The sequence below is a fragment of the Malaclemys terrapin genome, chromosome 21 (assembly GCF_027887155.1).
Source record: "Malaclemys terrapin pileata isolate rMalTer1 chromosome 21, rMalTer1.hap1, whole genome shotgun sequence".
In the NCBI taxonomy this organism is placed as follows: domain Eukaryota; kingdom Metazoa; phylum Chordata; order Testudines; family Emydidae; genus Malaclemys; species Malaclemys terrapin.
The window spans coordinates 4057946-4199964 of NC_071525.1; the positions used below are offsets into that span (position 1 = coordinate 4057946).

The window sequence follows — 142019 nt, forward strand, 5'->3', positions numbered from 1 at the left end:
AATTGGGCTTCTGTGCAGCTCTGGATGCAAATCTCACTACTGAACTTCTTTTTAGGGCTGGTTAAAAATGGAATTTCCATCCCATGGGCAATTCCAAGATTTCAAAATCTGTTTGAGCCCTGAATCGGGTTGAAATCTCAGAATATTTCGCAAAGTGAAATATGCCAAAAATGTGTGTATTTGCTACATATAACATCCATGTAAATTCATAATATAGTCTAACATATAATATAAATACGGCAGAAGATGGTAAACTTAAATGCGAGATACAGGCCACATTGGGGAGCGCTGGAAGAGTGCAGGATAACATCTCAAGGGTAGCGCATGATGAGTGCACGCCACTGAGACTAAAAAGTCCAACTATATAGGACAACGGGCCCCCACAACGCTGTACGGCACAGAAACATGGGCGACAAAGAAAGCGAGTTCAACGCCTACCGGTGTTTGAGAGGAGATGTCTTCACAGCATACGACAAGATACACAAAGGGACAGATTTCGAAATGGGAGTATGAGGATGTGGCTGAGAAAATCCAGCAGGCGGGGCTGGGCTGGTTTGGGGGCTGGGGGAGGATGAACGCAGGGGAGCTGGCGACGACGGCCTGGCAGAAGAGGGTGGGAGGAGAGAGCCCGAGGAAGACCAAGGAAGCAGTGGCCGGCCTGCATCAAAGATGGTCAGCAGGTGGACCGTAGCACTGCCTGGGACAGACAAAGGTGCTGGATGCTTGCACAACGCCCCGACCCCAGTTGATGGGAAAAGGGGAAGAAGAAAACAGAACATATTCTAACCTATAATATAACCAAAAAGTCCAAATAACAAAGCCAAAACCCAACGAGTTCTGGAAGGAAGAGGTTTTGATCGTTTCCTGCAGAAATGTCCGTGAAATCGACATGTTCCCATGCAAAGTTCTGATTTTGTCGAATGAGCATTGTCCGACAGAAAACTTTCAACCACCTCGGCTTATTTTACTCGAAGGTTTTTGAACCCAGGCCTCTGATCACGACAGCTGCTGCTGGAACGCTGCTTTGAGTCCAGAGCTGGCCTCTCTGTGGGTTTACACTCTCACACAAGACTTGCTAGCAGACTCTTTCACCTGGGTACCCACGGATCTTTCTAGTGGTGAAGATATGGCTCTTTGCCTCTCCCCCACCCCACATCCGAGGAAGCAATAGCACCAGGCAGTTCATTAAATGGGAAAACAAACGAATGAAATTCCAGCATCAGTCAATGACAGCCCAGTTACTTCTTTGGAAATATAACGTCTAGCTCTTATACACTGAGATCTACGGGGGCAAAAATACCCCCAAGTTCTTTACAAAGAAGATTGGTATTATTTCCATTTTACAGACAGGCAAACGGAGGCACAAAGGGGTGAAGGACTTGCCTGAGGTCACCAAGCAGGCAGTGCTGATAATAGAATCCAAATCTCCCGAGTCCCAGTGCAGTGTTCTACCCACTAGGTTACACTGCCTCCCGAGATCATTGCCTGCCCTGGGATGGGCATTAGGACAGTCTCTCGACTCTGCTAGTGGAACCCAGTGTTTTTATTGGTGAAGCAGATTTTTCTTTCTTGTTTATTTTTTACTCTGTAGGGAAATCTCCATCTCCCCTCTCCTTTAGCCTTCAAGCCCGGGCTACCCTATTGGACTGGAGTCTCTCTTCTCCTGTCCGTTTGCCTGCAGTCTCAGTGCAGATGGCTTTTTCACAGTCGCAGGAGCGTCGACAGACAGCTCTGCTCTCTCTGGAGGGTAATGTTGATTCATGCCCTACGTGTTTGGATTGGACTCTGGCAAATCACAGGTCCTCCATCAAATCAAGCTATGGCTGCTTAATGTCCCATCCCGTCTGCTAACCTTCTTAAAACAAGGTCACCTCTCTCCAGGCTCTGTATGCTTCCACCTAGCCAAAGCGTGATCTCGTGGTTAGCTTGTGGGCTCAGACCCTGCTTCCTAACACACTTCCTTGGTGACCTCGGGCAGGTCACGTACTCTCTTTGCCTCAGTTTCCCCACCTGTAAAATGGTGATGCTGGCACTGTGCTACCTTTCAGACATCACTCCAAGGTACTGATATGGCCTGCACAGGGGTCACTCACCCAGCACTGAAATGCTGCCACTCTGGGGCAGGATGCAACAGCTAACAGAGCACAGCAACACTGCACAAAGATCATTCACCCAGCACCAAAATGCCACCACCTCTGAGATGGAACCTGGCAGCTGCTTCACAGTGTTCAGACAGCACCGCTAACTAGATCTTAATTCTAGTGATAAGTGATAAATGATTAATCCCAGTCAGGTGCTGCTGCTCTCTGTAAACTCAATGGAGCAGTTATCCAACAGGCCCCTCTCCTGCTGCCCTCTGGTAAGGGATGTTTGAGAGAGATCTAGTTATAAAATACGGAGTTCTACTCTGGAGCCTACTTGCAGGATATAAGACCTTTCAGAGTAACTTTTATCCTCCAAAGAGAGCCCAAGGCCGTCCCAAACGAAGCGCACAATTTATACCTGTAGTTACTTCCATGAAATCCAATTAACTTCTAAAGACGGGATGGCCCAGTGACTAGGACACACAATCCGGACAGCTCGGTTCTGTTCCTGGCTCTGCCACTGACCTGCATGTGGTACGTACAGCCCCTAGCAAAATGCGTCTTGATCCCAGCTGGGGCCTGTAGGTGCTACCGTAATCATAAAAGAAGATGCCTTTGTATAAACCATGGCAGAATTTGGCTCTACCATTGCTGACATGCAGCCGCTCTGGGGTGGAAGTCTGCAGCCAGTTGGCACGGAGCACCAACATTGTGGCTTAGGAGAGATTCCCGCCAAGCATAATGAAGGCAAAACTCCACTCTTAGGAGAAACGCCCTGAAATACTTAATGGCCATGTAGGGCAGACAGACAGGAGCTTGATTTTTAAAATGCTCATTCAGTGAGTATCCAGCAAACACCAAACAATTTGCCTGAAATAGATTGATTACTCTGCCTTGCCAGGATTTGAACCTGTGGCTGCTGGGAGGACAGAGTCTTTACTCACCAGCACAACCAAACCACACAGATTCTAACGGAGCAACTCCTGATTTACCCCTGGAGTCACTTCAGAATCAGGCTCCACTCAACTGACAATGTAGTGCCAATACTTAGCCCCTGCATGGCCTTATCCAGGATTTCCAAGCACTTAAACAGGACCCCTTTGTGATTTGATTAGGCCCTTATTCTCCTCCTCCTTTTCCAGATGGGTAAACTGAGGCACGGAGGGTTCCACTCAAGGCCTGGAAGGAAGCGGGTTCTCATGGGGGAAAAGCTACCTAGTCTTTTCTGCAACTGAAGCCATCCAGGAGGCCTCATGGAACGTACTGCACTTGGGAACAGTGAGGCTGACAGACGTTCCATTGTATTTCCCTGTCGGGCTCTCTGTGCCATCGGTTGTCTCTTATACTTCGGGCACATCTACATTTGAGCCGGCAGCTGTGATTCCCAGCTCTTGTGGACGTACCTGCGCTAACTCTGCTTGTGTCCACAACAGGATAGACAGCTTAGGGTGACCAGATGTCCTGGTTTTTTAGGGACACTCCCGATTTTGGGGTCTTTTTCTTGTATAGGAGGTTCCTATTACCCCCCACCCCCATCCCAATTTTTCACACTTGCTGTCTGGCCACCCTAAGGCAGCTGCTCAGACTAGCTGCCCCAAATACAATCCTGCCGGACCCAGTGGTCCACTGGCCCGAGCCATATAGAGACATATGGACAGATACATTTATCGGCACTGGGAATTACACCTCCCAGCTCAAATGCAGATGTGCGCTTAGATTGGAACCTCTTTGGGGGAGGGACTGTCTTTCTGTTCTGTGTCTGTACAGCACCGAGCGCCCTGGGGTCCTGGGCCATGACTGGGACTCCCAGGCGATATGGTAAGAAGGATAATAAAGTGAACAGGATTTCATTCCCCACCCTGCACCACTGACGCCAGGTGCGCATCGGAGCTGAACACCCGCTATTAAAGCAGGAAAAAAATCATCCCAGGTTCTCGACTGTCGCAAACTTTGCTGGCGCGAACTTCAGCCAAATGTGTCGCTGGAGCTGTGTGGGTCCCAGGATATTGGAGAGACGAGGCGGGTGAGGTCATATCTTTTATTGGACCAACTTCTATTGGGGAGAGAGAGAGAGAGAGAGAGAGACGAGTTTTTGAGCCACTCGGATCCATCCGGGCTCCCCCAACACTCACAAAGACTCCGGGTAATTTACATTACAAAGCAGCAGCCCTCCATCCTGCCCCTTTGTGCCTTCCGCCAAAGGCTGAAAATAACTCAGTCCGGGGTCCAAACTGCCCCCCCCCGAAAAATAGGGATAGGGCAGGGCGGGTTTGTGCATTTCTGCTTGCAATCTGCAATGATGCATAAAGGTATCGACTAACATCCATGCTGCTGGCTACGGCAGGTAGCCACGCGTGTGTCTATTTAAACCCCTGTGTGTGCAATGAGGAGATGAGCAGGATAAGGGGACTAGACAGAGGAAAAGAAAACCTGCATTTCTTCAGAGCAGAAGCAGATGCAACTCAGGGGCATCAGCAAGTTTTGGTGCAGTGGATTAAAAATCTACCCTGCTTCAATTTCCCCCTCTCTTCTTGGGATATTCTGCTGGGCTTTGCCAGTTGCAAAGGGGTGGGGGTGGGGGGGGGCGGATTTTGCCAGCACAGCGTTGAATTAGAAATACGTTTGTCAAGCTGTGTAATTTCTTGGCACTCTTTTTTAAAGGGGGGGGGAATAAAAGAAGGAGGGGGGAAGGTTTTGTGTGTGTGTGTCTGTGCATCAGGGAGCTTGTTTCAAACTGGGTCCTGCCTCGCCTGCTGTCTGAGCTCCTGGCTGTATATGTGATCTGTGCTCTCTCTTGGAATAACTGCAGTTCACCTCTGCATTGGCCCACTGCAAGATCCAGCCCAGCTCCGGAGGAAAAGTTCTCGCTCTCCGTCTCCCTTCGCAAGATCAGCACCCGCACGCCTCGAGTGAATTTCCACCCTGCCAGCCGGCTGCCTTCTCAGGAGAGGTGAGTGAATGACTTTGATTCAGCTGTTTCCTCCTTGGGAACAGGGGGGACAGAAAATTGCTGCACTTGGATCAAGGTTGGGCTCTTTGGTTTCTTCTGGATTCTTTTGGGGCTGGGTTGCAAATCCTTTCCCAGCCTCTCCAAGGAGCAGGCAGCTACTCCCATGAGTGTTCCCCTGGATGTAATGGGGTGACGGGGCTCACCCATAATAAAGGACTCACGATTTGGCCCTTGGGTTTGTTTTTCCAAGTGCGAATAGATTTATTGTTCAGTCCCTTCTCTTTTTTTGAATGACAGAAAGTCAGAGGAAAGCTCAGACAGGGAATGAGATCTCAGTCTATTGCAGAGTTTGACATGCAGATCCATTTTCCAGTGCAAACAATTTTTTGTTAAGGGGGGGGGGCGGCGTGTGTGTTGCAATTGATGCACGAGAGGACAGGCTGTAAATATGCCACTTGCAACATTCAGCTGTGTGCAGCAGGCAGGGGATCAAGGAGAGACGCTCGTCACTTCAGCCTCGGCCCCTCACGTGGCTACTTCGGGGATTTGTCCTTGGATCTGCGATGTTCCAGGGTTTCTCTCTCCGCACTGAACAATTTTATTTGTGGGCGAGCAAGCCTTTTAATAGACTGCCTCCTCCTTTGTGTTACGTGTGCAAACTCCCTCGTCCTCTCACTCCTTCCCGGCTCCAGCCCTGGGTTTTCATTATTTTTATTTCCCCCTTTTTTTATTTTTAAAGTGGCACGTAAGAGAGAATTTACCACTGGCCCGTGTTCCGTCTACGTTAACAGCCCTGGAGCTGGCACCTGCTGTTCGTACCTAGAGGGCTGGCACAGTCTAGACATTGGCAGGGCAAGCCTGTGCTAAACTTCTGCTAATGCTCCTCTGAGCTCTGCCCCGGCCAGACTGTCTATAATGGAGCAGGTTCAATGTAACTCGCTCTGTGGGCTTTCTGCTGAGACCGCCAATTGTGTGTGTGTGTGTGTACGCGCGCGCTAAGGGCTAGTAGCTCCGGAACTGGGCTGGGATCCAGAAGACCTAGGTTCTTGCTGTGTGTGACCTTGGACAATCCACTCCATCCACCTTGTGCCTCAGTTCCCCCCCTCTAAAATGCTCTCTTCCCCAGGGGTGCGGTGAGGCTAAATGCACCCATGCTGGAGAGGTGATTGTCTACTGTGGGGAAGAGGCCAGCTAAGCGGCTGGAGAGCTTGCTTGGAATCAGCTCTCAGGTGTTGGGTTTGATGCAGAGGTTCTTCTCCCTGCGTTATGCAGCTGGAAGGAGCATAGCGGCCTGGACATCAACAAGACACCCTTTGCAGCCCTTCTGCGGCAGAAGCCTAATATGTTTCCTGGAGGAAGGTTTTGCAGGGAAATGCAGGGGGGAGGGGGGCTGGGCTTACTCAGTTTCATGAGTTTGCAAAACAAAACCCAGCATTGCAGATTCCCTAGTGGGTTCCACAGAGAAGCACGGAAGGCCAGCCGCATCCAACCCCATGTACCTGGTCAGTTGCAATGACCCCCCAGAAACTCCACCTGCTAGCTCACAACTAACCTGCCCCATGCAAGGCAACGGCACGTTTATTGTCTGTGATACAACGAGCCGGAACCACCCCGCAAATACACCCTGTGCCCTGCGAGCCCCATCGCGCAGCCTGTGTGGAGCTAACGGACCCAGCCCAGAGTGGATGTGATTTAAATCGCTAGTCAAGAAGACTCGATTTGATTGTGGATTTCTACACAAAAGTGCATTCTGGAATATGCTGCTCAAACAGTTTCACTTTTGTTTCTACTGCCTGTCCCTCCCGTCTCACATTTATCTCCAGACTTCTTCTCCTTGTCCAGTTCTATTCCGCCCCCAACAATCTTCTAGTCATTGAACTTTTTGAAACTTTGCACTTTTAGAGAGAGGTAAGGGATTGACTCTGTGTACACAAATTTGCAGAGGGACAATAGGGTTGAGGTCTCATTTCTCACCTCCCTCATTTATTTATTTATTTAAAAACAATATTGCTGTTAACAAGCATGTTATCTCTGGAGACACAAATCCACAGTTTGAGAACTGCAAAACCAAGTGTCTCTGATGGTATCTTCTAGACTGAGCACTGAGTCCCATTGGGTAGATAGAAAGAGTAACCTAAATAATCGATACAGAAGCCCCTGGAACCCCATAAGATTCTCTAATCCATGAACTATTGGAACTCACTTACAAAACTTTTCTTAAACATGACATGAATAGATTGTCTCCTACTCTAGAATTAGAATTTATAATCCCTATTCCATGAGGGGATATCTTTGAGCTATAATGTGTCTTAATTAAAACTATCTTTAGATAGGGTTTGCCTCAAAAATCCGATTTAAATACAAAAAACCCGATTTTTTAAAAAACATCATTGATTTTTATCCACCCTGGCCTGACCCTCAGCCCGTTGAAATCAATCACAGCTTTGCCGGGGAGCATGGCAGAATCAGGCTCTCTGCTCCAATGCCTCAGTATTAGGACGGAGTTTCTCCACTTAAACAGCTACCGCGCTTCAGTGTAGACGCTCACGCTACCTCCGCCGATGGGTGCGGTTCTCCTGTCAGAGTAGGAAATCCACCTCCTCGAGAGGTGACTGCCAGAGGGGATGGAAGAATTCTTCTGTCCACCTAGCACTGTCTACACCAGGGGTGTATGGCGCTGGAAGTTCCCAGTGGAGACCAGGCCTCAGTTTCCAGGCTGATGAGGGAATTAATTTAGCATTATTATGGTAAGGGCTAGAGGGTCCAACCTAGATCAGCAGCCAAGTGTGGTAGACACACCAGCCCAAATCCTCAAGGGTATTTAGGCACCTAACTCCCACTGGAGCGAAAGGCCGAAACACATGAAGATCTGGGCTACAGTGCTTAAAGTGAGGGGAGTAATTTAAAGTGGAGGGAGGCGGTCAACCTTCCCCCCCCCCGATCAAAATCTACACACTGAGTTGGGTTGTGCAATTTAAGTCCTCTTTCTAAAGCTGCCGCTCCCAGTTTAGGATCGAATCCCTCGTTTTGTTCAGACCACTTTAAGCACAGCAGCCCCAAAGTAAGAGACAGCCCCTGTCCTGCAGCGCTGACAGTCTAAATAGGTGAGGGGAAACTGAGGCACACAGAGATATGACTTGCCCCAGGTCAGCTGCGAAGCCGGGACTAGGACCCAGGTGTCCCAATGCCTATCCCAATGACCTAGCCACTAACCAGCACTGCCTGGCCTGCTACAAGGAGATTTTGTTAAGATGGAGGAAACTCCGCCCTTCAGAGGGGGGGCCCACAAAGGAGAGCCAGTTTGGATCAGAACTTTCCCCCAGTGTTGGTGGTCCCGGGATCTGGGTTTTGGGTTCTTGTACCACGCCTGTCACGGTAGTATCTGAGCGCCTTCGAGAATTAATGGCATTAAGTGTAGCCCACGAAAGCTTGTGCTCAAATAAATTTGTTACTCTGTAAGGTGCCACAAGTACGCCTGTTCTTTTAGCGGTCCCATGGCGTTGGTTTCATCTCCCAGCCACCTGCCTAGGGGGTTTAGCAGCTTGCAGAGTCAACACAACCCTAGATCTTTGATCCCCCGCAACACTTCCCACCGTAAGGACAAGGGGAAAGGCCGTTTTCTAGCCAAGCTCTGAACGGCGGTGGCAAGGCTGAGAAACAGAGACACTGGGATGCAGCGGAGAAGGCTCTTACACCTACTATGTGCAAGGGAGGAGGAGGCCGGGGCTAGGCAATAGGAACGGAATACACTGGTGCTGTTAAGGGAAGCTAGACAAAGGGGTTGCTCTTGAGAGCTCACGGCCCGGAGGCTGGTTTTGGCCACAGTTTCCTCCTCCTCCGACATCTCAATTCCCCAGCGCTTTGAAACCTGCCAAGAAACCCCCAAGCAAAAAATCCAAACCTGTCGCTTTTCCTTATTGCTGCCAGAGGGCTCCCTGAATCTTTACGCCAAACAGCAGGCAGGGTGGGAAACGCTCGTCTCGCTCGCCACGCTGCCCAAACCGGACATTTATTTATGGCTGTTTCATTCTTCAGAAGCGCTCTGGAGGTTTATAAGTGATGTCACCTTGCTATCCGTTTCTTAGCGGAATCATAAAGGCAGGTGGCATGGGCTAGACGTTGCCGCCCGGGACTGGGAGGCAGGATGCTACCGGTATGGTCCCCTGCACTGTTTAATGATGATAACACTCGGCTGCATGTATGCTGCCCTGGCTCTGCAGACCCCGACACAGCAGACCTGAGAGAACCCCCAATAACCACAGGCTCCTTTAAGGTACGAAGGCACCCGGCCAGGTTTATTGTCAAACGAAGCACAGTAATAGTTTCCAGCAGACCCTAGGCTACAGGACATACTACCAAAATGTGCCCCTGGACAATGGACCGGCTCAGTCAGTGGTGGGATTTACCACTGCCCCCTAGGCCAGACAAAGACAACCCCTCAGGGGTGCATTCTTATACAAAGGTACAAACAACATTCTTATACAAAGGTACTCACTCCTCACGTACTGAGGTACAACCCTTCTACGTAGTAAGGTGCCGCCTCTCGCCTTGTACATGTTGTTTCGAGCAAGAGACCTCAGGAGGTCATCTAGTCCAACCCCCTGCTCAAAGCAGGACCAAAACCAACGAAATCATCCCAGCCAAGGCTTTGTCAAGCCGGGCCTTAAAAACCTCTAAAGATGGAGATTCCACCACCTCCCTAGGGAACCCATTCCAGTGCTTCACCACCCTCCTAGTGAAATAGTGTTTCCTAATATCCAACCTAGACCTCCCCCACTGCAACTTGAGACCACTGCTCCTTGTTCTGTCATCTGCCACCACTGAGATCAGCCGAGCTCCATCCTCTTTGGAACCCCCTTCAGATAGTTGAAGGCTGCTATCAAATCCCCCCTCACTCTTCTCTTCTGCAGATTAAGTAACCCCAGTTCCCTCGCCTCTCCTCATAAGTCACATGCCCCAGCCCCCTAATCATTTTCGTTGCGCCCCGCTGGACTCTCTCCAATTTGTTCACATCCCTTCTGTAGTGGGGAGACCAAAACTGGACATAATACTCCAAGTGTGGCCTCACCAGTGCCGAATAGAGGGGAATAATCACTTCCCGCAATCTGTTGGCAATGCTCCTACTAATGCAGCCCAATATGCCATTGGCCTTCTTGGGAACAAGGGCCCACTGCTGACTCATATCCGGCTTCTCGTCCACTGTAATCCCTGGGTCCTTTTCTGCAGAACTGCCATTTAGCCAGTCAGTCCCCAGCCTGTAGGGGAGCATGTTCCTTGTTATCGGTGTGGAATGTGCTAGTATCGGAATGTTCTGGTACCATCCTGGCTCATGTTTATCTTACTGGCGCTTGGTACCTTTTAGCTGTGTGTATACCTGCAACGTCAGCCTTCTTCTTGCCAGCGTCTGTGAGCAGGGCCTGCCTCTGACTCTCAGCTTAGCTTTGCTTTCTGTTAGCAAAGTCTTAACCATTACTTTAGTTCAGGCCTTAGGCATCATACAGGGCCTGATACAAGGGTTTATGTTTCAGGGCCTCATCCTACCACATTCCTCCACCTTTTGTCTTTTTATGGGGAGGATGTTTACCCATTGTCCCAGAAAAGCATAATGCATGGGCCGAAGACAACCCAATGGGCTAAACACTGTTATGTGGTTACCTTATTTTACCATCCATACACTCACGCCCCATCCGTCACTTAGTCTGCACATTCCCTCATATGACTGGTAGACTCATTTTATTTTCCAGTTGTTTTCAGTCCCTTATATTGGGCCTGGGAATGTTAGGCCCGGGACCTTGACTGAGGTGTGAGGTTTGTGCTTGCGTATTATTAACTTTACAGAATGGCATGAGATGGCCTTCACCAGCATTTGTTATTTTACACTATGGGCTTCGTTAAGATAAAACGGATATCTAAATAGGGTGACCAGATGTCCCGATTTTATAGGGACAGTCCTGATTTTGGGGTCTTTTTCTTATATCGGTTCCTATTACCCCCGACCCCGTCCCAATTTTTCACATTTGCTGTCTGGTCACCCTATATTTAAATGATAGTGATAATAGGAATATATGAACATATACCAGGGCCTTAAACGTATGCATTAACACCTCACTCCTTAAAATGATTATTCATTACCACAGCAGTATTGATTGGGATTTCCGTCCCCTTCTTCACGTGGCGCTGTAGCTTCGCTTTCTTGGTTCGACGTACCGTGTAACAGCACATTCCCATGAGAACAATGGTTAGAGCCCGGATTCCCAGTAGGATTATGCTAAGGGTTCAGACCACTGAACGTAAAGTCACATCCTCTCTGGAATTGCCCACCAGGGGGTTTCCATCTCTCTTGGTACATTTTCTATTTCATTCATTTGCTGCTGGATCAACTGAGTTATTAGAATTAGGGATTCCTTGGTTCCCGCCACGAAATCATGTATATCCATCTGCAAGTGTTCCACTGGGGGAACAGTTCAATCAGTAAGTCTTGTAGGTATTCATATGGGAGGATCGTTTCAGTGACAGTGCTGCCTTTGCTTGTTGGCCAGAAGGCCTGGGCTCCTATTTGGATGGTGCTGGTAACAGGTACGCAGAATCCAGCATCACTTGTAGGGCAAATGTTGCTAGCTATGGAAAAATTATGATAACCTATAGCACGGATCACGTCCTGAATTCCTACTACCTCATTAGCCAGAATAGAGCATCGACACAAAGGAGTTATTCCAGAATTGCTAAATTATTCCAGAAGAGCTATTCTAGAAGAGCATTGTGGTCACAAGGCCTTACACCAAAACGTCTCTGTACCACAAAAAAAAAAATCTACCTAGAAAACTGACTTCAGCCAATGCTGATGTTACGCAGAAGACTGGCTGTGTTAAGGCAGTTAGCGCTCTAGAGATCTGGGTTTAATTCTCACTGGTGCTACAGTCTTACTATGTGATGTAGAGTAAGAGACCTCTTCCCTCTGCACTTCAGCTCCCCACATATCAGCGGCGGCTCCAGGCACCAGCGCTCCAAGTGCGTGGATTCGGCGGCAATTAGGCGGTGGGTATGTTGAAGCCGCGGGACCGGCGGACCTCCCGCAGGCAAGCCGCCGAATCCGCGGTACTGGGGACCTCCCGCAGGCAAGCTGCTGAAGGCAGCCTGCCTGCCGTGCTTGGGGCAGCAAAAAAGTTAGAGCCGCCCCTGCCACATATGTAGGGGCGATGGTAATCCTTCCTTTGTCCACTTAGGTTGTACAATTTGTGGGGGCAGGGACTGTCTCTTACAAGGGGGAGGAACAGTGCCTAGCACCGTGAGTGTTACTATAAAGTAAGCAGCAATGAATGCAGCCACCTCTGGGCTGAGAAGAGGCAGCTGTTTAACCACACATGGTCCATCACGATTTGGAGCAGGAAGTGATGAAGAATATTGTACCCTGCTGAAATGGCAGGGGGGGAAATTTGTGGTGATCTAAGTGACTCACTCCAGAAGTGGCTGCATGTACAGCAATATACCTTACAGTAACACTCAGGACTCTGCTGCCAATACCCTAACTCTTATGAAAAACAGCGACAGGGTCGTTAGTAATCACAGGCGGTTGCAATGGGGGAGATTCTTGCTGGGCAACACAGAACTCAGAGCTCATAAGCCAACGTTCCACTTTAGTTCAGTTATTCTCAGCCTTTGCCATGCCAGGTCCCACTTCCATCTGGCTGGGGATTCTCCCTGCCTCCACTCTCTTCTGTTGAGGGATACGGGGAGGGGAGGGTTGTTAATAATAATTGGTATTGCAGTAACCTCTAGGAGCCCCAGTCACGGTGCTAGGCACTGTACAGCCACAGAATAGGGGACTCCTAGCCCCAAGATGAAGCCATGTGAACTCTCCACTGATCTAAGATACTGTAGCCTGGCTTTAAATCCCCCATGAACATTGTTCAGCATAGGGTGACCAGACAGCAAATGTGAAAAATCAGGATGAGGGTGGGGGGTAATAGGAGCCTATATAAGAAAAAAACCCAAAAATCGGGACTGTCCCTATAAAATCGGGACATCTGGTCACCCTAGTTCAGCAGGGGAAGAGGCGGCCCCGGGTTAGCCTTGCCACATGTGCCCCACCTCTAAGAAACTTGTCTAAGAAGAACATAAAAACGGCCATACTGGGTCAGACCAAAGGTCCATCTAGCCCAGTATCCTGTCTGCCAACAGTGGCCAATGCCAGGTGCCCCAGAGGGAGTGAACCTAACAGGTAATGATCAAGTGATCTCTCTCCTGCCATCCATCTCCACCCTCTGACAAACAGAGGCTTTACACATCCTGGCTAATAGCCATTAATGGACTTAACTTCCATGAATTTATCTAGTTCTCTTTTAAACCGTGTTATAGTCCTAGCCTTCACAACCTCCTCAGGCAAGGAGTTCCACAGGTTGACTGCACTGTGCGAAGAACTTCCTTTTATTTGTTTTAAACCTGCTGCCCATTAATTTCATTTGGTGGCCCCTAGTTCTTATATTATGGAACAAGTAAATAACTTTTCCTTATTCACTTTCTCCACATCACTCATGATTTTACAGACCTCTATCATATCCTCCTCTGAGCACCTCACAATCTGCTGTGTATTTATCCTCACAACAGCCCTGTGAGGTGTAGTAAGAGGAGGCCCTGAAACATAAACCCTTGTATCAGAGGCCAAGTATGAGGCCTAAGGCCTGAACTAAAGTAATGGTCAAGACTTTGTTAACATAAAGCAAAGTTAAGCTGTGAGCAAGAGGCAGGCCTTGTTCAGAGTCTGGCAAGGACAGGGCTGATGTTGCAAAAAAACACAGGGCTGATGTGGCTAAAAGATACTGGACACTAGAGATATAAACATGTGCCAGGATGGTACCGAAAACTCTTATACGTGCACATTCCACACAGATAACAAGGAACAGGCTGATCCATCCTAAAGACATGAGCAAAAGGGTAATATGATGGATGGGGTACAAGGTGAGAGGTGGCACCTTACTATGTAGAGGGGTTGTATCTCAATACGTCAGGAGTGATGTGTAACTTGCTTGTATCTGTGTATAAGAATGCACCCCTGAGGGGTTGTCTTTGTCTGGCCTAGGGGGCAGTGGTAAATCCCGCCACTGACTGAGCTGTGTCCATTGTCAGGGAGCACATCTGTACTAGCAGAACTGTAGACATCTGATCTGGGAAGCTAGAGACTTGCTTCATTTGACAATAAACCTGGCCGGGTGCCTTCGTACCTTATCGGAGTCTGTGGTCATTGGGGGGGTCTCTCGGGTTTGCTGTGCCAGCGATCTGCGCAGAGCCGGCGCCGCACACAGCGGGAACACGCGCACGCCGCCGACCGTTATCAACTTTGAGCAGAGCACCACACCGGTGACATCGGACCCTCACTGCTGATCTGGTGAGTAAGCGAGGAATCGCGATGACAGAAAACCATGAGCTAGGGAACCCCCTTATCCCCCTCCCTTCAAATCCCCAGAGTTTGATAACTCAGGGACCTGCTGGATTGCCAGTAAAGGGGGTCCATATGAATTTAAAAAAGGAAAGTGGGGAAACATGGACTGGCATATGTAAAGCAATGGTAGAAACAGAAGCTTTAAAAAATAATAATAAAAGCAATAAAAGTCCATAGCAATACGATGGCTTAAACAACACGCCACCATCCTGGCCAGGCAAGTAATGGAGAAAACCAGGGAAGTAGAAGAGAGAACTAAAGCCCTGGGGGAAGCAACCCAGGCAGTCGAGCACTGGAAAACCCAAGATCTTCTAACAGGGCAACAGGCGGTCCAGACCCACGATACGCTCGAACAGGTAAAGCAGGAAAACAAAAAAATTGGAGACAGCTGTGGAAAACCTGCCGAAGAAACAGGTACCATCCCCTGTTGCTCAGCATGCTTCGAGTGCTCTGACAGTACCTGCAGGATGGGGGCATCCTTGGCTAAATTAAAAGATGGAAGACGAGACAACTGGAATGGAGATTGCACTGGGGACATGTGGAATGACCTAGCTGGATCATCCTCTCTTGACCCGCAGTTGTTAAAAGCAGCGGGAATTGACATGTTACAGGAACCAGTTCTAGTACAAACCCCATGGGGACCACTGACTTGGTTTTGATGATGATGTTACGCAAATGGTTAAATGTGTGGCTCGAAAGCATGTTAAGTTATCCAGTGGATTAGCTGCACTTAAAGGAATTACAGGAATGCCAGGAAAGGCTCCGGCCAAACTGGCTGACAGACTATAAACGTATGTTAGGCTAACAGCACGGGATACCGGTCTCGAGGGTTTGAAGCAACTTGTGTTGGAGGTGATAGAACGGAGGCATGCTTGGCGTGAGAATGGAGGCAGACACGTGCCTTGGAACGAATGGATTGAAAAAGTGGAGACTGCAATTAAACAGCAGGAAGGAACTCCTGTCAGTGAGCTGCGAACACGGTTAGGACAGTGGAAAACAGAGGGTCCTGGAGACTCTCCCCGTGGCCGTGGTTGGAGAGGTCCTGGAATGATCAGAGGTAGAGGAGTAGATAGAGAGAGCGAATGGGTGTCGCCTGAAACGCTTGAAACAGGAGAATCTAGATCTCAAAGGAGAGAATGAGAAGCTGTGGGCGCAGCTACAGGCACGTCTGATTGGCAAGGAGGCTCAAAAGCAGGAATAAAAGGCAGTGATGAAGGTGGCCGAGGGGCCTGTTTTGGCGTCTGGATTGATTGACCCGATTGCTACTAATTCGGTAGCATAGGCCAGCCCTCCCTGCAACTCGGAATGCATTTTCCAGCAACCCATAACAATAGATGTCTGGAGGCGCCCCCATTTAAGCATCCGAGTCGGGAATGGGCTTGCAGATTTTCTACTGGACACGGGGGCTGGAATTCCTATAGTAAAAGAGGTATTTAATGTCCAGGACTCCTAGATTCTCTTCCCAGCCGTGGGAGGAGAATGTTGTCTAGTGGTTAGAGCAGACGGGGAGTCAGGATTCTATCGTACCTCTGCTACTGTGTGAGCGTGGGCAACTCACATCCCCAGCAACACCACGCTTTGTGCCTCAGTTTCCCCCACTGTCAAATGAGAATTTGTAAAATGCTTTGAGATGAGTAAAAGCAAGAAGATAGGAGTATAGTTTGAGGGCTCTCCTGAGCGACTTGGTTGATACCAAGGACCACACACTGCAGGGGGTAAGCTGCACTTTTTCATTCCCAAAGGAGACAGGCAGGGGAAGCACTTTAATATGTTTTTAAACACGAGCCCGGATATCTGGCCACGTTCCAGTCTGGGTAATTATGTTCGGCCTGCTTAAATGTCGCCAGGGGCTTTAATGGGATGTGGTTTCCTTCTTCACTTCCTACCTTAAATGGTTTAGTTGGTGCTGTTATATGAGGCCACAGCGACCCATCCCAGAGGTGGCTGCATTTCAGCAATCTCTATTTGCAGATCGCTCTGCCCAGCACACAGACGCTTGTGAGACCCAACAGTGATGACCGTGGTGACCTCAAGCTTCCTATGTTGCTGCTGGTCTGATGCAATCCCTGCTTTTATCCCAGCATGCCCCAAGCCCCCTTCTAAAAAACATGTATGAGAAGAGCTACGCCCTGCGCCGTATGCTCCCTCATCTTACTGAGTTAAAACAACAAACTCCTGTTGCTCTCTGCCTGAGGTTAGCACAGGGGTCCTGGACTCCTGGGTTCTATTCCTGGTTTGGTCACTCTGTGACCATAGGTAAGTCACATTCCCTTCCCGTGCCCCAGTTTCCTCATCTGCAAAATGGAGCTAATACTCCTTCAACTCCCCGGGGTGCTGTGGGGATGTCCTCGCAAGTCCTTGGAAGATGCTAAATGCATATTAATGGACTGATGTGGGAGACTGTTTTAATAGGCATTTCCCCCTGGCAGGAAGAAGACCCATTTCTGCTGTGAGTGGGTAGTGCTCCGGGGCTCTTAGAAAGGGAAGCCAGGGCTCGTGGGTGAAGCCCTCCCCCCCCGCACCCCCACTCCACCCTTCCATGAGGCCCCGCCTCTTCCCACCCCTTCCCTGCCCCTATTCCAACCCCTTCCCCAAAGTCCCCGCCCGAACTCCGCCCCCTCCCTGCCCCTATTCCAACCCCTTCCCCAAATCTCCACCCCAGCCCCGCCTCTTCTCCGCCTCCTTCTCTGAGCACGCCGTGTGCCCACTCCTCCCACCTCCCTCCTGGAAAGTCCTAAGCGCCAGGAGATAGGCGGAGGAGCGGGGATGTGGCGCGCTGGTGGGGGGAAATGGGGAGAGGGGAGTTTGGCTGCCAGTGGAGTTGGAGCCTATGGGGAGGCCGCATGAAATAACCATGGGTTTGAGACCCCTGAACTAAAGGATCAATGCAAAAAGAAAAAGAAAAGAAAAATCGCTCCAAGATTTCTGGAATGAGGTCTAAGGCACTGGCTGGGGGCGCAGAAGCCTGGTATAGCGGGAAACCCGTACAGTAATAATCATCATCCCTAACTCTTCTAAAGCATTTCTCATGTGTAGATCTCAAAGTGCTTTACAAAGGAGGTCAGTATCTACCCCCACTGTACAGACAGGGAAACTGAGGCACAGGGCGATGATGTGACTTGCCCAAGGTCATCCAGTAGGCCAGTAGCAGAGCCAGGATTTGAACCCAGGTCCCCTGCTGTACCCACTAGGCAAGATGATATAAGAGAGCAGGATCTTACCCTGTGTGTACATATGTCTGTTTACGTGTGTGTATCTGTGTCCATATGTATCTACGGGTGCACTTGTATGTCCGTAGGTATATACATGGATGTGTATGTATGTGCTTGGTTGTGTGTTTATATGCATATGTAAGCATTTGTACGTGTGTGTGTGCATACTGAAGTATGTGGGTGCATGCATATAGCTGTATGGGGTGTGGGGGGGCCATGCTCGTGTTTGTACAGGACTGTGTGCATCAGTGTGTACATGCCTGTGAGGGGGATCTTCCCACGCTGCTGTTAGATGCCACCTTCCCGCAGATTGTGTTCTGACCTTCCCCCCTTCCTTGGCTCTCCGCACAGCCCTCTGCTGCGCTGACTCTCTGCCCTTCACTCAGCGCTCCCAGCCGCGCTGACTCAGCACGGGTGAGAGCCAGGTGAGGGGGAAGGCGAACCCAGGATGCCGACAGCAGCCTGCCCTCTCTAGCAAATGGACCCTTTCCAGGCCGGAGATCTCACAAATCCCCAGGAAATCTGGACTCTATTAGGACCTGCAATACGATAGCACCTAGGGGCCCCCAACTGAGATCGGGACTCCATTGTACCAGGAGCTGTGCATGAACACAAGAAAGCTGCTGCCCTGAAAAGAAGACAGTCAGAGGATGGGAGGGGAAGCTGAGGCCGAGAAGGAATGGGACTTGCCCAACATTGCCTGGGTGCTAACCACTGGACCACCGCTACCTGCCTGACTCCATTTCAGAATGGAAAACTCATTCGAGTGCCCGCTTCCCGCACCCGCCTCGGATTTATTCCTCTTCCACAAACTGTCCGTCTACCCGGCCCGGGCGGCTGGCTGCCAGCCACAGAGGAGACATCCCTGCTGGTGGCATGACAAGCCGTCAAGGGGAGCGGGGGCAAAATCCTCCAACTGGACCAGGTGCTGCTGGAAAAGGCTCTTTCTTCTAAATTGACGCTTTCCGGGGGAAACAGGCTGATTGGGCGGGGGGGGGGGGGGGAATCATCGCAAAAACAAAATTTAAATACGAAAGCGTCTTGATGAGGCCGGAATGGAACGTTTTGATTTTTCCTGTCGAGAGGCTCATAGAACATCAGGGTTGGAAGGGACCTCAGGAGGTCATCTAGTCCAACCCCCTGCTTAAAGCAGGGCCAATCCCCAACTAAATCATCCCAGCCAGGGCTTTGTCAAGCCGGGCCTTCAAAACCTCTGAGGAAGGAGATTCCACCACCTCCCTAGATAACCCATTCCAGTGCTTCACCACCCGCCTAGTGAAACAGTTTTTCCTAATATCCAACCTAGACCTCCCCCACTGCAACTTGAGACCATTACTCCTTGTTCTGTCATCTGCCACCGCTGAGAACAGCCGAGCTCCATCCTCTTTGGAACCCCCTTTCAGGTAGTTGAAGGCTGCTATCAAATCCCCCCTCATTCTTCTCTTCTGCCGACTAAATAACCCCCGTTCCCTCAGCCTCTCCTCATAAGTCATGTGCTCCAGCCCCCTAATCATTTTTGTTGCCCTCCGCTGGACTCTTTCCAATTTTTCCACATCCTTCTTGTAGTGTGGGGCCCAAAACTGGACACGGTACTCCAGATGAGGCCTCACCAATGCCGGATAGAGGGGAATGATCATATCCCTCAATCTGCTGGCAATGCCCCTACTTATACAGCCCAAAATGCCGTTAGCCTTCTTGGCAACAAGAGCACACTGTTGACTCATATCCAGCTTCTCGTCCACTGTCACCCCTGGGTCCTTTTCTGCAGAACTGCTGCCTAGCCACTCGGTCCCTAGGACGTGGTATTTTCAAAAACGGTATTTTACTGCCTATTCTGCGGAGAGGCGTGAGGCCAGGGAGTGGCTCTGGGGGGGTGGCTTCATATAAAAAAAATAAAAAGAGGCCCCCCCGCCCTCTTTGCACGGGGCGGTTGGAATTCGAAGGCGGCAGGTAGAGAGAAGGTGGGAGACGTGCTTGGAAAATACCATGGGAGCGCTCAGCAGGCAGCGTGGAAATGACGGGCTGGTCGTTGCAAAGCAGAGCGGCGCTTTTCCTTTGCAAGAGCATTCTACAGCGGTCCGGGGAAAGCACATTCGGGCAAGCATATGCACGTGGGATTGCATGCGTGTGGGTGCGTGTGGCAAGCGTGTGAGCATTGGTGGTGTGCAGGAAAGCAGATGCATGCCGTTGCCTGTGTTTATACGCGGGCACAAGCCCGGGGGAGATTAGCCGTGTGTCTGCATGTGCAGGGACATGCCTGTGGGGAATGTGCACGCATGCACGGTTTTGCACATGCACGTGCGTGAGGGGCACGTAGGCACGCAGGTGCAGATGTGTGCAAACACAGGCGTGCACATCAAAAGCAGGACTTTGCAGGAAGGATTTCTTCTCTTCCCTTGCTCCTGGGAAACGTGCCAGGGCCGAGGATGTGCTGCTGCTGACTCATCCTGCAGCCAAAAAAGCCACCTCTCGTGTATCTCCTTTGCCTCCTGCCGGCTGACAGTGACTAATCATCACATGGCGCGGCGGGCTGGGGGAGCCGGTGAGAAGGCCTTGAATGGGGATCAGAGCAGGTGACCCTCCAACAAGGAGACACGCTGCTGGGAAGGGGGAGCCGGCTTGGGGGGCAGGGGAAGGGCCGCGCAAATGGGGGTCTCAGAGGAGATGGCAAAGCTGAGGACAAGCCAAGCAGCCACCAGACTTCTCTGCTTCTGGCCAGGGGCCCGGGCATCTCATCACGGCCTCGGCTAGAAGCGCCGGGGGGAGAAGGGGGGGCGGGAAATGGGAACAGGGACTCAGCTGCTCCAGCCAGCTCCCTCAAACTTCCCCACACAGCTGCTAATACAGCCAGCCCGGAGCGCTGCTGCTGGCTCTGGGGGTTCCCATGAGCCCCACCATCACCGCCTGGGGATGGGGGAGGTGGGCCCCCAAGGCTGAAACGCTGGGTCCAATCCTCCAGTGCCAAGGGGGTGCACAAGCATCCGGGTCCCCCATTCCCGCAGTGTCCCAGCACCTTTAGACTCTCAGCGTTAGAAGGGACTGCAGGGGTCATCTAGGCCAGTGGTTCTCAACCAGGGCCCCGGGGGTGGGGGGGCATGAGCAGGAGCACTGGTGCAGGCTGCAAGACGCGGTCTCCCCCTCAGCCAGCCCCGCCCCCGGCCAGACCAGAGCGGCAAATTTTGAATTCAAGTATCAGAGGGGTGGCTGTGTTAGTCTGGATCTGTAAAAAGCAACAGAGAGTCCTGTGGCACCTTTAAGACTAACAGATGTATTGGAGCATAAGCTTTCGTGGGTGAATACCCACTGTGTCGGATGCACGACGAAGTGGGCATTCACCCACGAAAGCTTATGCTCCAATACATCTGTTACATTTTGAATTGTTTTTTAAGCTCACAGCGGGGCCGCAGGTTGAGAACCGCTGCTTGAAACCGTTCCCAAGCCCTCTCGTAGTGCTCCTGGCGGTGCACGGTTTGCCAGGCGGCCACACCACTCTGGGATTTGCCCCAGGGAGGATGGCTTAGGGTTGCCAACAGCCCCTTATTACAAGAGACGTCCCTTATTTTTTCCCCTTCTCTGTAAATTGCTGAAATGCCTCTGGTAAACGTAGGGTGAGTGCGGCTTCGTATGATTCTTAATCAGAACGATAATGTCAGGAATGGGGGTAGGGTGGGGGTGTTAAGAAAACAGTCCCTTATTTTTGAAATACAATGCTGGCAAGCCTAGATAACGCGCCTGCGTGGAGAGCCGCCTGGCCAACGCTAAATGTTCAAGAAGCAGGAACCTACCCTCTGATTTAGGTCTCTAAAAAAAATCCTCATGATTTTTAAGCTGATTTGGGGATGTCTTTCGTTTGCTTTCTGATTGCCGGGCCGTTGGGCGCACGGGGGGGGGGGGGGGGGCGGGGGGGTCACACGTTTCAAGGTTCTCTTTGCAAATAGGACCCCAGGAATCTTACTACAAAACACCCAGCTGAGTTTCTCCCATGGTCACGTTCTCCCAGGAGCTGGGACTTTAAGGAAAGCCCTGACTCTAGCGAGCCTCAGAATTGGCAATGCCAATAAGATGCAACACTAACGTGGCCCAGGGCATTGAGATGGGAAAGGGGCCAAATCCCTTGTGGTCCTGATGTGAGGATGGGTGGCGGGGAGAGGGGGAAAAAAGAAAAAAAAAAACCCTCAACTCGGCACCAGGGCTTTTTGTCACTCCCCTTTCTGGGGCTGAAGCTGTCTCGAGAGCAAATCACTCAAGCTGCGATGGCGCCTTGGGAACGGGGGGGGGGGGGGGGGGGGAAAATCAACAAAAGCTTTCTAGTTTCACAGGCTAAGGCAAACCAGCCCTGGTGGGGTTGGACTGATCCCACGAGCGGCCGGCTGCTGGGGTTGAATCCCAGCCATGGCTACAGAGCGATGGGCTTTGTACTTTTATTCCTTCTCTCCCCAGAGTTGTGATCTTGAATTCCAATTGATCCGGAGAGAACAACAAAAGCCCCAACTTGGCTCCGGCACCGTTAAGTTTGGAAAGCAGCAGGAAAGCTGGGGAGGGGTGCGTGGTGCTCAGAGATCTCTGGTTTATTCTGTCTGGGTCCAACTGCCTCTGTAACGAGACCCGCACCGGGTATGGCCCAGTCTCCGTCTGGGGAACCCAACCTTTAAACCTCCAGTATTATCCGTTTGTGTGTGCGTACAATGAAATTGACACCTACCGGCATTTGCCTATAAAAATCTAACCCTTCCAACCGAATTCAAATGATAAAACCGCAATGAGTTACAGCCATGCGCCCTTGTTCCACCCAACAGATTGGCTTTAGAAAGGGAAAGGGAGTCACTTCTAAGCCTAAAGACCTAAAGTGTTTAAACAGTGCAAGCATCCCCAGATACTAAACTCCTCTCAAGGCAAGCGTGACAGATAACAAGCCAATATACTTCGCAGGCAAAGGTGGACTTCTTCCTTTGTATCTGATTGGATGCTAAAAGTAGAAGTGTTGGTGATTTCATGGGGGGCTCTTCCCTTCAGCTCTTAGGGTACGTCTACACTGCAATTGGAAGTGCAACTGCAGCATGTGTAGACGTACCTGAGGTAGCTTTAAGCTAGCTAGCTCAGATACCAATAGCAGGGCGTGGCTGCATGGTTAGAGTTGTTAATAATAATTGGTATTGCAGTAAACCCTAGGAGCCCCAGTCATGGTGCTAGGTGCTGTACAGCCACAGAATAGGTGACTCCGACCCCCAAGGGGAAGCCATGTGAACTCTCCACTGATCTAAGTCACTGTAGCCTGGCTTTAAACCCCCATTATTCAGCAGGGGAAGAGGCGGCCCCGGGTTAGCCTTTCCATATGTGCCCCACCTCTAAGAAACTTATCTGAGCACCTCGCAATCTGCAGTGTATTTATCCTCACAACAGTGCTGTGAGGTAGGGCAGGGCTGTTATTCCCGTTGTACATCTTCCTCAGGGAGACTAAGTAACCTACCCAAGGTCATGGAGGGAGTCCGTATGGAATCCAAGGCTCCCAAGCCCCAGGCTAGCGCTCTAACCGCTGCACCAGGCTCCCTCTCCCTGCAGAGAGAGATGCAGCTCGACTCACACTGGCGGTCAGCAGAGAGGGGGAAAAAAATCACCCGGCACAGCCAGCATCAGGCCTCGGAAAACTTCTTCGAGATTTATTCATTGGGAGCAGTGGGGGAGATGAGAAAGTCTCTTTGTGCCAAGCAGCACTGAGAAAAGGCCGGGGATATAATAAGGTCTTTGGTCAGCGCTCGGCATTCACAGCCTGTGAGCAGCGAACCCCCAGCGTGAGCGGAATTTCAAAGGAAGGCCATCTTGGGCCTCCCACATCACTGAGACATCCTTTAACTAATCCATGCCCTCTCCCGCACCAGCTCCCACCCCGGTGGTTCTCGTAGACTGTCTGGGGCAAACAGGACCTTGCAAAACACACATTATTAACACGCATCTCGGGTTCGTAACCACGCCGCTGCCCACAATAACGCCCGGCCGCCCCGTTCTCACTACATTAGGGTTTTTCTTCAGCGTCCCATGAAGCCGGGAGCTTTCCGGTTGTTGCCAAAGGCCAGGCATCCTGGGGCAGGGGTTCATGAGGCTTGGGCCAGAACCAAATCCCTAGATCCAAATGCCCTCCCCCCACCGTGCCCGCCAGCTTCGGGACAGTTTCAGAACCTGGCAAGCGCCAATGCCAGTTTTACGGCAGCATCGCCAGTTTTATGCAGGGATAAGAATTTCTCCCTTAAGATTTGGATCATGCCTACAGACCCAGATTCTCATTTACCCTACGGACCCTTGAACTCCAACTGATGTCCTCTTAAGGCCCCTCTGCTCTGCCAGAGTTGGGTACAGAGGTTCAAATTAGAACCCATTTATTTCCCTACAAGACCCTTGCTTCATTCAGCGTCCAGGAATGAATCGGGGCTGGGTAGCAAAGGTTCGTAACGACAGCCCCGAGCAATGAATTTCTTAGCCGCTCTGAAACTCTTTAGTTAGACATGGAAGGAAGGTAACTGAAGTGAATAGCCTCAGTTCTGCAGAACAATCTCACCCAAGCAGAGAGAAAGAAAAAGCCGACCAACCCCGTGTTTCTTTCAGGGGTGACATTTCTCCCCACCGCGGGTGATTTGCAGAGACACTGCGGTTACCCCTCGGCAGCTATTGCACAGTATGAAAAAAATCCAGAGACTAATTGTATCTCCTCTCCGGGAGCGCTGGGCGCTGTTAGCTGGTGTGATGAAGTGTGGTGAAGTGATGGCAAGTTACTGCCACAGGGAGCAAGGAGGGAGGGGCGTTTGGATATGCGAATGAGGGGTAGAAATCTCTCTCTCTGCATCTCTTTCCAGCCATAAGATCGATCAGTGAGGGCAGGGGAAGTGTCAAGATGGGATCTAACTAATCATCTTTCTCTCTCTCCTCCCCTCCACCTATCTCTAGCCCGCTTGATTTTCCTACCTACGCTGGTCTCTGTCCATAGATAGACCCTTATCTCTAGATCTATTTAACCTCTCCTCAATCTATCCATCTCTTTCCCTGTCCTTGTGGCTGGTATTGTCTCTCTTGCTTCTCTGTATCCTGCGCCTCTAGCACTAAACACCCATCATGGGTAAATGCAAATCTTTTCAGGCCCCTTGGGGTTTTTCAAATGGGGAGAGTGGAAGGGTTGGGTTTCCCTTAACCCTACTGCACAGCTTTAACTCATCTTTATGGCCCTTCAGCTTCAGTTTTTAGTTTATTTCATTCCCCCCTGGGAATTTATCAGTGTTTATTACCACCACAATAAAAACAGGCGAAAAATCCGTGCAAAAAACGATTCATAATTTTTCTGGGAAAATATCGGGATTTATTTTGTTGGATGGAAAGACGGGGGGAAAAAGTATTCAGCAGATTAATGCTTTGAATTCCGGTCATCGATGTGGATTGCTGCAGGTAACACAGAACTCAGAACACAAGGCCACCACTGAGTTTAAGAAAACAATCCCTCTCTAATCCCCAAATAAAACTTCTCATTTGAATAAAGCGTTTACTGTTGTAGACTCGGAACTATTAGCCTATAAATATTTACATTTAATAATTGGGCCGCACCATTTGCATACATTCAACTTCATCTTTTTGGTTTTTTTTTAAACTTTCGGATACCTCCTTGTGTTCTGAACCGTCTTCCGGTATAGATTTTTGTTTTCTTCCCATTTTAGCGGGTCAGCTCTTTAAACCGTTTTCTGCTAACAGCTTGAAATGTGTACGTGGTGAGCGTGAGATTCATCAGTTCGTTCAGATGCGCCCGCACTTCAGAGCTCGTGTGCGTGCCTGTGTTTATTGCTGGGGTAGGCAAGCTATGGCACGCGTGCCAAAGGCGGCACGCGAGCTGATTTTCAGTGGCACTCACACTGCCCGGGTCCTGGCCACTGATCCAGGTGGCTCTGCATTTTAATTTAATTTTAAATGAAGCTTCTTCAACATTTTAAAAACCTTATTTACTTTACATACAACAATAGTTTAGTTCTATATTACAGACTTATAGAAAGAGACCTTCTAAAAACATTAAAATGTATTACTGGCATGCAAACCTTAAATGAGAGTGAATAAATGAAGGCTCGGCACACCACTTCTGAAAGGTTGCTGACCCCTGGTTTATTGTGTGTAGCTTCTAGACTAAATACATATAGCCTTGCTTCATAAACGGGGAGCTTTGCATATCCACACAGACTAATGTATGATCAGAATACAGATCTCATGCAATGTATTGTATTTGCCTAATAAAACAAGTTATTTTTTACATATTTGAATTATACAAAAGTAGGGTGAAAAAAAAAATCAGAAAAAAACGGAATTGCAAAACCCGGGAATTTTTCAGTACAAAGTGGTTTAAACTGAAAACGAAGGGGCTTGCTCAGCTTGTCTATTTCCTCCTTCCCAGGTGGAGTGATGATGGACATGTTGCTGCTGTTCTGGGTATTTGCCCGCCTTGCTTTTACAGACGCATTTATCTTTGGGGACAGTGCAGGTAAGTCGGACACCCTCCGAACCGGTCAACAGGCAGCTTTGCGATGGCTGTGGCCAAAATCCATTCAAAGCTGATTTGACAGGCAATAGGGTCTAGTGCATTAGGGCACTGGGCTGCCCCTCCAGAGACCTGAGGTCTAGTCCCAGCTCTGCCTCTGACCTTGGGCCAGTAACTTCTCCTGGGTCTGTCTTGTCTAGCTGGATTCAAGGCAGGGACTGTCTCCTGCTATGGGTATGTGCAGAATGAAGCCCTGATCCTGGCTTGGGCCTCTAGGCCTTATTGTAATGCTATTACAGGCAGGGCTGGTAGTACCGCCTCTTATTAAGGTTGCCCAACACTTTCCATTATAAGACCCTGTTTTCAGTTGCTTTTAACTTTGCCAAACTTAAACCACCTGGGCTGCAAATTTTCCATGCCAGGTGTTTGTCTTAGGCTGAATTTTTTTTTGGGGTGGCGGGGGGGATTTTTGCTGAAATAGATCAACCAGTTCTGAAAGCAAGGTCAGGAATAGAGATGTTCTTTGACCCATGTTACAGAAGTCAGGCGACCTTTCTTTGACAAGCTTTAACACCCACTCCCCCCCCACACTTTGGAGCAGGGACATGAAATGTGGTAGGGGGGTGGCCTCTGTATCCGGGAACTGCCTTTTGCAGCCCCTGTGAAAATCCACTTGAATTTGACCAAGTCTTTGGTGAGAGAGGAGGGGAAGTTTGCACATGCCACACCGAGACTTAGAAAAGATGGGCTGGAAGGGACCTCAAGAGGTCACCAAGCCCAGCCCCCTGCACTGAGGCAGGACCAAATAAACCCAGACCAGCTCTGACGGGGGTTGTTAAAAACCTCCAATGATGGGAGATTCCACAAGCCTGCTCCAGCGCTTACCTGCCCTAGAGTTAGAAAGTTCTTCCTAATATCTCACTTCAATCTCCCTTGCTACAGATTAAGCCCCTTACTTCTTGCCCTGCCTTCCATGGACACAGAGAACAACGGATCCCCATCCTCTCTATAACAACCCTTCATTTATTTGAAGACTTATCCGCCCCCACTTCCCAGTCTGCTTTTCTCAAGACTAAACATGCCCAAGGCTTTTTTTTTTAGTCTTTCCTCCTAGGTCCGGTTTTCTAAACCTTTGATCACTTGGATTGCTCTCTTCTGGACTCTGTCCACATCTTTCCTAAGTACACCCAGTATGCCCGCTGGGGTCTCACCAGTGCCGGGTAGAGCGGGACAGGTACTGCCTCTCTCTTACGGATGACACCTGTTCCTACACCCCCCCAAAACGATATTTGCCTTTTCCAGGACTCTGTCCCATTGTCCGCTCATTCAGTTAGCGATCCGCTAGAATCCCCCGCTCCTTTTAGCAGTATGCCCCTTAGTCATAGGTGGTCTTAGATTTTAGTGTTAAATTCCCTGAAGATTCTGCCTGCACCGAACGAGAGCTTGGAGCCGAGCAGGAATTTTCCTGCCATTACAGCGCTGGGCTGCTACAGGGGGCAGGCCCGTGAGCTGAGAGCAGGCAACCTTGTGCTCTCAACGACCTCCCTGCTGGGCCCACGCTAAGCTTGCAATGTCAAGCCCTCAAGAGTTAGGAAATGCCAGAAAATGCCCCCCTTGGTCATCTTCATTATGAGACAATCTTTAATTACATGATCACATACTCCATTGTCATTATCATATATCATTACATATATGACAGAACAAGGAGTAATGGTCTCAAGTTGCAGTGGGGGAGGTTTAGATTGGATATTGGGAAAAACTTTTTCCCTAGGAGGGTGGTGAAGCACTGGAATGGGTTCCCTAGGGAGGTGGTGGAATCTCCATCCTTAGAGGTTTTTAAGGTCAGGCTTGGCAGAGCCCTGGCTGGGATGATTTTGTTGGTGTTGATCCTGCTGTGAGCAGGGGGTTGGACTAGATGACCTCCTGAAGTCCCTTCCAATCCTGATATTCTATGATTCCCCCATCCCAGGGCCCCTGCCTCAATAGAGGGATAGAGGGTGCTCTGGGGACGTATCGGGGGGTCTGTAGGACCCCTGTTGGTGCAAAGCTGGCTTCAACCAAAGGTTGCTAATTGGTGTGCCTCATTTTCTGGATGCCTGACTCAAGGCCCTAGGGCACGAGCAGCAGAAGGGCCAGGCGCTCACAGCGACAATGGGCGTCAGTGGGAGCTAGGCTTTGAGCCTATGAAGAGCTACACGATGCTACTTCGTCTGTGTGCCTCAGTTCCCCCTCTGTAAAATGGGGATAATCGCACCCTGCCCCCACACGGGGGGCTTGTGAAAATAAAGTCATTAACATCTGCCAAGTGCCCCGATACCACAGTGATGGAGCACCAGGGAAAAGACCCCGAGGAATGTCACAGGTTCCTTCAGGGCTTGGCAGGCCACCTCTGGGCTGGGCACAGCTCCTCTGTCTCCAGCACCTCCCATCAGCCTCTCAGTGGGTGGGGTCTGTTCCCGCTTGCCACCCACTCCCCCAGCCGGCCAAACCCCAATCCAGGTCAACAGGAGAGTCCAGATACAAACTCTGTGGTCCAATGTCTTATACCGGGTCTTCAGTCTGGATGCACCCCGTTCGTGCCAAAGCTTTACCCGGCCCATCCTACAAGGGGGTGTATGCGTGGGGAAGGGTAATAAGGGAACCCCCCCTCAGGGTGCCAGCCCACAGCCCTTGTGTTAAGCAGCTAGGGTCTGTCATTTCTTACAATCCCTCACCTGGACTATGTCCTACCTTGGCCTGTCTGCAGGTGTCTCTCTCCCAGTGCTGCATTCTCCAAACCTTTCTTTCCTTGGTTCTTCGGGGCTTTGTGTAATTTCCTCTGTTGCTGACAAGCTTTCTCCCAGCAACACTAGTGTCTCTGGCACCCACCCTCCCCTGCCAGAGCTGCAGCCTTCCCCCCCCACCCGCAGCTGTGGTTAATGGGCCAGTGAGTACCAGCTGGAGAGGTAACTGGCCCATCTATTAACCCCTTCCTGGCTGCCACAGCATGAGCTCTGTACCTCCCAGCACAAGGCAATCAGCCCTTCTGTCTTCAGAGCAGGGGCTGAGCGGCAGTGGGTAAATTAGGGCCTGGGGCCATGCAGTGAACAACAAGCAGAAAGCAATGCACCCCATAGCAGCTGGCTGAGTGAGCCCTGGCATTGAATAAAGCAGGGGTCCCGCAGGGAGGGGTGTCAAACCCACGCATGAAGTCTGTGGGGTTACCCCCAGGGTGAATTTGCCCTAGAGGGAGGTTTCCTGAGCTGTCCCTGGGTATGTTTTAGTTAGGTCTCTCCGGATACCTCTACACTGCAGCCTCTAGAAGGCATGGTCTTAACGTGGGTTAGTTAACTTGGGTTAAAACAGCAGCGGAGACACAACAACTCAGCTCCCAACGTGGGTTTGTACAGCACCGAGCACATGGCGTCCTGGTCAATGACTATGTGCTAAGGTAATACAAATAATAATATAAGGGAACCTGGGGTTGAACTTGGAGCTGCTAACCCGACTGTCCATGTTTTCATTGCTCGTTTAACCCTACCTGGGAGCTAACCCAGCGCTCCACATACACGCAGGGCGTTGCAGTCAGGGCTCTGCGCTCAGCCCCGTTGTCAGTGCGACTTTAAACGGAGCAAGGTCCAAGCAGACAGATGTCACACTGAAATCCGGGTCCAGAGAGGGAATCACAGACAGTTAAAATGACTGAGGGATCAGACGGGGAGCAAAGACAGCAAAGCAGCAATTGATGCACGGGGTGGCGTAAGTGTCTTTGTGTCCATGTGCGTGTATGTTACCAGTGACCTCTGATGGATGGAATCATTACTGCTCAATTGTGTCATGGACCCTATACTGCACAAAGCGAATGAGGCTTCTCCTGGGCGACTGCTGACCTTTTATTTCCTCCCTCTCCCCGGCAGATGACCTCAAGGCTCTGAGAGTCTCCATCGCCAAACACCCGCCTGTCCGGGCAGTGCTGTCGGGCACCCTCACCATTCCCTGCCACGTCACCTACCTGCGTCCCCAGGCCACCACTACCACAGGGGGGCGCCGGGCGGCGCTGGGGGCGCCCCGGGTCAAATGGACCTTCATCTCTGAGGGGAAGGAGGCTGAGATCCTGGTGGCCCGGGGGCAGAAGGTGAAGGTGAGCAAAGGCTACTGCAACCGCGTCTCCTTGCCCTTCTACTCAGCCTCGTTCACCGACGCCACTTTGGTGCTGAGCGAGCTCCGGTCCAACGACTCTGGGATCTACCGCTGCAGCGTGCAACACGGCATCGAGGACGGGCATGACCAGCTGGAGGTGAAGGTCAAAGGTAACAGCCCCCTAACCCTAACATCTGTCGCGGGGCTGGGGGTGGGGCGGGATTCAGGGCTGGCACAAGCCCCAGAGGGATCGTAATTGTCTGACTGCATGTATAAGCCACGCCCAGTGCGTGGGGCCGTCTCCCTCTATCGGTGGCTGGGCCAGTACAGAGGCTGACAGCCTTGGGTCTTTTAACTCAGGGCTGGATGTGTCATGCCACACCCCTGGGTGAACGGTCAGTGGCGGGGATTGAACTGGGGACGTCTGGTTGTAAGCGCACGAACCTCTAGTGCCCGAGCTAAAAGGCCTGTCTCTATTCGCTAATGCTATAATAGCGTTATTATATTGTATTATTATTGTATTACTACATCTTGTTATTCCCTGCTTGACTTAGCTTTCGGCAGCTCGTGACTCTACGTGGAGGGGTTAACCCTTGCGTCGAGATGTGTAAACAGAGCCCCGCCACTAACACAGCGTGTACTCTGTCGTCCTCTAGTGGCTGATCTACTAAAGGATAACAGCCTACTACAGCTATCACTTCTTGTTCAACACAGCACAGACAGCTAGTGCTTGCAGAAGGGCCAGCGTTTAATAATTGCTGACAACTCTCGCTGATCATACGTTATTGCCAGGACTGCAGAGAAGTTACTATTTATTTCACTGTGATCGATTTTCCTGGCAAAACCAAACAATTTCCTTAATGCACTTGGCAGGCTATTTCTCCCAGTTTCAATTAACTTTGCACACTTCTAATATTCAAGTGTTAATCTCATAAGATTCCCCGTTTCCTCCCTCCCTCCCCGGAGGCAGGTTGTACTGCTTATGGCAAAAGCCCCTTGCAAAGTCCAGCTGGCAACGCACCCTCTCCTCTCCTGCCTCCCTATCCCTTCTCATTGTTTTCAGCCTTTCTTCAAAACCGGCGAGAAGCCCAAGCTCGCCCATTCATTTTAGAAAAATTTCCGGCTGCTCCGATTCCTTGCCTGACATTGCCAGACCTGCAATTTACACCGGAGTGATGGGCAGCCCTTAAAGGATGATTTCCTCTGCAGTTTAGCCGTGGCTCGTTAGTGGCGGGAAAGCACGGTCTTGTGGTTAAAGTTTCGAAGCAGGAGTCAGGACTCTTGTGTTCTGTTACTAACTTGCTGGGTGACCCAGAGCAAATCATGTCCCTTCTTTGTGCCTCAGTTTCCCTATCTGTAAGGGGGGACGGGACACTAATGATTCTTGTGCAGCTCAGAGGGAAACAGAGTGCTAGTTTACATCCCGAGCATTGCACAAAAGGGCAAAACTATGACTAGTATTAGCACTTATACAGCATGCTCCATGTATATATCTCAGACTTCCTGAAGATGGGTGTTTTCATCTCCCTTTGACAGACAGGGAAACTGAGGCACGTAAAGACGGGAAATGAGGTGGCCGAGGCCACAAAGGAAGTCGGTGGGCAGAACCGGACGTAGAACCCCCCCTCTCCGGCTTCTTTGCTCTAACCCCCATCCCACACTGAGTGGATGGTCGTGTTTTCAGAACAGTCCAGGACCCAACGGCCGGAAAATGAAGAGATTCAGGCTAGAAATAAGGTGCAAATGTTTAACAGCGAGGGGCAATCAGCCATCGGAACAGCTGACCTCCGGGGAGGTGGGGATGAAGTTCTCAGGCTTGTGGTATGCAGAAGACCAGACCAGATGATCAAAATGGTCCTTTCTGGCCTTAAGATTTTGCGTAAGATCCTATGATGGGTCATAGGAGGCTACTGCTGCATGCAGCAAGCGAATGGACCGCTGGAGCTCGGACTCAGGGCGTACAAGGCCTAGGCTAGGGGTTCTCAAACTTCATTGCACCACGCCCTTCCGTCTGACAACAAAAATTACTACATGAGCCCCGGAGGGGGGATCAAAGCCTGACCCCACCCGAGCGCCACCGCCGCGGGCAAGGGGGCCAAAACCAAAACTCTGAGCCCCGTCATCCAGGGCTGATGCCCTTGGGCTTCTGCCCCAGGTGCTGGGTCTCGGGCTTTGGCTTCCGCCCTAGGCCCCAGCAAGTCTAACGCCAGCCCTGGTGATCCCATGATGGCTGATGGCGAGTGTACAGTACTGCACCTCCCTAATCCCCTTGGATTAATGGCCTGCAGGACATTTGCCAGGACAGTTAGATGCTGTTTCACACTCTGTCCTCTAGGGGTGGTGTTCCTTTATCGGAAGGGCTCCACGCGCTACGCCTTCAACTTTGCCAAGGCTCAGGAGGCCTGCGCCAGGATCGGGGCACAGATCGCCACCCCCGAACAGCTGTACGCCGCCTATTTCAGCGGCTACGAGCAATGCGACGCGGGCTGGATCGCGGACCAGACGGTCAGGTGGGCAACTCACGCAGAGGCTAGATTGAGGTGGATGCGAAACTCACATGACACATTGTTCACCTGTGGAACTCACCGCCACTGGATATTAAGGAGATGAATCATGATGAGTTCGAATACGGGGCAATCCACTTCCCCAGTACCAAAATGGAATTCTTCCTATGCCATTGTATAGTGATGATGATATGTATTACAACAGTGCCTTGAGACCCCAGTACTGGACTGGGACCCCATTGCCCCTCGGCACTGCACACACCCATAACGAAAAGATGGCCCACGCGCCAAAGAGCTTGCTGTCTAAGACAACGTACGTGGCTTTGATGAACTTTTCTCCAAATTAAACACTGATTAGAGCAGGCTGAAATTTTCCACCTGCAACAATTCCAAAGGAGTTTGCAAACTGTAGCTTTTGGGCACAGTTTGCAATCTCCGTAACCTGGAGATTGCAAGCAAGCGGTCACGACCACCTTGCCCTTCCCACGTAGCTACATGGGATAGCTGATTGGCTTGGAGGAGACTCCCGAAAAGGGAAACGTTGAAAACCACTGCGCTAGGAGCTTCATTGAACCCCATCGTTGTCAAAGGAAAGACTCCCATTGATTTCAATGAACTTCAGAGCACAGTTGCTGATCACCTAATCAACGGGCCCTAAATGGGCAAACATTTCCAAATGGGGCCACTGACTTCGAATGCGGGGGTTTGGATTGCCTCACTTGGATTTTTAGAAAGTGTTGGCTCCCCCCAAGGTCAGCTGGAGCTGCAAGTGCTTCTGGAAATCAAGCCCCCCAGGCTGGTCTCCAAGGGGGTGTCCCAAAAACCAGTGGCCACTTGGGTAGCTCCCAGCAGAAGGTTTAGGTGACCCTGGTAGCCCTACCCCAAGGGTTTAGCAGCAGCATCTGACCGGCTGGCTCCAGCCGTCCTTTTCTCTCTGTGGAAAATCACTACTTGTGTTTCCTCATTCCAGGTACCCAATCCACACCCCTCGTGAGGGCTGTTATGGAGACATGGATGGGTTGCCGGGGGTCCGTAACTATGGAGTAGTGGACCCAGAAGACATGTACGATGTCTACTGTTACGTTGAGGATCTGCACGGTAATTATGACGCCAAAGTGCATTGTGTTCTTATCTGCCTTAATGGCCCATGCTGGATCAATCCAGTCCAGTTTCCTGTCTTTGACAGCAGCCAGTACAGGGTCCAATAAACCCCATAATGGGCAATAGAGGAACAAACTACCCACATGGCTTGGTGCAGGTCCTGGCTGGGGGTGCGGGCTCTGGGGTAGGGATGAGAGGTTTGGGGTGCAGGAGGGTGCTCCGGGCTGGGATTGAGAGGTTTGGAGAGCGGGAGGGGGATCAGGGCAGGAGGCTGGGGTGTGGGGAGAGGCTCAGGGCGCTTACCTCAAGTGGCTCCTGGAAGCAGTGGCATGTCCCTTCTCCGGCTCCTACACGGAGGCGCGGCCAGGTGGCTTTGCATGCTGCCCCATCCGCAGGCACCGCCCCTGCAGCTCCCATTAGAGAGCGTAGGAGCCGGAGGGGGCCATGCCGTGGCTTCTGGGAGCCGTGTGCTGCGGCCCCGATCCAGCGACCAGGCCGAAGCGGGGCCGAGCCGCGTGGTGCAGCTCGCGGGCCGGATATGGCTCGCGGGTCATAGTTTGCCCACCCCGTCTTAGATAGTGCTCAGAGATAGATGGCAGCTAATGGATCCACTGGGAGTTTGTTCGATATTGTAATTTGAAGGGTGGGGTGGGTCATGCGGCCGTAGGAAGCCATAAGAAAGGGTGGGGGGAGGCTGAAAGAGCCCTCTTTCCTGGACTGGCCGAGATCCTCTTGGCTCTGATTCCTTCCCCCTTCATCTGTGTTTGCAGGAAAACTCATCTTGGGGACCGCCCCAGACAAATTCACCCTGGAGGAGGCCAAAGCTCACTGTAAGAAGCTGGGAGCGGAGATAGCGACCCCGGGCCAGATGTACGCGGCCTGGAACGAAGGGTTGGACCACTGCAGCTCGGGCTGGCTGGCTGACGGCAGCGTCCGCTACCCCATTGTCACCCCGCGGGAACGGTGTGGAGGGAGCCAGCCGGGAGTCAAAACCGTCTTCCAGTTCCGTAACCAGACTGGATTCCCCGACGCCCAGAGCAGATACAACGTGTACTGCTTTCGAGGTAAAGGACCCGGCTCCGGGGCCACAGACAGATTTGCCTGCAGGCTGCCGCCTGAAGCCCGTGTTGCTGCACCATAGGGTGAAATGTTCCCCCGTGCTGAGGGGCCAGCGTTAGGCCTCGGTGCAAGAGGGGCCTTGTGCTGCTCCTCAGAGTAGAGGAGAATTTAATCCCGTCGTGCAGGTCGCCGGCAGGCTGCCAGTGCTAGATGCTAATGCACCGGGATAAAGTAGGGATGCCCTGCCTGGTACAGATGCCCACCTCTCTGGCTTTTTATTTTCAGCAGTCTGCCCGGAAAATGGCTCTTGAAGGTACAGATCCCGCGTACGTTGCTAAAAGTATCTGGGCAGACATTTCCTTCGCCGCCCAGGGCCTGATTTTTCGGAGGTGTTGAGCTCTCTCCGCTGCCTTTGCCTCCCACTGAAGTTTTGGGCGCTGAGCACGTCTGATGCCCCGGGGGACAGGCCGAGGCAGTAATCTCCCGCTTTCTTTTTGCCCACAGAAGAGACAGAGGCTTTCACGGAGTCTCCAGAAAAATACCGAGCCACTGAGGCCGAGGGGACCAAGGAGATTGTTACAGTGACAGAAAAGATGGAGGAGCTTCAGCTGTCCAAAGCGGAAGTGGAGAATGAGTCGAGAGGGGCCATATACACCGTCCCTCTTTTTCAGGGCATGAGTGACACTGAGCAGCCAAAGCCAAGCAGTGCCCCTGAAGAGGCAACAACTCCTGTCTCCTGGGAACCCCCGCTAGATAACTCCGTCTCCTCAGATCTAGGACTTCACCCACCATCACGTTCCCCCGAGAGCCCAGCCAGTCCCGAGGCAGGTCTGATCAGCAGAGATGTAAAACCAGGGAGCCCTGCCCGTCCAGCTGAGGAAGGGGAAACGGGGAGAATTGGAAATTGCACAGAGACAGCCAGGAATGGTAGGTAGAGAATCCTCTTTAGTGTGATCAGGGAACGTTTTTAAGGCGATGGCTAGAATGGGGTCACGAACGCAGCTTTGAAGGCATGTGCCCAAAGCTCCAAGGTCCATAGGGCTGGTATTTTCAAAGAAGCCAAAGGGATTTAGATACCCATGTTACAATGAGAGTTGGGCACCTTTGACAATCGCAGGCTGATCCAGTCTCTCCTACAGGTGGCCCATTGTCAGGATCTCTCCAAATACTTTCCCTGGCAATATTTATGGGGAGAGCTGGTTGAAGAACCAGTAAAACAAAACGGAATGAACATTTTTGGATTTTTTTTTAACTGTTTCTTTGAAACCTTGACAAAATGTTTCAACATTTTTCTATCCAGGGGATCAAAAAACTGAAAAACATTTGTCAGACACATTCAGCTTCGTTTTCCCCCAACTGAAATTAAATGAAAAAATCAACATTTGCAAAAGTCCCATTAGCTCAAACTAGCGTTGGGCTTGGTGCTGAAATCCCCTGAAATTCATGGCAGGTTCAGAACCTGGATCCAGAACCCAATTTGGCTGATGGCTGCTTCCTTCCACTTTTAATAGAATAAAAGGGGTGAAAAGAGAGGGAAATTCAGATATTTATGAAAAGTAAAACATGTGCACAGAGCCAGTTCATTTTGTAGTTCTGGCAACAAAGGACTTGGAACCAGCTCTTCACCTTGTGTAAACGGCCTCACTCAATTCGTTTAAATGGGAGTTCACACCAGCTGAGGAATCTGGTTTATAGTTGCCAGACAAAACACTGTTAAAATTGAGTTAAGGTTGATGTTAAGTTCGCAAAACAAGGAGGATGGGTAGTCTAGTGGTTAGGGCACTAGCCTGGGATACAGGAGACCTGCATTAAATTCTCTTTTCTGCACAGACTTCCTGTGTAAACTTGGCCAAGTCAGTTAGCCACTTGTGCCTCAGTTTCCCATCTGTAAACTGGGGATAATAGCATCGCCCTATCTCACAGGGTTGTTGTAAGGATAAAAACATTGAAGATTGTGAGGTGCTTGAGATATAATGGTAAGAGGGCCATATAAATACCTAAATAGACATAATATGGATGATCAACTTAAGGGCAAATGTTAGAGAGATGTTGTGATGATCAATGACAATATTTTTGTTTTGAAATGTTGGTTTGAAATGAAAAATATGGTTTCATCACGTTGAATCATTTCATTTTGATTGAAATTGCTGAAATATTTAGCTCGGACATTTCCGCTTAGAAACTTTTCGTATCGCGAGAAGTTTCGATGTTTCAACTTGTGCGGAACGGGAACTTCATTTGAAATGTCGACTTTTCCCTGGGGAACGAAACCCCCCTTTTCCAGGCAGCTCTGGTTGTTCATCCTGAAGGAGGCAGGAGGTAGTTTGATCACTGTCTTTTTCATTTGAATTTGGCAGAGGAAGAACATGGAACTAGCCCGGAACAAACCTTGAGCTCTTCGTTGGAGGGAGAGAACGTCAGGACTGCTAAAGAGAAGCAGCCATCGGGCAGCAGCCTCAAGGGATCAGATGGGGTGCAGAATCCAGTTCATCCCACTGAGATGGCTCCAGGAGAGCCCCAATCCACGGTCCCCCACGCAGCGGTAGAAATGACTGATGGAGACATGACCACCAGCCCTACAACTGCGCCAGCGGAAATCTCACCGAAACTAGCCGGAGCTGGTGATGCAATCAAACCCGACGTATCTCATGTTCCCGTCAGTTCCCACCAAGAACACGGAGAGGACCCCGCAGAAGAAGGCAGCTCTGCCGATGTCTTAGAGGTGGATTTCATCCGTGGTTCTAAGCGCCCAGAGGTCATTGCCGCGAAGAAGGCAGATGCTCACAACACCAGCTCCAGGGGCATCGAGGAGGACTCTGGGGTGCAAAGGCACTCTCCTACCGTCGCTGCTTCTGCCGCCCCAACTGCAGGGTGGAAGGCAGAAGATCTCAAAGAACCAGGTCAGGAGCTCTCTGTGGAAGGTACCCAGACCTATGCCACCCTGCCAAGTGGGCTTGTTTCCGGGTTGAGCAGTACCCGCTTCCCTGACCCGGGTGCTTCTGAAGATGCAGAGCCATCTGGAGACGGGGCTCTTGGCCCAGCGTGGCCAGAAGCCACCCCAGCGATTCAGGATACCCTGCTGTCCGTATCCCCTGGTATGGGACAGTCCAGCCTCCAGGAGAACGAGGAGCGTTCGGGTTCTACCTGGCTTCTGCTGCCGGCTGCCACCCGCTCCCAGGCGGAGGACGTCCGCTCTGCCTCCCCACCGGAGGCGACGATGGTTGCCCTCACTGTTTCGCCCACGGAAGTAGGCCAGGTCCATACCGTGCTGCCGCCCATTGGAAAATCTCCAGCAGAGAGCGACAGCCACTTGGTGGGACGCAAGGGAGTGCAGCTGCCTGACTCCAATGCAAGTGGCCTGTTGATAGGTGAATCATCTGAGGAGGAGAAGGCCATCGAAGAGCAAACTGTTCCCTTTGCTACCCCGGCACCAGCGGCCATCTCCCCCACGGGTACTCCTGGAGAGCCAGAAGGGGACAGATGTTCATCCACCGCCAAGCACGACCTCACCTCCACCACTGCAGATGTCTCCAAAGAAGCATCGGGCTCAGCGTTGGAGGGGATCCCTTTCACAGACACCCCTTTGACCGCCACCCACCCTCTCCCCGTCCTGCCAACAGACAGCGCCAGCCTGGGAGCAGGGCTGAACATTTCAGGTAACCCATATGGCTGTGCTGCCTTGGCCCTCTGGGCAGCCGTATACATTGGCCTCTCGCACTAAAAACCTCCCTTTCACACTCTGCTTTCCTCTGTCTGTCCATTTGTCTGTCTGTCTTTCTCTCCCCCCCCCCCCCCCTTCAGCTGGATCAGGGAAGTTTAACGTTCCGGAGAAGCACATATTTGTCAAACAAATTGGTCTCAACCGCGCATGCACTTTAAATCTCTTGCTACTTCTATGAAGTGTTTTTAACAACTGTTTCAATGAAAAAAAAAAAAAGTACTATGACGAAACACGGTACTAATAAAGGGAATTAAAAGCTTTCTAGAACAAAACCACCTTGGCTAGATCTGTGCTTCCCTTTGTCCTTATTGGTCCATTGCCTTGTGTCTTATTGCAATTTTCCTCATATGTGTGTGTGTGTGTGTGTGTGTCTCCCACTGATGAACTAATTCTCTTTACACCTGGCCTAAGACCTATGGGCCAGATTATAAACCCCTTATATATAGTGGGCCTGATTCTCATTTCTCCCGAGGCCCCTCTGCACAGCTCTGCTGCTGTACCGTGTTATTGTCTGCATTGTGATCGTGTCTTGAAAAATTCTGCAAACTGACAAACCAAACCAAAAAAAAAATCAGTTTGGGTAAATGGAAACATTTTGAGCATTTTGAAATATTTCACTTGGATTCTGACTATATACCCCCCCTTTTCCAACCTTTTTAAAGTCTAAATTAAATTACATTTTGAAACAAAAAATTGTTTGAACTGAAAAAAAAAAAAAACCCCAAAACCATTTCATTTAGAAAATGCCGAAACAGAACATTTCTTTTTCCACTTTGGTTTGGGCCAGGAAATTCGTTGAAATTGACCCTTTCTCATGAACAGTTTCAGTTTTGGTGAAAAAAACATTTAGTCAAAAATTCCTGTCTAGTTCTAGCTGCTATCGCTTGGGCTAAGGTTGTCTAGCTGGGCCTGTAACAGATTTATCTCCTCTATGAATTGGCAAAGAGGGGGACCTGGAACCTATGCTTACCAGAGGGCTAGAGTTATGTCTGGGGAGCCCCAGTCAGGGATCAGGAACAAACAGAATGAAAATTTTCATCCAAAACTTTTTTTCGCTGAAGAGTGCAGGTTCAGCAACACCAAAATGTTGGCCAATTCATGTCAAAAAGAAAACCAAAACCAAAATTGCAAAAAAAAAAAAAAGTCCAACTGTTCCATTCTGAGAATTTCAAAATGAAACGTTTTGATTTTTTGGTTCAAAATGACTTTTTGTTTAAATTATTTAAATTTTTAAATATATTTCAATTAAAAATATTTTTTTTAAAAAATGCTCAAAATTCAAGCGAATCATTTTGCTCCAGGTTGAACAAAGTGTTTCATGTGACCCAAACCTACGTTTTTTCAAACTTTTCAATTTGCCCAACATTTTGAAAAATTTCATGTTCAGTTTAATTCGAACCAACTTTTTCCTCGATTTTTCTGAATTGCCAGAGAACCAAAAAAATGTTATTTTCCCAACTCTGATCGGGCCTCTCGTGCTAGGAGCTGTACAAACTCACAGAAAAGAGACAGTCCCTTACCAAAGAGCTTCCAATCCAACAAAGAGGGCAACTCTTAATTAAACCAACAAAAGTCTAGTATATTGAAAATAATGGCCCAAACCATTGGAGTAGTGAAGTAAGAATTAAATGTAATTATGACCACCAATAGGATAGGCTCTCATGTTACATTTCAGATGAAAGAGAATGCCTCTGGCAGCAGGGCATTGTGGGTCAGTGCTGAATCATAGGGAAGAGCGCCCTCTGCTGTCACAGAAACACAACCTCCTGCAGCAACGTCAGACATCTCCCATCTATCTACTCACCCACCTAGCCTGATCCACCCCAGCTCATCAGCCGATATGGCCCATTCATTCAGATCGCAGGTGAAGTGAGGGAGATAAGGAGACAGCACTGTGATTCTAAGGAGAAGGATGTGTCCTTATCCCTTAGGCTGTCGAAGGGCGTGCCGATTCTGGGATTGTAGCCGCTGGTGGAGCTGTGGTAGAGTCAGACGCATGATTAAAGCCATGCAACACACTCTATGTTGGCCTGGGTTTCCAGGGTCCGATCAATTGTGCATAGGCCCTGAGTGCAGATGCCGCATACCCCGAGAGAAGGGGATCTTCTGCCGACCTAGGAATACCACCTCCCCGGACAACGTTAGCTCTGCTGACGGCAACATTTGCAGGGTAGACCAGGACCAACTGGAGAGAGGGAATGTTTAGGGTGGCTTTAAGGAAGCCGCACCAGGCACAAAGAAAAATTTGGGCTGCAGACCAAGACATGTTACCTATTGCTCAGAGCAGAACAGTCTCCGTAAGGGAGGTATCCATCACATGGGGGGCATTTTAGGTGGGACCAGATGTCCCGATTTTATAGGGACAGTCCCGATTTTGGGGTCTTTTTCTTATATAGACTCCTATTACCTCCCACCCCCCGTCCCAATTTTTCACACTTGCTGTCTGGTCACCCTGGGTGGGACCAGACAAAGCACTTGGAGATTAGAATGGGGAAATGATCCTTAGACATGGTCTGGGGTAGGGGGGGCTGGATGACCTCCTGAGTCCTTTCCCTCTTTAAGAAGCTCGCAGAGGCCCTGATCTCCTCACTCAGAAACTCCCACGAATCCAAAATCTTGCGATGCTCCCGGCAGAAAGCATGGGCTGGCTCCGACGTGAACCAGTCTGGTCCCCACAAGCCCTGCAGCCGTTCTCGGTCTGATGAAAGCAAACGCTGCTGTGATTATCAATACTGTATGTGCTGTGCATTCCCCTGTTTAATCCCTAACCCAAGGTCAAAGGCAGAGCACATTGATTTTAGTGGGAGTTAGTCAGCAAAATCCCTTGGAGAATCTGAGCTAAGATCACACATCAAGTCTGCAGCAGGGGATGAAACTCCGGACGCCTGGGTCCCCGCCTAGCAGCTTATAACCACGGGGCCGTCGTTCAGTACTTCATGCAGCACCCTGTCCCCAGTATTGGTCACTAGAGCTGCTTCAGAGGAAGATACAGAAGAACCCCTGCAGTAGCTAGATTCAGGATAGGCAGCCGGCCCTGCCTAGCAGAGACGCTCTTAAGCCTTGAGGAGGTTTTTGCTTTATATCTATTGCTAGCCTCTGGGCTTTTTTAGCATTTACTATTCTCCGCCTGGCTCTTCTTGTTATCCGCATCAACCTCCCGAACCTCTTCGACTCCTGCTCCGTTCTCAGCCTCAATGACTTCCTGTGGCGAGGAGTGCCTCAGTCTGGTTTGAATGCCTGGTGCGTCTGGACCACGTAGGAAAGATGGTGCTGTGGTAAGCGCCCTCGCCTATCGCTTGGGAGACCTGTATTCAAGTCTCTGCTCTCTCATGGACTTCCACTGTGAGCTTGGGCGTCTCACTTAGCCTCTCTGGGGCCCAGTTCCCCCTCTGTCTAAGGGCTGGTCTTCACTACCCGCCCGGATCGGCGGTAGAAAAATCGATCTCTCAGGGATCGATTTATCGCGTTTCGTCGGGACGCGATAATCGATCCCAGAATCGACGCGCGTACTCCACCAGCCCAGGTAGGAGTAAGCGCCGTCGACGGGGGAGTCACGGCGGTCGATTTGCCGCTGTCCTCACAGCGGGGTAAGTCGGATCAGATACGTCGCATTCAGCTACACTGTTTGCATAGCTGAATTTGCGTATCTGAAATCGACCCCCCCCCCAGTGTAGACGTAGCCTAAGGGAGAAAACAGCACTGCCCTGCCTCCCAGGGGGCAGTGAGGATAAGTACATTAAAGATTAGCGAGATGCTTGGATGCTATAGGGATGGGACACAGCTAAGTACCTATTTGTATCATGGACCAAAACCCTATGGTGCTGTGCAAACACAGACCAAAACTACAGTCCTTCCTCCAAAGAGCTTGCAGTCTATGTATGAGACAACAGACGGGGTGGGGGGGAGAGCGTACAAGGAAACTGACAAGAGTGATCAGCACGCTAGGTCTCGGGTCACTTGCAGCCTAACCAAGAGAGAGAATCGTGTCTCGTAATTTAAGCGGCTAGCAATAACTTCGAGATCACAGGGGCTTCAGAGGCCCAGCTGGAGAAAAGCTACAGGACAAGATGTTGAAGCGTCATCTGCAGGGCAGCTCATCCAGTCAATCTAACGGCAAGCGTCCGGCCTTGCCTTGCGAAGGCAGTTACCAGAGGCCATTCGCTTACCGTGTCCGGATTCTTGTTCGGCTGAATGGGTCAGAAGGGGGTGGAAGCATCCAACCGGTTTGCAAAGCCTTAATGGCGGGAACGCTCTTCTGATGCATGGTCTAAAGGAGGCATTTGCTCTCTAAGGCCCAGTGAGCACAAGTAGATCCAGTCCCAAGCCTGGGAGTGACCCACAGTAAAAACAAAGCGAGCACAGCTACAAATAAAGACATTAAATTAGTGAACTAAGGATGGGCTGAGGGGCAGGAACTATTCGGTTCAACGCTCGCTTCTGGCAGGAAGTGTGGTCTAGTGGGTAGAACAAAACTTTAGGCATCAGGACAGCTGAGCCTTGAGGTTCAAATATATTCAAGCTAAAGAGCTTCCTTGTAGGTAGCAGCAATGGGAGGCAGTTTTGCCTAGTGGATAGGACAGTAGCTGGAGACCTGGGTTCTAGGCTTGGCTCTACTGGTGACATTGCTCAAGTTCCTGTCTCTCTCTCTTTCCCTCTTTGTCAGTTTCATCATCCATGAAACAGGGATGAGGACAGATCTGCAAATGAAAAGCTCAGTAGTGGAGCTCAGGGACAATGCCGCCTGCTGATGTTCGTTAGGGGGTGACATTTTCAAAGCCAAATAAAAGATTTGGACGCCCATTTGCCACTCAAATTAAAATCTTAACCTGCATGTTTAGAATGCGGTGACCACTCTAATCTCAGGGGGGAGCCAGGTTAGTCTGTATCCACAAAAACAACGAGGAGTCCGGTGGCACCTTAAAGACTAACAGATTTATTTGGGCAGAAGCTTTCGTGGGCTAAAACCCACTTCTTCAGATGCAACACGCTAAGTAACTCTCAAAAGACACCCCTGTCAATAGCCTTGGAGGAACTTGATTTTAAATTTTTTTATATAAGATTGATGTTTATTTTTAAGCATTTTTTCAATTTTTAATCGATTTAAATTTTCCCGGTGACTTAAGCCCCATAATTTTGTGCATTTCCCCCCCAATTTTTACTGATTTACATTTTCACAGTTGCAGGAAATTATGGGAAGGGCAGGCAATGTGGGGGAGGGGGAGAGATCAGGCAATGATTACGGCAAGAGATGTTCAGATTAAAAAAGTTAATACTTTATAACCGTTAGAACACAAATTGTCACCATCACATGCCAAAATATACAAAGGGCATATCCCTAAACCGAACTCTAAGAAGTTCTCAAGCCGCAGTTTGCTTCCTTTGCCTAGCTGTACATTTCAATTGTAATTGAGGGAAGTATTTTTCCCTGGGTTTGTGTGTGCGTATGGCGCAATTGACGCTTATCGACATTCGCCAATAAAAATCACATCCTTCCAAGTCCGTTAGTGAGATCACTGTAATTCTTCCTTGTTTTATAAATGGGGAAACTGACGCACAGAATACTTTAACTAATTCAAGGCGACAGAGCCTGGGAATGGGACTCTGATTTACTGGGGGCGAGTGCTTGATCATTAGCCCAGGCCGCCATCCCCCGAGGGTATTTCCCAGCTAACGTGATTCTCTATCCCCGGATGAGTCTGACTCTTAGCTCAGTCCAATCTAGCAGGAGGGGCCCCACCACCAGAATTCATTCCTATTCCTGGGGAGACAGCAATCCCTTCTTGAGATGCACGTCACCACCCCCGCCCCCTCATGGCTTCTCAGACCGTCCTCCCAGTGCGAACAGAACGGGCGGGAGATCCTCTTGCTCTGAAAGAATCCACCTTCTCCCTAGCGTCCACTCCATCCCCGGTGCCCACCAATCCGACGGCCGCCACTGAGCTCACACAAAGACAATGTTTTATGTTTGGTTGTAGAATTATTGAATGTCCCTCCTCACCCCCTGCCCAGCACTTACCTTTTCTACGGATCATTTGAAAGGTCAAACGGCCCCCACCACTCAGGTCTGTCCCGTCGTTCTGCGGGATGGAACTAAGTTTGTAACGGTGTCCGAGAGCGCTTGCTGCGTCTGGGGTGGGGGTTGCTCTACGCGGGTCTCCCAACATGACTGAGGTTCCCGCGCAGATGGAAACTTAAACGCTGGTGCTGCCTCTTTACCCGCAGCGGAGCCCCCGACATGGGGGTGTCCGGTCACACTCAGCTCTCCAAGAGGATTGGGGCATTCAGTTCTTCATGATGCCACGAGGCTGGCTCGTTGCTCTGCCTTTCTTGTGAGCCTTAGGCCTGGACACAATAGGCCTCCTTCTGGTGTAAGATCTGACACAGAGCCAGAACTTTAGGGGGCATGCTCAGGTCTTGCAGGGGGAATGTGTGGGGGGGTTTGAATCCTGCCCTCTCCCAACACTTGAGAGGGAATTGTGGGGTGGCAGACTGGAGACTTTACACTGCATTCTGGGCATCCCATCTCCAAAGATTTGGCATCAGCAGGAGAGAGGCCTGAGACCCCGTCGCTGGCTCCTGGAGAAGTCTGGAACAGTTGCAGCCAAGCCCATTCTCTCGGGGTGCTGCTCACCTCAGATTTGCTCCCAGTATTAATGCCACTTGGGACCCCAGGGCTCAGCTGCCCGCTTCACTCTTTGCATGTGCTTTCAGATGACTGCATCCCAAACCCTTGCATGAACGGAGGGACCTGCAGCGAAGAAGGAGACCGCATCAGCTGTATCTGTCTGCCAGGCTATGGAGGAGACAGCTGTGAAACAGGTGAGTCTGGGCGCGCACCACAGACACAGCCTGAAATGCTGTTGTGTTTTGAGGCAACATAAACCCGCAGCCCGCTTGGGCTGCTAATTGTGCTGCGTGCCACGGGCAATTTCAGGGCAGCAGCCGGGATAGAACCCAGATCCGCCGGCTCTAACAGCCAGCTGAGCTCCAGTGGTGGAGGGGCCTATGATGCAGTTCCGATTCTGTCCAGGAATGGGCAGTGGCACGCACACACCAGTTTAATAAGAAGAAGTCGTCCCTGGTCTTCAAACCAACCATGGGACCTTGCTGGTTTTTAATTTCAAGGGAGTTCAGTGGCAGAACCGGTGGACGCTAACTCTGTAGGGCATAAAACATAGCCCTTGTGTAGCCCCGGAGCTGCAGGGACCCCATGCTAGCAGTGAGAGAGGACCTCAGGTCTACCTGACCCCATCTGTCCATGGCCTCTCTACTAAGATAGCCAAGAAGGGGGCAAATTTAATGCCAACCAAGAAGGTGCTTTTGTTATGTGGACACGTCTTCAACTGGATCATGACCCAACAATTCAATTCACAACAGAGGGTCCTGTGGCACCTTTGAGACTCAAAGGTGCCACAGGACCCTCTGTTGCTTTTTACAGATTCAGACTAACACGGCTACCCCTCTGATAATTCAATTCACATAGGCCTCCACCCGTTTTGTGGGGCTTCAACTCAAAGATCTAAAGATGACTGGCTACATACAGCCCCCTAAGCCCTCCTGCTGACTACAGGGCTTCACTGCTGAATAACACAGCTAGAGAATAAGCAGGATAAAAAGTGTCCTGAGCTCACGCCCTGGGACAAATGACTCGCGCTGTGGGACGGACAGAAGTTCCGTTTTGCGAAGGATTCCAAGATTTTGAAATTGATCAAGTATTATTTTACCAACTACAATTGATTAATAACAGTAAAAGCATCCAGATTGGTTAATAATTAAATCACACAATGCTTTAATATCACGTGCTGCCATGAGCCACAGGAGACACCTTGAAGAGCCACTTGCGGCTCGCGAGCGTTAATCTGAGTATCACTGACATAGTCCAATGGAATATGGATCCACCAGAGTTTCTCCAACGAACTCTACATAGGACCCACATTTCTCAAAGAGACACATAACCACAATCCTAGGGAATGTCTACACTACCCGCCAGATCGGCGGGTAGAGATCAATCTATCGGGGATCGATTTATCACGTGTAGTCTAGATGCAATAAATCGATTCCCGATTGCTCTCCCGTCGACTGCTGGACTCCAGCTTGGCGAGAGGCGGAAGCAAAGTTGACGGGGGAGCCGCGGGCGTCGATCCCGCGCCGCGAGGACGCAAAGTAAGTAATTCTAAGTCGATCTAAGATACGTCGACTTCAGCTACGCTATTCTCGTAGCTGAAGTTGTGTATCTTAGATCGATCCTCCCCCCGAGTGTAGACCAGGCGCTAATTACAAACACTTAAAGTGGAACAAGCCTGTTAAAAGAATGTTAAGGTGTCTATGCACCGGGGCAAAACATACCCAGAAATGACATGCTGGAATAAGCTATTTGAATAATTAAGGCTCACCAGACCTGTTAAAAGTTAAAGAAAATCCAATAAATAAATCATGAAAGACCCAAGGTTGGAGGGAAGCAAGACGGAAAGACAATGAACGAATGAGATCTAGAACGCCTGCATCTCCATTGCTTGCTACCTTGGGCGGTCATTTAAACCAGTGCAATGCGAGTGCGAAACATTCTGATGTGGTGTAAACGGCTGAGCTAGGCACAAAGCAATGGAGAATCAAGCCTATAAAATGCAATAGGAGAATTGTTCTGTTCAGAGAGGACTCTGGAATTCATGTGCATTTACATTAACATCCCTTTGCCCTGTACAGACACGCTTGTTTCTCTCGCTTCTCCAGGCATCTCGTCTCTTTCTCCTCTCATGGGCTCTCTTGTTTGTCCTCTTTCCTTCTCTCCAGATCTGGAGAAATGCAGGCCAGGCTGGAACAGCTTCCAGGGGTCCTGCTATAAACATTTCGCCATCCGAAGGAGCTGGGAGGATGCAGAAACCCAGTGCCGGCGTTATGGCGGCCACTTGGCCAACATCATGACCCCCGAAGAGCAGAACTTCATCAACAGTAAGCAGCATTGCCTTCAAATATCGGGAGCAAGGCCTCCCTAGAATTATGAGCTAGGGGCTTCAAAATCCTGAGAGTTAAAAAAAACAAACACAAAAAACATTTGAGCTCCTTTTTATTTGCCTTCAGGTTCCAGAGGCTAAGGAACATGCCTACACTGCATTGCAAACGGTTGTCTCTAGCTATGTGCAGATAGCCACACACGTTTGTGTTTGTAAGTTTGTTCCTAGGTAGTTGCTGTAGCTTTGGGTCCAGGAACTACAATTCCCAGGATGTACTGCAGAGAGGGTGAGGGCATTGGGGAAGGAGAGAGGAAGAGCAGGAGAAATGAGAATATGAGCTGCGTGAAGGAGCGAGGGGAATAAACCTTACCCTTGCGGTTATCTAGCTTCCCGAGTCTTCCTCACAGCGGTTGAGGTACAAAAATTGGTGACGAGCACTAAAAAACCCCAGCGAAACAGAAATCTAACTGTCTTAGGGTTATCCAAGTGCCTTATCATTCCTGCTGTTGCTGCTCCCAGGGAAACTCCATCCTAAAAGCCTGCTGCTGCCGGCAACTGCAGCTTGCTGAGAAGAGAAATTTGAAGGAGCCATATCTATTTTTCAAAGTGCTTCTTTTCCTCAGCTGGCACGTTCCCCTGGCAGTTCTGAGTACCCAGCTGCACTGCGAACAGAGTTTTATGGGGCCAGTCAGCAATTCTGTGACCAGAAAATCTTCCCAGCGGATTGTTCTCCACCTTTCTTGCTGACGCCTCCAACTTGCTTCCACGCTTATTACCATGACGCATGTCCTGCTTCCACTGTTCTTCATGCCTCCCCCAGGAGATCCATCACTGTTCCCATGGGAACAGTGGAGGTCTTACTTCAGCAACTATGTGCTTGCTGTAGATACTTCTCCATATACTCCAGAAAAGCAGAAAGACTTACTGCTTCATTGCCTTGGGCCCGAAGGACAACGAATCTTCAAACATCTTCCTCCTTGTCCTGACATACTGTAAAATGTGACTCTCTCAGCCCTGGAAGATCATTTTAATCCTTTAGTCAATGTTATTGCTGGATGCTTCAAGTTCTGTTCCCGTGTACAGATGCCACCTGAGCCCATCGACTACTACATGGCTGCCTTACGTGAGTTGAGTGCAACCTGTGAATTTGCCATTTTCACAGATGAAATGATCAGGGATCAAATTGTCATGAAGACAGACACTTCCAAGACTGTCTGAAACTATGCTAAGTAGACATCATTGAACCGGTTGACTCATCTGAATAGGTTTCTCCTATCATTCTCGCAAGGAAGCCTAATGGTGCCCTCTGCACGTGTGGACTTGAGAGCTCTAAATTCCAACATAGTGGTGGATTGTCATCCTCTAACCAGTGAAAAGTTGCTCACCTTGAAGGAAGCAAGAATTCTTATCACCCTTGATTTATCCTCAGTGTACCCCCAGATCCCCTTAATGGAAGTATCCCACATGTACACAGCTTTCTTCACTCCAGAAGGCTTGTTCCTATTCAAACGGATGCCATTTGGGTTAGCCTCTGCAGCATCTGTATTCCAGAGAATGATGCATGTGATCTTTAGAGAGATAAGGCCATCCTTTCAAGAGGCCAGTCTGGTGTATGGCAAAGATGATTCTGAACATGATGTCATCCTAACCAGGGTTCTAGAAAAACTCCAACAACCTGGACTTACTATCAGCAAAAAAAGAAAAAGGCAATTCTGTACTGACTCAGTGACATATCTAGGTCCTATTAGCTCTTGGAATGCCATACAATCAAAACCAGACTTAGTGAAAGCCATTTGCAAAGCATCAGAACTGGACAATAAGGACAAACTTTGATACTTCTTGGGCAGGGGTTCTCAAACTGGGGGTCGGGATCCCTCAGGGGGTCGCGAGGTTATTACGGGGGGGTTCGTGAGCTGTCAGCCTCCATCCCAAACCCCGCTTTTCCTCCAGCATTAATAATGGTGTTAAATACATTAAAAAGTGTTTTTAATTGATAAGGAGGGGTCACACTCAGAGGCTTGCTACGTGAAAGGGGTCACCAGTACAAAAGTTTGAGAAACATTGTTCTTGGGACTGTGAGAATACTATTCAAAGTTTGTACAGCAGTTTGCTCTGAAAGTAATTCCTTTTTGTCATCTCCTAAAAAAGAACGTGCGGCTTGAATGGGATGAAGCGCGCAAGAACAGCTTTAACAACATAAAACATGCAATTTCCACCAGCCCGACTCTTAGCTCGTTTGCGTCTGAGATGATTGTCACCACAGATGCTTGCAAGGATGGTCTTGGTGCTGTCTTGACTCAGCTAAAAAATGGATGAGAAGTCACTATTGCATTTGCCTCAAGAGCCCTGAGTGCTCCAGAAAAAAAAACGGATCATGTCATCGAGAAAGGTCTGGCATGTTTCTGGGCAGTAAGACACTTCAGAACCTACCTGTGGGTAGGAGATTTATCTTGAGATCGGACCACAAACCTCTTTCAATTCTATTCACCATGCTAGGTTCTGGTCGACCAACTCTGGTCAAGCATTTGAGCGCTGTGAAGGAGTGAGGGGATAAAACTTACCTTGGCTGTTCTCTAGCTTCCCAAGTCTTCCTCACAGGGGCTCAGGTACAAAATAAACCAACGTCTGTGGGACCTGGGTTTGTACACTCGGTGTTTCCAAGACCGTGCTTGAGCGTCCTCACTGCATTGTAAACCTGGATGTACAATTGCTGGGCCTGGGTCTCACAGCTGGGCTAACGCGTCCACACTGCACTACACCGACCTTCTGCCTCAGATCTGTGGCTTGAGCTGCATCCACACTGATAGGGCTTGGCCCCAAGTCACAGCGGGACTCAGGCTCTGCCCTCCACCCCCAGCAGGATCCTAGGACTCGGGCCCCCAGTGTTCACTGACCTGAGTCAACTGATTTGTGTGTGGACAGAAGGGGCTGGGCTCAAACCTGAGTCAGAGCCCAGCCTTGGCGTGCAGTGTAGACAGACCCTACACATTTTTGAGCTTTTCTCTGCAACCACGATGGTTAGAAACTTACTTTTGTTTTTCAGTGAAAGCTGAGGGCTTGTCTAGAGGAACAAGTTAATTCATGATAAAGTGGGGTATAAATCTACATTGCGCTCGCCTGCCGTGCACCATGTCCGTCTGATCCTGCTGCCGTGCACTGAAAATTCCCTAGTGCACTTTAATCTACTCCTGTTTCAAAGCAGGGAACGCCCTCTGCAGCCTGTGAGCTCTTCTTCCCTCCCCAGGGCAGCATTCCCTGCTTTTTGTTGCAGCCGGGAACGCAGCTCCCTTGCCTTCCTCCCCTCATGCATTAGCTAAGCCAGGGTGATGGCAGCAACAATCTGCAGATTAGAGAGTGCTGCTGTGTGTGTGCGTGCGCGCATCACGTGTGCACACATGTCTGAGGTGTGCACAAACATGCACACGTGTGTGAAGGGAGGCTCGTTGTGCTGAAAGTAGTGAGAGACACAGAGGTCAATGATCATGGAAAACTCAAGGATAGATAGATAGATAGATAGATAGAGGGGGTGGATGGGGATAGATAGATAGATAGATAGATAGATAGATAGATAGATAGATAGATAGATAGAGGGGGTGGATGGCGATAGATAGATAGATAGAGGGGGTGGATGGGGATAGATAGACAGACAGACAGAGGGGGTATATGGGGATAGATAGATAGATAGATAGATAGATAGATAGAGGGGGTGTATGGGGATAGATAGATAGAGGGGATGTATGGGGATGGATAGATAGATAAATAGAGGGGATGTATGGGGATGGATAGATAGATAAATAGAGGGGGTGTATGGGGATAGATAGAGGGGGTGGATGGGGATAGATAGACAGACAGACAGAGGGGGTATATGGGGATAGATAGAGGGGGTGGATGGGGATAGATAGACAGACAGACAGAGGGGGTATATGGGGATAGATAGATAGATAGATAGATAGATAGATAGAGGGGGTGTATGGGGATAGATAGATAGAGGGGGTGTATGGGGATGGATAGATAGATAAATAGAGGGGATGTATGGGGATGGATAGATAGATAGAGGGGGTGGATGGGGATAGATAGAGGGGGTGGATGGGGATAGATAGAGGGGGTGGATGGGGATAGATAAATAGAGGGGATGTATGGGGATGGATAGATAGATAAATAGAGGGGATGTATGGGGATGGATAGATAGATAGAGGGGGTGGATGGGGATAGATAGAGGGGGTGGATGGGGATAGATAGACAGACAGACAGAGGGGGTATATGGGGATAGATAGATAGAGGGGATGTATGGGGATGGATAGATAGATAAATAGAGGGGGTGTATGGGGATAGATAGATAGAGGGGATGTATGGGGATAGATAGATAGATGGGGGATGGGGATAGATAGATAGATAGATAGATAGATAGAGGGGATGTATGGGGATGGATAGATAGATAAATAGAGGGGGTGTATGGGGATAGATAGATAGAGGGGATGTATGGGGATAGATAGATAGATGGGGGATGGGGATAGATAGATAGATAGATAGATAGATAGATAGATAGATAGAGGGGATGTATGGGGATAGATCGATCGATCGATCGATAGAAACTGAGGTTTAAAGAAAAGCAATGAGCAATCATGAAAAACCCAGGGAGGGCAGGGAAGACGCACAGTGGGACACGCTGAGAAAGGGACAGAGGAGCGGAGAGAAGGCGGATGCTGTCGTGGGGCAAAGAAGCAGGCCAGGGCAGGAGGAAGGGAAGGAGTGACAGGGGAGGGAAAGGGGGATTATGTGCCGAAGGCTGCCGCCCTGTCTGGCGGGGCTGTTCTTGCAGTGTGAGCAGTGGGCCTGCAGAGAGAAGCTGGGGAGCGGCTGCAGCTTGGAGTGCGGGATGGGAGGATGGGGAAATGGATGGACTCTGCTGCCCTCTTCTGGAAGGACCCAGGAATGAGCCCCGTTTAAACGAAATACCTTGAGCTCGACTCTGGGCCGCCCCGCACTTCGTGCCTTCACCTCAATGCACAGGGGTTACCCAACGCTACCAAATCCCAACGACCGCCTCGGACCGTAGAGCTGGTCGCAGCTGCTTGCGAGTTTTCCTGTTTCGTCTAAATCCCACGGGAAGTCAGTCAGCCTCCCATACGTGTCCTTGAAAATCCCAGGCTGAAAATATAACCAGCCGTCTTGGCAGGGAAGTCAGGTCTCCTGCATCAGGGCACAGACCAGCTCCTAAAGGATGAGAGTCAGGGACCCTGTGTCCAGGTAGTTCCCTCTTGCCCCTTCCGCTGACGTGAGACAGGATACTGACCCAGATGGGCCAGGGTTCTGATCCAGTCTGGGGATTCCTGTTGGTTTAATTTGCCCGGCACTAACCGCAACCCCCCTTTGGATTCCAGATCAATACAAGGAATATCAGTGGATTGGCTTGAATGATCGAACCATCGAAGGAGATTTTCAGTGGTCTGATGGGAGCCCCGTGGTAAGTCACAAGGGGTCAGCGCTCTACTCTTCAGTGCAAAGGCCCCTTTAAGTCAGCGTGAGAGCTCAGTTAACTAGACACAGCGTTACCAGGCAAACAGACACTGGCTTAGCATGGCCATTTCAAATCAGACACAGTAAAGAGGGGAAAAAAAACCCCTGTCAATGGCCTTTTGTTCTTCACAATCCCTCGGAAAATATTCTGCAGCTGTGAGTATGAATCAGACACTTCAAACATACTTTGCATTGATAGTCTGCTGGTTACGCGGCATCACTACCCTGGAAGGCAGGCTGTAAACTCAGGCCAAACCACCTTGAGCTTGGACACGCTGAGCCTGATTTGGCTGGGAGGCCGCTGATGAAAACCGAAGCACTGGTTTCAGTGATTCAGTCTTAGGCATTCTTCTTCTCCGAGTCAGTGCCGGGCTACTGCCGAGGCATTGGGCACTGGGCTACTTCAGGGATCTTTGCAGGAAAGCCCCCCCCGTTGTTGTTAAGGGCCAGGGCCCAGGATATTAATAGGCACTTTGGGCATCACTGCATTCAGCACTTCAGTGATTTAGGAACCAATACCTGATTTTCAAAAGTGATTTGGGCACTTATGAGCCTTAATCCCATTGACTATCAAAGTATCCAGGCCTGGACGGTCAAGTGCTCAACACCCACACTTGGGATCAGATTCAACCTACCGGGGGGTGGGTGGGTGTGTGTTTGAGAGAGAGAGAGAGAGAGATTACTCACTGCTCTCAATGGGCGCTAAGACCGGCTGAAAGCCTGCTCTCAATTACAGGTGCTGAAACCTTGCAAGAATTCTTGGCCTTAAGCCCTCATGGTATTTTTTCCAAAGCAGAGGGAGGGGGGAGCTAATTCAGATTAAATTCCCTTTTGCTGCACCTCTCAATTCCCTGTGCAGTTTCAGGGGGGATGTAGTATTCTTCCCTTTCTATTGCTGTGGGCAGTTAAACCTACCACCCCAGAGGTGACGGCATCTAAGGGGAGGGTGTAGAGACTTTCAGGGTTACTGTCTGACGTCCTGAAGGTTTTCCATGGTAACCTTGGGTTGGTCCTACTAGCCCTTCCAGAGCAGGCCTGCAGGTTATCAACCTTTAGAGTTGCTACTGATGCGACGACTAGCTAAACCCAACCCAGCGAGTGCAATGGACTTTGGCACAGCGGCTGCGCCATCCCTTGGGGTCTTGAGTTAAAGACTCGCTGCCTCTTGCTAAAACACACCGTCTAACTCAGTCACAAGTTATGCATCCAACACAAGATGAAATTCTCTGGCCTGTGCACCATAGGAGGTCAGACTTGATCACAATGGACCCTTCTGGCCTTAAAAATAAATAAATCAATGAATCTCCCCGGGCCTGGTCCTGTCTCCTACATCTAATGGTATCCAGGTGACTCTTTTGTGTTGGAGTCCTGGCTTTTTATGCAGTGTATTCCCCGCTGTAGAGTTTACTCACGCTCCTTTTCTTGGCAGCTCTATGAGAACTGGCACCACGGGCAGCCCGACAGCTATTTCCTGTCTGGAGAAGACTGCGTGGTCATCGCGTGGCATAACGGGGGGCAGTGGAGCGACGTGCCTTGCAACTACCACCTGTCCTACACCTGTAAAATGGGCCTAGGTAAGCCTCAGTTGTACCACTTCTTCCACCAGTGCCGGCTTCTGCTCTGAGACCCAGACATTAGCAAGGGGTGGGGGGGAAGGGGAGACGACGGGGAGGGAGACAGTTTGCCATTGAAAAGGTTTTTTCAATGGAAAATGGGCCTCGTGTCCAAAACAGACATTGGAATTGTCCACTTTGGATGAAACTTTGGAGGTTTTCATCAAAAACCCTAAATTGACGTTTCATTGGTTTTTGGTAACTTAAAAACAAAAACAAAACCACCAAGCATTTTGGCCAGTCGGGCAATCGATTTGATTTGACCGATCATTTTTGCCCAAACGGCAGGAGGGTTTTGGTTTTCGGTTGCCGAAAACTTAGCATCTTTCAAAAAAAACGGTTGCTGAAAACGAACATTTTCAGGTTTGGGTTTTTCAGTGTGGCAGGGGAGGGGAGACCCCAAATGGTGTAAAAACATTTTGACAAAAACGGAACCAAAAGTTTTCATGTAACTTTTTCACAAAACATCTCCAACTGCCTCTACGAGACATGCCTGAAGCACTATACAAAAGCAACACTAACCAACTTCTAATTCAGCTGCCTGACTCTCCGTTGCGCTGCACCTTCTTCTGGAGGTATTTCCATCCATACAACGTGTTACGAGTCGGCCTGGGAGCATTTTACACCCATTTTGCACTGGGGTTGATAACTGCACAAGGTGCAGGGGAGCAGAGAATCAAGCCAGTCTCTTTGGGGTGGGGACCGGCTTTTTGTTCTGTGTTTGTACAGCCAGGAGGTCCCGGGGCCATGACTGGAGCTGCTAGGCTCTACCGCAACATAAGTCATAATAATAAACATAAGCTGGTCATCTAAATAAATAATAGATGTATAAATTGACCATGAACTGACCATGAATAAATTTAGTCTGGAAACCAGAAGCTTCCTAACCATTCGAGGTGACAGATTCTGGAACAGTGTTCCAAGCAAGCAGTAGTGGGGGCAGACAAGCTAACTAGTTGGAAGACGGGGCTCCATCGGTTTATGAATGGGACGATGTGACGGGGTTCCCTGTGATAGCAGGGACTGGACTTGCTGAACCTACAGGGGGTCCCTTCCTATCTACTCAGGTTGCGTACAAAGCCATAGTGTTTCCCTTTCCATTTTTTTGCCCCTTTGAAGGTACAATGACGCTCCCACGCACAGATCTGAAGGAGAGTCTGAAACATGGACCTTCCACGTCCCTTTATGCCCCTTGAGCGACTGCTAGCAGGCAGCAGTAGTGGGCCGTTATCCTCTATGTGGACTGACCATGAGAAGAAAGCATATGAGACACATTTCCCCAAGTATACCACCAAGAGAACTGGGTGGAAATGATGCAAACCCTAAATCAGATTGAAAAATAGAAGGGGATAAGAAAAAATTGCCAAAAATTTAGACTAAAATCCTGGCGCCCTCCCCTCCCCCCCACACGCCTTTTTTTGGGTAGAAATGAGAAATGTTGGTGAAAAGTTTCAGTGAAATTTTGAATTTTGAAAGGTTCCTCCCCCCACCTCTAATGTCTCTGGGTTCCCTGAGGCAATGGACGGGGGAATCGTCTGGCAGAGGGGCTACTTATCGGGGCGGGGGGGGCATCTTGCTAGAATGTACTTGTGGGGGTGACATCATGTCTACCATGGCCAAGACAGTGTCACATCCTGCATGACCTTTAACCCTTTGTCTCCCTTTCCTTCGTCCCCCAGTATCTTGCGCCTCCCCGCCTGAGATAACAAATGCCCACCGGTTTGGCAAACCAAAGCAGCGCTATGAGATCAACTCCATTGTCCTGTACCGATGTCTGGACGGCTTCACCCAGCGCCACTCGCCCGTGGTTCGGTGCCAGGAGGACGGCCGGTGGGAGCGGCCGCAGCTCAGCTGCGTTCCGAGTGAGTGCTTGGTAAACGCAGGGCCGAGTCCCTAGCCGCGTCGCGCCTTTGATGTCAATGAAATGATGCTGACTCACACCAGCAGGGGATCTGGCCCCTGGACGCCAATGGATCTGTGCCCGTTTGCACAAGTTCAGGATGTGGCCCCTAGTATCTCAGTAAAGAGCAGCCCAGGTGCTAGTTCCGCAGAGGCTAGAACACGGGCTCCTTTCACCAGTGCTGGTGGAGGGCGGGTTTTTGGGTTGCTTGTGCCCCCAAAGGTCAGGTGATTTCAATAGGTGCACAAGCAATACAGAATCATAGAATATCAGGGGTGGAAGGGACCTCAGGAGGTCATCTAGTGCAACCCCCTGCTCAAAGCAGGACCAATCCCCAACTAAGTCCTCAAATCACCCCCTCAAGGATTGAACTCACAACCCTGGTTTTAGCAGGCTAATGCTCAAACCACTGAGCTATCCTTTTGGCTTTATAATATATAAATCCAACCGTGCTGGCATTTGACTGATGTTTTTGCTCCTTGTATATTTCTCTCTGAAAAGTTGGACCAAACCCTTGATGACTGAGGATGGACCCAAGATGGAAGACATCCCTTCCCAGGGGCACTGGGACTAGTTCTGAATGGAAACGGAGCTGGGAATATTTTTTTGTAAAACAGTCTGAAAACCAGCAGGAAAAGCAACGATGCCTTCCTCCCCATCACATTTTTTTATGTATGTATAAAGAAATTCTAATAACTAAATATTCCCTTTAAAAAAAAAATTGAGAGCAACATAAAATGTAACTTTTCACTTTGTGCAAGGAGTATTTTGTTATTGAAATTGAAACCGAATTGAAATCAATGTGAGAGCCAGAGACCGTGTGACCTTTGACCTATGGGTGGTGCCACATGATGTCACTGTGGGTGTGGTGAACCTCTCTCCTTCCATTGGCCAGTGGATTCGTGCCCTCCACCCACACCTTTGTACGAGGAAGTTGTTCCTTAACTGCTCTCTGTGTTTGTAATCTCTTGCTTAAATAAATGGGGGCCAATGTGGGAAGAAAAGTAGGGGGACGTGCCTGGAAAAGGAAGTGACCTCATGAAAGGAAGTGACCTCATTTACTCCGCCAAGGACATGACTATAGGAGACTGGGAGTTTGTCACTACAATAAGTTGCTTGGCCCCAAACTCCATTGCATGCAGGTTCTGGGTGAATTGATGTGAGGGAGTTTAGATGGGTGTGTGTGAAATATTTGCACAAAGAGGCAAAACTCCTTCAGCTTAGGACCTGACTTTGCCACATTCATCTGAAACCCGGCTCCCTTTTCCAGAGAAGAAGGGGCCTGCTTCCAAATGGCTCCAAAATTCCAAACCTTCTCAGGTTCCTGCCGCAAAAAACCCCAGCCCGTTTCAAGGGAAAAAAAAAAAAATCTGTATCTGGGAGGAGTGACGTCTCTCCAAAACGCACCCCTTTGTATTTCCCCCACCTTGGAAAAGATGTTCCCTGGTTTCACCCGGTTCTGGGAGCTTGTTTGAACTAGGGATGGGCCCCAGATATGACCCAGCCTATGCCTGGAGTTTGAGGAGGTTTGCAATTTGGGTTTCAGCCCCATATGCCGTTGTACTGACCGCCATAGGGTGTGGGGCCTTGCATGGGTCTTCAGAGCCCCTTGGTGGTCTCCGTTTCCCCTCACCCTGTGTGATCTTGGGCAAATCACAATCACTCCCGGCCTCAGTTCCCCCACCTGCCAAATGGGGCTAAGAGTCCATCCTCTGCGCGCCTTGTCTGTGGATGTGAAACGGCTCAGAGCAGCAGCACGTGCCGGTGCAACGGGGCCCTGATCTCACTGGGCACCACCTGCTGCTCCGGTCCGACACGTACGAAAAGATTCTGAGGCTGGGTCTACGCTGCAAACGTAAACCGGTGTAACCGTGTGAAAAATCCCCGCCCCCCGAGCGGCGTAGTTATATTGCTCTAACCTGCAGCGTAGACAGAGCGATGACGCTCTCCTGTACATGGAGCCTCTCGGGAAGGTGTTTTAACTACGCCAACAGGAGCAGGTCTTTAGTAGTGTCTTCACTAAAGTGCTACCGTGGTGCAGCTGCCCGGGCGTGAAGACAAGCCCTCGGGGGAGCTGGTGGCTGGGATTGGCTGGCTAACGGGCCTGGTGGTAAGGGCTATGCCAGAACCTTTCAGCTGTAGGCTGCTGGCAAAGGATCAAACCATCCCTAACCGAACTCTGGGTAAGTCTTAGTCTGGGCAACCTCTCGCGCTGCAGGATAATTTCTCCTAAAAACGTCACAAGGCCTCCGATGGAGCGCGTAAGCTGGATATCACAAGGTACCTGCCACCCACCGCATGGGTAAGTCTGTCCTCTTGCTAGTGGCTAGTCCACATACAGAGTCTGTTCCAGAGAAGGGGGCACAGTGCTTCGGTTGACACATGAGCAGCGTATGCCTTCTAGCTCTGAACGTCCTTGGCTCGAGGGCTGGACTGTGTCACCCTATGGCTAATACGCAGGGGGGACAAAAACCCCAAAGGAGCTATTTTTGGGGTGGGTTTACCATCATTTTATTAATTTACATGGATAAACTCAATTAGTCAAACTCATTACTTTCCAGCCTTTCACATATTGGCACTGAACGGCTTCTTCACAGGGGGTGTTGGGGTTAAAAGACAGACCTTCATGAGCACAGTGTAGTGAGCCGGCTGGGGGCTTGTGTGCACTGCTGCCCTCTGCTGGACTGGAATCAGAATGGCTCGACTGTGTGTCATAGCCCCTATATTGCTGCTAATTAAGGAGATGCTCCTTTTGCTCAAGTGGCAAGGGACCTGTGCTTTGCAGAGCAGAGGGATCTGAGTTGTGGCCCTGCTATCGCTGTGAATTTCCACAAGCACGAGGAAGCATACGGAGAGTCAGGAAGCTTTTTATCTCCAGGGGCACCCCATCGCCTGTTGGAAATAGGTGAGCAATGGATACAAAATGCCATTTCTTCGTTAGCCTTAAACTAAACCAAAAAAATCTACAGCTACTGGTTATTCCTCTGAGGGGTCCAGCGACCTCACGGGAGCAGGACACTGGATTCTTACTGAGTCCCATGGATTCTGTCTTCTCCTGACGACCCCCCTGCTCCAGATGGCAGCTAAACAGCAGGAACCCAAAACCGAGGAGAGCAAAAGCCCGGAGAAGACCAGAGAAGTTCTGAGGTTGGGGGCTTTGGTGCTTCCATTCTCACTTGCTCTCTGTGTCGAAAGGGTAGAAGTCACCCCTGGGCAGAGGGTCTGAATCCAGCCTGTGCACCACTTAAGCCCTCAAACATCAGCGCTTAAGTAGCCCACAGGCCCTTGGCCCAGGGGTTGAATTTTGTGTCATATTCAGGGCTCCAGAGAACAGATTCCTCTGTTCACAGAACAGGGCAGGCAGCCTCTCGGCCTCTCCCGGCCAGCGCTCCCGAAGGAGCCACCTCTGGACGGGAGACAGGATTCTGGTCTCCATGGCCCATCCAGTCCTTGGTCTCTCTGCTAAGGCTGACGATGAGCGGATGGGCCAAGCGAGTGTTATGTGCTGCTGGAAACCGGCCTGAGACCCACTGGGGAAGAGAAACATGCATGGGAGACGGAGCTCATGATCCTTGACAGGCGCAGGGCGGCTGGAAACCAGCGAAGAGCAGAGCTGCCGTCCCCTCCCCGGCATCCCATCATCACCCCGCGCCATCCCTATTTCACCGAGAAGCAGTAGGTCCCATATGTCTGAAGCTCCTTGTTGGGGAAGCCGAAGCTCCGGACGCCAGGGTCCGGAAGGCCCCCGCAGTGGGTGCGAGGGGTGGTGATGGGGTAGCGGACGCTGCCGTCCGCCAGCCAGCCCCCGTCACAACGGTCCAGCTGGGAGAATTTCCAGGCGGAGTACAGCTGCCCGACGTTGGCGATGGTGGCCCCTTGGTTGCGGCAAGCCTGCCCTGCCTCTTTGAAGCTCAGGTGGCCCTGGATGAAATAGACCTGGCCTGGGGAGAGAGAGAGGGAAGGGGAGGGTGTCAAGGCGAAGGTCACATGGGACGCTGAGTGGTGTGGGGATCTGCCACGGAGATGCCAAGGGTCCCTCTAGCCTGGCTAGAAGACAGCAGGCCCTGCCTAGCTCACGGGCAATGCCTACTGGAAGGAATGACCCAGACAGGGAGGAGGGGGATACCACACCAGACGGAACTAGTGAGCTGACCCAGAACAGGAGGGGGTACCAGACGAGACGAGTCTTTGCTCTGATCTTGTCTCCCTACACTCTGCGGTCGCACGGAGCTGCCGCGTTCCCTCTGGACATACCCCTCACAGGAGAGGTGAAGCAGAACGCATCGAACCGGTCCTTCTGCTTGTCCTTGGCCCCGTAGGTCCGAACTCCTGGGAGGAGAAGCCGCCCCCCGCAGGGCTCTCGGGGGTTAATAATGGGGTAGTGGACGGTCCCGTCGAGAATCCAGCCTGCATTACACCAGTCCAGCCCTTCGGTCCACGCTGCGGGTTAGCGGGAGAAAAAGGGATGGGCAAGCGTCAGAACCTAGCTACTGGATACCTTAATAATGGCCCCGATTCTCCGTTGGCCCACAGATCGTGCGGAGCAAAGGGGAGTCTATCCCCACCTCTGGGAGAGAGCGTGGTCCAGCGCTTAGAGGAATGGGTTCTAATCCCAGCTCTGGAATGGCAGGGGGTGGCATAGCAGTTTGAAGAGAGGGGGTTGGGGGCCAGGACTCCTGGGTCCTATTCCCAGATCGGATGATCCTACTCTGTAATGCGTCTCTAAACAAAAGCTGGCTGTTGTAACGATTCTGTAACATCCGATGAAGTGGGCTGTAGCCCACGAAAGCTTATGCCCAAATAAATTTGTTAATCTAAGGTGCCACGAGGACGCCTCGTTGTTTTTGCTGATACAGACTAACAGGGCTACCCCTCTGAAACCTGATATTTACATGCCAATGATCTGTAAACCTATTAAAACATCCTAAATAAATAAAGAGATTAACTTTTTTTTTTCCAAGCATACCTTGAAAACTTTGGGGGGAGGGATAGCTCAGTGGTTTGAGCATTGGCCTACTAAACCCAGGGTTGTGAGTTCAATCCTTGAGGGGGCCACTTAGGGATCTGGGGTAAAAATCTGTCTGGGGATTGGTCCTGCTTTGAGGAGGGGGTTGGACTAGATACCTCCTGAGGTCCCTTCCAACCCTGATATTCTATGATTCTATCTAGAGCAAAGTCTGGGAATTAGCCGCTAGAGGAGGTGGGTGAAACAGACAGAGGCTGGTTACCTTTGTAGAGCTGCTGGTAAGTGGCCAGCCTGGAGTCCTGCTCTTCACAGGCTCTCTTAGCCTCAAAGTAGTTGAATCTGTAGCGCCCCTGGCTGGTCTGGTAGGGGAAGACGACACCTGGGTGATCGGAACAGAAAGGGAGTGAGCTGGTATTCTGGGATCAGAGAGTTGATCGGGAATCTCAGTGCAGGATGCCGGCCTCTGCCCCTGCTTAACCATTTTTTGACAGAACCCTTTTCCGTCGGAAAATGTAGTTTTGTCCAAATCAAAATGATTTGTGGGAATTCGTCGACATTTTCCGTGGGGAATAGTGGACACGATTCGCTTCGCGTTTCTCGTTTCGACCCAGTTATTGCTACACACTATTGGATATTTTGTGTTCTATTAGCATGTTTCAGAGTTCCCGAAATGTTCTGAAGTTTCTGAATCGAAATCCTTCCGAATTTCGGTTCCACGGGGAATTTCAAAATTTCGCCTTTTCTTTCCGGATCCGGAATGAAAACAAAGTTTGAAATGTCGGGATTTCCCGTGGGACAGAAATTCCGCTTCTCGGCCAGATCTGCCGGCCCCCTGTGGAACCCCCATGGTATTATTCTCTTCCAGCAGTGCATCCAAGGCTCACATGAGATCAGAAACACAGAGCAAGAGACAGTCCTTGCCCCGTAGAGCTCACAGTCTGAATAAGCAGACAGAGGGTGGGAGGGGGAACCGAGGCACAGCGAGGGGCAGTGGCTTGCTCAAGGTCACAGAGCAGGGATTTGGGGAGCAACGGCTGCAGGGACCCCCTGGACTGAGCGTAGGGATGGCTGGAAGGACCCAACTCACCCCTACGCTCAGAAGGAGCTGGGGGTAGAGGGGAAGTGAGCTAAGATTTTTAAAACCACTTCCCTCATGGGCTCCCACCAGGGGATGCAGGTTCTCCCATCTCCCCCCGGCGACCCACTTCCAGGGGATGCAGCTTCCCCTGCCCCCTCGGGGAACCCTGCCAAAGGACATGGCTCCCCCTGCTTCTCTCAGGGGACACGGCTGCTCCTGCTGCTTCTCCCTGGGGGCCCCCTGCCAGGGGACACGGCTCCCCCCGCTTTTCCTCCAGCCCCCCGCCAGGGGACATGGCTGCCCCCAACGCCCGAGGCTCCCATCAGCAGAAGGTCTCTCCCCTGAAGAGGACGGGGCCATTGCTGGCCGGAGGGGGACTGTTCCCAGGCCGCCGTGGGAGCCGGGACTTACCGTCCAGCGTCAGCGTCAGCGACAGGCTCTCGTCCTCCAGCCCGTTGACCAGCTGGCAGCGGTAGCGCCCCTCGTCCTCCAGCGTCACCCCGGCGATGGTGAGGGAGGCGTCGTTGCGGTGGCCGCGCCTCAGCCGGGCCCGCCCGCCCAGCTGCCCGTAGGTCTTGTGCTGGAGCCCGTTGGTGACCAGAATGATGTTCTCCGGCAGCTCGGCCGGCTCCACCTTGCTCCATTTCACCTTGTAGTGGGGGGGCCGCGCCCGCAGGACGCAGGGCAGGGTGACCGTGGCGCCGCGCTGGGCGTGCACCACCTCATGGAGGGGCTCCAGCAGGTACTGCAGGCGCGGGGTGGGGGCTGTGAGGAGACACCGGCAGGGGGAGGCGCGTCGAACCCCCGGCCTTGCTCGGCCTGCGGCCTCCCGAGACGCTCGAGGATCGCGGCTCCGCGGCTCTCCTCCAAGTCCTGCTCTGTTTGCCTGCTGATGCCCTTCAATCCCAAACGGCAACCCCCACCCTGCTATTCCAGCCCTGAGCTCCCCCCCAGCGCCCCCGATGTCCCTCAGTCCCGACCCGCAGCCCCACCCTGCTATTCCAGCCCTGAGCTCCCCTCTTCCAGCACCCCCGATGCCCCTCAGACCCGACCCACAGCCCCACCCTGCTATTCCAGCCCTGAGCTCCCCTCTTCCAGCACCCCCGATGCCCCTCAGACCCGACCCACAGCCCCACCCTGCTATTCCAGCCCTGAGCTCCCCTCTTCCAGCACCCCCGATGCCCCTCAGACCCGACCCACAGCCCCACCCTGCTATTCCAGCCCTGAGCTCCCCCCCAGCGCCCCCGATGCCCCTCAGTCCCGACCCGCAGCCGCACCCTGCTATTCCAGCCCTGAGCTCCCCCCAGCGCCCCCGATGCCCCCCACTCCTGACCCGCAGCCCCACCCTGCTATTCCAGCCCTGAGCTCCCCCCCAGCGCCCCCGATGCCCCTCAGACCCGACCCACAGCCCCACCCTGCTATTCCAGCCCTGAGCTCCCCCCCAGCGCCCCCGATGCCCCTCAGTCCCGACCCGCAGCCCCACCCTGCTATTCCAGCCCTGAGCTCCCCCCAGCGCCCCCGATGCCCCCCACTCCTGACCCGCAGCCCCACCCTGCTATTCCAGCCCTGAGCTCCCCCCCAGCGCCCCCGATGCCCCTCAGTCCCGACCCGCAGCCCCACCCTGCTATTCCAGCCCTGTGCTCCCCCCCCCAGCGCCCCTGATGCCCCTCACTCCTGACCTGCAGCCCCACCCTGCTATTCCAGCCCTGAGCTCCCCCCTTCCAGTACCCCCGATGCCCCCCACTCCTGACCCGCAGCCCCACCCTGCTATTCCAGCCCTGAGCTCCCCCCCAGCGCTCCCGATGCCCCTCAGTCCCGACCCGCAGCCCCACCCTGCTATTCCAGCTCTGAGCTCCCCCCTTCCAGCACCCCCGATGCCCCTCAGACCCGACCCACAGCCCCACCCTGCTATTCCAGCTCTGAGCTCCCCCCTTCCAGCACCCCCGATGCCCCTCAGTCCCGACCCGCAGCCCCACCCTGCTATTCCAGCCCTGAGCTCTCCCCTAGCGCCCCCGATGCCCCTCAGACCCGACCTGCAGCCCCACCCTGCTATTCCAGCTCTGAGCTCCCCCCTTCCAGCACCCCCGATGCCCCTCAGTCCTGACCCGCAGCCCCACCCTGCTATTCCAGCCCTGAGCTCCCCCCCAGCGCCCACGATGCCCCTCACTCCTGACCCGCAGCCCCACCCTGCTATTCCAGCCCTGAGCTCCCCCCCAGCACCCCCGATGCCCCTCACTCCTGACCTGCAGCCCCACCCTGCTCTCCCAGTCCGGAGTTCCCCTTCCACCTGCACTGCTGCTGCATTGGGGGCCTGATTTGCCTCTTACAGTCCCGGTTCCCTTCCCCTGCCCCTCTGCTGAGGCCACTCAACCCCAGCGTGTCGCCTCCCTTACTGTTCCAGCCCCGGGCGCCCAGCACACACCTCAAACCGGCCTCCTGCTATTCCCGTCCTCCCCCGGGGGTCTGCGACCACGCACCTCAGCTTTAAACTGCGGCAGGTTGGGGCTCAGAGGGGATGCCGACGGGTGGGGACTAGGGCAAGAGCCAAACTGCCCCATTCTGGAAAGGGGAAGGGGGGATTCGTTGGGAGGAAGAGATCATGGTCACCCACCTGGACCCCCAGTTGCCTTCTGATAAATAGTTAAAGCAGCTGGCAGAGAAGAGAGGCAGAGTGAAGCCAGCAGCAGCAGCGGGTGCATACTTAGATGTGGGGCCAGGAACGTGCCTGAAAAAGGAATGATGTTTTGTTCTAGCAAGGCTCACCAGGTGGCGCTGTGCCACATAGTCTCAAGTTATTTTGCTCCCCTTGAGTTTTTGAAGAAGTTCCGCATGGTTAGAGGTTTGCGATGAAGTTTCGTTTCGGGGGAGCTGTTGCAAACAGCAGGAGAGTTTGCTCACAGGGAGTGCGTGGCAGAACAGGGAACTGTATCCAGCTCTCTGGCTAGCACCCTAACCACTGGACAATCCGGCTTCTCTCCCCACTCATATAGTCACAGCAATGTAGGGCTGGAAGGGAACTCGAAAGGTCGTCAAGTCCAGTCCCCCGCGCTGAGGCAGGACCAAGTAAACCAAGACCATCCCTGACAGGGGTTTGTCCAACCTGTTCTGACAACCCTCCAGCGACGGGGATTTCACAACCTCCCTTGGATGCCTGTTCCAGAGCCTAACCCCCCTGAGAAAGTTTTTCCTAATATCTCACCTAAATTTCCTTTGCTGCAGATTAAGCGCCTTACTTCCTGTCCTATCTTTAGTGGACAAGGAGAACAACTGATCACTGTCCTCTTTATAACAGCCCTTAACATATTTGAAGACTGTTCTCAGGTCCCCGCTCAGTCTTCTTTTCTCAAGACTAAACATGCCCCAAATTTTTTAACCTTTCCTCACAGGTCGGGTTCTCTAAACCTTTTGTCATTCTTGTTGCTCTCTTCTGAACTTTCTCCAACTTATCTCCATCTTTCTTAAAGCATGAGGCTGAGAATTGGACACATACTCCAACCGAGACCTCACCAATCGGACAATTATCTTCTGTGCCTAACATACAACGCTCTTGTTAATACACCCCAGAAGGATATTAGCCTTTTTTTTTTTTGCAACGGTGTCACATTGTTGACTCACATTCAATTTGTCATCCACCCAAATCCCTTCCAGCAATACGGCCGGCTCATGAGTTATTCCCCGTTTCGTGGTCGTGCGTTTGAGTTTTCCTTCCTAAGTGAAGTACTTTGCACATGTCTTTACTGAATTTCAGTGCTGCAGGAGATCAAGGGGATATCACCTGTCGTGCTGGGTCGAGTAGAACGGACCATAGTTTGACCCTTCGTGTTATTGGCTGGTACAGCGCCTAGCGCTGTGGGGCTCTGGCTCCCCACAACGGGTCATCGCTGTAATAATAATTGTTAACCCCAGGATTCGGGTTTCTCTCTAATACTCACTTGGTCGAGCTCCCAGGGGGTCTCCGGCCACTTCTGACACCAGTGCTGTGGAGAGAAATGGGATTCAATGCAGCTGGCCCATTGGTTCACCACCCCCCTTCCCTTTGGCTTTGCCTATGAAGAGCAAGGGCTGCCAAGGCAGGCTGACCCAGTCCGGGTGAAACAGGAACCAACGCGTACGCCCATCCAAAGCTCAAACCAAACCCAGAATGGGCTTCACCATGATCGCCGTATGCCTGAGGTTCGCCCACTGCCCATCAATGCCAGGTGGCCAGACCAGCCATACAAGGTGTCCATGGTCTGCGTCCACTACCTCCCGGATCCCCAGCTTGTTCTAGGGCCGGACAGAGCTCAGTGGGTTGTTGGATGCTTCCCCGAGCTGTCCCAGACATCTCGGCAGGACCTTGCGAGGAGATTGGTTCCAACTAGAACTGGGGAAAAATTTTCAGCCAACTTTTTTGCGCCAGAAAACGCAAATTTGGGTCAACCAAACCATTTCATAGAGTGGTGTTGAATTCGCTGAATTTGTTTTGGTCGTAAGAATTTTTTTTTTTTTTTTTTTTTTTTACAAATCTGCGCCATTTGATTTTTTTCAGTTCAAAACAATGTTGTGTGGACATTTATTTATTTAAAAAAACATTTAAAAAGGCTGGCGGATGAAATGTTTTGTTTGATCCGAATCAATTCGGACCCGCCCCAGTTTTTCGACGTGGCCGGAGATCAGTTCTTCACCCGGCTCTAGTTCCAACACAGGGTTCATGCAGCGTCCCAAGAGATTTCTGAACCTTGCCCCAGATTCTGCTTCTGCTTCCAGATCCCTCTTTGCCCCAAATTAACCCCAATAACATGGCTACGGATGCTTCCACTAATAAACAAGTACTTTGCACATCTCTAGCATCTTCCCATGCAAAGATGCCAAAGCACTTTACAAACATAAATAAGTTAAGCCTTGTGGCTTTTCAAAGAGGCCAGAGGTGGGCCAATGCCGCTGACCGCCAATGGGATTTAGGCACCTCTTTTTCTTAGGGTCATTTAAAAGCTGCCCCTGGTCCCATACTGGGGTATTAGCAGCGCCTATTTTACAGACAGCAAAACTACAGCACGAAGAGGCTAAGTGACACCCTAATTTTACACAAGAAGAGGCCGGAGCTGGGGACTGAATCCAGAAGTCCTGGGGGTGAAATCAACAGGGATTTTGCTACCGACGTCAGTGGAGCCAGGATTTCAGTCTGGGCTCTTCGCACTATGGTTTATTAGTTATCATCATCATCTGGTAGGCGACCCAGTCATGGACCGGAGTCCCACGATGCAAGGAGCTGTCCTGCTGCCTCCTTCCCCACCCTCCACTTTTTGGCCCCCTCCTCTGACCCATGGCCCCAATTCTCCTGCACCTTGCGCAGTCATGGAGATCCGTGCAAAGTGGGTGCAAACCGCCAGTGGATCGGTGCACACGTAATTTGCACCCCGTATGGAACGGGTGGGAATGACAGCAGAAGGTGCAAGGCAATGGAGGATTAAAAACACGGTCTCTATAGAGCGTCTCCCTACCCTGCCAAACCTCCAGCTCTACACTAACTCTACGAGGTCTGGCTCCCTACAACCCATCGTCCTCTACAAGATGCACTCGATCTGTTTGTCTAGGTCGTTCCTACCAAAGGGTAACACAAATTGCATCGTCCTGTGGCTTTCATATGGGTTGATTCTCTAGGGGGTTAACGTTCCTGGAATCCACTAGACCAGGGGTGGCCAAACGTACTGACCCTCCGAGCCACATACGAGAATCTTTAGACATTCGAGAGCCAGGGAGCACCTGCCGGGGCTCGGGGCTTCAGCCCCACTCCTGCTGAAGCCCCAAGCCCCAGCAGATGCATCCGACTGGGCAGAAGCCCTGGGACCCTCCTCCCCACTGGGCAGAACCCTCTACCCCACCATGCTGCTGCAAGGCAGAGGTCCTGAGCTTCCCACCCACCAAGTCTGGTAGGTGGAGAATGGGGGGAAGACGCCAACGAGCCGCGTTTTAATGGTAAAAGACTCCCTACCAGTAGAGCCCTGCGCGGACACACAAAATTTGGATCTGCACCCAAACTACATCCGCGGTAATGAACTTGTATCTGACCCACCCTCCACCTTTTATATGCATCTGCCCCAGCCCCCTCTCTCACTGTTAGAACCCTGCGTGGATACAAAAATTTGGATCTGCGGCTGATCCCCAAAGGTGGTAAACAATGCACCCGCGTCTGGGGATGCAGGCATCTGTGGATATAAAGCAGATAGCCGTGGATTTGCAGGGCTCTACGTACCAGCTCCGGGTCCAGTCCCGTACCTTCTACGTTCACAGGGAAATCCTCCGCCAACCCACCGCACCCCTCCAAACCGGGCGGGGAAAAAACAAAGCGATCCTTTGAGAGCTCTCCTCCACCACCTGCTGCTGCACGCCCACCTGGGCCAGACTGCTGGCCCGGGGGTGACTCAGCACCCCGTTATGCATCTGGCATGACGCACGCTCGCAAAAATCCGGTCCCGGCTCCGTCACAAACGTCCCATTGTTGGACGGGAGAGGAACGGAAAGACCAAACTTGCTGCTCCAGTGCCGTTGGGGTTCATTGGAAGAGGCGGCTCCTGGCTCCTTCCACGGCTAGCGGATACGTCCGCTGGCATCGGGCATCGGGGACTGCGAGAGGCCTGCCTGCGCTGGGAGAGGAAATCAAATAACCAGAGAATGAGTTTTGCTTCTGAGGATCTAGTCTTTGTGCTCTTTGGACAGCATCAGAATTGTCCGGGTGGTGGCTGTATCTCCTTTTCCCTCTGTCTCTCTCTCAATCCCTCCCTCCGGCCAAGGACCAGTAAACAGTTGGTGTGTCTGTCTTTTCCCCTTTCACAAGCAAGGAGGATGCACAATTTCCCATTGTGAGCATCTTTCCCTTTATTGTTCTGCTCAGCAGAACAGAGCGGCCCCAGCAAACAAGCCCATCTTTATATGCAGCCGCAGAGTCGGGGGAATTCAGAGTAGATGTCAACACCATTCAGACCCACATCTCCTCCGAACCACAGCCAAAGCCAGTGGAAAGACTCCCATTCACTTCCAGGGGCTTGGGATCAGGTCCTTCGAATATGCTCTAAACTCACTTTCCTCCAGGGAAAGTAGATTTTCCCACAATGCATCAGGCCATAGTCCCTTCCAGCAGCCAAAATCCAATGGCTTCAATTAAAGGAGGAACCTTCCCTATTGCACCAGGTTGACAGTGCAGTATTGTCACATTGGTTGTTGGAATCCCCTTCCTGATCGCTGTACTGATCAGCTGATCCCCTGAAGCATGAGAGCGGATCATCCCCAAAATGCTACTGTAGGCCTGCAAATTAACCGGTCTTCTCCCCGCAACTCCTCCAACCCGCCAAACACGGACCGGCAGTGTTTGCTTGAAACAGCCCCCACAATCTGTTAGCAAAGGTTGCTCCATATGGGAAAAGGTGAACGGATTCCGATGATTCTCTGGTGCAGGGGGGTGGTTAACCTGACTGGGTATAAAAGAGGTGGGAGTGGGTCTCGGCGATAAGAGGATCTAGGGTGTGGGCTGAGCAGTCCTGAGGAAGGAACCCAACCAGCAGGCAAGCCTGGGAGATCACAGAGCATCTGCCTATCTAGGTTCCTATTCAGCGGCAACAGTGCTCCACCTGGATCTACTGCTAGTGGTCCCAGCTTCCCAACTGGTATAAACTGGTACAGCTCCCATTGACTTCACTGGAGCTACACCAGCTGGCGAATTGGCCCGTTGACCTCAAGGCATCTCAAGCCCGGCACTGCTAGAAACACAGCAGGATGCTACATGGCAGCATCCGTACTGGGGAGGACGCTGGAGACTTGATCCAAGGCCAGAAGCAGCAGAGACTCGAGGAAAGGGCACCAGGGCCTGTATAGACACAGAACAAAGAGCCGTTCTCTGCCCCCAAGAGCGCCCCATCTTTCCAAGCAAACAGTCGCTCCTAGACTCATAGACTTTAAGGTCAGAAGGGACCATTATGATCGTCTAGTCTGACCTCCTGCACAACGCAGGCCACAGAATCTCGCCCGCCCCCTCCTGTAACAAACCCCTGACCTATGCCTGAGTTATTGAAGTCCTCAAATCGTGGTTTAAAGGCTTCAAGGTGCAGAGAATCCTCCAGCAAGTGACCCCGTTCCACGCTGCAGAGGAAGACGAAAAACCCCCCAGGGCCTCTGCCAATCTGCCCTGGAGGAAAATTCCTTCCCCACCCCAAATATGGCGAAACCCTGAGCATGTGGGCAAGACTCACTAGCCAGACACCCAGGAAAGAATTCTCTGTAGTAACTCAGATCCCACCCCATCTGACATCCCATCACAAGCCACTGGGCATATTCACCGCTAGTAGTCAAAGATCAATTCATTGCCAAAATTGGGCTATCCCATCATAGTCCTGTGGTTTTGCTCACGGTTTGGGGCGGGGCAGGCGCTGCGTTCTGTTTGGGGTTTGGTTGTTTCCCTCAGCTTAGTGCCACCGGGAGATGTTGAAAAAAAATTAAGTCTTTTGAAAATCACAAGGTCAAAAGTTTTATTTGACGGGGGAGGGGGGCAAAAAGCCGGATTAAAAAAAATGTTCACAAATAATTTTGAAAAATTAAAAAAAAAAAAGGTTAAATACAGCAGCACAAAACCAGTCTTCCATAACTCCGAAATGTTTGTGTAATTTACAGGACTAAAGTGCTGGTCAGCGCTACAGGCCTTTCCTCGTTCCACCTACTCCAGGATTTTCAAAGGTGACGAGTGATTTGGGTGGCTCCCTTTTTGGGGACGGCCCAAATAAGACGCTGTGAGGACCCGTACTCTGAAAACCAGGCCTCTTTCGTGTGTCTCAGCGGGGCACTGGAAATCACTAGTGACTTTTGGAAGAACAGGCCAGGGTCTTCTAAAGGCCGAAATCCCGCATTAGCCCAAAAGAGAGGCGCTCGGGAATGGGCAGAGCTGGGCGAGGGCAATCCGGGGTCCTAGGCGTACTCTGACACAGGTCCCCACCGCGGCACAGCCCCCAGTAGTGCTGCCACCTGGATCGCCCGTTTTTCAAGGCAGCCGTCCTGGGAAATGTGTCAGGGTGGCTCAGTACACGCTGCCACTGCCAGATGTCCGGTTTTACGGGCTCAGGAGCGTCCTGGGTTTTTGTACGTTAGAGATGCCAATGCTAGACTCCGTAATCTGGTTCTGGCCCATTACAGCAGCAGCGGCACGCAGCTCCCTGGTCCTCTCCGAAACGGAAGCAGTGGTCCCGCCCTCTCCTCTCTGGAGAGATGGGGGTGGTAGCTGGGGATCCCACCCCCCAAACTGCGTTCACACCCCTCCACACACACACAGGCCTATAGTCCCAAGGTCTCAAACCAGCCCCGTCGGGGACGCGTAGCTCCGCTTCGGTAACGTACCTGCCTCATTTTGGCCGGGGCCTGATCCTGAGGCCGCTGAAGTCGATGGAAAGGCTCCCCATTCGTTTCTCCAGGCTTGGGATCGGGCCCTTGGTCACGACACCCGCCCCCCCCCCCCCCACTCTCCTCCGGCTAAGGCTGGGAATGATCGTCTGTCTCTGAAAGGAGATGTGGAAAAAAAACAACGGGGACACAATGAGGCTGTGTTCTGGGGACGCGGCACGGAACTGGGCCTTTTCATTCAGCACCTCCCTCTGCCCCCCCCTCCCCCCCCCGGTACCCCTGCCCCGAAGATCCATCGCTAGGGAAGAAGGAAATGTACATCTCTGATGAAACACAAGATAAGAGGCAGTTTGTCTCTGGCAGCAGGGGACAAAGCGATCCTGGCCTCTCCGTGACACGCACTCCACCGAAAACAAGCTTCCCCTGCGGCCCGGATGAAAACAAGTCTCCGGGCCTCACTCTCGCTGGCTCGAACGCCCCCTTTACACCGACCAGCCATTGCAATTCACAGTCACGCCCACCTTAAGGCCCTTTCGTGCTGCCAGGCCGTACAAAGGAACCGGATGCCGAAAACTAGGGGAAGAAAAAGCGTTTTTCGGGGTCTTTTTTTGAAAAACGTTGGTGAAAATGGAGGCTTCCCTCAGAAATTTCAGTTTCAACAAAACAGCCGTTTTCCTCCAGAAAAATCTAGCTGCTTATCCAGCCCCTAGCCACATAACCCCCCGCAACATCACTGAATGCATCTGCTTGGCGCTTCTTTGAGTTGCTGCTAGCCCCATGTTAGGAGTGGGGTACTCAGGGCCGGCTCCAGGCACCAGCCTACCAAGCATGTGCTTGGGGCGGCATCTGGAGGGGGGCGGCGCTCACCCAGGGAGAGCGGGGCCCCAGCCGGCTCACTGCCTTCCCCCCGGCGCTCCGGCTGGCCGGGGAGAGCGGGGCCCCAGCCGGGCTCACCGCCCTCCCCCCGGCGCTCCAGCCGGTCGGGGAAAGCAGGGCCCTGGCTGGGCTTGGCACCCTCCCCTGCCACGCTCCCCACCAGGGGGCGGGGGCCGGCGGGAGGCTTTTTTGCCTGGGGTGGCAAAAAAAGCCAGAGCCGGCCCTGGGGGTACTGAGGCACGGGGAGATGAAATGACTTGCACAACTGAAGTCTGTGGCAGATCAAACCCAGATCTCCTGGTTCCTACTTTTCCACACAAACTCACTTCTTTGCACGCCGGCGCGGTCAGAGCTGGCAATCGGCAGCTAAGCAATGACCCTGATCTTCAGCTGGGATAAACTGGCACGAAACTAAGGGATCTGTGCTGATTTACGCCAGCTGAGGATCTGGGTCCTTGAAACCAGGGCCAAAGTTAGTGGGGGGGGGGGTCACTCCGGCCATGTGCTGTCCTAAAAGGGATGGGGGGGGGCAGGTAAATGAGTCCCCTGGATCTATTTGACCCACACCTGAAGAATGTGACAGCACCATTAACGGCACTCGGGACAGAACAAATGTGCTTTTTAGCCAGGAGAGGGGAGGGCAAGTCTTGCTGTAACCAGACCGTGCTGAACGGAGCGGCCTCAGATGGTCATGGCTTTGCACCAGAGTGACCCGACTCTGCTGGTTGACCGGAGAGTGGCCTTATTGATGGGCTGATGTATTGATTATTGATTGATCTCTTAGACTGCAGAGGGTCAGCCAAGGATCGGTCAGCTGAGGGCTACAGCGTCAAGACTATTATGATCAGTATCATTACAAGGAGAGGCCGTGGGAACGCACAGGGAACAGCTGCAATTTATCACAAGTCCCTGGAGCAAATGGAAATGGACACAAATCAGTCGTCGAGAATTATAACATTCAAAAACCAGTAGGAGAACACTTCAACCTCCCTGGTCACAATATTACAGACCTAAAAGTCGCAATTATTCAACAAAAAAACTTCAAAAACAGACTCCAATGAGAAACTGCAGAACTGGAATTAATTCGCAAACTGGACACCATTAAATTAGGCTTGAATAAAGACTGGGAGTGGATGGGTCATTACACAAACGAAACGATTTCCCCATGCTAATTTCCGCCCTAGTGTTACTCACGCCTTCTTGTCAACAGTTTGAAATGGGCCACCCTGATTATCACTACGGAAGTTTTTTGTCTCCTGCTAGTAGCCCACCTTATTCGATTAGTCTCGTTAGAGTTGGTATGGCAACACCCATTTTTTCATGTTCTCTGTATCTATCTATCTTCCTACTGTATTTTCCACTGCATGCATCTGATGAAGTGGGTTTTAGCCCACGAAAGCTCATGCTCGAATAAATTTGTTAGTCTCTAAGGTGCCACAAGCACTCCTGTTCTTTTTGCTGAAATCCAACAGCAGACATGGAGAGAGTGCAGGGTGTTTAGCCCTATGACTAGCATCATTCACATCTCCTGCTGGGGCCACCTGGAGCGTCAGTCACTATTTTCTTCATCATCATCTTCATCATAATGCTAGTGCCTCCCGACGTGTTTTCCACGGGCAGGCCAACATCTTTATCCTGAGTTCCACTTTCACCTGCTAACGCTCAGACCTACCCGTAAGTATTCCAACCCTTTTCCCCTTGTCCGGACTTCCTCCCCCGACTAGATTAGGGGTGCCCCCTTTTTCATATGCTCCCTCGTTAGTTCCCTTTTCACTCATTAACACAGTTGCCATAGTGACGTGTGGCCGAGCTAAAATTCCCCAAGACGTTTCTACCAGTCATCTTTGCCATATTAACAGATACATTGCGACATCTTTTCTAAAACATCAGCAATTAGCACGGCTTGTCCTGTAATCTTGGCAATTTACGGCTACAGGGTGCACTAGTGATCTTGGTGAACTAGCGGCTTGGTGAACATGGTGAACCAGTCGTGTCAACCTCGTTCAGGCCTTGTGTGGCTAAGCCGAATATCTTACAGGCCTGAGACTCTGCGTTACGACATTAATTTATACGTATATGTTATATTTCACCTCTATATTCCAAATAGACTTGATATCTTTTATTCTGGGCTACAAGAGGACCTCAGAGGAGGCCCACTGATTCTAAGCCACTATGGACAAGCTGCCCAAAAGGAATTTAGGCTCCTAACTTGCATTGATTTCAGCAGAAGTCAGGAACCTAAATACCTTTGAAGCCTCAGCCTCTGTTTCTACACTTGGGGCAAGGATAGCTGCTTTAAGCCACCTTTGTGTTCCCCATATTCTGAGGCCATGCAGAGCCCCGCCTGGCGTAACTTAGAGCAGCGTTGGGGCTGCCCAAACTTATGCTCTGCTCCTCATGGGTCGCTCTGTCTCTTGAGAAGCACAGCTGTAGAGGAGTGTGATCCACCCACTATGCCAGCATCTGGGAGCAGGGCCCTCTCGCTGCCTCCACACCAGCTGGGGAGGCCCCCAGTGCCGGGGGGGGGGGGAAGAGTCCTTAAAAGGCCCCTTTTGTGCCCATATTAAGGCTACTTTGTGCTGCCAGAGCGGCCCCTTAGCATTGCTGAGAACTGGCCGCAACTCATCTGCCCAGTGGTTGGGCTACATGGTGATTTGGGTCCAAATATAGGGTCAGATCCTTAGCTGGTGTAAACCAAAATTCAGTGTGGTGCAAATCAGTCAGTGGCGGGACATGGATTTACAGCAGGATCTACCCTCCCCCCTTATTTTTTAAGGGGACAAGAGAAATGGGCGAAGGGTCTATCCTCCCACGAGTTTCTCTGAATTCTTTGCATTGAATTGAGCTCTGGTGAATGGGGCAGCCCAGAAAAATGGAGCCTTCTCTTTCCCCAAGAGCAGGTAAAGTTCCTCCCTATACCCCTCATCTTTCCCCTGCAGGGCTCGCCTCGGAGGGCACGATGCACTCTTCACAATCCATTCAACCCTTGGTCTCTCCAGGAGCCTGCCAGCCAGGCGGTTACTTTTGCAATGCAGACACCTCTCCGCTGGGAACTGGGCTGAGACCCACCTGCTCATTTTCTACGGTCCCACCAGCTCAGGGTGACTTTTACCAGCAGGAAATGAACTGAAACCAGCGACCTAGAACTGAAGGGCTCCTGGTCCCATCACAAGTCTGGTAACGCTCTCCAGCCCTTTCCAGTTTCTTTAAGTTCTAGCCAAACACGGGCATCAGAACCGGACAAAACTCAACTGATTCCTCCCTGCTCAGCCGAAAATAAGCAACCACTTTCGCTCCATGGGCCAGATCCCCAGCTTCAGCACGACACTGATTTACCCCAGTTGAGGATCTGGGCCAATACGCGAGAAGGCAAACGAAGGAGAGGATTTACACTGGGACTCCCTTACACCACTCTGGCGGCCCAAAAACAACCTTAGAGGAGCGTAAATGTAATTTATGACCACTTTAAGTCCCCTTTACGCCACTAAGGCACCTCCGGGTAAATGTGAACCAGGACCAATGTTTGCATTACATAAGCAGCCCTCTCTAGGGCTAGATCTCATTAAAGAACCCCGTTTGTTGATTGCATAATGTTTTGATTGGCTTAAAAAAACAGATGAGGCATGAAGATAAAGGGATTGAAATCTTTGGGTTTAATGATTAATTGGGTTATTGCTTTGTTTGAGGTCACTTGAGTTTTATCTGTGTCAACCGGCAGGGGTAAGAAGCCAGATTCTCATTTATGCTTGGGCCCCTTTACGCCTCTCTGGCGGTGTAAAAGGGCCTCCCGCGTTTGAGAGTATCTGGAGCAATGTGACTACATCTGGGAACACATATTTCCTCAACTGGCCAGGTCACAGTGAAATTCTGCCCTGAGCAGCGTGTGGGGTGAACTCAGCTTTAGTTTAACAGCTGCCAGGTAGTTTGTGGAAAAGAGTCTTTAACTCAGGGGTGGGCAAATGACGGCCCACGGGCCACATCCAGCCCTCCAGACGTTTTAATCTGGCCCTTGAGCTCCAGCCGGGGAGTGGGGTCAGGGTCTTGCTCCACTTTGCACGGCTCCTAGAAGCAGTGGCACGTCCCCCCTCCAGCTCCTACGCATAGGGGCAACCAGGGGGCTCCACATGCTGCCCCCACTCCAGGTGCCGCCCCCGCAGCTCCCATTGGCTGGGAACTGCAGCCAATGGGAGCTGCGGGGGCGGTGCCTGTGGACAGGGCAGTGCGCAGAGCCACCTGGCTCCTCCTCCATGTAGGAGCCAGAGGGGGAACATGCCACTGTTTCTAGGCGATTGCCCCAACCATTGGGCCATCCTAAGACCTACGCAGGCTAAGGAAAAGTATACAACACCCAAGCAGAGTGACTAATGGGCAAGCAGCAGACATGTTCATTCCACTTCCTTTTGAGAGACAGATTTCGATCTCTTACACTGCAGAAAACTAGAGTAACTCCCGTTAACTTCAGTGGAATGACACTGGTGTAATGGAGATCAGAATCTGACTCAGTGCCTTTAAAATTAACAAAATTTATCCACGTCACTTTCCAAAAGGCTGTTTTAGTTTATTCAGCGTCAGTTCACTTCTCCTCCTCTGCTTTCTCAAGTCTTGGATTTCGCACTGTCTCTGTATGTTACAAACACCTCTCAGCAAATGCAGATGCAGAGAAAAAAAATGAAATCACACTCTCTGTTCCCCACACCCACTGCCTGCCCATAGAGATGTGTGAAAGAATTTATAAACAGTACAAGCTTTATTAGGAGCATAGAATTTATAAACAGTACACGCTGACGCAGCTTCTCTGCCCCCAGCTGGGAGACAAAACTTTCTCTCCTTTTCAGCTAACTGACAACCTGGAATTGGGCAAAAATTTTCGGTTCAAACTTTTTTTCGGTGAAAATTGCTGATTCTATGACACCTAAATGTTTTGGGAATTCACAACGAATTCACCAAATCATTTGTTTTTAATAAAAAACAAACAATATTCAGAAAAGATCAAAACATTTTGTTTTGATGACATTTTTGAAAATGAGACTGATTTTTTTGGTTTGAGATCACTTTCTGTTGAGAAATTTTGTTCAAATTCGCTACTCAAAAGCAAAACTTTTTTAAATCTGTTTAAAAAAAAAAAAAAAACTTTTCAATGCTCTGAAAATTTCAAAATTTTTGTTTTCAGTTTAATCCAAAACATTTTGGGGGGTGCAGGGGGATTTTTCAGAATTGCCAGCAAATCAAAACATTCATTTTTCACCTAGCACTGTTCTACAGTCCAATCCATCTAATCTCATATCTACCCAGATCCATTGAATCTAGAGAAAAAAGTACTTTACAATTGAGTTAAGGTTGAGAGTATGTGTCAGTAATTTAAAAGCTAAAAGGCATTTCAGATATGTTATAAGTATCCCAAAACTACACACTGTAAATCCAGGAAATTCAGAGTTAAAGGTACATTTAAAAGAAATGTAGATTTTATAGTAAGAAATGTACAATAAAGTTACCCAAACAACCTTAACTCTGCCCTGCCGTGACATCGTGCAATAAACATATGATTACAATTAAGACTTTTTAAATAATTTTGGTCCTAAATTAGATACAACTGATTTTTAAATACACATTTACTTTTTCCTATATTTTGTTCCCTCGTAACATCATTATGGAACGATGTTAAGACTGAGTGCCCTAAACTGTGCATGTCAAGCAACCTACCAATGAGAACTCTTGACACAACTGACCGGTCCCATACTGGTGGATCATTACAACCAATAGAGTTGTTGCATGCAAATTAGCTTTTGAGGAAGTGTGGTGATTGGTTGAACTACCTTATCTGACAATGGAACCTCCTTAAGAGTTACCTGATCTGAGCCTGCCTGTAGTCTGTCTAGTCATAAAAATTCGATACAACAATTCAGATGAATTACAAACTAATTTATCCAATTCACCCAGTTAATATACTCAAGTGCCTGTGTTATTCTGTTGTTAACAACGTTTGGGCCAAAAAACAGGACCAACAGATACTAAATTTCTTCCAGGATCTAGATTTGGGTCAATTTACACTAATAAACTAACAAATGTATTTCTTTGTAAATTCTCAGAAAATTAATTCTGTGCTCAAAGAGTAAGCGCTGTAAATATAAAGGTAAAAAGGTTGAAAGTTCCCTTTAAAGGCAATAAACAATTCAGTTTTGATTGTGGAGTCATGATCGACACCTCCATAATAATAGAAACCAATTTATCACCTGTGTCTGACCTAATCCATCTAATCTATAATCTAATCCATCGGGTTCATAAAGTTATGCATCTAATCTCTTCAATCTTGAATCACTAGAAATTAGCACACTGTGGACACTAGCCCAAATAAATACGTCCAATACCAAATTTAATCAATCTAATCCATAATCTAAACCAATCCATTTAACTAAATATAATCTAATTCATCTCTTTTCTATTCTAATTCAATTCATCTACTCTCTATATCAATGGATAGCACAAAGGAGCCCAATTTGGAAAACTGGAGTCTAGTCTTGGGTCTACTATTGGCCTGCTGAGTGATTTGCCCAAGGTTACTTCACCTTTTTGTGCCTCAGTTTCCCTGTCTATAAAATGATGATAAGTGCTACAGACCTCCTTTGTAAAGTGCTTTCAGATCTACTGATGAAAAGCATGAGATAACAATATAACCACCCGGCTCTTGTATAATGTTTTTCACCAGCAGGTCTTAAATTGCTTCACAGTCTCTAATGGATTTATCTTCACAGCACTCCTGGGAGGTAGGTACTGTATTATTAATCTAACCCAGTCTATCCGTTCTATAACCTAATCCATCCAATCTAATCTACAGTCTAACGGAATCCATTTCTCCCTAGCCCCATTCCAGTGCTAGGACTTGCATTTAAATGGTCACCCACATGCAACAGTTGTGCTGAATTCATTTAATTGGTCTCTGAATCACAACAAGCTGACTCCGCTGCTGGCATGATGATGTGACGCAATGGGCCAGATCCTCAGCGGGTGTAAAGCGATTTAGCTCCATTGACCGCCATGGAGTGACAACTGATTTACCTCAACCAGGGATTTGGCCCTAGGAATCCATACCTGGTGCCTCAGTCACTGAGCCATTGGCGAAGCCGGCTCTCCACATTCCTCTGTTCCTGCCTAAACAGACAGTTGCTTGCAAGCATGCAGCAAGGGAGACATGAGCAAATGTTTTCTCACCCTCTGGAGCTGCGCTGTGTTTCAGTGGGTGGGACCCAGCTGGCAACTCATTGACTGGTGGGTGGGGCTTTCTACAAGTAATTAACAAAAGTCCTGGCACAAGGGCCCCAGCTTGCTAACTTCCACCTGCGGCTGGTTGGAAGATTAGTTTCATTTTTCATCTCTCTCCCCGCTTCTTTCTCCTCCACCTCAGCAGCATGTCTGGCCATGCAACCAACCTCCGGCTCAAGCTCCCGGCAATATGCTTCCTCCTCCAGCTCTTCACCATCATCCTCTTCGCTGTTTTCGTCCGCTACGATCGAGAGACCAGCGCCAGGCTCTGGCACGAGGAGCTGAGCCACCACAACAAAAGCAACCGGGACAACGATTTTTACTTCCGCTACCCGAGTGAGTACAGCCCGTCCAGGCACTCAGCTCCTGCTTCATCAGCCTAGGTCCCACCTGCATCCCCCATCCCCACGGTCAGGAGGGGAACCCAAGCGTTTACGTGCCCCATAAGTTCCATGGCCTCTCTCTGTGACAGAGGACGCTCATCTCAAGTGCGTGATACTTAGGGTCTCTTAAACCCCCATTTATATGACAGACACCTTCTTGGCTGACCTCTGGGATTGAATCAGAGACCTCCAGTCCTAAACCATGAACCTCTACAGCTGGGTGCGGTATCAGACTCACAGCCTATCTATCTTTGGGGAGGTATAAAACTTCAGCCCATCCCCGTAGTATCGGAGCACTTTCCACGTAAAATCAACAGCAACACTCTTTGTGGCTCAGGTACCGCGGGAAATGAGTCCATTACAGGCCCAGAGGATTTGGGCTACGCTGACTTTCAGGGGGGATTTAAGAACTTAGACGGGCCCCAAGCTGGTGCCCGCTGTTGGCACCATCTTGGTTTTTCTTCTTGGTGCAGAAAGATCGCGCAGAGCGTGGGAGAAGCTGGCGCGGCCGGTGCCGGGCACGTGGGTTGAAAAGCACTCAGTGTATTACCCTCTCGAGCGTGACGCTCACGGGAGTTGTGGGCAGCACAGCTGCAAGGCAAACGCTGATCCCTTCCCGGGGCCTTGCAATTCAGAGCTGGCCTCCGGGAAGGGTGCGTCTGTGTGCCAGGACATCTTGCAGAGCAGAGGCAGTTGGAGGCTCATTGGGAACCTAAAGCCTGAAAGAGGCGATTGACTTCTGGGGGAGCAGAGGGTGCCCAGCCCTTTGCAGCAGGCCGTGCACTGACATTGCTAAACAGCTGCTCTGTGGGGGCCTGCACTTCCGCAGCAAACGGTTGTCAGGGCTGGTGGATGAAGAGTCAAGGGGCTGGAAGGGAGGTCTCAGGGATTCATTCATCCCTCGGTTCAGATCTGTTCTTATTGTGGCAATCAGAGACAGCTTCAATGCCGGGGGTTGCGGGGAACCACACCCAGGCAATTCGCAGCACTACAGGGGAAGTTCGCTCCACTTGGCCTCATCACAGAATAAATTGTGGTTCAGGCAGTGGCCTGGCTTGCGAGAGAACAGAGTTCAAACCCCCGCTCTGCCACAAGATCCTGTGGTCCAATTGCCCATGCTGCAGTCGCGGGGTGGCCGCACAGCGTAAGCAGGTGCCGACCTCAGCCAGCTTGGGTCCCAAAAGCAGTGACACCGTGGCAGCGTGGGCTGGCGGCCTGAGTTAGTTTCTGGGGGATTGCACTGCTATCGGTACCCATGCTAGCTAGATGAATGCTCACACCTCCGCCTGCACTGTAGACACACCCCAAGGCAGAGAGAGACTGAGGCTCTGTCCACATGGTGATAAAAGACCCGAGACATGGCCGGCCTGGATCAGCTGACACGGGCTAGTGCGGCTATATAACATTGCAGTTTGGGCCAAGGCCGGATCCCGGACTCTGAGACCCTGCCTGGGGTGGGTCTCAAAACCAGAGCTCCAGCCCAAGCCCAAACATCTACCCTGCAATGGTCAGCCCCGCAGCCCATGCCAGCTGACCTGGACTCCGAGGCTGGGTGCTGTGGGTTTTTTATTGCAGTGACATACGCTTGGTTTCCCTTCTTAAGCTGCAGCTAATCTCCTTTTGTCTAGTTAGAGAGGAGCGGGCTTTGCTTGGCCAAAAGTTTGACAAGCGACGGTTCAAAGCACTGTCGGATGACTGGCCCATTCCCACGGACCATGCTGTAGAAATACTGGCCCACTACTGTTGACACGTTAGACAGGGACCCTCAGAAATACTGGGTCACGATTAGAAACAGCAAGGCCCATACTGAACTTTGGAAATACTCAAAGTGACTGCACAAATCCTGCAGAAATCCTGGGCCGTTCATTTAGAAGCCATCCGGAGGGGTGTTAATATCCGGGAGAACATCTGCTGCTTGGCCGTGCGTCTCTTGCTTCTTATAATAAAGGAGCAGCATGCAGTGTGAGGTTATCAACATAACTAACGCCTAAGCTAATAAAGGAGATCTTTGTACCGAGCTGTGTATGCATTGGATTTATACGTGCTTCTAGGTAGACGGTACATTTTTCTAGCCCGGGATCTCTACTATAGGGGAGCCTGTAGTTTAGTCTGCCAGCAAACTTGTGTCAAAATTACAACCGCCTTGCCTTCGCTAGTTTCCATTGTTGTTTGCAGTATTCTTGTTGCCATGTTGGTCCCAGGATATCAGAGAGAAGATACCTGAAGAAGAGTTCTGGGTAGCTCGAAAGCTTGTCTCTATCGCCAACGGAAGTTGGCCCAATAAAAGATATTACCTCGCCTGCGCTTGTTAAGAACACACCTTTTTCCCCTGCAGCAAAGACATGCTCATAAGGAAATCTCTCTTGCTATTTGTACACAGTCTCTAGCACAATTGGCTTCTGATCTTGGTTGAGGGCTCGAGCTGGTAGTAATCACTGCTTGTCAGAGCTATACAAACAATGTTGTCACTCATAAATCAATCTTTCCAGCCCCCTAACCATTTTCATTGCTCTCTGCTGAACTTTGTTCAATGTTCCCACACGCTGGCTTTCATCATGGGCCACTGTGGGATATACGTAGTGGGGGGAAGTAAGTCTATTTCATGGGGGATTTCAAAAATCAGGTTTCAGGAATGAAAACAAAAACTTTCAAAAGTTGTCCATGAAAAGGAGAGGAGCCGGACCCCCATGGCCGGACGCCTGGCCCGCTGCCCCAGGGAGCCCATTGGAACATCGGTGAAACCAAATTGCGTCCACGGAACCTTTCGATGTCACCGAATTGGCCATTCTGATGAAACATTGTTTGGTTGGAATTTTTTCGACCAGCTCTAATTTATACCCTGTGTGCATTGGTCATAAACTTAACCATAGACACAACCACTTTACGGCTTAGGACCTGGCTTGTGAAAGTCACAGAGAGACTTTCTGGTGGCTTCGGATCAGGTTCTGGTTGAGTAAGGCACATGTTTTGAAATCTCCATTGTGCTCTATTAATTATAATGACAATTTAGTACTATCCTACTATTGTTACTATTTCTTATCTGTATTACTGTGGCACCCAGGAGCCTGTCATGGACCAGGACCCCACAGTGCAAGGTGCTGTATCAATCCAGAACATAGAGCTTCCAATCAAAGTACCATCTAATGCGTCATTTTTCACTGCAGACGCTTCCCTGCTCCAGTACTGACAGCCCCGCACAAGGTTAGAGGTCGCTGCACTGCTGAGGAGCGCTCTTTGGAACGAGCTCGATTGCAAAACACAGGCTGGGACCACTCATGGGGATGGAAAGTCCCGTGACTGTTGTCATGAACCAGGGTCATTAATCCTGATGTCCTGGTCAAATTGCTCAGGGCATCCAGCGAAACTGCCAAGCCTGAAACAGATACGGATCAGACACTTACAGGAATAATGAAAACACGCCCCCCCGCCCCCGGCTTTACCTTAGCTAGGAGAGCAGCATGAAATAGACTGAAACGAACGCTGCAAAGCAAGTGACAGAGAAATTAGGTTTGCCGTCTTATAGCTGTGTCGCTCCCAGGATATTAGTGAGACAAGGTGGGTGAGATCATAGCTTTGATTGGACCAACGTCTACTGGGGAGAGAGACAAGCATTCCGCTGCACAGAGCTCTTCTGTAGCGCTGGGAAAGGGGCTTAGAGCTAGTCTACACTTGAAAGGCTACAGCGGCGTGGCTCTAAACACTATCTTCAGTGTAGACACTACCTATGCCAAAGGGAGTGCTTCTCCCAGTGGCGTAGGTAATCCACCTTCCTGAGAAGCGGCAGCTCGGTCGACAGAAGCATTTCTTCTAGCTCTGTCTACATGGGGACTTAGGTCAGCTTACCTACGTCGGTTAGGGTGTGGATTTATGAACACCATTTTCAAGCGTAGACCAGGCCATTGTCTTTATTAAGGCCTGGTCTGCACTAGAAAATTAGCTCAGCGTAACGACGTTGCTCAGGAGAGTGAAAAAAAATCCACACCGCCGAGTGGTGTAGTGAAGCCGACCCAACACCCAGTGTAGGCAGTGCTAGGGAAATGGAAGAGTTCTTCCATCGATCTAGGTACCACCTCTTGGGGAGGTGGATTATCTACAGTGGCTCACTGCTGCTGTAGCATTTTAAGTGTAGACAAGTACCTGATTTGTAGCGAAATTTGGGCCCCTTGGACCAGATCTCTAGCTGGTGTAAATCAACATAGCTCCAGTGACTTCAACAGAGAGGTGAGACTCAGCGGTTACTTCTGAAAACGTTGGTTCTGCAATATTGCGTAGGGAGGCAGCGTTGCCTAGTGTACAGATCACTGGCCCGGGACTCAGGATACATACGTTCAGTTCCTGGCTCTGCCAACTGACCAATGTGAACTGCTCGCCCTGCGCCACGCCTAACTTTCCTCCCCAGTGTGACACCCTCTGCCTGTTCGGTTGGATCAAGACGCCTGCAGCCACATCGGTCATTTTTATTTTGTCCCTCGCCAGGGGAAAGGGAGTTGTGACTGACAGTGCTCCAGGCACCAAACCAAAAGCTCACGGCGAACCCTGCCTCTTCGCAATCTTGGGAACTTCCTGGCTTTCCAGGACTCCCCTGACCATGCGGCTCGGCACGTCACAGCCCACGATCCATGCTGCTTCCTGCAGTCATGGAACCCCTGCACAAGAGGAGGGGTAGGTGGGTGTAGGGCTGAGAACTGCCCTGCTCAGCGTTGGTGAAGGCAGGGCAACCGCACAGCTGGAGCGAGTCAGGCCAGCAGGGGCGGACGACTGACAGGTTCTCCCAGTTTCATCTGCCAACTCTTAACTCCACCCAGAGCTGAAAGAGAATTACTCATTCTCTCCCTCTTCCCCCCCAACACAGAGAGACATGTACTTCCTATCAGGAAAGGATGCAGCCTAGGGTAGATCTACGCTACCGCAGAGCTGAAGCTGTGCCACTGTCGTGTGGCTGCTTCCTGCGTCCAGGGGAGGGGTTTAGATAATCCATCTCTCCGAGAGGCCGTGGCTAGATCGGTGGAAAAATGCTTCCATCAACTTAGTTGCCTTTACAGCAGGGGTTAAGGAGACCTGCGGGGCACGGAATCTTTCACAGCCCTGATTGACGGAGCTAGGCCGACCTACGTCTTGGGTGTAGACCAGGCCTTAGATAGCTGGAGGTAGACAATTTTTTTTTTTTAAATTAAATTGGACAGTGGCAGAGTCGTTGCATATTGCTTCCAGGAGTAGCTTGGTACCAGGGCTGAATTTGTCCACTTTTAATAGAGGGAGATAGACGAACTTCTGGCCCAAGCTTGAGGTTTCTTTATTAATGCAAACCCCCATGTTTTTTGGAGGAGGGTAAAGTCCTTCACACCCACAGTTGTCTACACCCACATCTGGGCCTGGTTACCATAGCATCTGAGCTCCTCATAATCGGTAGTGTATTTGTCCTCACACCATCCCTGGGAGGCAGGGCAGGGCTGGGCTGCTATCCCCGTCATACAGATGAGAAACTGAGGCAGGGAGAGACTTGCCCCCAGGAAACCTCTGACAGATCAGGGATTGAAATCAGTCTCCCAACTCTCAGCCTAGCTCTGCGATCACTCAGCCTTCCTCACAGGGTGCTTCTGTGCCATCCGAGGTAGGATTCGAACCCATGACCATTTACACACACAGGAGGACACTTTCTACCACGCCACTGAGCTATGAGACCTGGAGTCGCCGGGTATGTCCGCACTACAAGCAAAAACACCCCCCAAACCCAACCCCCGCCCCAAACCCCTACAGCAGTGAGGTTCAAAGCCCCGTCAACTGACTCCGGCTCGCGAGGCTCACGTGACGGAGTAAAAATAGCCGTGTAGATGTTCGAGCTCAGACTGGAGCCTGGGCTCTGAGACCCTCCCCGCTCACTGGGTTTCAGAGCCTTGGGGGCCAAATATCCTGCTATGCTTGGCCCCGGAGTGAGAGTCCGAGTCAGCTGACGCAGGATCCCAGACTTGCTGCGTGGGTCTTTTTTTGCAGGGTAGCTGCCCCCTCATTCTCCACTGCCCTGGACCTTGCGCCCGCGGGCGTCGTATTTACCCTAAGGCCTCTGTATTCTACTCGGGCAGCGCAAAGGGGGGGGCAAGTACCTGTAAGGACGCTGCCGGTGTGGGGTAAAGGCAGCCCTGGTGTAAATCAGCATCGGGCCCCTGGGCTAGTTATTGGCACGGGTACGAAATAAGTGTAAAACGCTACAAAATCATAACGAATCACACCAGGCTCTTAGATAGCGTTGGTCATTGGTAGATCTCCCAAGCGTTTCGTCGGCTTTCATGTACTTCTCCTCCCAGCGGTCGATGCAGAGTGTCCTTTATACAAGGGGCCTCTTACGCCGCTCTGGCAAGGGAAGTGGGATCTTAACGGGAGTGTAGTGAATCTACTTCCTCTTTAAGCCCTGCCCGAGCATCGTCAAGGGTCATGTCGTAAATGAGCATCGGGCAGGTGCCGTTTCACGCCCATCTCACACCAGAGTAAAGGACGCCCCCAGGGCGCAGGGAAAAGCAGGACCAGGCCCTGGCTTTGTTCCTGCATCACGAGCCTAATACTTGTGAGCTGCAGAGTCTATATGTAGTTTAAAGAACAGAGGGTCCTGTGGCACCTTTAAGGCTAACAGGAGTATATTTAGTTTAGTCACGTTCAGCGCAGAGCACACGAAATCCTGTACCTGTGACTGTCGCAAACATCGAGTGTGAGCTCCGTGCGCTGGCAGCAGCGAGGTGACGAGACGGAGGGGCGGGCGCTGCCCTGGCGTTAATCGGCGGAGTCCCATTGACTGCAGTGGCGTGACCCCGGTTTACACCCGCTGCGGATCTTGGCACTTAGTGGGCTGTTTTGACGCCTGTGGAACGAGGGGGTGGTGAAGAACCTGGCAGATCTCTGTGCCTGGGGGTGGCGAAGGGGGAAGAGTTTCAGAGAACGCAGCGGACCCTGTACTCGCATAGCTCTCTGGTTCACTGCTGTTCCCGCGATAGACCCCATTTCCGCTGCCCCCCACCCCTGATCCCCCCAGGGCATGTAAGTTACACTCATTTCTATACCTTCCCAGTGCCGATGGCTTGATTCTCATTTACACATAGGCCCCTTGATGCCGCTCTAGCCTAGTAAAAGGGGCTTTCACGCTGTCAGATCCATGCAATGGGACCTTAAGAGTGGGACTGAGAATCAGGCCCATAGTGCGTTGCACATGCTTCGCATTGGTGCGAACGAAAACAGGAGGTGCTGGACAAGGGAGAAGAAGACCTTTTTACTCCCAGCTACATTTGGCCCGCTGGTTTCAGAGCGAGTCCACAAGTGGATTTACACTGATCTAAACTCCACTGGAGTCAGGGGAGTCACTCTGGATTTACAACTGGTTTAACTGGACAAACAGCCCACTTCAAGGGACTAGGAGTAATGAGAACTTGGTTCCCTTCGCAGCTCTGCCACTAACTTGCTGTATGACCTTTGGCAAACCTCTCCCCCCCCGCCTCAGTTTCCCTGCATGTTAAATGAAGATAATAGCAACAGTGTTGCGAACCCCATATGGGTTAAAAAAAAAATCATGGCTCAGGCACCTAAAGAAATCATGAAATTGGCTTAAAAGCATAAGATTAAAAAACAAAACAAAAACTCTGGGTTCTTTCCATCTTCTGTCTGGTTTCTGAGCCTTCAAGGTGCACTTGATTCACTTGCTTTTCTCTGCAGACATGAGGGCTAGAAGCAGTTTTGAATTCTTCCCCCCCCCACTTGACTCCCAGAGCTGGGGCTTTACCAAGAACAGTGAAGATCACGAGACTAGTGATAAAATCACGAGAACCAGCAAGAGTCTGTAACCACTCCCCACTTTTGTAAAGGGAGATCTAGGCAGGAAAGGTGCTATCCAATGGCTAAGAATTATTGTCCATGTTCCCACAGTAACCCAGCGTAAGGTTTTGGGTGGAAATGTCGCTCTTACAAGTGCAGCGCTGTTCATTATGCTTCTAACCAGGACTTAGGTTTTTGTAGCCTGAGGAATTCCAAAGCGCTTTACAGAACAGGGATCACCTGTTCCTCACGGAAATGCAGCCACCTCTGGAGTGGAGCCCTGCACTTCTGAAAAGTGAGGAGGTGGGAGGTGCAGTGGCTCCAGTTGGAATTTGTCCAGGAGACGCCCCAGAGCTCTTGCGAAAGGTGTCATGAGCTCTCTAAGGTCAGGACCTCACTTTTTACATCCCGCCCGAACGGCGGTAGAACAAAGCGGTGAGGTACACTGCCCCAGTATTTGCGCAGCAGCCACTCAGCGAGGTCATTGTTCCATGGGCCAGCCCCAGAGAAAGGGGCCATGGGGCACGTCCGTGCGCTCGGGGAATTCTCAAGGTCGCTTGGCCGCTCTCATCCTGGGTGATGGCTTCCTAGAGCCGGCTGGGGGCTGCTCTCTGCTCTGATGAGAGCGGAGGGGAAAGAAACGGTCCTGGGAAACGCTCAGTGCGTTTGTGCCGAGAGGATGATCTTAGCACTGCCGTCTACCTCTATCCTCTGGGGTGGATTCTCCGGCTCTCCTTCCTGACAGGAAGTTCAAAAACATTTTGAAGTTCAAAGGCAGTTTCAAATTCAGATTAAAAAAAAAAGGAAACCAAAAAAAGTCAACATTTTTGTGGATTTCCCCCATCCTGGGTTATTTTGCACCAATCCTGGAGCATGTCAAAAATCTGTCGACCCTTGAGGTTTTTGTGTGTGGGGGGGGGGGGGAGGGGGTGGGGAAATAAATATTTCAGAAAATGTGTTGACAAGTTCCCCCTCCCCCACTTGTGATGCTTTCCCCAGGTTTCCAGGATGTCCACACCATGATCTTCATCGGCTTTGGCTTCTTGATGACCTTCCTGAAACGTTACGGGTTTGGCAGCGTCACCTTCAACTTCCTGATCGCGGCGTTCGCTATCCAGTGGTCTACGCTGATCCAAGGCTTTTTCCACTCTTTTCACGATGGCAAGATTCACATCGGGATAGAGAGGTGAGTGGCCGGAAGCCAGGGGTCAGAGAGGAAGGATATCAGGTGGCTCATTCCCGGACACTTTGCGTGACGGTTGGTAAGTCTCTGTGCTTCAGCTCCCCATTGGTCAAACTGGAAGAAGAGCCCTGCTCCGGCTCCCAGGGGTTGCAAGGATAAAGGTTCTGAGGCGCTCGGCTAGATGGTAACAGGGCGTGAAGTCACACATACAGCTTTCCTTTCGGGTCCAGCTCTAAGCCAGGGAGCCGCACAGATGTTCGCGTCAGACACGCTTGTGATCAGAACACCACGGTGTTGCCTCAGCCTGATTTGCTCGTTTATCCAGCAGTCAAAAGCGGATTTGGCAGTAGGCATGGGAGGGCCGAGGCTGAAATCCCGTGTCTGCTGCCGACTCCCCGTGTGACCTGGTCTCCCTGGGCCTCGGCTCCCTATCTGACCCATAGGGTTAACAAGAGCTCATTTCTCTCGCCTTCGGGGCGGAGGGCGTCTCTCCCTGTGTGTATGGACAGCTCCTAGCACAATGAACTCTGATCTCAGTTGAGGCCACGGTAATACATGGAATAATAGAAGGGCTTTTTTCACTCATTAACTTGAGACTAGATAGTACCAATAGATCATCTGGCCTCCTGTAAACCACAACACCGGAGGGATAATTTCACGGACGCGAAACCCTCCAGCCAAGTTCTTAGCCCTTCCGCCCACTCATTAGATGAGCCTAGCGTTTCTGTTCCAAAGGCTCCAATCACACCCGCTAACCGATTCTGCCGTTCCTTCTCTGGGTGGCTTTTTTTCTTGGGGCCCCCTTGTGAATTTCCCAGACTGTCGAGTGCACAATCTTCTCCGTTAGCCATTAAACTACCTGGAGGCTGAAATTCACCCCGGTGCCAGGGTCCCTGCACCATTTAAATCTAGAGGAAACTGGTCTTGTGTTGGCACTCTGCCCGGGGTAACAGTCTCCTGCAACCTGTTCTACTTTCTTCACTATTCCTGCTAGCATGATCAATGCCGATTTCTGCTCCGGAGCCGTCCTGATCTCCTTCGGAGCAGTGCTGGGCAAGACAAGCCCCATCCAACTGCTGTTGATGGCCTTGTTTGAAGTCACACTCTTTGGTATTAATGAATTCATCCTGCTCAGCGTCGTTGGGGTAAGTCACACTTTTCATGGCGCGTCCGTTCCCCGGAGGAAGGACTGTTCTAAGCTGGGTGACAACGTGGTCTTCGAGCCGAGCAAATACCCGACTTGTCGGTTCAGTGGCTAAATAAAATTTTAAAAAAATTGTTTTGGGTCAAACGAAACATTTAGTTTGATCCAAAACGTAATTATTTTCATTTAGTTTTTTGGGTGTTTTTTATCCCGCACCTTTAAAAAAAAAAAAAAAAAAAAAATCGAACTAGGTTTTTGATTAAAAAAAAAAAAAAATTCCAGGAACCTTCCAAATGAAAAATAGTTTTCAAGTCAGATGTTTAGATTTCTAATGATTTTTTAGGGCTCCCTCCCTTCCCCCGCTCAGCAAAGCATTCGGCAAAACCGACATGAATTCGCAAAACATTTCGACGTGGTCAAATCCGCATTTCTTTGCTGAGCGTGTCTGGGCTGAAAACACGCTGCCCATTGGGGGTACAGCCTGGATTACCTCCCGCCCCCTTTTCAGCCCCATCCTTTGCTTCCTGTCCCGACCAGGCAAAGGATGCTGGGGGCTCCATGACCATCCACACCTTCGGGGCTTATTTCGGATTGATGGTTTCGCGGGTCTTGTATCGGCCGCAGCTGGACAAGAGCAGACAGAGGGAAGGCTCAGTGTACCACTCAGATCTCTTTGCTATGATCGGTAAGGACTCGGAACACGCCCTGCTTCGCTCGAGCCCCGGATGGGGCCAAAGTAACATCTGATGCATCAGAAAACGATGTCTGTGGTATTTTTAGGGGGCTTTATCTTGAGACCCCCTTGCTCAGATGATCCCAAATTTGGACCCGTAACCCTGTCCCAGTGGGACATTACCCAGGGTACCAACTGGACCATTGAACAGGTGCTGGGACCAATCCCCGCTTAGTTCCGTTGTTTCAGAGTTGATGTCATGAGCAGTGGAGGCCTCTGTCTCTCTCTGATACCAACCTCCCCTCTCTGAGGATTGCCCCTGACTGGGGTGCAGGCAACAAGTAGTCTCTTGGCGACGTGAGGGTTGAACCGTCTCTCTCGTGACATGTAAATTTCTTGTTTACACCTTCATGTTGCTGAAGAATGGCTGCTCAAGCCAGTGACAGCTCTTTAACACCTGGCTGGGGGCGCTAATGCATCTTTGAAGAACTGGTTTGGACCTGCCTTTTTAGCTCTGGAACACGTTACAGCAATGTTATACAGTAGAAATGTATAACTTTCCATACAACGTTGATACACATATTTTACCAGGACAATAATGTTCAGCGGGATATGGGTTTTCAAATGATCTCTCAGAAGGCATGCTTTGTACAAAAGTTATCAGAATCTTGTAAAAGTGGTGACCATAACACTATAGACCATCACTACCAGACAACGTACATCAAGTTTCAAAACAATCCAAGCAAGCATGTGTATTTTAGGGCACTTAGAAAAGTCCTTTGTTAAAACAGTAAACTACTGTCTCAATAAACAGCTGGGTAAATAGCTGATTTGTCTGCTCAGCAGCAGTTTCGGGGAGGGGAAGGGAGGGGAGGGGAGGGGGGAGTTTGCATCAAACCAAACCTGAAAATCCAATCAGAAACGTCAAATTTTGAGTCGATTCTAGAGTGAGGATTAGAACCCAACATTTTCCCCTCCGAATTTTCCATTAATTATTTTTGGGGGGGGGGGGGGCAGGGGGGAGGGGCTTTTTGTTGAAAAATCAGAAACTGCAAAGTTTTGGTAAAAGTGTTTTGATTTAACTGAAATCCAGCACTTAGTCTTTCATTTTCTGGTTTTTCAATGAGAAAACAGGAAAATTTCAACCCAGAAGAAAAACGTGAATTTTCCATTATGGTCAGAGATCCATATTCTGTCTAAACAAGCTGTTTTGACGCCAAGCGGCTTTTGATCAAAGCGAAAACGTTCACAGAACATTCTCCATCAGCGCTGCGAGCGATTCCCGACCTTCCAAACCTGCTCTCAACTCCCGATTCCTTCCCCTGCAGGAACAATCTATCTATGGCTCTTCTGGCCAAGTTTCAACTCTGCCATTACGGCTCATGGCGACGACCAGCAGCGGACCGTCATGAACACCTACTTCTCCCTGGCCGCTAGCACGCTGGCCACCTTTGCCACGTCAGCCCTCGTCAATGGGGAAGGAAAACTGGACATGGTGAGTCAACTCAGCGGCTGCTTTGTCTTGTTGCTGATGGCCCCCAAGCATGGGCGGTGGGTGAACCCCTGCGTCAGGGGGGCTAGCCCCCAGCCCCACCCCTGCCTCCCAAGGGCACACCTGAGCCCCAAGGCCACCGCCCCCATGGTGGCCTAGGAGGAGGGATAGCTCAGTGGTTTGAGCATTGGCCTGCTAAACCCAGGGTTGTGAGTTCAATGCTTGAGGGGGCCACTTGGGGATCTAGGGCAAAATCAGGACTTGGTCCTGCTAGTGAAGGCAGGGGGCTGGACTCGATGACCTTTCAAGGTCCCTTCCAGTTCTAGGAGATGGGATCTCTCCATTAATTTCATTTCCTGGCTGGCCTGATCCCCGAGCCACCAGTGGATGTCAGCTGGACCTGAGCCCCTGCCAGCTTCAGGGGAGAGGGGGACCAAGGGAGAGGCCTCAGGGCGGAGCCTGGGTGAGGCCATGGCCTGGGTTAGGGGAGTCTTAGCCTCCCTTGGCCTTTGACACCTGCCACCCATGCCCCCAAGTCTCCTGCCAGCCGCATTTCCCCCTTCCAACGAGAACCTCGGTCTTTTGGCCGTGTGGACTCCGCTACGCACCCCCGAGACTCTGCAGGAGAGGAGCCCTGAGCCTGGCGACCTGCAGAGATGCACAAGAGTGGGGATCCCTTTGTGCAGACCTGCTTCGCCGGGATCATCCTTCCCAAGATGGTGTACGGGAACAGTGGTGAGCAGGTGGGATGTCACCGTTCAGGACGCCTGTATTTCCCCCATCATGGTCCACCAAGCGCTCCGAGTCTAGGCTCCCAGCTCCCCAGCCCTCACATCTCTTGACGGAGAGTTTTCCAGGCTGCACGGTGGTATTCCCAGCAAGCCAGTCGAGCTCCACAAGCAGCCTCTGGAGAGAGAGCAACGAGCAGCGTAATTGCTCCCAGTTATGTTACCACCCAGCAAGCGTATTTATTCGTACGGTAGCAGCATTCCAGGGAAAACCTATTTAAAACAATACAACTTCCCCGCCTGCTGAAAGGCTCACTAGAGGCCACCTGAACTCCTGCCTTGGGCTCTGGGAGGGGTCAGTCCTTCAAAACCCCCAATCAGGTTTTCCCCGTGGTTACAAGTTCACACTTGTCTCGGTTCACAGCCGCCATGAACAGTTCAGCCTGTCCTTTATACAGCTTGGGCCTTTCATCTTGGCCTCATGTACCCGGCGGTCAGCAGGTAGTGATGCGATCTTCGGGGCGTAGCTTCAAAAGGCTGGGTTTTGGTGTAACCGGCGGTGGGGAATTTGCATTCATCTCACCCTAGCGATTCCACTTTCTGTTCTAAAAGTCCCTTCTTGTCCGGCACATTGGTCATTATAGTCATTTCAAGCCCCATTGAAAGGTCACATCTCCCCCCTCCCCCATTGAGAGGTTACATATAATCTCAGCCCACAATAACACATAAGCCATTCATGTAATACAAGGGAGCCCAAAGAGACTCAAACTTCATTCAATACGGTCTCCCAAGGATATTGCCAGAGGCCGCAAGGAAGAATGGTTCAGTATTTAGGACATTAGCCCTATGGCTTGGGAGATCTGGGTTCTATTCCCTCCTCTGCTACAGACTCTCTCTGCGACCTTTGGCAAGTCACTCAGTCTCTGTGCCTCGGTTTCCCTACCTGTACAATGGGTAATAGCACTGCCCTACCTCACAAGGGGATTGTGAAGATACACTAAAGATTGAGAGGTGCTCTGGTACTGTAGTGATGGACTCACATAAATCCCATTGGTAGATATTATGGTGACAGTGCCTCGCCCTCTGGGCCTTCTAAGATGTGTGTGACCAGGCTTCCCCTTTCGAGGGGCTGCCGTTTTGAACCGCGCCATCCAGACACAACTTTGAAATTTTTCCCAACTTTCTCACCACCTCTCCTTCCAGCCTTCACTGCACCTGACCAGCGGCCGGTGCGGGAGTCTGCACTGAGCTCCCCCCCCCCCGTGCTCTCTCTCTCCAGGTCCATATTCAGAACGCAGCCTTAGCCGGCGGGGTCGTGGTCGGGACATCAGGCGAGATGATGCTGACTCCGTTCGGTGCCATGATCGCCGGGTTTCTCGCTGGGCTCGTTTCTACCCTGGGCTTCAAATTCCTCACAGTAAGTCCCGTCGGTGACGTCTACGCAGCACGCCTCTTGCGGTGTGCAGCTTCACCTGCTGGGAACGGCAGTGTAGAAGTGACGGGCTGTGTAGACAGGGAAAGCCTTGCTTGGGCACGTAGAAAGGCGTATAGGGTCCATACCCACAGAGGCCAGGTGTGTCTTTACTTGCCTATGCTGCTAGTTATACCCATGCTGGGGGCACGTGCATGTACTCTACCCACGACGGACAGGAGCATGCCATGTAGACGTACCTTTAATGTGGGGCCTGATCCTCATTGACATTAAGGCCCCTTTTCTCCAGAACGCCAGCCAGGGCTGGAGCAGCATAAACAGGCCCTAAAACCCCAGCTGGAGCCAGGGGTTTCATCCAGCGCAGGGATGGTGGAAGACAGACCCTCGCTACCCCCAGCGTAGGGTGTGCCGTGGGGGCCGGGCCTCAGTAACGGCACTGGAGCTGGGGAGGGGACGGACCTGGACTGCTGGAGCTTAAACCATGTCTGTATGACACACCATGGGCGGTGGCACGTAGGGTACGTGTGGCTCCGTGCCGCAGCGAAAAGCAAACTCCATCCACACTGCAACGTGCAGGGGGCAGCGAACGGCTCTGGCAGGGGGAAGACAGCGGGGACGTTACACTGCACCTTGTGCATGCAGAGAACTGTGTAGGGTTTGTACTGGAAACATACCCACAGGGTTCAGGCGCGTCTTTCCTCTGCCTGCCTAAGTCGTGCCTTACCGTCTACACTGATCTTTGTACCCGGGCAAGGGGGAGGGAGGAAGCCATCTCTGGACTCTCCACACCTCTGTAAGAAGCATCCCGCATAGACATGCCTTTGGACAAGCCCCCAGGAGGGGGGCAGTCTTTCCAGCCCCCCCCGGGGGGGGGCAGTCTAGGAAGGTGGCTTAAAGCCCTCCCACCCCCTGCACTGCGCCTCTTAGACGCAAACCGCAGAACCCGTGCCCTGAACGCACCTCTAGCCCTTCATGTCCTCACAACCCCTCCGTGCTCTCCGCAGCCCATCCTGGACTCCAGACTAAAAATACAGGACACATGCGGGGTCCACAACCTCCACGGGATGCCGGGCGTCCTGGGTGCTCTCCTGGGAGCTCTGGTGGCAGCTCTGGCAACGCAAGACGTCTACGGGGACGGGTGAGCACCGCTCGGCGCGCCAGTCTCACTCACGCGTGTGTGTGGGGAGGGGGGAAGAGAGAGTCCAACCCTCCCCTCCAATGGATTTCTTGATTTCGATCGTAAATTGCACCCCCCCCCCCAGTGCCAGGGATGGAGTGGGCAGGAGGTGACATCTAGGCAGCTCTATGCAAGCCAGGCATTGATCACGCCCGGTTAATTAACACACCAGCCTGCCCTCTGCTCACTAACGCGATACTGCCACCGAGAGGCCAAGAATCACTGCTCAGCTATTCCCTGGGAGACAGCGTTTCTATAGCAGCCGGTCTCCATCTTTTCAGTACCCAGAACCCCTTCCCGTGTACCAGCACCAGAAGGTCAGCGTGCATTATGGAAAGGGCAGGGCACTTGCTGTCCTCTCCCCGCAACACCTGTTCACAACCCTGCTCGGGGCGGGGGGAACCCACACATCTAAGACTCAGCCTTTACAGCGAGACTTAGCAACATGCAACTCTTTTTGAATATTGTCGATGGATAACACAGAGGTTTATTTTAAAGCATTTTTTTTCAGTTATCTATTTACATGTTCACAGTTGTGGGGAAGTTATGGGGGGGTGGGCAGACCACAGAGGCCGTTAGACAGTGATTAGGTAACGAGAGTAGATGCTGAGATGCAGGAAGTTAAAGCTTTATAACTCGAAGGCGCAAAGAGTCAGCGTCACGTGGCAAAATATACAAGTCAATATCCTGAAATCAAGTTCTTAAGCCGCGTTTTTCTTACTTTGCCTAGCTGTGAATTTCAATCATCATAGATGGAAATACACTTTTGGGCTGTGTGCGTACGGTGAAATCGATGTTCACCAATATTGACAGATAAAAATCGAATCCTTTCAAGACTATCAATAGCGCCTTCCAACCCCCGGCACTTTACTAACACTAGCTCTGCCTCGTAACGCAACCCCTGGGAGAAGGACATTATTGCATTCATAATGACGGGGAAACCGGAGCATGGAGAGATGAAGGGAATTGCTTCTCAGTGGCAGGACCGGGAATAAAACCAATTTCACGAGCTCCCGTCACTTACTCCCTAGGGATGAGTGAACTGTTTCGGGCTTGTACCTCTCCTCTGTGCTCACAACCTGACATCACAAATCTGTTGGGAGGTTCGTTTGAGAAAAGGTCTGGCTCGCATCCCCAGTACTTTCCATCTACCTGCTCCTCTGTCATCTACTGGGACTAACAAGGGCAAGAGGACGTGATTGGAGCCTCTGCACTTTTTGATCTGTGACTATTTAAGGGCCTCGGGGGCGAATGCTTTCCCTGCACCAGTCTGGAGCTGTGGAGTTGCTTCTGTAAGGCCTGCTTCTTCTCTGGCACCCCACTGCCGTGGACAGTAAGCTCCCCCTCCAGCAATAGATGTGTCTGACCCACCCCCCAAAAGCCCGTCAGGGGACAAGCAGAGAGTCCCAGCAGAGGTGAGCTGCAGCGGTCTAGGACTGTCCACAGCTCCCCAAATCTTCCACGCCCCTAGCACTGCACCCTTTCCACTGCCTCTGAACCCTTCTGTATCTAGGCAATCCTCCATGGTTACATCTCTACGGCTTCATTAGTTCCACAGCAGCAAAACATCAGTCCTTGGTGCCTCACTGAGCCCCCACAACTCGGCTCTGATGCTGGTCCATCGGCAGGGTTTGAACAGGTGACCTTTAGCACTAGGAGTAGACGGGCTACAGCTCAAGCTAAAGGAGGCATTCCATTGACTTCCAGCAGTAGTAGATTCTTATCCTCTTAAATGACTCAGGCACGCGTTGGGGACAAAACCCCACCTCGGTCAGCATGAGTTACAGGAGCTCCCAACACATACCTGGCTCTTGCCGGTCTTGCAGGATGGCCGATGTGTTCCCTTTAATCGCTGACGGAAGCCGGACGGCAACGTACCAGGGAACCTGCCAGTTCTTCGCATTACTCATCACGCTGGGGTTCGCTGTTGTCGGAGGAAGCCTCGTGGGTGAGCTTTGTGTCTGTTGATGGGGCATGATTTCACAGGCAGAGGGGCAGACTTTTATTTTTCCCTGGCAATGCTCCACTCAAGGCCCCGCCCTCACTCTGCCCCCTCTCCTGGGGCCCCGCCCTCCCCCAAGCCCCTCCCCCAGCTGCCAAACAGCTGATTGGCGATGCCCCGCCAAGCAGCTGTGACTGGTGGGGGCTGAGCACTCCCTATTTTTTTCCGTGGGCGCTCCAGCCCCAGAGCACCCACAGAATCGGCCCCTATGACTACAGGAATATCCCATGGTAACGTTACTACAGGGCTTCTGGACCACGGATGCAGCATTTTTGATTTGATTCAATAGCAATTATTGATAGTGTAGTAGCACAGGTCTCGGCAGAGATCAGGGCCCCGCTGGGCTAAGCACCACACACAGGTATAACAACCGACGGCCTTTGACCTGAAGACTTTACAGTCTAAACAGACAAGACAGAATCATTATCCCCACTTTGCAGATGAGAGAACCACATGAGACCCAGATCCTCAAAGAGATTTAGGTTCCTAAATCCCTTTCAGGATTTGGGCCTAAAGTGACTTGACTGAGGTCACACATGGAGTCTGTGGCAAAGGCAAGAACGGAACCCAGGTCTCCGGAGTCTCAGTCCAGTACTTTCCTATTATTAATTATTGTGTTGTGGTAGCATTTCGGTGTTCCAGTCACGGACAGACCCTCGGGGCGCTAGGCACTGTACAGACACAGAACATAAAGGAACTTATAATCCTCTCTTAAGTAATGTCTACACTACCGAAATTAGGTCTCTTTGGGTACGTCTTCACTACCCGCTGTATCGGCGGGTAGCAATCGATTTATCCGGGATTGATATATCGCGTCTCGTTAAGATGCGATATATTGATCCCCGAACGCGCTCACCGTCGACTCCAGAACTCCACCAGAGCGAGCGGCGGTAGCGCAGTTGACGGGGGAGCCGCGGCCATCGATCCCGCGCCATCTGGACCCCAGGTAATTCAATCCAAGATACTTCGACTTTGGCTACGCTATTCGCTTAGCTGAAGTTGCGTATCTTGGATCGATCCCCCCCCAGTGTAGACCAGCCCTATAAGTCTCTGTTAAATACGATAACCACTGAGTGCCAAACCTCTGTCCAGCCACTAGAGGTCAGCATAAACCAAGGCATCGGGAAATCAACATCTGTTCCAGCTCTTTTAAGTTTTTCAAAGTTGGGTAGTTGAAGTTAGACATCCAAAATACAAGCAAGAAAATAAGTGGCCCTGATTTTCAGAGGTGCTGGGCCCTGACTGCTCCCCCTGAATACAAGAGGAGCTACAAGTCATCAGCACCTCTGAAAAGTGAACGCAGAATGGGACAAACTTTTCCCCTCACCCCTCCTTTTATGTTCCCAGGAGCTACCTTGAAAATCAGGTCGTTGGGGTCCCCTCCAGACACACAGTGCTTCGAGGATCAGATCTACTGGGAGGTAAATCCTTGATTTTGTTTTCTTTCGCCAAGGTGCCCCAAGCAACAGAAGCTGTTCCCTGGGGTTCGTTTGAAGAGCTGAAGCAGACTGGGCACCACATATGATTTATTTCACCGTAGCACTTAGCGGCTTCTGCCAGGATCGGGGCCCCACGAACACAGGGCGAGACCTAGGTCCCGCCCAGATGAGCTTTACCACCTAACTAGGCAAAAAAATGATCCGCTTCATTTTACAGCTGTGGACCGAGATGCCGAGGGGAAAAAGGCCCGGTTTTCCCCAAACGCTCAACAGTTGCCTTTGCTTTGTAAAGTTGTCAATGGGAATGCTGGAAAACGTTGCCCCGGGGGATTTGCCCAGAGTCACGGGGGAAATCTGGAGCAGAACTGGGAATTGAGTCCCAGGCCAGAGACGGTGGCTGGGACCAGAAACCGTTAAGTGGGTCCCCTCCCGGGACCGTAGGGGGCTGGGGATAGGTGCATTTGCCCTGAAACTGTCACCTAACACTCACCTAGTCCATAATAGGAAAAGAGTTTCCCAATCACGGTGTCTAATGCTAACACACGCTCTCAGCTGGTGCCACTTTCTGTATTACAGTCACCATCAATACCTGGGCTCATGGCTCACAATCAGCGTCTCTCTGATTATCCCCAATTGGTCTGAGCAGGGAAATACCCAGTGTCACCCTGTGTCTCTGGTTTCCTCCAGGTCCCTGAGGATCATCAGGGCGGATACTTGACGGCTGCAAACTCCGAGGACCCCGAAAGGAGTGCAAACGTCTAATGGGATTTCCCTCTGCGTCGGCACACCTCAGCCTGCTAGCCACGTGGTTCAAGCCATCCAGTATAGGGGGAGATTTACCGAGCATCTGCCGACTGCAAGGGGTCTTAGCATGGACTTAGTCTGAAAGAGCCTCATTTAGCCTGAGTTGTGGACAGAGGCGTAGCAGCTTGTGATGGGAAGCCAGGCCACGGTCTCCACCCCATCCCACCTCCTCTTGCAAGGATCCACTTGGTGCATTACAGCTACATTCCCATGCGGGTTCTGCCCGCGACAGGACTGTCCCTGCCCATCTGCCCCAGGCCTGGAATATGAAGCGAATGGAAGCCAGGATCAACATTCCCACGGGGCTAACGCCCTCTTCACCCCCATTCAGTCTCACTCGCTGTCCAGGCTCCTTTCGAGAGAAGATGACGCGTGGCAGTTTAGAGGCTAGACAGAGAGATCTAGGTTCAGTTCCCAGCTCGGTCAGACACCCGGTGTGAGATCAGGCCAGTCCTTTAGGCCCGGTGTACACGCCGGCTTCATTGAACTCATGCAAACTGGGTGGATTCTCTTATTTCAGTTTAACAGTGGCTGATCTTAAACCTGTTCCTCGTTGACTTCGGTTAAACCAAAATAAAACGCTCCGACTGAAATGATCACCTCCATCCAGTCTTGGGCACCGGTATAAAAAAACCACACCTTTGGTTTAACCAGTGCAGCTCTGCATGCAGGCATGCCCTTAATCCCTCTGGGCCTCAGTTTCCCCTCTCTGTATTCAAAACTAAACCTTTCTGAGCTGTTTAGATCTTCGGGCAGGGACTGTCTCTCACTGTGTGTCTGTGTAGTACTCAGTGCAGTGAGGCCCTGATCTCCGGTAGCACCTGGAGATGCTACCATGAAAGTAACTAATCATTCAAGAAGTCTTGAAAGACAGGTCAAAAGCCTTCTCAGCTGGTCCAATCAATCCAAGCCAGAGGGGCATAGATGTGTCCATTTGAAGCACCGTGGATGCAACAGGATTCTGTTTTAACCGCAGCCTTTTTACACACCGTTGTCCCGTTTTCTTGCCTTGACAATGGGATTTAGGCCGGCTCGACGTACAGATTTTTCTACCAGCTTTGCAGAAACTGTCGGCTAGGGGTGGGTGTGACGGAGCAGGGAATGGGGAGGATTTGACTTGGGAATGTTGCAGGGGAGTTACACTGGGGATGGGAAGGAAGCTACCTGAGCCAGGAAGGGGGTTGGGAGAAGTGACACCTTCTGCCCAGGAGACTGAACAAAGGAGAGGGGAGGGGGGAGAAAGCGGCTGGAGGAGTTTTTTAGTTTCAGTTTTGGGCTGGGTGGTGCAACACAGGGAACCCCAAGCTGGGGTCTAAGCTCCCTAAACCCCCCAGAAGGACTTGATTGAGGGGTTCTGGTTGTACCTACACACTCTGCTTGGGACTGTGTTCCTATCATCTAATAAACCTTCTGTTTTACTGGCTGGCTGAGAGTCAGGTGAATCCCAGGAAGAGGGGTGCAAGGCCCTGATTCCCCCACTCTCCGAACCAAAACTCGCGTGCGTTTTCTGACTTTCCCTCTCTTTCAGCCTTTTCCAGTGGGGGGGCGGGGGGAAGAAAATCCACACACACCACAAAAATGTAGCCACACCTCACACACCAGATTTCGATTAAATGCAACTACATTCTGTTTTCAACTTTGCTCCCTTTTGTCAAAGAATTCAGTTGAGAAGGGAAGGCTTCTTGGGGGAACGGGGGAATTTTCCACGGCTTCTAGGATGCACCGGGAATGTGTGTTGCCACGGAGCACCAGAGGGCACTGTAGTCCCGGACACATGGAGCACGTCTATAGTGCAACAAAAGGCTTGTGGCAGTGAGTCCCAGAGGCTGGGTCAACGTCCAGTTTGTGCTGTGGGGCTCAAAATTGCAGTGTGGGTATTGCTGCTCGGGCTTGTAACCTGGGGTTCCAAGTGCTGGGCTCCCATGGGAGTTGGGCACCTAAAGATCTTTGAGGGTCCGGGCCTCGATGGCACAAACTAGAGGTGGAACGTGTGTGTGTGTATGAGTCACAAAGCAGCATGTGAACCTAGAGAGGAGTCCGGAGAAGCCAGTGAGACAGATTTTTCTACTGCAGTATCTTGAGTATGTGAGAGAAAGAGATTTCCGCAGATCACCAGGAATCGTAACAGAAGTCTCACGGAAAAGTGACCTGGAACAACACTGCCCGGCCCTGGTGGCGAATGACGGCCCTGTGAGACGTAGCAACCTCAGGTGAAACACAAAGGATCAAACCCCATTCTGGGTGGGGCGAACTTATCCCTATTGTAGCCGGAAGCCGATCACGTTTCCTCTTCCTCCGGCCCTTCCCCGTTTTTCATTGAAAAACGGAACCCCTAAAACCTGGAATATTTTTTCCCCAAACTAATTTTTTTCCCCAGCTTTTCAATTTTCCAACACACCTGCCGCCACGTTCCCACAGGAAACAGACATGTTCCAGGAAAGTTTTCATTTGGCCTCAAACCCAATTTCCCATAAAAAGCAATAGGATGGAAATGTTTTCACCCAGCCCCCTTGCGGGCAGGTCTGCCTTCTTACACCGTGGGTACGTCTACACTGCGAAGGAAAACCCAGCGTCGAGCCTTGGAGCTCCGCACAATCGCAGGGCTAAAAATAATGGTGAGGACATAGCCACCAGGGCTGGTCCCCGGGCTCTGAAACTCGGCCTTACCCCTTTTTCAGTACCGTGTAGACGTGCCCTTTGGCACCACTTTGTCTGGCTTCTCCTGCTCAGTCAACTGGAATCACAGAAAATTAGGGTTGGAAGAGACCTCAGGAGGTCATCTAGTCCAACCCCCTGCTCAAAGCAGGACCAATCCCCAACTACATCATCCCAGCCAGGGCTTTGTCAAGCCAGGCCTTAAAAACCTCGAAGGATGGAGATTCCACCACCTCCCTAGGGAACCTATTCCAGTTCTTCACCACCCTCCTAGGGAAATAGTGTTTCCTAATATCCAACCTAGACCTCCCCCACTGCAACTTGAGACCATCACTCCTTGTTCTGTCATCTGCCACCACTGAGAATAGCTGAGCTCCATCCTTTTTGGAACCCCCCTTCAGGTAGTCGAAGGCTGCTATCAAATCCCCCCTCACTCTTTTCTTCTGCAGACTAAATAACTCCAGTTCCCTCAGCCTCTCTTCGTAAGTCATGTGCCCCAGCCCCCTGATCATTTTCATTGCCCTCCACTGGACTCTCTCCAATTTGTCCACATCCCTTCTGTAGTGGGGGGACCAAAACTGGACGCAATACTCCAGGTGTGGCCTCACCAGTGCCGAATTGAGGGGAATAATCACTTCCCTCGATCTACTGGCAACGCTCCTACTAATACAGCCCAATATGCCATTGGCCTTCTTGGCAACGAGGGCACGCTGCTGACTCATATCCAGCTTCTCGTCCACTGTAATCCCCTGGTCCTTTTCTGCAGAATCCAGAGTCTTCTTCCAGCAGAGGGTGCTCCTTGTCCATCAAGGCTGCAGGGAATGGGTGCTGTGGGTGGAGCAGGGCTATACTGCATTCCCCTCTCTCGTCAATGGGGACTTTGTTTCTTAGCAGCCTCATCTCCTCCCTCCAGTATGCAGAACTGATGTCTGGCTAGGGACATCCCTGCAGCTAATCGCTGGCTGTTCACCCTGTTCTCTCCAGCTAGAGAGGCGTCAAGCTCCCATCTAGGTTCTTCCAATGCCTCCAACCCTGCCAGTCCCATAACTGCTCATCTGGACGAATGTCGCTTCTCTCCTCTCTCTGGCCTCCCCGCAACATACCTCACACGTACTCCAGCCTGGCCAAAGGCGTTCTCCCCACCGACCTCTCCCGGCCACGTCCCTTCAGGAGCCCTGCTCCGGCTCCGCATTGCTGTCGAACCTGACACCCTGGTGGCCACAGCCCCTGTCCGAGTCTCATCTCTGACACCCAGTCAGGTCTGCCTCCCACGGTCACCAGCTGGCCCCCTTCTCTTGTTAAGTGTCTCCGTTCCTTGTCCCTGCTGGCCACCATGCCAGAGAGTTCCTCTGATCCCGCTGACCATGCATCCTCCGGCTTGACCTCTCCTCTCTCTGTACATCTCTTGTCCTCTACCAGCCTCCTCAAAACATGCATCAAATCCAAACTCCAGCTCCAGCGATGTGGCTGGGCAAGAACCCAGCAGACTAGGAATACAAACAACCCAGGGAACTTGAGCAGATTAGCCCAGGAACTTGTCTGCAACACTAGCCAGCCCCAGCTGCTATAGAGAAAGGTGCAAGAACCCCTGCAGTGATGGCATAACCTGCCTCCGGGGATGTTTCCTCCTGACCTCCATCCATTAGAGCTTGATTCAGACCCTGAAGCATGAGGTTTTGAGCCCTTCCTTCAGTTATTTGTATTTGATTGGTCGTTCTTTGCTAAGATAAGTCCGGATGTTCTCATTAGCTGTATACATGAGGCAAGTCCATTTTGCGAAGCCCATTAAGCTTAATGCTTTCTTGTGGCAATGAGTTCCACAGGTGAATGTGTGCGTCAAATGAAAAAGTAGCAAGAAAATAATAGCCAGCGCAGCTTTTCCTTGCATTTCAAGGGTATCTCCACTTTAGAACCCGAATATCTTTCCTCTCTTTAAGGCCTCAAATCCTGTCAACAGATCTGTACGCAACCTACTGGAGAGGCAGCCTGGTTGGGGTAGTGGAGGCAGAGATCCAAAGAGCTCAGCCTGCCTGGGGGGTGGGGGGCAAAATTGGAAATTTTTCCTGGGGGAAATTCTGATTTTCCAAAGACAGGATCTTTTCAGCCATAATCATTCTACCAGAAGATTCCCGACCGGCTGTAATACGCTGGAAAAAGGCAGAGAGAGCAATCCCATATCCCGGCTGTGACAGAGTTGTGGGCAGGCATTAATTACAACACCTCCAACTGGTCTCATTTACTGCCAATTAAACACCAGGAGGTAGAAGGGGCAGAAAGGGGAAAGATCAATATATTGATGACAGCCGGGGCAGACCTTTTTTCACTCCCCTTCCTGCTCCGGAAGGCCAGCTCTGCTTCTCTCTCGCAGGCAACAACGCGAGTGTTAATTAAGGCCTGTGGGTTAATGAGAATGGGCTAGTGACGGAGCCCAGAGAGCTGGCTGGGATTGGAAAACCAGAGGATAGGGTTGTGTGTGGGGAGGGACGGGGGGGGGGGAAAATGCTTGGCACCAACACACCTCATACCTTGCAGGAGCCTGTTACGGGAGCCTAGATGACAAACAATAGCGGAGCGGGGAAGGTAGAGGGGCGGGGAGGGGGTCATTCCCTGCTTTTGTCATGCTGCATATCTGAGCCCTTCTCTGAACTGATTTAAATCTTTGCTCTGGGGCTGGTGGAAGAGAAGTGGAACCAGCGGAAGAGGTCCAGGTTTCAGGAGGGCCCTTACTGGGTGCAACACGCCTCTCGGGATGTAGTACCCCTGGTCTCTATGTATGCAGGCTGCCAATGAAGTGGTCAGGGCCTCGTTGCACTTGGAGCTGTACATACACCTAGTAGGAGATAGCCCCTGTCCTGCACAGCTGACAACTGAAATCGACAAGACAGGCAAAGAAAACATCACGAGCCCCATATTACAGATGGGGAACTGAGGCCAGAAAGACTTGGGCCAGATCCTCAAAGGTATTTAGGCACCTAACTCTCATGGGTTTCAATGTGAGTTGAGGACCTAAATAAACCCCAAAGGCCCCTCCTGTAATCTGAATTTACGTGACTTGCCCCATTTTCAAAAGGAATATTCCCACAGGTCAGAGTGGCAGGGACCTTGGGGTTTTTTTTGCTTTCCTCTGCAGTGTGGGGCATGGGTCACTTGCAGGTTTGACTAAATGGTAGATTCTCTGTCACTTGAAGTCTCTAAATCAAGTTCTGAGGATGTCAGTAACTCAGCCAGAGGTTACCGGCCTGGGACAGGAGCGGGCCGATGGGGCTCTGTGGCCTGCCACGTGCAGGAGGACAGACCGGATGAACTTGATGGTCCCTTCGCGGCCTTAAAGTCTCGGAGTCTGAGAGATTGTCAATTCCGTGCTGCACACACTCGCGGGCGGCCCTGCTCTCTGTGGACGGCTCTAGGACTGGAACGACTTTGTCCTTTCTCCCGCGCTGCCTCTGATGCTTGGGAGGAGCACCCCATAACCATCCACAAAGCTATTTCCTTCCCACCCCTGCTTAAAACTCACCTCGGCTCGGACACCTTCATAAACCACAATCTGCCAGGCGGCTTTTTCCTTGGACTCGTCTGCCTGTATCCACCTGTTGTGTCTTCGCTTGTACCTAGCTTGTACACTCCTTGGGGCGGGGACTCTCTTTGTTCAGTCTGTGCAGTGCTTAGCGCCCTGGGCCCCGGCCCTGGCGGGCTGTGGCGACCGACATAATTAATGGTAATGGCTACAAACGCTAGAGGTGCCAGTTATGGCCCCAGAGTTAAGGTGGGGTTGAATTTTGCAGCTTAATAACAAGGGTTTAGGAAGTGAGAGGAATAAGGGCTGGGAGGAGGAAAAAAGAAATCACAGGCGTTTCAAGAGAGGCTCAGATCCCCCCCATCTGAGCATTCCCCCAGTGCTAGACAGGTTTGTCTTCCGAGCCGATTCTCCCTGACGCTCCGTTCCCTTACGCCAGTCTCCAATCAGCCTCGCTCCCGACTCACCGACGCACAAGGGAGAAAAGAGTCGGGCCCGCAGACTTTACACAGAGCCGGGGGTCCTGATTTGCAAGGCTGCTGCTAGGAACGGGCCCTGGAGGAGGCAAAGCACCTGCCTCTGCTGTTAGTCACTTGCTTCCGTGAGCTTCCAATTCACTTGCACATGAAGGCAGAAACCCTTGGCTATAACCGAGGACTAATTGCTAATTAGCGCGGGATCGGCTCCCCCAGCGAAGGGGCCCGGGCTGTGAATTCCTCAGCTGCTGCTTGTAAATTACAGGAGGATCTCGCTAACCAGCCCTGGTTAACACCTGCAGCCGGAGGCTCATCAACAACCGCTTGATTAAATGGGGCCTCACAGCACAGGCTCTTCCACACGGCTTGGCATGTTACACCTAATGCGGGGGGAAGGCAGGCCAGCTGGGCTCCCCACTCACCCCACGCTATTAGCCGGGATACCTTAGCTCAGTACAAGTATATTGCCCCAGCCCCCAGTAGATGGAACCCAAACACACTCTGGTCCAGGGATCGGCAACCTTTGGCACCCTGGCGGGCCGGGCCGGTTTGTTTACCTGCCGCGTCCGCAGGTTCGGCCGATTGTGGCTCCCACCGGCCGCGGTTCGCTGCTCCAGGCCAATGGGGGCGGCGGGAAGCGGCGCGGGCCGAGGGATGTGCTGGCTGCCGCTTCCCGCCGCCCCCATTGGCCTGGAGCGGCGAACCGCGGCCAGCAGTGGGAGAATCGGCTGAACCTGCGGACGCGGCAGGTAAACAAACCGGTCCGGCCCACCAGGGTGCTTACCCTGGCGAGCCGCGTGCCAAAGGTTGCCAATCCCTGCTCTGGTCCAATGGCTTTAGGGCATGCCAAGTGCAGGTGAGCCTCCCACCTTTAGGGCTGATCTCCTGATTTCAGAGAAGACAAGTAAAGATACAGCCTCTCCCGGGCCCAGTGTCTGAACACGTGCGTTCCTAGAGTTTAAAGCCAGAAGGGATCACAAGATCTGACCTCCTGCGTATCACAGGCCATAGAGTTTGATCCAGTTGCACCTGGAGAGGGCCCGCGGATATAAAAATCTTCTCTCGGGCCAAAAGATGTGGCCAGTGAGCACCTGCAAACCCCAGTTGAACCAAAACGGAGGGGGCTCAGTGCTGCTCAGGGTTGCGGAGGAGGGGGGAGTACAGCTTTAAATGGGTAATTATAACTAGTCAGAGATGGGCCACAGCAGCTGGGATCTGAGTTAGCCACAAGGCCCACACTCCCATTGATTTCCACTAGAGTTTGGCGCTTAAATACCTTTGAGGATCCGGCCCCAAGTTACTATGACAGTAGTATCCAGAGGCCTGGCTAAGCTCAGGGCTCCATTGCGCTAGGCGCTGCACATGCAAGAGTCAATCTCTGCCTCCAGTGTAAAGACAAAGGAAGGAAGGTCACCAAATGGTAGATGGGGAAACTGAGGCACAGAGTGAGGAAACAATGTACTTAAGGTTACCCAGCCTAGGAGTCTGTGATCCAAAGCCATGAATTCAGCCCAGACACTGCCCCTGCCAAGTATTAGCCTTGCCTACAAGTCCAGCCTTCTGCACGCGATGGGCTCTGAAGATCAGGTATAGGTGTTTGCCGCTTGGATTTCATTCTAGGCTCCTCCCTCATGCTCTGCCTCGAAAGGCGAACAGGGAAGGCTTCTGTGAATCTACTGCTGGCCTCACCGAGTTCAATCTGGCGTATGCAAGATGCCAAACAGAGATGTCCAGGCCTGGATTGCGCTGGGCCACTGGCAGACGGAGCGGTGCGAGCTCACCTCCTGGGAGCATGCGAACCCAGGGAGACGGGCCCCAGATGCTTCACGCCTCTAGCGCCAGACTCTCGCACTGGGTGTGCGTGTCTCCCGCTGGCACAGGTGCCTCCCAGCTGATTGGCTAGGTCCCGCTGGAGCTGGAGAGAGGAGGTGTGTTTGAGCTTGCATGCACGAGGCTTTTCAAATTGGCCATTAAGGAACGGCTAGGAGAAAGGATGCTAGCGATGGGTCGAGTCAGTTTGGATGACAACAGAGAGGAGTAAAGAAGCAATATCATCTGGTGTCTAGGGCGTTGGGAATCTTTAGATCTAGCCCTGTCCCTGGTCTGTTGTTTGCCCTTAGCCTTCATTTCCCCTTCTGCTGCTCGTCTCTTTAGGTGGTTTCCACACACAGCAGCCCCATTGAAAGCAACGAATCTTGGTTTTAGTCTCCTAAATAAGCCTCCCGGTTGCCAGAGGAGCGGAGTGTTTCTAACGGGCCTGGCCTTTCCAGACACCCCGTTGAGGATCTAGTTTTGCCCAAAGGCAGCAGCCGTGTTCCCAACACTCACAATTTTCTCGAGAATTGGACGTTTTGCTTAAAGCGCCAGCTTCTGGAGTCATGTGATGGCATGAGACTCTCAGCTTGCGTTAAAAAAAGAAGAGGGGGGGGTGTAGATCTCGGGGTCACGAAGAAAAACTTGACAAGCCTGAAGGCTCAAAAGCCCGAAGGCAAATAAAGAGAACCCGAGTGGAATTATTGAAGAAAATGGCATGATTTTTAAGTCAATCTCATGATTTTTTTTGAAGCCCAACTCATGATGTTGGACGGTTCAGGGTTGACAGCGTTGCGGTGGATCTGAGTGACCCCAGAGGAGATGGAATAAAGCATAGGGGGTAAGAATGGAGCGGGGACAGGTCTAGTGATGCTTTTTACAGGATCTACAAAAATGGGGATGGCCATCACCCTTTCCAGAAAGGGATAAGGAAACTTCGGATCCAGATGCTCTGCTCTAAGGACCTAAGGGAGTTGGGTGCAGTGCCCAAATCCCATGGCATTTCATGGATTTAGTGCTAGTGAAAGCTTCCAGAATGAGTGGCCTTTGGTTTCCCCGCTCCACAGAGCAGATCTCCCTTAGCCAATATGCCTCACCCCGAGCTGTGAGAACAACACTACCGAGCTCTTACCCAGTGCTTTTCATCCATACAGCACCGAGCGCTTTGCCAAAGAAGCCAGGATCATTATCCTCATTTTACAGATGGGGAAACCGAGGCACGGAGGGAACGTGACTTGCCCAAGGTCGCTCAGCAGGCCAGTGGCAGGCCAGGTCTCCCATGTCCCAGAATCAACCTAAGACAACCCAATGTTGGGGGAGGGATAGCTCAGTGGTTTGAGCATTGGCCTGCTAAACCCAGGGTTGTGAGTTCAATCCTTGAGGGGGCCACTTAGGGATCTGGGGCAATATCATCACCCTTTCCACCCCCTTGCCTTTCCCATGCAATCCACCCTCTCTCCCCCCCCCTTTCCCTTTTTGATCTCCGCTCGGCAGGTTTCAAAAGCAACCTACTGGGACCGAAAGAAAGGCTCGTCCCGCGGGATCATTACTAAACCCCAGACGTCCAGGGCCGGTGTGAAACTGACCTCCCTTCCCCCATCTCCATAGAAGCTGTTATGTTTTGTAATCGGATTAAGAGAACTCTCCCCCCCTGTTTCCCCCCGGCCCTGGCCCTTTTTCTAACCCTACCAGTTTGAGCCCAGCTACTCTGTAGACAGATTGTTTAAGTGAGTCTGTAGCTTGGCGAGTCCTAGCCTTCCCCCAATGGCGGTGGTGGATTTGGACAGCTAGAGCCTGAAAGGTTTAGTCAGTGAACAAATTGCTTCTCTGTAGGGGCCGTTTTTCTTCCCAGGTTGAACATAATGATGGCAGTTTGGTGAACAGATGGTGCAGCTAAGCAGTTAATCCGGGCAGCCCACTTTGGTTGCTACCCACAGGCCTGTCCTGGGGCGGAGGGGTCACGCAGACATTATGGGCATCAGGATTATGATGATTAGAGACGGGCCCAAGCTGAAGAATCCACATCAGATCTCAAACAGCCCCATCTTCGGGAGGTTCTACTTCAGCCAAGCAGGGAGGCAAAGTTCGCTCCAGGGTTTGGGCCGTCCCAAGCAGCCAAAAAAAAAAAAAAAAAAAAAAAAGCCGCGATCGTGATCTGCGGCGGCAATTCGGCGGAAGGTCCTTTGCTCCGATCGGGAGTGAGGGACCGTCCGCCGAATTGCCGCCGAATAGCTGGACCTGCCGCCCCTCTCTGGAGTGGCCGCCCCAAGCACCTGCTTGCCAAGCTGGCGCCTGGAGCCAGCCCTGCCTCTGGATCTGGGTCTGGTTTCCAGACAGGTCTGTGTTTGCGGAGTGTCGGGAGCCAGAGTTCTAAGCCAGCCCTATCCCATTGGGTTCGGGGGCGGGGGGAGGGCAGGTTGTGTTGCCGCTCTGTGCCTCAGTTTCCCCACATGGAGGGAATGTCACCGGACCCACCTCACAGGCTTCATTAATTTCTGGGCAGTCCTTTGCAAGCCTCCATTCACGGATAAAGCGTCACCTCAGATAACGCAGATGGTTAGGTGGTTTAGGGCGGGAGCGCTCAGAAGGCTAGGAAGATCGGTCTGGTGAAGGCACTGACCCAGGACTCAGAAGAGCCTGGTTCATTTCGTCTTTCCGCCACAGTCTTCCTGTCCGATTCCAAGCAACTCACCGACAATTTCACTGTGCTTCGGTTCCAGCCGAATACAAAAAGAACGTGGCTAATCATTCAGTTTAGACCAATAATTCTTCCAGGCAGAATTCTTCCAGTCGGTACCAGAGCTGCCTGGAAAAGACGAATACGGTTTCATGAAAAGTTTTGAGTTTTCAGACTTTGTTTTTCTTCCGCATCAGGACGAACCCAAAACATGGAGATTTTTTTTCTGGAGAGGGGGAAGCAAGAGAGATACCCATCCTAACCACTACGGTGGGGATAGGAAGGGGAGCGCTGCCTCTCCCATTCTGAGCAGAAATTCCATCCCATACCTGAGCACCCATCCCAACATGATTTTTGTTGAAACTGATCCGCGTCCGAGAAAAGTTTTGGTTCCAACAAATCTGCATTTTCCAACAGAAAAACATTGTCCCGAGCAGGTCTAGCTCATGCACCACCTACCACAATGGGGCTCTGATGTTTTTTAGGGCGTTTAGAAAACTACTGCCATGCAAAGAAATAATACACCGATCGGGAGCTCTGTCTACAATAAATAAAGCAGCCCCTCCCTAGAACTTCACTCCACTTTCATGTAGATGAAAAAGGAGGTGTTTAGGAAAGATTGGAAAGTCTAAAAGCATAAACCAATCAACTCTTCACTTCCTGAATGTACCTATAGCATGGAAAGGGGGGCCCAAAGTAAAGTGCTACACACTTGGATGCAGGTCAGAGCTTCCCTAAATTTCAGGATACATGCTAGGATCTGGGATTGTGATCCAGGCCTATCTCAAGATTTTGGGGTTTTCAATATTGTCAAAGCTAAGTGTTCAATAATCCAAAGAGTCAGGACTGGCTTAAAAATCATTTTATATATAATACCTTCGGAGTTGTTTTTATTTGCCTTCTAGTTTCTACGCTTTTGGAGGGCATGTTTTCAAGCTTCTCTCTGCAGCCGAGAGAGCTAAAAGTATCTTTTTTTTTTTAAATGGCAGCTGAGGGTCTCATGTTATCTGCCTCCAGGAGCTGGGGCTTTAAGGAAAAATCTGAAATATTGCACCCAAAACCCGCCCCCACCGTAATGAGATTTGGAAACACCAGGTTTTAATGACACTCAAATACAAGCTGATTTCACGTTAGGCCTTGTGTTGCGCGTGGGCAGCCCTCGTGTCACGCTTTGTGTTTCGATCAGCATCTCTCCGGTGGGCAGCTGCGTATCATCCCTGAAATTGACCCGAGTGCCGGTCCTTTGGAGGCTTCCGCAGCCGAGAGAGCACAACGGCTGGGACACGTTCTACTTTAGGAACGAGACGAGCGTGCCCCTTTTTCGGTAGATTTATCTCTAAAATTATAACATCAAAGGATCCCCCCACCCCCTCCATGAAATGACAAGCCGGTAATGCCCCGAGGACACGCTTTATACTCTCAAATTCAATTTCAGTTCAGCTTTATAGGGGTTTTAGTTAATTCGTTTGCCTTGCTTCGGCTTTACTTTTCCCCTTCCTTGTTGGGCTCCCTCTTTGCTCCTCTGTGTCCTCCCCCCCTTCGCTCCAGCAACAGCTCCCCTGTAGCTTTCACCGTCCTCAAAGCCCTGACCTGTTGATTTAACCCAGTGCCGCAGCATTAAGGATGGAGTAGGATTAGAAAGTGCAGCTTCTCCTCGAACTCTGCCGAAAAGGCACCATCGTAGTGAATAAAAATAATCCTTCGCTCTTATGTGGCATTTTTCAGCCTCAAAGTGCTTTGCAAAAGAACTCAGTATCATTAATCCCATTGCACAAATGGGGAAACTGAGGTACGGAGCCTTGCCCAAGATTACCCAGCAAAGCAGTGGTGCACAGAGGAATAGAACCCAGGTTGCCTGGGTCCTAGTTTAGTGCTCTAACCACTAGACCGCACTGCCGCTTAGCAGGCTGCCTGTTTGTATCAGTCAGACCTGCTGATTTTTGATTCCTGTTAGCCCAACAGAGCCAGCCCAGCTCTGGGAGTTGGAGGTAGAGTCTATTTCATCCTGTGCATTATGCACAGAACTGTTTGCTAAATCCCAATCATCTGCACCTTGGCAAACCTCTGGAAGGCAACAGGGCTGCAAAGGTGTCTCCAAGGTGCTAAAATGACTTGTAGCAAGCTCCCTGGAAAGCCTGCATTAGAACGCCCATGGAAATTAGCCTAAAATGGACACAGACACTTTCACAGCCAATCGGTTTATAAATTCTCCCATGCAGATTTCTTTTTATTTTTTTAAATCCACCTGACCAACCTGATTGTCTTCTATGATGAGATAACTGGCTCTGTGGATATGGGGGAAAACGGTGGACGTGATATTCTTTGACTTTAGCAAAGCTTTTGGTACGGTCTCCCACAGTATTCTTCCAGCAAGTTAAAAGACGTATGGATTGGATGAATGGACTATAAGGTGGATAGAAAGCTGGCTAGATCGTCGGGCTCAATGGGTAGTGATCAACAGCTCGATGTCTAGTTGGCAGCCGGTATCAAGCAGAGTGCCCCAAGGGTCGTTCCTGGGGCCGGTTTTGTTCAACATCTTCATTAATGATCTGGATGATGGGATGAAGTGCACCCTCAGCAAGTTTGCGGATGACGCTAAGCTGGGGGGAGAAGTAGATAAGTTGGAGGGTAAGGATAGGGTCCAGAGTGACCTAGACAAATTGGAGGATTGGGCCAAAAGAAATCTGATAAGGTTCAACAAGGACAAGTGCAGAGTCCTGCACTTAGGACGGAAGAATCCCATGCACCGCTACAAGCTGGGGACCAACTGGCTAAGCGGCAGTTCTGCAAAAAAGGACCCAGGGATTACAGTGGACAAGAAGCTGGATATGAGTCAACAGTGGGCCCTTGTTGCCAAGAAGGCCAATGGCATATTGGGCTGCATTAGTAGGAGCATTGCCAGCAGATCGAGGGAAGTGATTATTCCCCTCTATTTGGCACTGGTGAGGCCACATCTGGAGTATTGAGTCCAGTTTTGGGCCGCCCACTACAGAAAGGATGTGGACAAATTGGAGAGAGTCCAGCGGAGTGCAACGAAAATGATTAGGGGGCTGGGGCACACGACTTACGAGGAGAGCCTGAGGGAACCGGGCTTATTTAGTCTGCAGAAGAGAAGAGTGAGGGAGTATTTGATAGCAGCTTTCAACTACCTGAAGGGGGGGTTCCAAAGGGGATGGAGCTAGGCCGTTCTCAGTGGTGGCAGATGACAGAACAAGGAGTAATGGTCTCAAGTTGCAGTGGGGTAGGTCCAGGTTGGCTATTAGGAAACACTATTTCCCTAGGAGGGTGGTGAAGCACTGGAATGGGTTACCTAGGGAGGTGGTGGAATCTCCATCCTTAGAGGTTTTTACGGCCCATCTTGACAAAGCCCTGGCTGGGATGATTTCATTGGGGTTGGTCCTGCTTTGAACAGGGGATTGGACTAGATCGAGGTCTCTTCCAACCCTAATCCTCTATGTTTCTATGAGCTTTTAGGGGCATAGAGGAGTTGTGCTGATGATCTGGCCTGTCTGTTCTTAAAGTGTATTTATATTTTAAAAAGGCAACTCACTGTGACTGACGACCCCATGCCCAAGCAAACTGATTCAGAAGATGAGACCCTAGAAGCTTCAGCCTTAGGGGATTTGAATATGGGAGGAGATTTGCTCTTGGATAGCTGAGCAGTTATTCCATCATGCTGGCCCTTGTAGATTACAGAACAGAAGCTATGCACCCCCTCCCTTTGGTAACGCAGCTGATGTCATGGGCTTTCTTTGTTGGAAATCCAGCTAATCTTCTTTCCCACCTTCATTAGAGTGTGACTCGTTATTCTAATGACACCTGTAATGCTTCTCGTTAGCCGAGGTTTGTGCGATATTATAATAATGGGAACCATATGGGAAAGCAGAGACAGATAATCAACAACAGGGAGCAGAGAGAGTCCCCTACCCCCCCTACCCCGTTTGAACAAAGGGGAGTAGGGCTAATCATTCTCCAACAAGAAAAATTTGAGCTAACAAAGTCCTTTACAACTCAACCCAGGGACTGTGGCCATTTTAAATACCAATGCCACTGCACCATGCAAGATCAATACAGCTGGAAGAGCAAGATATACTGAATATTGCATTACATATTTGGATCCCGATTCTCATTCGCACTAAGGCCTGCTTGAGGCACAGATTTCGTATATATCAGTGTTAGAGTTGAAATCGCTATGTTGGTTGGGTTACAGCAGCTCTCAACCTTTCCAGACCACTGTCCCCCTTTCAGGAGTCTGATTTGTCTTGCGTACCCCCACGTTTCACCTCGCTTAAAAGCGACTTGCTTACAAAATCGGACATAAAAATACAACAGCACATTGATACTGACAAGTTGCCGACTTTCTCCTTTTTACCATATAATTATAAGATAAATCAATTGGAATATAAATATTATACTTACGTTTCAGTACGTAGAGCAGTGTAAACAAGCCATTGTCGGCATGAAATTTTAATTTGTACCGTCTTCTCTCGTGCTTTTTATGTCGCTTGTTGTAAAACTAGGCAAATAGCTAGATGAGTTGATGTACCCCCTGGAAGAACTCTGTGTACCCCCAGGGATATGCGTATCTCTGGTTTCAGAGTAGCAGCCGTGTTAGTCTGTATCTCTGGTTGAGAGCCACTGGGTTAGAGGTATCATTTTTTACCGATATACTAGTACAACTGATAGCATAGATATAATTAAATCACTATAAAGGTGCCTTTTACCAATATAGCTTATTCCCTTTCCCACACAGGAATAGCTACTTTCTCTGGTGTGAAGAAAGTAAATCAGGAAGTGTTATTTACTCCTTCTCATAACACAAGAACTAGGGGTCACCCAATGACATTAATAGGCTGCAGGTTTAAAACAAATAAAAGGAAGCATTTCTTCACCCAACACACAGTCAACCTGTGGAACTCCTTGCCAGAGGATGTTGGGAAGGCCAAGACTAGAACAGGGTTCAAAAAAGAACTAGATCAGTTCATGGAGGATAGGTCCATCAATGGCTATTAGCCAGGATGGGCAGGGATGGTGTCCCTAGCCTCTGTTTGCCAGAAGCTGGGAATGGGCGACAGGGGATGGATCACTTGATGATTCCCTGTTCTGTTCATTCCCTCTGGGGCACCTGGCACTGGCCACTGTCGGCAGACAGGACACTGGACTAGATGGACCTTTGGTCTGACCCAGTTTGGATTTGGAACATACCAGAGCTCAAGCGCATTTGGAAACGGCATTTGAGTTCAGGCCCATCTTTAACAGACAGCAGGGAGAAACTGAGGCCACACAACCAAGTGAGAAATATACAGGTTTTCATCAAAGATCTGAGGCCATATGGCACAGGTAAGTCGGGACAGGAAAACTCCCTTTGGGGACACATCCTACATCCACAAGTCAATGCAGGACTATTGTGACCTTTGTACTGGGGGACATGAGCAGAAGTAAAGACCACGTGCAAAGGCTGTCTAGGGCTTCTGCTTAAAATAAATAAAAACGATTGGGTCAAGCTCCCATCTAGAGCCATTCTCCCATGTCCGACTCTCAGAAACACTCTGTATTCCAGCAGCAGCACCTCCAAACTCCATCACCAACCAGGACCCCATAGAAACCCAGAACAAAAAGACAGTCCCTGCCCCCAAAGAGCTCACCATCTTCCCACCACACCCACTTTCAATGGTATTTAGCCTGCATGTTCACAGATACCTAGAGTTTGGATTATGTGGGAAGATGACCAAGGTTTTTCTTTAAAATATACAAACCACAATGAAGTATAAACCAACACTCCTCCCTCTTAACTTCTAGCTCCCTGCTGAAAACACAGCAAGGCTCAGAAGATTTGCAAGGGGGGGGGGGGGGAGTTAGAGAACCCTTTTTTGGTTCTGTGTTTGTACAACCTCTAGCACAAGGTAACTCTGGTTCAAAGAGTACTAATAAAAGCAGATCCCCAAGTCCCACCAATCTCTTGTTTCAGCTAGAGAGACACAGAAACCATAAGCCTCTAGATACCTGCTACAATCTGTTACGATGGTGAATCAGTTCAGTCCTCACACACTCTCATCACTAGTCAGCATCCAGGCTAATTCTATTTTAAATAGAGAGGACACACACCCCCAAATAGAAATTTAACAGGCCTTGGGGCTGGGCTACCCAGTCTGAGCCTAGTACTTTCCAGATTAGGGTGGCCAATTTCCCCCCTTGTCAACCCCCATATGTTGTCACAGTACCCTCCCTCCCCCCATTCATGTAGGTGCAATTACACAGAATATTTATCAGTTTGTAAGTGTGGCACATGGGGAAATTCCAGATTGAACAGCTTTAGGTACTGTCTGGAACTGCTGGTGTATATGCAAATTTATACCTACCAGCAGGTAAGGAGCCTTGCATTTTGCCATATGCAAATTAGCCAGGGAGCAGGTAGGAATGCACCCTCAGTGCTCTCACTTCACCTTTCCAGGGAGCCAAGGGGCTTCTGTTTTCACCCCTGCAGGGACTATAGCTTATGACATTACTGTTATGTGTATTATAGTCAGGTCAGTTGAAATCAGGGCCCTGGTGCGCTCGCTGCTGCATGCACACACAGAGTGAGGGACCACCCCTGCTCTTCACTTTTCTCCTACAGCCAGGGCTAAATCTGCAAAGGGACGTTGACGTTGCAACGCTCAGCACTGCATCATTTTTCAATGTCTCGCCACCCAGTGGAATCCACAGCCCTGAGCTAGGCACCCTATGCAATGCCTGGGCCTCAAAAACCCAGCTGGCTAGATGGGATTAGCGGCTGCAAGAAAGGGTTCCCTTAGGACCTTTAGCCTAGTACTTAGGGCAGTCACCTGAGCAGTGAGAAACTCAAGTTGAAGTCCAGTCTCTGCACCAGACCAGAATCTGGGTCTTCCACATGCTAGAAGAGCATTTCAATCACTAGCCTAAAGGGAGGGCTTCCCCCACCTTTGTTTTGTGTGGAGTTGGGCATGACCTGAGACGACAGTGACCAGATGTCCTGAGTTTATAGGGACAGTCCTGATTTTGGGGTCTTTTTCTTATATAGGCTCCTATTACCTCCCATCCCCTGTCCCAATTTTTCACATTTGCTGTCTGGTCACCCTATCTGAGACCAGCGACTGGACAAGAGAGGCAGGGAAACACCTTCGTTTGAGAAGCCCACCAGGTTTAGGTGAGAGATAAGCGCGGGTCATCAGGCTGCGGCAGTATGGTGCATGCCCTGTGGCAGAAACTTAGGGGTTTTGGAAACGTTGCAGGCAGAAATCAAGGTGCTTCCAGAGTCCGGGGGGCAGCTGACCAAGGGTTTGGAGACACTCGGTGTTGCCTCAATGTTGGACTTAGGCTTCTAAGACCCTATGAGGATCTGGGCCTTGCCAACCAGTCTGTGCTTTCCTCTCCTTCCACCAAACGATTCCGTGTAAAAATTAGACGTGCTTTGTCCTTAGCTCTCCCAGCCCACCCCCGGCCTCCGAGAGCAAGCCTCTTCCACAAAGTAACGACACGCCCTCCGCCCATCCCTGTTCCCCGTAGGCGAGACGTGCCCCTCTCGGATACAGTGCAATGGATTGCCCCTGGGTTTACCAGCCTGTGGGTGCTGCATTCCAGTTAGGGATCTGGGGCAAAAATCTGTCTGGGGATTGGTCCCGGGGGTTGGACTAGGTGACCTCCTGCGGTCCCTTCCAACCCTGATATTCTATGATTCTATGATAACAGGCATGTGCTGCCCGAAACCGAGCTTTCTGGTGCATTTCGGAGATTTGAGGACAGGGCCTCGGCTGATATTATTTAATAATTAAAAGACGCCCGCTCTCCCAGGCTCAAGTAATCACATGACTGCAGGAGCTGCAGCTTTAAAGAAAACCCCCAAATCTCACCAGGTGTGCCAATCCTAGAATCATGATACCACCCAGGAGTCCCCTGCCCGAACCGACCCGGCACTGAGCACAGAACCCAGGTGTCCTGACGCCCTAGTCATTGGCCCGTTCGCCACACTAAATCAATGCTTTGTCAGCTGCCCTCATCCCAGCCCCAGATCCCTGTGAAAGAGACGCACACAGCGCTTGGGCTCTGACCTTGGCCCGCTGCAATTACCACATTCTATTTTCAGTTCCTTATAGCCCTTCTGCACCGTAAGGAGCGCTCGGGAGTTCGAGCGATGTAATTAAATAGTTGGCATTGTGGCCGCGCGGGAGGTTTTGTGGTTTGTGTTAGTGCCTGTTTGGGGAGAAGAGGCACCTCAAGGCTGGGGCTCTCCAAGCAAAGCGTCTCCCTTTGACACAAACAAGCGCCTCATTCTTTGCTGGGTTAGGAAAGAAAAGGCCCCAATGCCGCTGGGAGTCAAGTTTATTTACAAACCGAATGTGAAACGAAGGACTCCGAACAAAGGGGGTTATGTAAGGGGACAGCCAACGATGGCGTCTGTGTTAACGCTACATGGGTGCCATTTATCTCGGGGCTGGAATGGCCTCTTTGGCTTTGACGCTGGAGCAGTATTTGTTTGTAGCGCTGGCCTGCCTCAGTTAACCTCCCATACGTATATACATATTCCCCCTACCCACTGGCTGAGAAATAAACCAACTGGTTACTCTTGTTTCTTCCTGAGAAGAGGCGTTCGCTTGCAAAGCCGACGGCTGGGTGCGTGTCGGGGGAAGAACGCTTAGCACGTTGTGCTGGTCCATCCGTAGATCTTCAGGCGCTCCCCGAAGGTGAGTATCATGTTTGCGCTTTTGCAAAGGGAAACTGAGGCACCAATAGGCTTGGGAGGAAACTATGGCCAAGATCCGAGAGTGGCAGGCTACCCACTTCCCGTGGGTGTCTTTGCTTCCATTCATCTGTTCTACTCTACCCAACAGGTGGATTTATGCCAGCTGACGCTTTGGCTTAAGCGCCCAAGTCCCACGAGGCAAATTCTTCCTGTAATTATCCCAATGTGGCTTTGTCTCCCTCTACTGGTTGGCTCACATGAGGGGTTCATAAGCTGAAAGTTCAGCTGCCCTATGGCTGGAGCAGACTCATAAACCTCTCACTAGCTCCACCACACTAAATCAATGTTTCTTTAGCTGCTCCGTGCAAAACCAGCCCTCGGAAAGAGACGCACACAGCACTTGGGCTCTGACCTTGGCCCGCTGCAATTACCACATTCTATTTTCAGTTCCTTATAGCCCTTCTGCACCGTAACGAGCGCTCGGGAGTTCGAGCGATGTAATTAAATAGTTGGCATTGTGGCCGCGCGGGAGGTTTTGTGGTTTGTTGTTAGTGCCTGTTTGGGGAGAAGAGGCACCTCAAGGTCGGGGCTCTCCAGGGAAAGCGTCTCCCTTTGACACGAACAATCGGCTCGTTCTTTGCCGGGTTAGGAAAGAAAAGACCCCAATGCCGCTGGGAGTCAAGTTTATTTACAAACCGAATATGAAGTGAAGGACTCCGAACAAAGGGGGTTATGTAAGGGGACAGCCAACAATGGCCTCTGTGCTAACACTAATTGCCCCTAGCTACACGGATGCCATTTATCTTGTGGTTGGAATGGCCTCTTCGGCTTTGATGCTGGAGCATTATTTGTTTGCAGAGCTGCCCTGGTATAATTAACCTACTACACACACACATTATATATATACATATATTCGTGTATTCCCCCTACCTACTTGCTGAGAAATAAACCAACTGGTTACTCTTGTTTCTTCCTGAGAAGAGGCGTTCACTTGCAAAGCCGACGGCTGGGTATGCGTCAGGGGAAGAACGCTTACCACGTGGTGCTTGTCCATCCGTAGATCTTCAGGAGCTCCCCGAAGGTGAGTACCATGCTCATTCTTTTGCACAGGGAAACTGAGGCACCAATGGGCTTGGGAGGAAACTATGGCCAGGGTCCAAGAGTGGCAGGCTACCCACTTCCTGTGGGCATCTTTGCTTCCAGTCTCCTGCTCTACCCAACAGATGGATTTCTGTGGGAACTTAAACATCCAGTTCCCACAAGGCAAATTCTTCCTGTAATTTATCTCAATGTGTCTTTGTCTCCCGCTCCTGGTTGGATCACGTGAGGGGTTCATAAGCTGAAAGGTCAGTTGGCCTATGGCTGGAGCAGACTCATAAATCTCCCACTAGTTCAGCCACTAGAAAGGTGGAGAAACACCTCCCCTGGCCAGGGCAACTCAGCCTGGGTGATAGGGTCCGTGAGCCACCACTTGGAATAGCACCTGACCTTCTGCAGGGACTGAACACAGGACACCTAGATCAACAAACACAAGCAGCATCTGTATGAGCTAAAAATGAGAGACAACAACTACCCCCCGCCCCCGTACGTGGGTCACGTTCCCTTCCATGTGGGTGGCTGTCAGAGATGGTGCCATGGTACAATGTTCTGATACAGCCTCAACACCGCCAGTGTCTGGGGATGTTTAGATCTGGGGCTTGGGTTTGGGCACCTGGAAACTGGGTTCAATGCAGGAATCATTGGGGGGGGGGAGATTCTTTGGTGCTGCCTTAGAGATTCCTAGATGTTAAGGTCAGAAAGTATCAGGGGGTAGCCACGTTAGTCTGTATCCACAAAAACAATGGGGAGACCAGTGGCACCTTAAAAACTAACAGATTTATTGGGGCATAAACTTTCGTGGGTAAAAACCCCACTTCTTCACATGCACGGAGTGACAATCTGTTAATCTTTAGGGGCAGAAAGGACCCCTCTAATCTGACGTCCTGTGTATCACAGCTACCCCTGTATCGAGCCCAATTACTTGCACCTGACTAACTCGTCTCTCCCAGACGAGCAGCCAGTCTTGATCTGCAGACATCCAGTGACGGAGACTCCGCCACCTTTCCTTGGGAGATGGTTCCAGTGGTTAATTGCCCTCCCGGTTAAAAGTTTATACTTTATTTCTAATTTGAATCAGTCTGGCTTTAAATTCTAGCTGCTCTTTCTTGTTATGCCTTTGTCCAGTAGGTTAAAGAACCCCTTGGTACCTAGCATCTTCTTACGGAGAGCTTTCCCTTCCTTTCCTTGAACACAACTCAGCCCCATAAGCTACCACACTAGCTGTGCCAAATGGATTTATAAAGGAGGTCAGATTAAATGAGCATGAAAGTCCCATTCAGCCACGCCGCATCTCAGGATCAGGCCCTAAAACCAGGCTGCGTATCCAAACGAAAGAGTTGGTGTTCAGGACCCAGAGATCGCTTCTGCAGGGAACATGCCTCTGAGTCACTGGATAACTCCCATTTGGGTGACTTTAATTAGCGACTGGCAAACACGGTGTTTATTTGACTTGCGCTGAGAAAACGATAGATAAGGGTTGTAAAATGAGAACAATATTTGGATAACGTTTAACGAATTCAGTGCTTCGGATAATGTTCTTAAGTTCTTGGGATATAAATGCCAGAACAAAATAAATGGCAAGAACAACGTAACGCCATCGCGACGCTGTGCGCTGCATTTCCATGTACGAGGTTTTCTGTTGTCTGTTCAAATCCCGCAAAGAAATTCTAAATGAACCGTGAGCCCTCTTGTGCCTAACACAAGCTATTTGGCTCAACGGTGGGCCTTACATAGACAGGAAAAAGAACTCCCTCCAATGCAGTAAGCATGGGGTGCAATTCTTTGACCTAGGATATCAAACTAAATGACTATAGAGGTTCCTGTTTGCTTTAAAAATCTATGGTCCTGGGTCACTTCTTATTGACACTGATGTAAATACAGCATAGATGACTCGGCTGAATTTGTTTTATAACTTCAATAGATGTCTATGTTTGATTTTAAGCATTTTTTCCAATGCGGGAAATAATGGCGGGGGAGGATCAAACACCAGTGTGTGTGTGTGTGTGTGTGTGTGTGTGTGAGAGACAATTATTATTTAATGACACAGACACTGCGATTCAAAAAGTTGAAGCGTTATAATGGTTAAAACACGAATGATCACCATCACACGTCAAAAGATACCAAGGAAATATACTTAAGTCAAACCCTAATCAGTTCCCCAGCGGCATTTGTCTTGCTTTGCCGAGCTGTCAATGTTGATGATTATCTATAGAAATCGTTTTTTCCATCGGCTTGAGTGTCGGTGGTGAAATCGACATTTACTGATTAAAAAAATCCAAGCCGGAGCCTAGACAATGGAACTACTCGGGTTTACACCAGCTGAGTATAGGGGCACTAAGGTACACTGAACCCCCCCTGAGCACAGGGGATAGATGAGATGACCGCTTGAGGTCCCTTCCAGTTCTATGTTTTATGAGCCTCTGCACTGGGATTTTTTGCAGAACTTGGCTCTATCTATAGGCTCTGATTATGACACCCCACTCTCTGGTGTTTAGCTGGCCCCCCATTACTATAGGATCTGTGCACTTTACAATCTTTAATGCACTCACCTTCACACCTACGAGGCAGGGCAGGGCTCTTATCCCCATTGTCCAGATGGGGAAACTGAGGCAGAGAGCGGCTAAGTGACCTGCCCATGATCACATAGGAAGTCTGTGGCAGAGATAGGAATTGAAACCAGGTTGCCCAACTCACAAGGACATTTCCTAAACCTGCACTGGGCTATCCCACTTCACCTAAAGCATAGGGGTGCATCCATCTCCTGGATTTTGAGTCAACCCCCCTGTAGGGTTCCATTTGCCAGATTTGCAGCCAAGTCTGAACTGGGCTCTGGGGCTTCGGTTTCCATGGTTTTTGGCTCGTGCCCGTCTCTGAGCAGAAGGCAAGTCTTGTGGTTAAAGCACCTGGCTGGAGTTCGATTTCTGGCTCTGCCACAGATTTCCCATCTAACCTTGGCAGCGTCAATTAATTCCTTGCCCCCCTTCCATTCCCAGTCTCTGACTGCGTTCAGTGCCCTGCCCAACAGAGCCCCAGTCTCAGCAGGGACCTTGCGGCGTTACTATGGTATTAATAAAACCCCCCAACTCAGCAGCTCTGAGGTGAGACCACTGTTTCCCAGGCCACCCAGAATTGCCTCTGTTTTTCCTTGCGCTCCCCTGTCTGCTAGTTTGGCTTCATCTCTTGTTGCTTGTCTTAGATTGTAAACTCCTTGGAGCAAGGGCTGTCCTTTTTGCTCTAGGGCTGTACAGCGCCGAGCACAAAGGGACCCATGGCTGAGGTTTCTACTGCAATCCAATGATGGACTGAGTGAAGTTCCAGATGTTTGGAGACACAAGGCAACTGACTCGCAAATCTCTTGCTATTCCCCCCTCTCTCCCAGGCATCCTTCTTCAGTGGAAATATCCACTCCCCCACCCCATCGGCCTGTTTCCCCCTCTTTCCTCCTCTCCCTAGCTGCTCCCACTTACTTTCATTACGATGCTCCTCCCCGTAGGTACCCGAACCCCTTGGGAATTCTTGACTCCTAACAACCTTGTGGGAATTGTTCTGTTCCCTTCTGCCTGAACGAGGAGGAGGGGCATGGCCCTTAGGAGCCCAGAGGTCAGTTTTATTGACAAACTGCCTCTTGAATGGAGCGCTCTGGGGGACAAGACAATAGGGGCCTGGTTTAATGGCTTGAGTGAAACCCTTCAGGCTAGTAGACTTTGTCATGCTGTGTATCTAACCCTGACCTCTCCCATTGTGGCGTAATTGAAGTCCTAGTTTGGTGACAAATTGACATGATCCGGGGGCGAGGGTGTGAATTGGAGAGCCCCGCTTTGGCGTGAAGTCCACTCAGTGCTCCGGCCAGAGACCTTGTCAATTCCGCACCAGGCTGCGCGGCGGCTGATGCTTTGTCCGGGAGGATTATGGCTGAAGGACAAAAGAGCGGGCTAAAAACCCATGTCGGTGGAGGCGCTGAAAACAGCATTACGGTGAAATGATCCCGGCCCAGGGATGTTGCCAGATGTGGGGATTAGTGGGGAAAGCGTATTCAGATCGCTTTCCCAGCCTGCGTGGGAGAGGATCTAGGCATGGGCCCAAACTGCGAAATTCGGATCGGGATTTCTAATACCCCCCAGCAGGGCTCAGACCCCGGGTTTTTATTTCGGCCCGTTTCCAATAGGAATGCATTTTAACCGCATGTGAAGAAGCAGCCAAGTCTTTGGAGCACAAGCCCTGTCATTGGAGGTTTTTAAGAACAGGACAGACAAACATCTGTCAGGGATAGCCTAGCTGTGCTTAATCTTGTCTCGGCATGGGGGGTGTGGACTAGATGACCTCTCGAGGTCCTTTCCAGCCTGAAGTTTCTATGATTGCTTTGGGAGATTGGAGCATGTGAGCTAGTCCAACTCTGAGCCTTCCCTTTATCGCAGTAAAAGGTAGACCATCTCACTGAGATCAGGGCCCCATTGTACCAGGTGCTGTATGTGTGGTAAGAAATAGCCCTTGACCATAAACAGACAAGGGGCTTATTCCTAGTCCCATTTTACAGCTGGGGGAAATGAAGCACAGAAAGATGAAGTGATTTATCCAACGTCACAGAGGATGCCAGCAGCACAGCACCTCTCTCTTCTGAGGCTACGTCTACACTACACAGCTTTTAGCAACATGGCTGTGTCACCACAGCCCTGCCGGGAAAAGTCGCGCAGTGTAGCCGCTGTTTGTCGTCAGGAGAGAGCTCTCCTGCCAACAAAAAACTTCTACCCCCTACGACAACAACATGTTGTTCACGCTGGCACTTGCTGCGGCAAAACTTTTGTCTTTCAGGGGCGGGGGTGTTTAACACCTCTGAAAGACAGAAGTTTTGTCATTCAATTGCCAGTGTGGACATAGCCCGAGTCTAGTTCCTTAATGATAAAACCACCCTTTGTCTCCTCCCAGATTATCCGCGGGAGGTCACAAGGGGATCCCTGGAAAGGGAATTTCCCCTGGCTTTACAATAATCTCTCCGTTTTGACCTTCACTCCTGATGTCTGAATGATTATCATCACATACAACCAATGGGCGGATCACTGCTTGAGAGCATGGCTAGAATGCTGTTAATGGAGGAGTATAACTTTCACTCAGTGGAATTTGTTTATTTCTAAAAAAACCCCCAAAAACAATATTTTACTATTCACTTTTTTTACTCATGCCTAAGGATGGTCAGAAAATGTTTTGCTTTCAGAAAATGTTAATTTTTTATTAAAACACTGAAGCCCAAGAATTTTGGTAAAAAACTGCCCAAATTAAAAAAAAAAGTGTCCATAATATATATATATTTGAAAATCATAAATTTGCAAGGCAAAATGGCGCTTTCTATGAATATTGTCATTTTGTTGAAAAGCTAATTTTCTGTCCAAAAACAAACGAAAAAAAGGGCAGCCCAAATCACTGTGTCTGTTCTTTGAACAGGCAGAATGTGTGAAAATGAGAAGAAAACTTAGGTTGAGATTCAGAAATTTTCCTGGCAGTATGATCCCGTAGATTATGGTGGGAAACTTCACCCTGGAGTTATTTAAAACCGCATTAAACAAAAAAAAGACAAGAATAAAACTGGCTGATATTTTCTGCAGGAAAAATTTGTCATCCAAAAATCCCATTTGTTCAAAATTTTAAGGTTAGAATCTCTTGAAATTTTTCTTTCTTTTGATAATTTTCCAATGGAATAGGAAAAGAAAAAAAAATCAGCGCATGTATTGATTTTCAGATGTGGGGGGTTCACATTTTCAAGTTTTTGAATTTTCATTAGTTCCCATTTTCCTTTCCTTTATTCTAGGTTGTTTTTTTCCCCCTTTCCCCCAATTCTTCTCCTGCTGAGTCAAAATGAAATTTTGATTTTTTGACATTGAAAATTTTCACTTCTTGAAAAATGACCGATTTTCAGAAACGAAACCTATTCAGTTTAAAAATAACGTCAAAAAATGGTCAACAATTTGAAAAATCAGAACATTTAAAAACCAAATTAAGTGAAGGTGAATTCAAAAATTTTGGTTTTATTTTGTCAACTAGCTGTTGGCCCTGATTTGGGAAGGTGTTAAAAGTGCTTAACTTGAAGCATGGGAATAGTGTCAAGAACCTCTTGGGCCTGGTTCTGTGGTCACACATGCCAGTGTAAATCGAAACCTTGTACATGGCCCAACCACAGAGGAAGACAAAATCCGGCCTTCCCTGGTGTGGCTTACACGAGGCAGGATAGAATCAGGGATAAATCTGCATAAAACCAGGGTAACTGAGATCAGAATTGGGAACAATCTTGGATTTGATTGGGGAACGGTCAGGGTGATTCAATGGGTCTCTTCCATATTTGACAAACCCTATACATTTCTACAAAACCTACAACACCTCCAGCAATAACCCTCAGTGGGTTTCCTTCCCTAACGGATGGTTCAGCATGTTTTTCTCATGCCCAGGCCATGCTGAAGTGCTTCTATAGCAAACCCTACGATAAGGCTTGAACCATGCATCCCTTGGTCGCCAAAGCAGAGACTGCTGTCATTGGAACTAAAAGCCACAACTCCAGCAGTAGTAGTCTGTTATCTTCCAGCTGTTAGAATGGAGGGGTATGACACACCCTTTACATGCGTGTTGCATTGAGGTGATAGTTGCTTTAAAACTGGGCAGCCTACCAGTCCCTCCATTAATCTGATGGTAGAAAGGAGCTTTAAAAAACATACACCAACATTCCCTAGCATTTTTACAGTGCACGTCACAGCCACGCCAACTGTTACGCAAGGGATTCAGCTTGTAGTAAACTAAGGTACAAATGACAGGTTTCAGAGTAGCAGCTGTGTTAGTCTGTATCCGCAAAAAGAACAGGAGTACTTGTGGCACCTTAGAGACTAACAAATTTATTTGAGCATAAGCTTTCGTGGGCTACAGCATCCGAAGAAGTGGGCTGTAGCCCACAAAGATTATGCTCAAATAAATTTGTTAGTCTCTAAGGTGCCACAAGTACTCCTGTTCTTTTTAAGGTATCAATGTTGGGAATCAAAGTCGGTCTGACTGACGATGGTTAAAGTGACTCCGTAGAGCGACCAGCTAACCCCCAAATGACTAATATTGTGCTGTAGTCGCGCCTCGAATCACAGAATAACGGAATCATCAGCTGTCGGGTTTAAAGACAGGTGTGTTTCCCATGCCCACCTACTTTTATTTTAAATAGATTGTCTTTAAAATAAATTCCGGCTGCCACTTCGTTTAAAGTCAATGCTCACCCCGGCTAAATCCTGCAATTGGTGGGCCGTTTGCTTCAGCACAGTGGGTTTTCCCTGCAGTTGCCCATGATGTCTTCCAGCTCGGTAACCTGGTCTCGCATCATTCACACAAGGGCTGCGGCTCTGAGCATGAGATGGAGTGTCTGGATTTCAGGAGCGTGGCTCTTTTTACCATTTCTTGGCTCGCTGGCTGCCTGACATTCAAACCAAGAGGGCCCCAGCTGCACGGAATTTGACGTTGGCCCAAAGGGTGGGGCATTGGAGTGGGAGACAGGAGATTGTGGTTCAATTCCTGACCTGACCAGTGGTTCCCCATGTGACCTTGGGCAAGTCACATACCCTCTCAGTGTTTTACCAATTTCAGTTAAACCAGTGCAATCTTCTTGCAGAGACAGGGCCCAAGCCAATGCACCTGCTCCTTTAGTGAAAGGAGTGGAAGCTCATACTTATAGGTCCATAAGTCCCTGTAGACCACCCAACTGGGAGCGGCACAATAGGAACCCTAAATTCTGACCCTTTGGAGACTCATTAGACATAAGACTGCAAAGGATCTCCTGGGTCATTGAGTCCATCCCCAGCAACCCCATCATACCGTCCCGTTCATAAATGTATCAGCCTCCATGGTTAAACTAGTGAGGTTTTTATTCAGTTCCCACTCCTCCTATTGGCCAGCGATTCCAGAACGTCACTCCTTCGATGCTTAGAAAGCTTTCTCGAAGTTCCTGCCTCAATTTATCGGTCCCCCCCTCTGTGGTGACGCTACCTTGGGAGCCACATCTCAAAAGCAACATACAGGGGTGATTTAACCCTTTCCATGAGAAGCACATCACACCGCCGCTGATGAGCATACATCCCCGGCCTTGATTTGCGCTAAATTACCTTACAACCAGAGCAGCCCCGATTTATCACCGATGGCAACCGCTCTGCGTTCCGGACATCATTTCCCACGCTGGCTGCATACGTTTAAATGGCAGGTTCCATCTTCGTCATCTGTCGCTGAGGAATACATTTTGGTTCTATTAATATGATGGTAAAAGACACACTAGTCCGATTCACAAACCAGCTAAATCACTAGCTAGATTGGATCCAGTAGGAATCAGAGTTAATTTTCAGGAGGTAGGGTCATAACCACAGAAATGTCGGTCTGGAAGAGACCTCAGCCCACCCCCCTGTCCTGAGGCAACACCATGTATATCTAGATCACCACTGTTTGTCTAATCTGTTCGTAAAAACCTCCAACGACAGGGAATTCCAAAACCACGCTAGGGAACTGTTCTAGGCTTTAACTACCTATAGAGTTAGGAAGTTTTTCCTCATATCCAACCTAAATCTGCCATGTTGCAAACTAAGAGATTGCTTCAGACTGTGCTTCTTTATAATAACAAATAAAGTTAAATTAAAGAAACACAAGCCAGCTGTTCCGGTCAACAGGGATGGTGGAGGCTTGTTGGCTGTGACGCAGGAAGGCTCAAGATTCAGTGCCTTGCGGCCTCAGCCAAGACTGGAAACCCATCGCGCCAGGCCCTGTACATACAAGACTCTCCCATGACAATTTGGATTAGACGTGTGGCCCATCAAGCCTTAGTATCTTGCAGTGGCCAGCACTAGATGCTACAGCGGAAGGTGCAGAAAACCTCACAATAGCAGATGTGGGATAACTGGCCTTCATCCCAATCCCTAACTGTTAGAGATTGGCTTAAACCTTGAAGCACAAGATTTTGTCTCCCTTCTAATGGCCTGGTCTACACACAAGTTTTGTCCTGGTTTAACTATGTCGTATATAATAGCTACCAGTATAATTATACCAGTGCAACCCCTAGTGTGGGCACAGCTATACCGGTATAAAGGTGCGTATCCCCCTTCCCAGCCAGGAATAGCTACACCTGTATAAGCAGTGATATGACGGCATTCACACTAGAAAGCTTGTACTGGTTCAGCAATACCAGTATGGTTAAAGCAGGACTATTTTCCAGTATAGATCAGGCCTGACGCCCCCTTCGGCTGCTCTGACAGCCCCTAGAACTGCAATTTCTACCCATTTTAAGTCCCTTTTAGTACCGGAGCCAGATTTTGAGCCGAGGCGGAGCCAGGGCGGGTGATGGATCACGGCTGTTGCCTCCTTCAGTTTTAGTTATTGGCTTGAAATGGTGCCACACATACTCCTAAAGGCGGCTGGAAGCCGGGGAGGGGCAGTCACCCCCACACACTCCCTATTAGCTCCTCCACTGATTTGCCAATGTCAGAGCAATATAGAGCGACCTTGGTGTATAAGGGAATCAGGCTCTCATTGTTTGTTACCTGCTCCATAAAGCGATCTCCCTCTCTCTCACACACACACACACCTCCCCCCCCCCATCATGGCTCATTCGTTGTCTTATCAGCATCCAGAGGGTAAATGGACCCGGCTCCATTGGCTATCGGCCTACGCTCTCGGAGATGGGCGTGCGGCTAAAATCGTTGCCTATGTTCCGCAGGCGCGTTGAAACAAATTCTGTGTCCTCGGGGAGGCATTACTGGGTTTTTTTTAAAAATGCTCCCCCCTCTCGGCCTGATTCTGAGCTCCCTTTACACCACTCAAGCAGTGCAAAGGGGCTTTAAAGCAGGCGCGAAGGGGCGTTCATGTCGACGGCGAATCAGACCCGGTTTCTTTCCCCATTCTCCAGTCTAATCTCTAGTCACTTTTGGTCGCCCCTTGTTTTCTCTGTACCTCCTTCTTTTGCTGGTGATGCCCCTCCTTCCCCCAGCTCTCTCTTGTTCCCTATGGTGATCTGTCCTCAACCTTCCCTCTTTTCTCGCTGCTTCGCTATAAACAAAGCACCTCTGTGTCTGCAGGAAGAAAAGTTGCATTATGCAAATGGGAAAAACAGCATGAGAGATTTCTCACTCCGGCTTCTGAGAACCCCCCATTCCCAGCCCACACCTCGGTTTCCATGGCATGCCCAAAGCTGCCGGCGTCTGTTTTGCATACGGATGAGCGCGAGGAGATGCAATCAACAAGAAAGCCATCTCTGACACAGAGCGCCATTGTTTAGCCTGTCTGATTTGTAAGCTAATGAAACACCATCAAAAAATGCTCCCTCACTCAGGGCTGCAGGTTGTTGTTGTTTTTTAAATATGACGACGTGGGCTATCGTCTGCGTGATTGGGCTCCAGGACAAGGTATCCTGGCGCCGTGAAAAGGAGTGCCTGCAAGTCCCAAGATGCGCCGCCCTCGCGCACAAGACAAATTCAGACAGGAGATGGTGCTGTGGGCAGGGGCTAGGCCGAGACAGAGCCTGTGAAATCAGCGAAGATCCTCCCGGAAAGCCGCCATGGCATTTAGCGTAAAAATACACGAACCCACCGATGGCAACAAAAACATTCTGTTCTCCAAGGGGCAGAGAAAAAAAATAAGTCTAATCGAAAACACAGGGCAGGTTGGAGTGTGGAAAGGAATTGTAACAGACCGTGGTGGCCAAGATTCAACGGTCTTGGTTAGTGGCTTGCCATCCAGGGATCTGTTGGGGTGAAACTGAGAACAGCGATGGCTCTGAACTGAAGACAATAAAAAAAAGCCACCCCAACCCTGTACAAACACATAGTAAGAAGCAGTAAAAAACTACTGGCAATTACAGGGGCAAGGGCTGTGTCCCATTATTTGTCGGCTACTGGATATTATTTGTCTTTCGCTAGCATCTAGGGACCCCAGCTGAGATTGGGGTCCCAGTGCACTAAGGGCTGCACAGACACATAGTAAGAGAGAGTTTCCCGCCCCCAAAATGAGACAAACAAAGGGTGAGTGAGAGGATGTGGAACTTAATCTGTTTAGATAGAATAGAGAGAGATGATGATGGTATATATGGGGATAGACAGATAGACAGACAGATAGCTCGAGGGGTGTGTATGGGTACAGAGGAGGGACGTATGGAGATGGATGCATATGGGGATGGATAGATAGATAGGCACTGTCTCTTACTATGTGTTTGTACAGGGGCTAGCAGAATCGGGCGCTGATCTCAGGTGTGGTCTCTAGGCATTATCCAGAGCTCACAATCTAAATAGACAAGACAAATGGTGGGAGGAGAAACAGCAGCTTGGTGGCACAGCGGGAGAGCGGCAGAACCAGAATTCAGGCCTCCCACTCCTGTGCCCTCCGCACTGGACAACCTGTTCACAGATGCATATAAAGGGCTAAGCATTGGGAGATCCTTATCAGATTTGCTGAGCGTGCTGGTCCAAAACCTCCTATGGGAGTTAGGCACCTAAATCCCCTTTGTGGCTCTGGGCTGCTGGGTCTGTCAGAGGAAACCCCCATCCCACAATGCCTTGGTTCTCCTGACGCCTGTCACTCCTTTCTAACTACTCCTTCAGCCACTCCGCAGCCTGGCCCCCATCCTGCTCCACCGACTCCCACGAGAAAGACCCAGGCTGAGATTTTGCTATCGACAGCATTTTGTTGCCATTGCAGTGGGTGGTAGAGGGGTTCTCAGGGAACCCCAAAATGTCGGCCTCTTTTCTGTGACACCTCTATTCTCCTTCAATCCCTCCAATGGACTCAACGGAACACAAAACCAGAGTTTGCTTTTCTTTCTTTCCAGGGGAAAACCTTGCGTCTTAGTCCTAATTAACGGAACTAATTAACCTCATCCACACGGGGCCTGATTCTCATTGATGCGAAGGCCCCTGCCCTGGCAGCGTAAAGGAACCTTAAAACGAGACTAAAGCATTTGAAGGCCCCTCTACACTGCCAGAGGGGTGTAAAACCACGATTCGTATAAATGAGAACGAGCAGATTTATGGGGAGAATCGCCCCCAGTTTGCTCTTCTCTTGCTGACCCGGGTTTTGAACCTTTGCAGCATGAGATCGCTCTGCCTAAATCTATATGGGCCTGATTCTGATTGGCAGCCTCCTCTCTTTTGCTGTGGGGCTTTAAAGCGGGTGGGAATTAGTCACACTCATAGCAAAGCCCTTTTGTTCTGCCAGAGTGGTGTTTAAGGGGCTGTAGCCTCCCTGATTCCGGCTGATTCGATAGCTAGAGAACATATACCTCTCCGTATTGGGCCAAATCCTCAGTATTGGGCTAACGGAGAATTCAGGACATTATATCGGTATAGCTCTGTGAAAGCTGCATCGCTTTTACACCAGCTGAGAATCGTGCCCATTGCTTTTGCCGTGATTGCGCTGGGGATGTGTGTGGTCCGGGTCTTGGCTACCGCTTCCCTGGCATTCGTCCTTCCACATGGCACCCCCTTCGCCGGAGCTCCATGAATGACCGGCCTGTTGCTGTTCCCCCTCCGAGCAAACGCGGCTCCGTTATTTTGTTCTTTTCCCTGCCAGTCGCCAGCTCCATTCACCCCCTTCGGCTCCGCTCCCGGCTCGGGAAAGCAAGCACCGAAAGGAAAGGCCTGTTTCCCCCATCCACTGCACTTTCCTCTTTCGCTTCAGGCCAGGCGGCTAGTTGACCTCCTTCCAGCAGGGTACGACCAGCCAGGAGACGAGCAGCTGCCAGATTTGCTTTTTTTCCTGCTTCTTCCCTTTTACTTCAAAGAAGAAGAATCTGTAGGCCTTGCATTCTCCTTCCCCCCACCCAAATCTCCCACCGTGACACTATCACTTTTGCAAGCTCTAGCGTAGGGGAGCTTCACCAAAAGCTTTACGTCAGGACCTGAGATTTGTTCATTCCCCCGCCCCTCCCAGAAACCCCCGGTGTCGCCGACCAAACCCACAAGCGGCTAAAGCACAAGCCGCGCCAGGGCTGAATTCGCCTCTCCGTTATGCATGGGAGCCCCTGCTGACTTCCAGGGACCCCGACTGACCCCGTGAAACACCACCCACTCCCCAAGACCCTCTGTCACAAGGTGACTGGCCCCTTCAAGGGAAAATGGGACCAGCCCCACCTAGGCGCCTCAGCCTGAGGGGGCAGGACTAACGGGGTTGGGTTTGTGCGGGATGCAGGGAGGTCGCTGGGAGAAACCGCCAGAGTCCCTGGGCGGGAAGGCAGTGGCAAGGCGCTAGAAGAAAAAGGGGGTGACGGGGAGCCCCAGAGGGCAGAAGAATCTTTTGTCTGTTTGGCCTTTTGATACCCCAGAAGGGGACTGAATGTGAAAGGTGACCTGGCTGGAAAGCCGGGTGCGGCAGAACCAGAATGGCAGACAATAGGGGGCGCTAGAGCAGGACACCCCTTGCAATGCCGTGTCCTCCTACACCCCCTCCTACACACATGCGCTTAGCTCAGCGACTCGGGCAGAGCTGCCCCCCAGAGTCAGCCGCTGACCCTCCTTTCACATGAGGGAAGGGGCCACAGAGGGCAGCTAATTACGGGGCATAACCAAAGAAGGCCACGGACGGAGGTGGGGGGTGAGGGACATGGTTGTAGGGTGACCAGATGTCCCGATTTCATAGGGACAGTCCCGATTTTTGGGTCTTTTGCTTATATAGGCTCCTATTATCCCCTACTCCGTCCCAATTTTTCACACTTGCTGTCTGGTCACCCTACATGGCTGGCACTGAGCAGAGAACCCTGGACAGCGCACCCTGCTCTGGAAAGACGCTAAGTTCAGCGGAGGCCGCCCCGGGCACTCTCCCGGATGCATGTGCCAATGGGTACAAGGAACACAACCACGCAGATCGATGTGCTTCGTGAATCCAGAGAATCCGTGAATCAGCTGACACGGGCCAGCCACGGGTGTCTTGTTGCAGCGCAGACACACCCTACATGGCCTTGAATGTTGCTGTGCAAGTCTGAATGTTGTTGCATCAGAGTCTTTCACGGTTTGCTGTTTCTCATGTTACGTATTCAGTCCCCGTTCGTAGTCTAGGGATATAGAATAAAAGTCGGATCTCATCTGAGTTATTGCAACCTTTAAAAAAAGCCAAAAGCACAACCCCGACCTTCATAACCATTAGCTGAGCCGTCTGGCTGTTATCCCCGGCCATAAGTTTCCTGCACCAAGTTTATTTGCATTTCAAACCCCCAACTCCCCACGGCAGCTAGCCCTCAGAAGAGTCACATTTCCAGCGGCCATCGATTCATGGCGACGCTGAATTTTAATGGCACTATACCTATCTCTCACGGCAACACTGGAAAGCTGAGTGCTGGAGAAGGAACGTCAAGGAATCACCAAAACGTCCCCTGGTGCTTCACGATGAATGAGGAGGAGGTGTCCTTTAAATATCCCCACCATTCCCCTCCCCCTTTCTTTTATTCCGGGAAAGTGTGATTTGATCCCTCATCGTGCAAGATCTCAGAACCGCCTGTGCAGTGCAATGCGGCTGGATGGGCCCCCATCAGCTTGCATCAAATCTCTGCATCAAGCCTCTAGATCTTCTACCTGGAGCTGCTATTGCCCGAGTGAAAGGACCCCACTTCATTAGCTGAATGGCGGCAGCTGACTCATCAATCACCATGCGCTCCAGCCATGAGGGGGAGACAGAGAGCCGCACGCTGTACCTGTGGGTTACAAGCCGAGCTGGCTGGAAAACAAGTTTTCCTGTGGAAAAGCGTGTGTGTTTGGCACACTGCGGCACCTCATGGGAGCTGTAGTTTGGACACCTCATGCTCCCATTCTCCTCTATCGGCCCGGCTCGCTGGTGGGACTACAACTCCCATGATGCACCACAGTCTCCCCTCTCATTCTGACTCCGTCTACTTTTACCATTGGGTGGATCCATGATTCAAACCCCCACCTCAGGCCTTGACTGCTCCCTGGACCCGCTACAGAGGGATATGCTGTGACGGAGCGTAGGGGTTAAGAAGTTGGCCTGCATATTTATCAGTGGCAGTGGCTTCTATGGATGGGGTCCCTTCCCTGTGTCAAACAGTTTCATTCTCCCTGGAGGAGCCATGCATGGGTGTCCAGCCAGCTCCTGCAACAGAGGCGCACATGGCTGGTGCTTGTGCAGCGTCTGGTATGCGTGTGCCCATGTGGGGACCAGAATCTGGCCCTGGAGAAAGGAGACTGAGACAGCTTCAGTGTTATGCACTGATTTTAGATAAACAAAGCTGTGCATTCTTGCAACGAATTAATGGCTATGTTAAGACTTAACAGTCACGGAGCATTAAGTATTGCCTAGACCTTCCCAGAGACAACGGGGCTAAAACCCACACCAGTCAGGTCCCAAAGCACGGGACTCCCATCACAGCTGACAGCAGCAGTAGAGTGCCTATGACACACCACCGAGCAGTTCCAATTCCAGCCAGCAGAGGGCAATGGTGCACATGCAAACGATAGCAGCCCTGGGATAGTCTCTACAGCTTGAGATAACGAAGGGGGGCGCTGGGCCCACGAACTGTAAAAGGCTCACCTTCTCGGCAGATCGGCCCCGGCAGGAAAATGATTTGCCCTGTCCTGCCATAGCTGCCCCATCTCTTTCGTTAATTCCTGATGACCTGATTTCTCATTTGTTGTTGTTTCCAGTTTGTCATTAATCAACATAGCCCCAGATTGCCGGGAGGGAAAAAAAAAAAAACCCCCAACAACAAAATATAAACCTCTGCAAAAGCTCCAGTCACGTCACCTCCCTAAAATGAGTTTTAATTGTAATCCTTTAATCCCTCTCAGATGGCCCTCTGAACAGTGATGCTTTTCATAATTACTCCTTGCCATTTTCCCATCGGCCTAAGGAGCATCTTCAAGAGGGTGGGGGCCGGGAAGAGGCCCTTTATCAAACAATCATAATGGGCCAAATTAAGACAATCGGGAGAGGAATGATGAGGGGGCGAAGGCTGTGAAAACAGAATGGGGATTATTACCCCCCCACCCACCCCAGAAATTTCAGAGATGAGTCCTTCATTCAGCCGAGAATTGAGGTTTGTTTGCTTTAGCCCGGGTACAATGGTCACATTTAGCCAAGTGGGTGCGTTCACAAAGGAGTACCAGGTGCTTATGATTGTAAGTGATTGGGGGCGGGGGGGGGGGAGGGAAGAGCGCTTAGCACTGGCCGATGATAAATATTAGTCAGCCATCGACAGCCGGTAGGCACTGTCGAGTATGTTTGTCTTCCTCCCAAAACTGCACTTTCCTGGTTTGAAGCAAAGCAGCCCATTTGGGGTGATTTTTATTAACGACTGGCATGACAGCTAAGGGGCTTTGTTTACTGCTGGGATGACTCGTGGATAGAACTTGTGGAATTTTCCGTGTGCTGGTGATTCTGAAAAAAAAAAAATCAGTGGGAAAAAATTCCTTTTGGGTCAAACCAGAAATGAATTTTTTAAAATTTTCGTCAAATGGGAAAGTTAAAAAAAAAATGGTTGTGGGTGGAACACAAGGGTTTGTTTCTATTTTGAGCCCTTAACAATTTTTTTTTTTTGTTTTGTTTAGGAACAGACCAGAAGGAAATTTCTGAATGAAAAGCTGTTTGGAACGAAAAATCAAAATGTTTCATTTCAAAAAGGCCAGGGTGAAATGGTTTTGATTTTTAAGGGGTTTTGAGCTGTAACAATTACAAGAATTTGCAGACCATTTCAGTGTCGCCGAACCTGCGGTTTGCGCAGGAAAAAAGCTTTGGCTGAAAAACGTCACCCAGCTCTGCTCATGGTAGAAAAGTTAAACCTGGGCGTAGGCGTTTGCAGGACGGGAGCTTTAGACTGAAGGCCCATGAGAAATGACCCAGGATTTCAGGCAGGCTTGTACAGTTCACTCGGAAGCTCTCCCTGGTCTGCCACCGGAGCTAGCTAGATTAAAGCTATGTGCATATACAACACCTCGCTGATTTTGGTTGAGTCCTCAAGCTGCTACAGCAAATAATAAACCCTATTTTGTATAATTGTACTGATAAGTAACTCTGAATGACATAGCCCTAAAATGTCTATACACACACATGCTCATTATATGGCTACGTACTATACCTATTATATTACACACAAAAAGACTACATTAAAAGAACACTGTTAAGGTTGCAAGATCAAGCAGGCAAAGTCAAGCCTATGCAACCTTAATTCAGACCGCTGGAGCTCACGATGCGGCCTTTACTTACATGATCACGTACTATAATGTTGGGCAATCTTAAAAAGGGAAGGAGACCCCAGCTCCACCTATTATACTATTGATCTAACCAGTGAATTCTCTGGCCTGAGCTGTATTCAGGATCTCAGACTGTATGAACTCGAATGTATTTATCCTCGCATCCTCCCCGGTCAAGTAGGGCTGCCGGTTTGCAGCTGGAGAATTGAGGCACAGAGTGGTTAAATGACTTACCCCAGGTCACAGAGGGAGTCTGTGGCAGAGAAGGGAATTATACCCAGCTCTCCCGAGGCCTGCGCTCTAGCCACTGGACCTTGGTCAGAGCTGTAGCGATCAGATCAAGGCAGGGAGCAGAAGCCCCTTGGAAAAGTATTAATGAAGACAAATGCCCATTTCACAGTCTGCTTGGCTTTTTCCACTGCCCTGTCTCCAAATGAACACAAAGGACTCCTCCCTGCCACACACACACACCCGCCCGCCCCAGGACTTCCAGCCATTCCTCCTAGCTCATTGTCTTAGAGGACGGAGCATCTCTCTACACACCCGTCTGCCAGCAAGGGCCATAATTAGATCACTGCTGGCATCAGCTTCCCACCTGCTGCTGGTTTCCAGCTACTTCGCCCCTAAAATGGGTTTTAATTGTAATCTCTTCATCTCGCTCAGACGGGGCTCTGAAGCTGCTAAAAAGGACCGGGGCTTCCCGTCTAATCATAATTCACAAAGGCCGGTTCTACGGTCTGCAGCCCACGGGAAACCAGGGCCGGACGGGAACCAGGGAGGGGAAAGTGGGTCCGATTGGATATGGAAGCAGCTCAGGATTTAGCACAGAACCAGGAGCCGTGTCCCAGCCAGCGCCGGCACCAATACCAGCCCAACACCCAATTCCAGCCAGCTGCTGATTGGGTTTATTCCAGTAGCACCAGAGGCTGCAATCAAGATCAGCTTCATTGTGCTGGGCGCTGTACATTTAGGTGCCTAACTTCCATTGGGCCTCAATTCCTCTGAGGATCAGGGTTCAGGTGCCCCACATGGTCCTCTGAGAATCTGGCTCCTAAGCGCAGGCTGAAATTAACCCTGGAGTTCCCTTAGCCGAGTATCCCCGGCGGAATGCGTGTCTCTCCAGACTAGTGAACTATGACTTAATCCAGCGAACATCTTGGATGGTTCTGATTGGGGTTAACCCACCCCGAACGTCTCTTTCACTCCCCTGCCTGCCCCCTCTCCCAGAGCTGCTAATCGGTGTATTACTCCAATGAGTCTGACCCCAAAGACTAATGACTCCTCCCCACCCTCTCGCCATAAAAGGCTTTCTCTCCATGACAACTGGCACCGTCCCATCCTCCGCCATGGTGCCCAAATTAAATTGACATGCATGTAGGAGGCATGGCCCTCTGGGGGCAGGGGGTCGGAGCCCGGGTGACCCCGAGGGTCAAGTGATTCTTTGGCAAACAAAGAGCCCTGTATGCGGAGGGGCAGAAACACGGGCAATTAACTCTGGTCAAACCAAACAGAGCGGGTTCATGAGCTCTGGGCTGAAGAGCTGTTTGAGTTTATAGACTCCCTCGCCCAGAGCTCTGCTAGGGGAAGAGAGCCAGCAGGAACTGGGGGACTCGGCTTGAAATCCAAAGACCGACGCAAGGTGCAACAGGGCCGGCTGGATGGAAGGAGGACAGCGGCGTGGACAGGAACGCTCAGCGAGAGGCGCCGCAAAGGCAGGGGTGTGTTAATGACACATGGCTGACTACAGAAGGAAGCATGGTCTAGTGGTTAGAGCACACTATTGGCTGCCAGGACACGTGGGCTGTATCCCCAGCTTTGGGCGGGAGTGGGAAGGGTCAGGCTGCCTGGGTTCTATTACGAATTGAGTGATGCTTAATTAATGGTTAGAGCTGGGAATAGGGGACTGGATTCGGGGGGGCCTCAGGAGGCCGGCGTTCCATCCCTAGCTCTCAGAGTGAGCGCAGCCTAGTGGTTAGAGCTCGGCAGTAGGGGGTCAGGATGCCTGGGTTCCATCCCTAACTCCGGAAAGGAGTGTGGTCGAGGCACTCCAGAGCACACAGGTAGGCAGTCTGGGCCCTCGCCCAGGTCTGTGCGGGAATGTGGGCTACGGATCGGCTCAGTAGAGCACGTGCTGGGACACCTGGGTTCTACGGCCAGCTGTGATAGCGAACCAGGCTTTACGCATCCCAGCATCCAGTGGGACTTTCGCCATGGACTACAGCGGGGTCAGGATGTCTCACGCACTGTGCCTTAGTTTCCCCATTTGTAAACTCAGAGCGGGGGGCGGAGACAATCCGAATACTGCCCTACCATATAGGCCTGGTGTTGGGGGCCGGCTTTATGCAGGGGGTCAGACTAGATGGTCAGACTTGTCCCTTCTGGCCCTAAAAAGCTGTGAGTAAAATCCTAGCCCCCTTGAACTCCATTGGGAAATTCCCAGGATCGTCACTGGGGCAGGAATGTCAGCCGTATGCATCCAGGAGTGCTGTGAGCTTTAATATTCGTAAAGACAAGTGGAGCTAGGAAAGCGCTAGAGAAGGCCAAAATGTCACTAAAGCGGTGCTGCTTTAGACGGGCGGTCGATGATTGGAACTGGTTCTGAGCATGGATTTCACTGTATTAATAACTCCATGACCTAGGAACTTTGCAGTTGTCATTATGCTGTACATTGGGGGCCACACAGAACATCACGACGATAGCAGAGGTCAGACTCAAAGCTTCCTGCTTGAAAAGTACTTGCGCTCAGGGAGTCTCCATGTGATACAGTATAGGGCATATGACACATAGCTCAGCAGTTCTGGTGCCATCCACCAGGGGGAAGCAGTACAACACTAGGGAGATCATTATGATACTAATCAGGGTATCATGAGGCATAATTCATTACCATTTGAAGAGTATTTTAAACACGCAGAAGAAAGATGCTATGGAAGAGCAAAGTATTAACATTACTGGCATTACATTTTATCTAATAGCTACCACAAGGCTGGGACCTAATGGTAAATGATTTCACTGAATGCCTCCCTTGTCAAATGCAAACATCCCTTACAGGAATAATGTATTAACTATAACAATTTACACCCCTTCATTTTGGAAGGATGATCTTGTGAACAAGGCACCGGGCTGCGACTCAGGAGATCTAGCTCAGTTTTCCCCAGACACCCTGTGCGCTCTTGGGTGAGTCACTTAATCAGCCAGTGCCTCAGTTTCCCCAGTTGTAAAATGGGGGTGATGCTAATAATTCTTTTATTTTGCCTATTTAGGTTGCAAGTTCTTTGGGGCAAAACCAGTCTAATTACATGAGTTTGTACAGCACCCTAGCACCGCTGGGCCCTCTTCTGGCTTGGGGCTTCTGGGGGCTACCATAATAGATCATAATCATGAGGCGAGCCTTAGCATATAAGCTCTTGGGGGCAGGCACAGTCTTCTGTGTTTGTACGGCCTCTAGCTCTATGGG

At 50.7% G+C, this 142019-nt stretch overlaps 3 protein-coding genes across 6 annotated transcripts; 2 read left to right on the top strand and 1 right to left on the bottom strand.

Annotated features, from left to right (window-relative positions):
• The first annotated feature begins 4813 nt into the window (after positions 1–4813).
• On the top strand, positions 4814–57422 carry BCAN (brevican). Of its 3 annotated transcripts, none has more exons than XM_054011361.1 (14): positions 4814–5034; positions 26099–26185; positions 30079–30471; positions 32637–32811; positions 33776–33903; positions 34677–34970; positions 35470–35892; positions 37323–38621; positions 45398–45505; positions 47477–47635; positions 53019–53101; positions 54584–54728; positions 56447–56629; positions 57169–57422. In XM_054011361.1, the coding sequence occupies exons 2-14, from the start codon at positions 26107–26109 to the stop codon at positions 57183–57185; spliced, it is 3486 nt and encodes a 1161-aa protein (XP_053867336.1). In that variant the 5' UTR covers positions 4814–5034; positions 26099–26106; the 3' UTR covers positions 57186–57422. The 3 variants fall into 3 exon arrangements, with proteins under 3 accessions (XP_053867336.1, XP_053867337.1, XP_053867338.1); XM_054011362.1 differs by lacking the exon at positions 4814–5034 and adding an exon at positions 14126–14416; XM_054011363.1 differs by lacking the exon at positions 4814–5034 and adding an exon at positions 19700–19779.
• Positions 57423–59159: 1737 nt separating this feature from the next.
• On the bottom strand, positions 59160–80132 carry HAPLN2 (hyaluronan and proteoglycan link protein 2). 2 transcript variants are annotated; one of them, XM_054011107.1, is made up of 7 exons: positions 80034–80132; positions 66644–66688; positions 65323–65436; positions 63123–63476; positions 61896–62012; positions 60922–61107; positions 59160–60608 (listed from the first exon to the last, which is right to left on the bottom strand). In XM_054011107.1, the coding sequence occupies exons 1-7, from the start codon at positions 80077–80079 to the stop codon at positions 60325–60327; spliced, it is 1146 nt and encodes a 381-aa protein (XP_053867082.1). In that variant the 5' UTR covers positions 80080–80132; the 3' UTR covers positions 59160–60324. The 2 variants fall into 2 exon arrangements, with proteins under 2 accessions (XP_053867082.1, XP_053867083.1); XM_054011108.1 differs by lacking the exon at positions 80034–80132 and adding an exon at positions 68944–69093.
• Positions 80133–80266: 134 nt separating this feature from the next.
• Positions 80267–101876, top strand: RHBG (Rh family B glycoprotein). The gene is made up of 10 exons (XM_054011106.1): positions 80267–80540; positions 89381–89567; positions 90559–90709; positions 91246–91393; positions 92710–92876; positions 94881–95018; positions 96038–96171; positions 98037–98158; positions 99560–99633; positions 100339–101876. The coding sequence occupies exons 1-10, from the start codon at positions 80351–80353 to the stop codon at positions 100411–100413; spliced, it is 1386 nt and encodes a 461-aa protein (XP_053867081.1). The 5' UTR covers positions 80267–80350; the 3' UTR covers positions 100414–101876.
• Positions 101877–142019: the final 40143 nt, after the last annotated feature.

Excerpts from the sequence above, each read along its gene's own strand:
- RHBG (XM_054011106.1), top strand. The coding sequence starts at position 80,351 with ATGTCTGGCCATGCAACCAACCTCCGGCTCAAGCTCCCGGCAATATGC. Across the intron at positions 90,710-91,245 it reads TCCTGCTCAGCGTCGTTGGG|GCAAAGGATGCTGGGGGCTC; the intron begins GTAAGTCACACT and ends TGTCCCGACCAG. Across the intron at positions 99,634-100,338 it reads AGGATCAGATCTACTGGGAG|GTCCCTGAGGATCATCAGGG; the intron begins GTAAATCCTTGA and ends GGTTTCCTCCAG.
- HAPLN2 (XM_054011107.1), bottom strand. The coding sequence starts at position 80,079 with ATGTGGAGAGCCGGCTTCGCCAATGGCTCAGTGACTGAGGCACCAG. Across the intron at positions 63,477-65,322 it reads GAAGGCAACTGGGGGTCCAG|CCCCCACCCCGCGCCTGCAG; the intron begins GTGGGTGACCAT and ends GTCTCCTCACAG. Across the intron at positions 62,013-63,122 it reads GCTGACGCTGACGCTGGACG|GTGTCGTCTTCCCCTACCAG; the intron begins GTAAGTCCCGGC and ends CCGATCACCCAG.
- BCAN (XM_054011361.1), top strand. The coding sequence starts at position 26,107 with ATGATGGACATGTTGCTGCTGTTCTGGGTATTTGCCCGCCTTGCTTTT. Across the intron at positions 34,971-35,469 it reads CAACGTGTACTGCTTTCGAG|AAGAGACAGAGGCTTTCACG; the intron begins GTAAAGGACCCG and ends TTTTGCCCACAG. Across the intron at positions 54,729-56,446 it reads CACCTGTAAAATGGGCCTAG|TATCTTGCGCCTCCCCGCCT; the intron begins GTAAGCCTCAGT and ends TTCGTCCCCCAG.